This window comes from Chrysemys picta, chromosome 8 (assembly GCF_011386835.1).
Source record: "Chrysemys picta bellii isolate R12L10 chromosome 8, ASM1138683v2, whole genome shotgun sequence".
Lineage (NCBI taxonomy): Eukaryota > Metazoa > Chordata > Testudines > Emydidae > Chrysemys > Chrysemys picta.
The window spans coordinates 32,674,353-32,818,531 of record NC_088798.1 but is presented as its reverse complement, the minus strand read 5'-3'; the positions used below and the strand labels follow the sequence as shown (position 1 = coordinate 32,818,531).

Here is a 144,179-nt window from a genome sequence, read left to right as displayed (position 1 = left end):
ACATTTTCATATAGAATATGCTAAGTAGATGCTTACACATAACTGACTAATGACAAAAGCAAGAAATCAAAGACATGGAGAATAAAGAAAGAAGTAGGTGAGTGATCAGTCCAGTGACAATTACCAAGTGTGTCCTGTTTACACTACTAAAAAATTATTTTAGCTCTTACCTTTTTGATGTCACTGCAAACCCTACAGTATGCCCTAAATGCAATAGCCAAGACAGATTTCCAATTTTTTTTAGTCTGATATACACACTGAGAATGTTTCTTCAGCTTAGCTTATAAATGGGAAAAAAATATTTAATTATTTTTTCTGTAAGTGGGTCATCTTCTCCATTAAACTATTGTCCCACCCTCTCATAAGTCAGTTGCAGATATTTAAAGTATAAATAGAATACTTATTTCAGAAATATGAGTGGAGAAAAGAATCTAGTAATATCCTACTGTTTGTCTGTGAATTACACAGTCAATCTCTAAAAAAATCCCTAATATAAATCTACTTTAAATCCGAGTCTGTCCTTTTATTCTGCTTGAGCAGTGCCTAGCATGAGGTGCTACTAGACAGTAATAATAGCATAAATACCTGTTACAAATATTAGGCCACACACCCTTTCATTTTTTAACAAAATGGGCAGAGTTTTCCTTGAATTTTTTTGTTTACACAGGACATCTTCCACTCGTTTTATCAAAAAGATCTTGTAGGAAAAAAATAGGTCAGCTCTCCCTTTGAAATCAGAGGTGAATGTGTATTTGTGATACTCCGAGGTTTATTTCCTTGGAGCAGGTTTGGCAGGTATGAGAGAAAGTTAAAGATTTATTTTTGGTACTACATACCAGATGTCATACTTGCTCTTCTGAGACAGTTGCTTTCATCTCTAGCGATACCCGCTCTAGTAGTAATGAAAAAGTAACCTGAGTTCCATTTTAAGCAGTGTAGCACACACTGTTTGCATGCCATTAAATGAGACAGTATGGTTGTTTGACAGATTCTAGGCAGAGTCTTTATGTGTCATTAAAAACTAAACATACTTGCATCTATTGCAGTAATCTACTTGGCTCTAGGAAGAAGCAATGTGGTAATATGCCTGACAAAGAGGTTTGGGATCCCAACATCGACGCTGGTTCTGCAAAGGGATCTGCCCACCTAGATTGTCATGCTTGCTTGGCATCCCATTGACCGCAGTCATGGATAGATTCTTTTGCGGAATCAGGATCGCTTTTTTTAAGGTCCAATTCTGCAAGGTCTTCAGTGCCTCTTGTGACATGATGAGTGGACATCCGCCCTTCCCCCCCTCCCAGATTAAGCCCTAATTTAGCTGGAGAGGAGTGACTGGAGGAGAACAAAAACATTCCCCCTCCCCCCTGCCCTTAACGGTGAACGCAGAGCCAGTTCTTTACCTGGTGCACATGACACACTTCACTTAACTCAATGGCGCTTTGCTGATTTACAGCAACTGAGGCGCTGGCCCACAGCACAGTTAGGTGGGGCAAATACTGCTTATACAATGCACTCTTTACTGAAATGCCATAGTATGACCACAGACATGGCCAAGAGGAATGCTTGGCCAAGGAGCACTGGTTTCCCTGGGTACCAGTTAAGTGCCTGGAGCTGACATACTATTCTCACAAAAAGACAATCATGCGACTACTTTGTTGCTAGCCCTTCCTTCAGTAATACCTGAAACTGACCTGTAAGTGGAGCTCTCTTTTCTCTTATCTCCCCTAATGTAACCTTTTCTCTTTATTGGGGCATAACTGGTAACTGAAAGAAGCAACCACTATTTATTTCAGGCTGCATAGATACATCACTGACACACGCTGCCTGTAAACACTGCAAAATGAAGGGGATCCAAACAGCATCCTTCTGCAGGTTTCAGAGTAGCAGCCGTGTTAGTCTGTATCCGCAAAAAGAACAGGAGTACTTGTGGCACCTTAGAGACTAACAAATTTATTAGAGCATAAGCTTTCGTGGGCTACAGCCCACTTCTTCGGATGCATATAGAGTGGAACATATATTGAGGAGATATATATATACACACATACAGAGAGCATGAACAGGTGGGAGTTGTCTTACCAACTCTGAGAGGCCAATTAAGTAAGAGAAAAAAACTTTTGAAGTGATAATCAAGATAGCCCAGTACAGACAGTTTGATAAGAAGTGTGAGAATACTTACAAGGGGCGATAGATTCAATGTTTGTAATGGCTCAGCCATTCCCAGTCCTTATTCAATCCTGAGTTGATTGTATCTAGTTTGCATATCAATTCCAGCTTAGCAGTCTCTCGTTGGAGTCTGTTTTTGAAGTTTTTCTGTTGTAAGATAGCCACCCGCAGGTCTGTCATTGAATGACCAGACAGGTTAAAGTGTTCTCCCACTGGTTTTTGAGTATTATGATTCCTGATGTCAGATTTGTGTCCATTAATTCTTTTGCGTAGAGACTGTCCGGTTTGGCCAATGTACATGGCAGAGGGGCATTGCTGGCACATGATGGCATATATCACATTGATAGATGTGCAGGTGAACGAGCCCCTGATGGTATGGCTGATGTGATTAGGTCCTATGATGATGTCACTTGAATAGATATGTGGACAGAGTTGGCATCGGGCTTTGTTACAAGGATAGGTTCCTGGGTCAGTGTTTTTGTTCAGTGACGTGTGGTTGCTGGTGAGTATTTGCTTTAGGTTGGGGGGTTGTCTGTAAGCGACGACAGGTCTGTCTCCCAAGATCTGTGAGAGTAAAGGATCATCTTTCAGGATAGGTTGTAGATCTCTGATGATGCGCTGGAGAGGTTTTAGTTGGGGGCTGAAGGTGACAGCTAGTGGTGTTCTGTTATTTTCTTTGTTGGGCCTGTCTTGTAGGAGGTGACTTCTGGGTACTCGTCTGGCTCTGTCAATCTGTTTTTTCACTTCAGGAGGTGGGTATTGTAGTTTTAAGAATGCATCCTTCTGCAGTCACTCACTGCTATAAAGAGCAGGAATCCAGGAAACCAAAACTATTGGTAGCTAGTGGGATTTGTGAAGAAAAGGAATGAGGCTGGATTTCATCAACTCCTTCCCTGTTAATGGGCTACATCCTGGCTTCAGGGGTACCAGGATTTTACCCAGTAAGAAGGAAGGAGATGAATGAGAGGTGACCAAAAGAACTGGTATTTGCTGCCTTTTTATGCTAAAATTCACGGCAACTTCCTACAGAGCCACCATGGCTGTTGCAGTGCATGTTGTCAACTCCATAAATTAAAGTATTCTATTCTATATAGGTTCTTATAGCATGCTCATTAACCAAGTATCTGAGCAACTGAAAAGCTGAACTGTGCTTAACTTTACACTCCATTTGTGTCTTTTCTGAGCATGCTCTGTTGGGGGAGAGGGAAGAGAACATAGGGTAGTTTCTCATCTATCCACATTTCCTTGTCCTGAAGCTACTCATCTTGCTCAGCGCTTCCAAAGCATTAAGTGCTATAAAGCTGTCCTATATCTATTGCCCTCACAGAAGCAATAGAGCAAAGGAGTTTTGAGGCACTTTGCATCCTTTTGGCCTACATTTAGCACTGCTTCCACCTTCTCCTATCCCCCCTGCACTATAACGGATGGGATGATTGGGGTCTAGGAGCCAGCTAACTTGCTAAATAATGATAAAATTAATACTTAGCTCTTGCATGGCTCTTTTTATCTGTGGATCTCAAATAGCTTTTCCAAGGAAAGGCGAGGGTCATAGTGGCACTATGAATTATCAAAAGTTTTGGGTCTCTAATACATGTGGAATTCATTGACTCCTCATTGATTATTACATTGGATTCTGATGTGATGATTATGGGTTTAATGCAGTTTTTGAATCAATAAAACAGGTTTATAAAGCAAGATGCATGAAATAGATACGTCTTTACTAGGAAGATGAGACTAGCAGACAGAGAGCCGCTTGAGAGGCTGCTGATGGAATCAGACAGCCGATACATGACTTTGTATCTGCCAATGGTCAGTTTTCATGAGAATATTAACATTGAGAGACCTTTGGTAACATTTGAAATTATTAACAGAGTAGACCCAGTTGTCAAAGCCAGACTTAATGAATGACTAATATCCTTATCAGTCAGACTGTGTACAAAGATGGTCTGCCTCACACACTGGCTGCTGATTTGAATTTGGCCCATGAAGAAGCATGGTGATTAATCTGCTGGGATTTATTTTTTCTGACCTATTAATGTCCTCTGTTTCAGAGCAACAGCCCATGGCTTATTCAGCCTAGAAAACTCAAATGTAAGTGTGAAGGACAGTATGAAAAGATTCTCCACACGTTTCGTTTGAGCCTTTGAGATTAGAAAAATAAAGTGTTAGAGAAAGTTTGTCCAATGTAAGGGTGACTAGAACTTTTAAAAAGTGATAACTGTGAAAAAATATTTATATATGTAGGCAAAGGGTATAAACTCAAAAGCTGCAAGGAACTCGTAAGGCTATGGCAAATGTATCTTGCTGCTAGCACAAAAGCACATGCTGGCAACTTTAACTGACGTGCCAAGAGAAGCACACTGTTTCTTAAGCCTGATGCTCCATTTCTTTTAAAGACACTACTTGCTGTTTTTTCCCCCATAGGTACTGCTGATCCAGAGTCTGCTCTCAGATACTGGGAAAGGAAACAGCGTAGCAGAGTGCAGTTGTCCCACTGGAAACAGAGCTGGAGGAACACACACTGAAACACTAGTCAATCTCAAAGTTTCTCATGAGGCATTAGCTGACTTTTAAGGGGATATGCTCAAGGCTGGTAGGTCCCCCTTTTTAAGCCTGTCTTGTTTTCATATCTGTATGTGTAAAACTCCATTTAATTATTCCATTTAAGTAGTCTAAGATACATGACTTTAAAATAATAAAGTCAAAGCTCCCATCCATCACAACTTCTTTCCTGCAGAGTCAGTAAACACCAGCTCATTCAGCTGTATCTTTTCCTCAACTGAATTCCTAGTCAGCCTTTAGTCACCTAAAAGATCTGCATCCTATACTTGCCTTTGCATCCCTCCAATACCATCCCATAGAAACTTCATTCTCAAAATAGTAGAAAATAATTGAGGAAGGGTAGGGGGAGGTTAATTGAGCTAATGTACTGCATTTGTTTGTGTGATTTAGGAAAGGCCCCTTGAAAGGCGCTTGGATTGGTTTTATTTTGGGAGCCTAGAACTCCAAGGGAGATGTTTACAAGGAAGGGAGTTCCATTGAATTCAAGGGAGCAGACCAAGGGCCTCTGAGTTTCCATTAATATCCACTTCAAGTTCTATGACTAAGGCTAATAAATTGCTATTTGGATACAGAGCAGAGAAGCCAAAATTAAGAGCCATCTACATATCATTAGCTTCATAACTCAGAACAGATTTGTGGAACTGTATACATTAAATATTTGTCCATGATCTAAAATTCCTATGGGTTTCTTGGAGACACAGTAAGAGTGGGAAATGTCTGGGACTCCTTAATCCTTATGAAAAGGGTAGTCACCCAGAGTTTGGGGCACAGGGGAACAGGGGTTGGCTTTGCTAATTGCAGAGGTGATGCTGTTTTCCACTCTCGTCTTATTTCTTAAATTTCTAACATACAAAAATAAAGAGAATTTAGAAATGATATTTATTTTCAGTGTGGAATCTAGAAAAGTTAGAATATAGTTAATATCAAAACATCCCTTTGTTTTGCCTCTTATATCTTGTTTATCATTGATCATTTGCAGATGAAATAAAATAATAAGGGAAATAAAAACAACCCAGGAAACTACAGACGAGTTAGTTTAACTTCTGTGCCAGGGAAGATAATGGAGCAAGTAATTAAGGAAATCATCTGCAAACACTTGGAAGGTGGTAAGGTGATAGGGAACAGCCAGCATGGATTTGTAAAGAACAAATCATGTCAAACTAATCTGATAGCTTTCTTCAATAACGAGTCTTGTGGATAAGGGAGAAGCTGTGGATGTGGTATACCTAGACTTTAGTAAGGCATTTGATACAGTCTCGCATGATATTCTTATCGATAAACTAGGCAAATACAATTTAGATGGGGCTACTATAAGGTGGGTGCATAAGTGGCTGGATAACTGTACTCAGAGCGTTGTTATTAATGGTTCCCAATCCTGCTGGAAAGGCATAACGAGTGGGGTTCCGCAGGGGTCTGTTTTGGGACCGGCTCTGTTCAATATCTTCATTAATGACTTAGATATTGGCATAGAAAGTACGCTTATTAAGTTTGCGGATGATACCAAACTGGGAGGGATTGCAACTGCTTTGGAGGACAGGGTCATAATTCAAAATGATCTGGACAAACTGGAGAAATGGTCTGAGTTAAACAGGATGAAGTTTAACAAAGATAAATGCAAAGTGCTCCACTTAGGAAGAAAAAATCAGTTTCACACATACAGAATGGGAAGAGACTGTCTAAGAAGGAGTACGGCAGAAAGGGATCTAGGGGTTATAGTGGACCACAAGCTAAATATGAGTCAACAGTGTGATGATGTTGCAAAAAAAGCAAACATGATTCTGGGATGTATTAACAGGTGTGTTGTGAGCAAGACATGAGACATTCTTCCGCTCTACTCTGCTCTGGTTAGGCCTCAGCTGGAGTATTGTGTCCAGTTCTGGGCACCGCATTTCAAGAAAGATGTGGAGAAATTGGAGAGGGTCCAGAGAAGAGCAACAAGAATGATTAAAGGTCTTGAGAACATGACCTATGAAGGAAGGCTGAAAGAATTGGGTTTGTTTAGTTTGGAAAAGAGAAGACTGAGAGGGGACATGATAGCAGTTTTCAGGTATCTAAAAGGGTGTCATAAGGAGGAGGGAGAAAACTTGTTCACCTTAGCCTCTAAGGATAGAACAAGAAGCAATGGGCTTAAACTGCAACAAGGAAGGTCTGGACATTAGGAAAAAGTTCCTAACTGTCAGGGTGGTTAAACACTGGAATAAATTGCCTAGGGAGGTTGTGGAATCTCCATCTCTGGAGATATTTAAGAATAGGTTAGATAAATGTCTATCAGGGATGGTCTAGACAGTATTTGGTCCTGCCATGTGGGCAGGGGACTGGACTCGATGACCTCTCGAGGTCCCTTCCAGTCCTAGAATCTATGAATCTATGAATAAACCAGTTAACTAATTTCACATACAGTGCTGTCATTCAGATTGGTAACAACACTGGAATATTCTCTGTAATATTATCAATTTCTTATTCCAATACACTTACAGGTCATTCTGAGACTAAAAACTCTATTCTGAGATGTGGAAAGAAAATGCAATTTCAATTTTGTTTTGATTTGAAATTTTCCACTTACCTATCAAGATCAAATCCTTGAACTGTTTACTTAGATAAACTGAAATACCTCTATTTGAAATAGTGAATATACAAGATTTAGCCATTAAAGAGCTAGGATAAAGTTAAAATCCCCTCCAATAATAACTAAAGTCAGAGAAAATATTTCAAGAAAATTAAACACTTGATCAAAAGAGAGAAGGGTTATTGTTGAGAGCATAAAGATTAAACAGGAGTGTTGTCTTTGAGAATACCCATCAGTGATAAGTAGCAGGCAGTTAATATCCCTTCAGGGATCTTTCTACTCATGCAAGTTTTTTGGACAAATAGAATATTACATTTATTTTAGTTAAAGTGTGAGAGAGCTCCATGACTTTCCATTTTGGAAAAAAAAATATGTGAAATCTAGAGCGTAAACACAATCTGGTATGGGGAGAAGGGAGTGACCTAATAGTTGAAGTAGTGGGGGGGAGAAAAAAACAAAAATATCAAGCTCCCTGTTGCCATCCAAGCCCTATTTTTAAGCCCAGCCCCCCTGTTTTCTATGCCCATCTTTTCCACACTGCTCCATTTTCTTAGCTCTGGCTTTGTGTTAGTCTTGGTATTTTGCTACTGATTGTCCATTAGCAGGTAGTTATTGAAAATGGAATAGGTACATGAAGAATATCATTCACTCCTCCTGTTTCATTACAATCATACAATATTTTACTTTCCTGTAGCACCTTCAATCCTCAAAGCATTTACAAGCATTTAATAATTAAGGGCCAGTTTTTCAAAGTACGTAGGTGTCAGTGAGCTGGATATGGGCAGTTACAGCCAGACTCAGAAGTCAGGAATCAGAGCCAAAGCTCAGAACTGGAGTCAGAGACCAGATGCCAAAGCCAAGAGTCAGAGGCAAAATCAGGAATCACAGCTAAGAATCAGGATCAGGTTGTCTGGAGTAGGGCAAACACTATGAGCAGTCACTGAACTGCTGCTGGGCTTAAGAGCTGGTCTGCTGACTCTTCCAACCGATCAGGTGGTGTACCCTATGCAGCAGCATTGCCAATCAGGCAGCCTACTACAGGCGGTCTGAGTGTCTAGATGCTTTTGAAAATCACACTAGGTACCTAATTGCATTTTTAGGCACCAAAATACCTTTAAAAATCTGGTAGTAAGGCCTGGTCTACACCTAAAAATTAGAATGACCTAGCTACAGTGCTTAGGGCTGTGAAAAATTTCTCGCCTTGTGTAACCCCCAGTATAGACGCAGCTAGGTTGATGGCAGAATTCTTCTTTTGATCTGTCTACTGCCTCTCAGAGAAGGGATTAATTAAATGGATGGGAAATCCCCTTCCGTTGATGTAGGAAGCATCTGGACAGTTGTGCTATAGCAGCACTGCGGCTGTGCCACTGTAATGTAGACATACCCTAAGTCTCAGAATACCCATGTGAAGATCTATAAACTGAGGATAATACTGGAGGGATAACTGAAGCAGAGATCATTTAGGTGGCTTGACCAAGGTCACATGGGAAGTCAGTGGAAGAAACAGGGGACTTAATTCTCCATTGCCCTGACTCTTGTGCAGTCATATACACCAGTGCAAAATGTGTGCAAAACACTACCATTCTGATTTGGTGGAGTTTTACACCCCATTTGTGCTTGTGTAAATGACTACATAAGGTGCAGGACTAAGGAGAATCAGGCCTCTGATCTCGTAGGTGAGAATCTCACTCCTGCTCTGGACCCTTTACGCTGAGTGAAAGGGCTGGAGCAATATGAAGGAGTCCCAAAAGCCCCACATCTGGCCCAGGGAGGACTCCCCCAGTACAGTCACTGTTGGAAGACAGCCATAAGATTGTCTTCCCTGGACCCCCTTCATTCCTCCCACTTGCAAGCTCTGGCATAGGGGGATGATGGTAGGGCTGAATTTGAGAACAGGAGGGGAATTTCAGCATGGGGCCACAGCATGTAGCTCTGCAGAGACTCTGGGCAATTCCAGCCATTAGGGCGGCCCTGGGAGCTGCGGTAACATAGATGGCCCTCAGGGCTGTCTAAGTTGTGGTGGGGGCACCTGAAGCAGCCCAGGACCAGGACGATGCAAAGATGGTTTCAAGCTGTCATGGTCCCCCACAGCTTGTGCTATTAATTCTGTACTGCCCTTCCTAGACGTGCAATACAGAATCCCTTGATGTCCAACCACAATGCCATCTTTCCTTCCCATGTTTCATTGACTGCCTATGCTACCTCCTGAGCTGTCCAGAGATAGTTACCTGAGAGCAGCGTGGCATGTCCCCCCACAAACCAAAAAGCTTTTTACGATTCTGTGATCACACAGCAGTGCACGGTCATTAGCTGGGGCAGAACTCGAGACCTTTGGCTATAGTAGTATTAGGCCTTATATTTTCTGTGGACCTATCACAAGAAAATATGGTGGCTTGGGCCTATAAAGCATATAAGCTACAAAGCAGAGAAGAGAAAGGAAGAAGGGAGAGAGGAAGAGGAAAAGAGAAGCCTTATACCACTGGAAGGTGGAGATTCCCAGTTTTCTAATGGAATATACAGCACTCACTTCTAGCCTTGGAAGAGGCTGAGATCTGACATTAAAGTAATTATTTTTTTATATAGAGAAAAGATATTTAATATAATTTTAGAGGTAATTTCAATTGTTTTTTCCCCTCTCACTCTGTTTTGAAGAGAGATTTATAGATAGAAAGAGAACTAGCTCTCATATAAAATGCATTTTTATTACAGAGACAGGTTTTTTTGGTCAGAAAAAATGTATTGTAAAATGAGAGACAGTGTGGACACTGGCAACTGAACTATACCAATGATCAGTGCTCAGGTTATTTCCAGGGCCGGCTCTAGGTTTTTTGCCGCCCCAAGCAAAAAAAATTTTGGCTGCTCCCCGTCCCAGCCCTGGGCTCCTCGCTGGACCCCCTGCTGCCCCAGCCCTGGGCTCTTCCCCCCACCACCCACACCCCCTGCCGCCCCAGCTCTGGGCTCCCTCATTCCCCCCCATCACTGCCCCCCACACACACACCTCCTGCCGCCCCAGTCCTGTGCTCTCTCCCCCCCAACCTGCACCCTCCTTCCGCCGCAGCCCTGGGTCACTGGTAACTCGCTCCCACGGCAGGTCATTCAGCAGGAATTTTAGATGTGCACAGAACACAGACAGGATTGGTTCCCATATGGTTACAGAACTGCAGTAAAGTGGAACAATTTTCAGCTTGTGTGACTGGAGGATATCTGGATGCATATTATAAGACTGTCCTACATAAATGAAGAAAAGTTGGGGTGCCTTTATTATTCTTTTGTTCCTCTCTTTCTTTCTATGGGGAATTTGCCGATGCAATATCACTGTCTTCCTTTTAAACAAACAAACAAGGCAATGGCAGTTGAAAATAGCAATTCCAGTCCTAATAACCACTGGGAAGCATTTCTTGCTCAATTTATTCTACTTTTTCTACAGCAAGTTACAGTGGATCAGTATATTTGATTTGGGAGAAATGAAGTAACAGCTGCCCAAACTGAGCTTGAGCACTCCTGAATTTTGAGGTGTTCAAATCTGGAAGGCGGGTGCTGGGGGGGAGAGGGGGGGAGGCTGTGGCTCTGCGGGGGAGCACGGCAGCATGTATGCAGCAGTGTGTCTGGCGCTGCGTGGAGCCAGACACGCTGGTCTGAGTGGCACAGTAAGGGGGCTGGAGGGTTGGATGGGGCGGAGGTTCGGGGGGGGGGGGCAGTCAGGGGCAGGGAGAAGGGGGGTTAGATGGGTCAGAGGTTGGGGGGACACTCAGGGGACAGGCAGCAGTTGGATAGGCATGGGAGTCCCGGGGGGTTGTCAGGGGACAGGTAAAGGGTGGGATCCTAGGGGGGAAGTCGGGGGGGGTCTCAGGAGGGGGCAGTTGGGGACAAGGAGAAGGGAGGCTTAGATAGGGGGTGGGATCCTGGGGGGCAGTTAGGGGCAGGGGTCCCGGGAGGGGGTGATCAGGGGACAGGGAGCAGGAGGGGTTGGATGGGTTGGGGTTTCTGTGGGGGGCAGTCGGAGGGAGTGGATGGGGGCAGGGTGGGGCTACCCTCCCCGTGGAGTGTCCTATTTTTTGAATGTTAAAATATGGTATCCCTACCTTCACAGTGCAGCTCTCCATTCACTGCAGCATGAGGTCTCTGCTACCTCACTCCCTCCCCCTCTTTCCTGTTGGTAGTGGCCAAGGGAATGCTGGGAAATGTAGTTCTTTCCCTGCTCCAGGGCTGGCTCTATAGGCAGGGAGCTAACCAAGGAACTACAGCTCCCAGGGCCCCCTGTTGGTTCTCAGCTCCCATGCTGGATCCCTGCCGCCCCTGCAAATGGGCTGCCCCAAGCACGTGCTTGCTTTGCTGGTGCCTAGAGCCGCCCCTGGTTATTTCTTACCTTAACTTTTCTTACGAGCTATCAAAACTAGCTTGGATGATGTTCATAAGCATATAGTACAAGTCTTGTAGCCGCTCTGCATGTGGAAGTCCTCCCAAATGCAGGAATGTGCCCCAGCTAAGTGTATATTATAAGTGCTTTCATAGGTCTGTGATGGGGTTTATCGACTTCACACAAAGGCTAAAGGAGTGAAGGAGCAGAACTGGGCCAAAAGGACTCCCTCCCTCATAGCAGCTGCAGACAATGCTCCAAATGGAGGATCTGCTTAAAAGGGGACTGGGGCTGGGGAGAATGCTTGTCTGGCGTCTGAAAGGACAAAAACAGTTTGCAGCTTCTGAAAGGGTCTGGACTGTGGGTAAGACCCCAGGAGGCGGTCAGAGGCCTCATCCTTTTCCCTGTCAAGGGAGAATAACTGGACCTTGTTGTGAGCTGGGGTGTACCTACTTGACTAGCTGAACTGCTGAGATTGACTGGGAACTCTTTGTGGGGGGGAGGGAGGGGGGAAGTGTTGTGACCATTCCCCAAATGGAAGAGAGCAGGGAGGTAGAAAGCGGTCCAGGAAAGGCTGGTTTGGTGTATCAGGAAGTACTGAATGAGATACTCCTTGCCTCTTCCCCCTTCAGTGCTGGTTTGCTACCTAATGGAGAGAGAGGGGCCGTAGGTTCCCCTATCTTTCCTTCCCCCCTCCCCCTTGTCTGGTGGGAGAATTCAGGGAGCACTGGGGAATGACAGACTGCAGCTAGGCTGCCATGCCTGTGGACTGCCTGACAAGGCCATCATGGGTTTTGTGGGACTGTTGAGCCATGGCCTGTCCAGTAGGCCTGCTGGCCTCTGAGTGAAGCCTGCTACAAGGTCTGAGCTCTACAAAGGGGCCCACAGGGGTGTAGATATCTGCATGCAGGTATCCCTTTGGAGGAGCAGGGTTCTATTTCTGAATGTGTTTGCTTTTACTTATAGGGTTCCTTTTACTTATAGGGTGGCCAAACAATAGGGTGACCAGACGTCCCGATTTTATCGGGACTGTCCCGATATTTCCTTGTTTGTCCCGCGTCCCGACCGACATGCGGTCGGGACACTGGACAAACAAGGAAATGCCCCGGAGCCTAGAGCCCGGAAGTGCTCGCACACACACACCCCCGCCCCGACTCCGCCCCCTCCTCCCCCGATTGGCTCCCTCCCCGAATCCCCGCCTCTTCCCCGGGCTCACCATTCCCCCACCCTCCACAAGCGCTGGAGGGAGGCCCGGGAAGCGCGGGGCCGGGGTGAGTAACAGTCCGGCCTGGTCCCTTGCAGGCAGGACTCAGTTGGGTGGTTGGGAGAGGAGGGGGGCGACCCGCGGGGCCAGGCGGCGACTGTTGTTGTCCCCCCGGGCAGCGGGACTCGGGAGCAGCCGCTGCTGCAGCTCCCACTGCCGCGGGGAAGGAAGCGGCCATGGGGCTCCGTGGCTGCGGCGCCTCCGAACTCCCCGAGCCGGGGCCTGCTGCGGGGACCCAGCAGCGCGTACGCTGGGCCCAGCCCCTGGCCAGTCGCGTCTGGGCTGCTGCCCAGCTGGTGCTATCCCGCGGCGGCCCCGGAGCGGAGGCATCGACAGCCCAGCCCCGTTCGTTCCCCTGCGGGACGGGGGGGCTGGGGCCTGCTGCCCGCACTCCGGGGCCGCCGCGGGATAGCACCAGCTGGGCAGCAGCCCAGACGCGACTGGCCAGGGGCTGGGCTGGGCGCAGCGTGCGCGCTGCTGGATCCCCGCAGCAGGCCCCGGCTCGGGGGGTTCGGGGGCGCCAGAGCTGCAGCCGCGCAGCGCCATGGCCGCTTCCTCCCCCGCGGCAGTGGGAGCTGCAGCAGCGGCTGCTCCCGAGTCCCGCTGCCCGGGGGGGAGAACAGCCGCCGCCTGGCCCCGCGGGCCACCCCCCTCCTCACCCTACCACCCAACTGAGTCCTGCCTGCAAGGGACCAGGCCGGACTGTTACTCACCCCGGCCCCGCACTTCCCCTGAGTCTCCCGGGCCTCCCTCCAGCGCTTGCGGAGGAAGGGTTTTTTTTTTTTGGCCCCGCCCCCCACCACGCCCCCCCCCCCGCGTCTCTCCCCCCCCCTCCCCCCGCGTCCCGATATTTGTCTTGGGTGATCTGGTCACCCTACCAAACAACTTGTATTTCTTTCAGACTAAGGCCTGATCTACACTAAAAAGTTAGGTCAACCAAGCTGCATTGCTCAGGGCTGTGAAAAATCCACACCCCTGAGCGGTGCAGTTAAGATGACCTAACCCCTGGTGTAACAGTGCTAGGTTGATGGAAGAACTCTTCTGTCGACTTAGCTGCTGCCTCTTGGGGAGGAGGATTATCTATGCTGATGGGAGAACCCCTTCTGTTAGTGTTGGTAGTATCGACACTGATGTGCTACAGCGACACAACTGCAGCTGTGCTGCTGTAGCATTTCAAGCATAGACAACCCTAAGAGTATATTGGGGGCACTCTCTCTTCCTAACACTACTGCTCAGCACATCTATAAATACACCAAAGCAACTATATGGCAATCACAACAGATGCTGACCAGAACATACCCTGAATTACCATTAAGTATATAAAGCTAGAAACACCTAGAGGGTTGAGTATCTCAGTTGCAGGTCGTGTGCTGTTTGTGCATGGGGTTTGAAAGTCTGCCAGTTGGGTTTTATATGTATAATTCATAATTTTGACAAACCCCATTAGGCTCTCCAGAGCCACTCTTGCACATCACCTCTGTCACTGGTTTTATGTCTTTGTCTTTTTAACTAGAATTCAGTTGCAATTTTCACACATGATACACACACCCTTGTGTCCCTCCATTTACTCATTTTTCATGTACACACAAAGTTCATATAAAATATTAATATGAAATGCACATCTTTGTGTCTTTGGGAGTGTTACATATAGCAATGTTAACTACATTATTAATTCTGCATCTACAGTCTGTGATTTAAGATACTGGGTCAAATCCATCCCTGGCACAAGTCCACTGAAGTTAACAGCAGACTTCAATGGAGTTACACCAGGGCTTGATTTAGTTCATTGAGAATAGATGATGCTTTTTAATCATTAAAAAATGACCTGAAGTTTGCAGAGTTTCATAAGATTGTAGTGTTGAATCTAAAATGCAATTAAAGTCAAACAAGATCACTTGCGTTTTAGTTCTCATGTTCTCTTCTGAAAAACAACTCTGTTAAAATGGCATTACGAGTTTCCATGTTTGTGTCCCAATGGCTTCACATCAGATTGTCTATGTTGGGAAGCAAAATGTTGTTTTCTAATGGGCTGCAAACTCAACCTGAGATCTGAAAGTCACATTGAGCTTTTTCCTTCTTGTGCACAATGAACACTAAGATTCTGCAGGCCATGTTCTGTGCTCAGTCATGCTAGTGCTATCCCACATGGGAGGGCAGAATGGGTATGTTTTCGCTGCAATTAGATACCCGTGGCTGTCCCATGCCAGCTGACTCTGGTTTGTAGAGCTCTGGCTAAGGGGCTCTTTAATTGCTATGTAGATGGCTGGGCTGGGCTGGAGCTCAGGAAATGGGAACCTCCCACCTTGCAGGATCCTAGAGGTTGGACTCCAGCCTTCCTTCTATGGGCTGCCATTCACTATTTAGATAGCTCTATCTTATGAACTTGATTAGTGTTTTACTCTCTGTGGAACAACTCTGATTTCCTCCCCTCCACCCCCTGGCTACAAAATAGCCATTTCTTCTTTAAGGAGTGTCCCTGTGGGTGCTCCACTTTAGGTGTCTTGGTGCCCCTGCGCGTCTAAACAGAGATTTGTATAGGAGTGCCCCAGTTGGCCGCGCGCACATGGCAGCCGTCTCGCACCGCTCTGAGCGGTTACCCCTTGTGCACAGCCAACCATCCCCCAGTTCCTTCTCTACTGCCTTTGGCTTTGGTCGGAACGACAGCAGCGCCCTTAACAACTCTAGTTATTCCTCTTATTTCAGCCCTTTCTCAGTTATTATCCTTCTTTTATTAATTTCTCCTTTCATTTTTCTTTACCTTTTAAAAAAAACAACAACAACTTTTTCTCCCTTTTTCCCTGCCTCAGGCGGGCAATCGCCTAACAACTAAAGAGACATTGGAACAGGACTATTCCCATTTTTTATTCAACACAGCATCTCCGACATGCCTGGCTCTCCAGGTTTCAAATGCTGCCTGACCTGCAGACTTTCAATACCAGTCAGAGACGGCCACGTGCAGTGTGTCCGTTGTCTGGGGAAGATGCATATTACCCAAAAATGTCCCCACTGCAAGAAACTGACATCAAGGATAGGGATCTCCAGCTAAAACTTTTGATGATGGAGAAATCCCTCAGACTTGCCTCCGATCCTGATTCCTATTCATCAGCTACCCTCCAATTTCACATAGCCAACTATTCTGCCTTACTAGCCAAGTACACACACAGTTTTTTCGCAGATGTTAACTTTTATTGAACACCTTCCAGCAGATAAAAAAGAACAATATAAAGCCAATATAACAGAGGGTTTCTTCATTGCTAGAACGGCCCTGCAGGCTTTTCTAGATTCTGCTGACACGGCGGCCTGATCAATCTCCACATCTGTCATCATGCGGAGAGCTTCCTGGCTCCATCTCTCCAGCTTCCCCAGGGAAATTCAGGTGACTGTAGACGTACCTTTTGAAGGCCAAAAATTGTTCGCAGAGAGCATGGATATGACTCCTGTGCGACATTAAAGACACTGGGAATATATGTCCCTGCGAACAAAAAGAAACAGGGCAGATTGTGTAACCAACAATTCCAGACTGCCCCATACACCCAGCCTCAAAGACATTTTGACCAACGCCGCAAGCATCACCATACAAGACACCAACAAACACAAGAGCAGTCGTCTGTGTCTCAACCATCCACTTCCAGGCAAATGTTTGAAGTGTTGGTTGAGGACACAAGAGCCCCACATTCTCCAATTCCAGAGTCACTTTTAAATTCCAGTCCATTTGGGGACCGCCTTACACCTTTCTACCCAGTCTAGAGAGCCATCACCTCAGACAAGTGGGTTCTGGAAATTATACAGAAGGGCTATTCCATTCCCTTTGTCTCTATTCCACCTACCCACCCTCCTTTCCCCCATCCCTCTTCAGGGACCCATCTCACGAGTACCTGTTGCAGCAGTAAATAAACCATCTCCTGCAATTAGGAGCAGTGGAACCAGTACCAGCTCAGCACAGGGGCAGGGGGTTTTACTCACATTACTTCCTCACTCAGAAGAAAATAGGCGGATGGAGGCCCATTCTGGTCTTGTGAAACTAAACAAGTTTGTGAGAACACAGCGCTTCACGATGGTAACCCTAGCAACCATAATTCCTGCATTGGAGAAAGGAGATTGGCTCTTGGCACTTGACCTACAGGATGCTTACTTTCATGTCACCATCCACCCACCATCCTCCAAGTCACTCTTGGGAACCTCCGTTACCAGTACAGGGTGCTCCACTTCAGCCTACCCATGGCTCGAAGGGTATTTTCCAAAATTCTCGCACTTGCAGCAGCACATCTTTACAGGCAGGGTGCGATAAAGTTTCCCTACCTAGACGACTGCCTGTTAAAAGCACCAGCATACCAGGAGGTGGTCGACGCCACTCACACCACTATAACCCTGTTTACAAACCTAGGGTTACAAATTATTTTACAGGAGCACATCTCGACTGTATCACGGTATCAGCACGGCTACCCCAACAATGCTTTCTCACCTTAACAAACCTAATTACAGCAGTAAGACATAGCCCAAAAACATCCGCCAGAATGTTTCTGCAATTTCTAGGGCACATGTCAGCTATGACGTTTGTCATGAAACATGCCAGGGCTTCATATGAGATGTCTACAAACCTGGCTATGCACTGTCTATAGTTCTCACAGACACTCGATCAACAGATGTCTTACAATGCCCAGCACAGTGAAAGACTCACTCACATGGTGGACAAAACAAACAAACGTTTGCTCTGAGGTCCCCTTCCAATGGGAACCCCCATTGATAACTATTACCACGGACGCCTCTCGGGTGGGATGTGGGGCACTTCGGCACTTGTCCAAAAACACCATCCAGGGCCACTGGTCCCTAGTGGAGTCCAATCTCCACATAAATCTACTGGAGCTATGAGCAGTCCGAAACGCCTGCCACCACTTTCTCCCCCGTATCCGCAACAAAACTGTCCAGATTCTCACAGACAACTTGGCGACTATGTTTTATACAAACTACCAAGGAGGGGCCTGATCTTACCTGCTCTGCACAGAAGCAGTTCACCTCTGGCAATGGTGCATCTCCAACAACATAGACATCGTGGCATCCTACCTACCTGGAAGCCAGAATGCCACAGCAGATGACCTAAGCAAGAACTTTTCACAAATGCACAAGTGGGAGCTGGACCCAGGAATACTGCAAACAATATTCAAACAATGGGGATTTCCCTCAATAGACCTTTTTGCAATGACCCACAATGCTAAATGCCCGCAATACTGCTCCCAAGCGGGACTGGGGCACAACTCTCTGGAAGACACGTTCCTTATCAAGTGGGAAGCCCTGCTTCTGTATGCCTTCCCCACAATCTCCCTATTGAGCAGTGTCCTTCAAGATCAGAAAAGACAAATCCAGAGTCATCCTAATTGCACCAACATGGCCCAGACAAAAATGGTTCCCATACCTGGACCAAATGACTGTGAGACCATCACAAACCCTTCCCCTTGTGTCCCATCTGCTGACACAGGACGCCTCCATCACCCCAACATTCCAATACTCCATCTCAAGGCTTGGCTAATCCATGGATGACAGAGCTTGAAGCATGCTGTTCCAAGGAAGTACAGGACATTCTAATGAACAGCTAACAACCGTCCACATGAAAAACATACGTGCACAAGTGGAAATGATTCTCTATCTGGAGCCGGGACAAGCACATTACTCCACAATCAGCCTCACTACCCACTATCCTCGATAACATATTAACACTCAAAAAATTGGTCCTTTCCACTAGTTCACTCAGAATGCACTTATCAGCCAGCCATCACCACCTTTCACGCTAAGGTGGATGGACTCATTGTCTTCACCCATCCACTGACTAAGCACTTCCTCAAGGGTATAGAGAACACTTATCCCACAGTAAGGGACCAGACCCCTATGTGGGACCTCAACCTTGTTCTCCATGCCCTCATGGGCAAACCCTTTGAAGCACTAGTGAGTTTCTCTTTACTGCACTTATCCATGAAGGTTGCCTTTCTAGTAGCGATCACATCAGTGAGAAGGGTGGGGGAGTTGGGTGCTCTAATGTCACACCCACCTTATACCACATTCCTCAAGGACAAAGTAGTCCTACAACCACATCCTACATTCATACCCAAGGTCGCCTCCCCCTTCCATCTCAACCAACCCATTTACTCACCTGTATTCTTCCCCAAGCCACACGCTGACATCAGGGAGGCGTCCCTTCAGACGCTGGACGTCTGCAGAGCACTTGTGTTCTATATAGAGAAAACAAAAACATTCAGAAAATCATCCAGACTGTTCATATCCACAACAGAATGGTCACAAGGTCAAACCATTTAAAAACAGAGACTTTCTAAATGGATCTCTAACTGTATTGAATTATGTTACCAAAAATACAATCTGCAAGCTCCTTCCGGACTCCGCATACACTCCACTAGAGCTATGTCCACATCGATAGCCTTTCTCAAAGATGTACCCATCACTGATATTTTTAAAGCAGCTACCTGGGCATCACCCCATACTTTCACTAAACACTATGCCCTAGAACAGCAGTCAGCTGCAGATGCTCATTTTGGACTCTCGGTGCTCTCCACCGTACATAAATCAATACCGAAGCCCCTCCCCTCCACGGAGGAGCACTAGTCTACAGTCACCTAAAGTGGAGCACCCACAGGGACCTCCTCGAAGAAGAAGAAGACGAAGAAGAGAAAGTTACTCACCTTATACAGTAACTGAGGTTCTTCAAGATGGTTGTCTCTGTGGGTGCTCCACTATCCCCCATCCTCCCCTCTACTTCAGAGTTTCACATTGATCTTGTAGCGCATGGAAGGAAGTGGGGGATGGTTGGTTGCATGCACGGGGTGACCCCTCGGAGTGGTGCGAGATGGCTGCCACACGTGTGTGGCTAACCGGAGCACTGCTACTACAAATCTCCAATTAGAAGCGCAGGGGTGCCAAGACACCTAAAGTGGAGCACCCACAGGGACAACCATCTCAAAGAACCTCAGTTACTGCACAAGGTGAGTAATCTTCTCTTTGCTACACTGCCTTTTTTTTTTCTTCAAGATTATACAACTACGTCCATGGGATAACGCATGCTTGAAGTTAGACAGGTGCTAAGAATCTTGCTGAATCAGGGCCTAAGATATTTAAAAGAACTTGGATGTGACCATGCATGTTACTTGTTTCAGGGCGGATGAGAGCCCTAAGAAACTGCCTTGAATTTAAGCAAGTAGTCCCATTTCTGTTAATCATTACTACTGCAAACTTTGTTTTTCTTTCATTCCCTTCTCACTCAAGCCTAAATGAGAAATGTTTCAATTTTTCACATTGTTCAGTTATGTGACTAGTAACATCAAAGATCTTTCTGCTGCACTATGAAAAAATTAATGAATGTTAATTTTTGTGAAATGCTTTAAAAACAATAAATTAAAACATCTGCTTGAGATGCAAGTCATTAACAGACTATATTTGTAGACAAAAATTCCCAGTATTCCAGCCTTGCAGAACTGTCATGAAAATTTAGCAGCCCAAGCACAACACTTACTCACCTCTTCTTTACCATGATGACTGAAAATTAGGTGTCTATGTTGGAAATCTTGCCTTGGGCCAATGAGTGATTTAGATTTTTTCAAGGCTGCAATATCCAATACGATGCAGTGACAAGTAGTGTGCTAATAACGGGTCTGATCCTGAGACACACTGAGCTCACTAGGTTCCCATTAACCTCAAGGAAGAATGAGGGAACAAAAGATCTTTCAGAAAGGACTATGCCCCATGCAGGATAGTCCATATAGTTTCCTGTATCTATTTATTTCATTAGAGTTGACCTGAAATACTTTTTAATAAACTGTTTAAGATTTGTGACTAATTCCCAGAGCACATTTCTAGCTGAAAGAATTACAACTAAGTACATTTTTAAAGATGAGCTAAAGGCTTTTTGCTTGCTACGACTCAAATGTAGACCTATGTTTTCACTGTCAAGTGACCTCCTTTGTAAAGAGCTTTGAGAGTTACTGAAGAAAAGAGCTGTGCAGTATTTTATTATGTATTTATTAATACTGAGAGCACCCAGCTGAAATCTGTTGGAAATACAGGACCTTTCGGTCAGGTTTTGACAGATAGATATTAGCTTGATCCAAGAAGGTGCTCAGGCTACCCTGACAATTGAGACTGATCAGCACCTTGCAAGAACAAGCCCTTCAGCTGGAAACAATAGTCATAGAACTGAAAAAAAAAAGATTTGACGTTTAAAAAAATCTGCTAAAGCCCAGTCCTGCAAGATGCTCAGCATTCTGAAATCCCCTTACAGCCCCTGGGAGTTAACTGCTCAGCACCATTCTGGAGGCACTCAGCACCTCAGAAGAGCATGAACAGAATGGTTCAGGATCTTAAATAGCCTTGTGTATTTATTTTAAAAAGCATTTCAGCTCACCTTTAATTTAAGCTCCTAATGTACTTTGGGAACGATTATATATTACTCCACTGAATCAGTTTACCTGCTGCCTTCCTCTCTCCCCACCTTTCATACACTAGCACTTTCATGACTTGGCATATGTCTTGTAACAAAGTAAACCAGAAAAGAGACTATGGCCATTCAACAGCCTAGATAGGAAAGATGCCTTGTGTAACATTCATTTAAATATTATGAACGTTGAGACATAACCAAAAGCAGAGTACAGCCCTTAATCTCTAGCATCAATGCTTCTGCTTGGTCTCTCCCTCATCAACATCTAATAGCCATTGACTCCCTCCACTCGTGTGTCCATTGTTTTCAAGAAAACGCCTGCGGCAGAATGTACAAACAGCTTGGCAAGTGTTCTCAGGGGCAGTTTTTTAAAAAAATCCTCATGATTCTCCTGAGTATTTTCCCACTATTATGCCTGTGGCATCATTAGGTGTTTAATGAGAGTGACGCTGTCTGAATTTTTGTTTTTTATTATTGCTGGTTCTGTTTTGACAAGTCTTGGATTCATGGTAATGTGTAGAGTTTGCAGACTTTCCCAGCCTATTTCTGATTTCAGAACTTGTAGAAATATTTATCACAAGAATATTGTCATAAAAACTGAAATAATAACTAACTAACTACAGTATATGTTAAACAGCAGCAGTTTACTGGTATCATTTATTTATTTCTTTATTTTTAATGCAATAATCCCCATTGTGCTAGGCAATTTCCAGGTGTCATTCTCAGTATGCATAATTTTATTCTTTTAGCTTCTAGAACCTGATCAACAGCTCAGTGAAATCAGCTGGAAGACACCCATTGACTTCAATAGACTTTGAATCACTCTTGATACTCAGGCCTTCTCTACACACAAATTATAACATTGACTAAATCAGTGCAAAAATTGATGTAATTAAATCACTCTTAAATTGATATGAGTATCTTGTATCAATTCAGCTTGATTTATAGTAGATTGAGATAAGGTATTCTTACACTGATTTTGAGTGTCCACACATTGGGTTGCACTGATTTACCCACATGGGTCTCTGTTCTGATTGAGTTAAAAACGTTGTTGGAAACACTGCATAGTACTTTTGATTTTACTGCTTTTTCTCCAGGGCCAAAATCTACATGGACTATTCCCAACCAGTTAACAGGAAACTCACAAGTTTTTCTTATGGAAATTCATTCACATGTTAGCTGGGAGCCACTGAAGTGAGGCTTGTTCCTTGGGCCTAATGGAAGCAGCAGGCCATTCAGCCACCCAACCTGAGGATTGCTTGAGATCTGGAGAGGCCAGGGCTATCTGCTTGGAGGCCTGGTGCATCGGCATTGGCTCCCAGCTACCCTCAGCTCAAGGATTCTACCACTAGCTGCTGCCCCAGAACTTTGCTTCAGGGGAGTCCCACAGCTTGTAGGTGAGTCAGCAGTAACTTACCTGCTAAAGTCCCATGGAGTTTGGGACAGAGGTCTAATGGCATTGAAGGGTCACCATCTCTCCCAGCCCTGCCCCATCTAGAACAGCAGATCCCACACCTCACAGACCACCATGGAGAAGCTTCTCTGGGGTCAATAAAGGAGAAAACTCTGCAGCAAAGGCAGTGTGTCTTCTCAGCTGGAGCTGCAGAGTTTTTATCTCCTCCTCTGTTCATAGTGGAGGTGGGCATGATATAGCCCTGATTGATCAATACACACTTTATTAATAGTATTTTCTATAATTTATCACCTTGAAACTTCTGCAAAGTAATTACACTTGTTTTGTCAGCTACCGGCACGTCTAACGTAGAAGTTAATACTAATGATGTTCCTTATGTAGGCTTTCTCATGCTATAAAGTGGACTAAATCTAGTTCATTGTCTAATTTAATGTTAACAATAAGTAAATGTGTTATAGATTTCATATTGGTTGTAACAACGCTTTTCTCCTTCAATTTTGTGCACCCATCAGACAGGTACTGATAAATCTTAAGTGAACCACACTGGCTCATCTCTTAGCCACCTTAGCCACACCCTGTCTTTGGCCAGAACTGCTCATTTTGCTGCACTGGCTGGTTCTGGAATTCTCTATGGCACAAGAGTTGCTAATGCTGTGTGCTGCTTCAATATATTGCCAGACTGGCTTTCTACCACCAAGGACCTGTAGCTTTTGTTCCTGCTGGTGGATAACTGGGAGTGAATTGAACTCTAAGTATGTACTGACTTTGGTGCTTGGTATGAGACCTACTCTAGATCAGAAGTTAATGACGAAAGTGGGTAAATAAACTTTATGTTCAGTAAGTCATTATTTTAAAGAAGCAACCAGAAATCCAGTAATAGAATAATATTATGTAAAGCCTTGGATAAGAGTTGGAAGTTTATTTCTTCAGGAATTCATCATCAAACTGTGCTGTTTTCTTCAACCCATATTATTGTAACAACCTTGGTCAGAGGTAGCATGGCCTAATGAACAGGGTACTAGCCTGAGCTTTGGGGGCCTGGGTGGGTTCTAGTCTCTGACACTGGGTGACCTTATTTCACTGCTCTCTGCCCCAGTTTCACCATCTACCTTTATCCCAACTTGCCTTTTATAAAGATCTATAGATATGTACTGTATAAGACCCACGTTTTATTTGATTGAGTGATAAATACAAGAATATAACAAAATGCATGAAACAGGACATATTCAAGGTACGCCCAATCTTACATCAATTGGGTTTAATGACTTGCTACTTAAGTGAAATATTAGACAATTAACTCATTGACTTCCGTATTGTTTCAAAAGCAGGAGCCCTTTTTGAATGTGATAAATAAAAAATAGTTGTTTTTAAAGAAGAAATACAGACACTGTGACTCAGAGCCCAGAGTATTTTTGAATGACAAGCCAAACACAAGTTCTTATAAAGGGAATTTAATGTGTTTTTTGGGGTGGAGTTAGACAGGATTTGCATCATAATAGCCTTGAGAACTGGCTGAAGTTCAAACGTAGCTGTTTTTTTGCTAGAGTCAGGGCTGGCCTTACCATGAGGCGAACTGAGGCGGCTGCCTCAGGTGCCAGACTGTGGGGGGGGGCGCTACTAGGACCCAGAGTGTAGAAAATTAGATCTGCTGCTGGCGCATATGTATTCTCTCTGCTCTAGATGCACAGAGATGGTGGAGTGCTGTGCTGGAGGAAGGAGGGCACAAGAGACATAGCAGGCAGGCAGGAGAAAAGGTGAGAGGGAATAACAGAAAGCAGCAGAGCTGCAGGGAGAGAGAGGAGGAGGAGCCTCTTATGTACCTCTCTAGCACCCCCAGGAGCCTGGACTGATTAACACCAGCTTCTAGGGAGTTTTCTGTTTCCTGCTGCTTCCCTGAACCCACTTGAGGAGAACAGGCAGTCAACTGAAGTAGTAGGAGCCAGTTAGACCCTTAAGACGCTGATATTTTCCCTCACTCAGGCCTTGCTACCAGCCTGCTTATTTGTCCCCTTCAATTGAGTGTTGAGAGCCACTATAGCTGGCACAGAACGGCAGTCATGAGTGAAAGAAGAAAATGCCCCTCTGGGGCAGCATTCAGAAAAAGAAAGAAAACAAAGGAAGTTTTTCTATCTAAGCAGGAAGGAACTTTCCTGAGATACATAGACACAAATGTTCACGCTGAGCCTTCCGGCCCCAGTGAGGATGTGAGTGGTGAGGAGATGCCTGATCTTCCAGTTAGTCAGAGTGCAGGTGACCTGGCAGCTACTGCAGCATCCATATCTCCATCTCAAATGGATGTAACCATGCACATTCCTGAAGAAAAGTGTAGATCAGAGAAGAGTGTGGTGGAAGCACAAGAAACAGCTGCTGCTGAGTTTAGTTCCTTAAGTCTAGATGATCCAGGACTGTGGACCCACTTGAGCCTGAGGGACTTCCTTGTATTGCATGGGCCACAGCAAGTGAAAAATTTCATGTTCCCCAAAGACAATGAAAATAGAAGTTTCCATCCAACACATTACTGGCGTGAAATTCCCAGTGGTGACAAAGTGGAGAGACCATGGCTTATGTACTCAAAAACCCAGAATGCTGCATACTGTTTTTGTTGCAAACTCTTCCAGTCTAATGTTCCAGCCACGTTGGGTTCTACAGGAACAAAGGACTGGAAAAATCTGGCTAGAAATCTGGCATGCCATGAGAAGGCAGCAAATCACCAGAGAGCATTCCATAGGTGGAAAGAGCTTGAGATGAGACTAAGGTTAAAGGTCACCATAGATGATCAGCATCAAGAGAAGATTGCATCAGAGTCTCTTTACTGGCAAAATGTTCTGAAAAGGCTCATTGCCATTGTGAGAATGCTTGCTACCCAAAACCTAGCACTGCGTGGCACTTCAGATCAGCTGTATGTGCCAAACAATGGAATCTTCCTTAAAATTGTGGAGCTCATGGCTGAGTTTGATGCTGTACTCCAGGAGCATCTAAGAAGAGTCACCACCCAAGAAATGCATACATACCACTATCTTGGAAAAGCAATTCAAAATGAGATCATACAGTTACTGGCAACAAAAGTTAAACAGAAAATTGTGGCAGATCTGAAGTCAGCAAGATATTACTCTGTTATTCTGAACTGCACACCTGACATCAGCCATCCGGAACAAATGACTTTAATGGGTTTTTTTTGTAACAGCAACAGAACCTAGTGAAAATGTCCCTGCAATGGTGACTGTTAGAGAGCATTTTCTAGAATTTATTGACATTGATGATACTACAGGAGCTGGTATGACAAATGTGCTTCTTAAAAAGCTGAAAGATACGGGACTTGTGATAGCTGACATGAGAGGTCAGGGCTACGATAATGGTGCCAACACGAGAGGAAAGAACAGAGGAGTGCAGACATGGATCCGAGAGTTAAACCCTCGAGCTTTTTTTGTCCCATGCAGTTCTCATTCATTGAACTTGGTGGTCAGTGATGCAGCATCAGCTTCTAGTGAGGCTGCTGAATTTTTTAATATAATTCAAAACATCTATGTATTTTTCTCTGCATCAATTCATTGATGGCAGATTTTGAAGCAACATCTGGGAACATCCTCTCTGACACTGAAACCACTGAGTGCCACGTAATGGGAAAGTCAAGTGGAGGCAATAAAGCCTATCAAACACCAAATTGGGGAGATAGATGATGCCATAGTTACCATTATGGAGGATAATGCTATGACAGGAACTGTTCGTGGGAGAACAGTGGCAGAAGGAAATGGAATCACCAGAAACATACATAACTTCAAATTTCTGTGTGGCTTAGTGTTGTGGCATGACATACTGTTTGAAATAAATGTTGAAAGCAAGAGACTCCAAGGTGTTGACCTTGATATATCTGAAGCAATGGAACAACTGGACAAAGCAAAGTCATACCTACAGTCTTACCGGTCAAATGAGGGATTTCAAAACGTTCTGAAGAGTGCACAGAAGTTGGCAGAGGAACTTCATACTGAAGCTATTTTCCCACCCATTCAAGAATACAAGAGTCACCGAAGAAGATGATATTTTGATTACAGGGCACGGGATAATGCCATAAAAGACCCCAAACAACAATTGAAAGTTGAATTCTTTAACCAGGTGCTAGATTGTGCAGTACAGTCAGTTGAAGAACGTTTCATGCAGCTCAAGGAACACAGCAGTATATTTGGGATGTTGTATGGTATTCCAAAACTCCTCACTATACCTGAAGAAGATCTACACCAGCAATGCAGGGCACTAGAGAGACAGTGTTGGCACATGATGACATGCACGCTATTGATGCGAGTGATTTAGGTGATGAACCGAAAGCCCTTTCAAGATACATTTCAGCAGGATCAACTTCAAAGGCTGTTCTGGAATATATATGCACAAATAAGATGACCACCCTCTTCCCAAATGCTTTTGTTGCTTTGCGCATACTTCTAACACTTCCTGTAACAGTTGCCAGTGGAGAACGCAGCTTCTCCAAGCTGAAGTTAATAAAAACACATCTACGCTCCACAATGACACAGAAGAGGCTGGTCGGCCTTGCAACCATCTCAGTAGAGCATGAGCTGGCCCAGACTGTGGACCGTCAGGAAGCAGTTCAAATCTTTGCAACCAAGAAGGCACGGAAAGCACCACTTTAATTATTCAAACAGATAAAAATGCCAGTGTTTACTATACAGACAAGAAAAAGTTACATTTGCTGTTCAGGCGTTTGAAAGTTAAGTGTTACTTAAAATTTTTGAACAAGGCATTTTAAGTTGTTAGTTCTCCTTTATTGGGGCAGGTAGCAGAGCAGTACCATGAGAGGAGTAGAACAGGAAGAAGGCAGAATTGATACCTTTCAAAGTGTTGGCCCAAGCGAGGGGCTATGGAAGCATCATTTGAGCTCCCCACCTCAGGTGCCAAAATGTTGTGGGCCAGCCCTGCCTAGAGTTATGAAAGTGGAGCTAGCTTTGCTCTTTATCCATCTTTATTCAATGAACTATCTACATTTTGTAAATAAAAATAGACTTTGAAAGATTATCCTGTGTCCATGTCCCCTCACTTCTCTCCCACCAATTATATGGCATATGTGATTGTTCGGATCACAGAACCCTCCTTGGGAGCTGCCACCTGATGTGCCAAGACTACTTCTGCCCCTGCTTTTCTGCCCTATCAGCTTAGGACTTCAGTGCCCTGCCTGGTTTGAGCCAGACTCGCTAGCCTGCTGCAAACCCAGACCCAGGTCTGAATCATGTCCCCTAACAGCTGTAGGCTCACCTGAAAGCAGCTAACAGAAGTGTAACAGACAGAACAAAGTAAGTCACCAAGCAAAATAAAATAAAACACGCAAATCTATGTCTAATCAAACTGAATACAGATAATCTCACCCTTAGGCCTTGGCTACACTTGCAAGTTACAGCGCTGTAAAGCCTCCCCCAGCGCTGTAACTCACTCCCCGTCCACACTAGCAGGGCACTTGCAGCACTGTATCTCCCTAGGTACACCGCTGCAGGTACTCCACCTCCTCGAGAAGCATAAGAGATACAGCGGAGTGGCTACGACTCTTCCTTGTGAGAGTGTACCAGGAATCAACCGGCAGCGCTGTACTGATCACCTTGTCAAGTGGCCAATCCTCTCCATTGTTGTGACCAGCTGCAGGAATGCGGAAGTGCCGGTTTCAAAGCTCGTACCACAGAGAAAAAGCAAACAGTTTGCTGTTTGCTTTGAGTGAGTGAATGAATGAGCAGGGGGCTGGGAGTTCGGAACTTGCAAAATAGAGAGCTGACATGCTCCAAAAAGCACTCTCTCTCCCCACACTCCCTCTCACACTCCACCCCACCCCACCCCCATTTTGAAAAGCACGTTGCAGACACATGAATGCTGGGATAGCTGCCCATAATGCACCGCTCCCAGCACAGCTGCAAATGTTGCAAGTGTGACCACGCCAGCTGTCAGTGTGGACAGACTGCAGCGCTTTCCCTCCTCAGCTGTACAAAGACAGGTTTACCTCACAGCGCTGTACAGCTGCAATTGTAGCCAAGGCCTTAGAGATGCTTCAGTAAGTTTTTTCCTCAGTCTGGACAGCTGCCAGGCCTGGGCACAATTGTTTCCCCTGGTACAGCTCTTGTTCCAGCTCAGGTGGTAGCAAGGGGAGTCCTCATGATGGCTCTCCCCTTTGTTCTGTTTCACACATTTATATATCTTTTGCATAAGGTGGGAATTCTTTGTCCCTCTGGGTTCCCACCCCCCACTTCTCAATGGAAAAGCACTAGGTTAAAGATGGATTTTAGTTCAGGTGACATGATTACATGTCACTGTAAGACCCCAAGCCTTTATTCCTCCCCGCCTGACTCACAGGAAGGCTTGCCTGCAAACAGAGTCACCCACAGTCAATTGTCCTGGTTGATGGGAGCCATTAAGATTCCAAGCAACCATTAATGGCCCACACTTTGCATAATGACAATAGGCTCTCAGAGTTATATTTTATATTTCTAGTTTCAGATACAAAATTGATACATTTATACAAGTAGGATGACCACACTCAGTAGATTATAAGCTTTGTAATGATACCTTACAAGAGACCTTTTGCATAAAGCATATTCCAGTTACATTATATTCACTCATTAGCATATATTTATAAAATCATATAAAGTGCAACGTCACAGCGTACTTCTGGAAACCAGTCCCTTCTTGACTGCTCAGATAGGACAAAATTAAAAACAAAGTAAAGTAACACAAGAACTCTTTCAGATCTTTCAGACTTTTTGTCTAATGGAAGTTCAGTAGATATATATCACATGCATTCAGTATATTGAAGTCATTATTTTAAAACTATTTTAAGTATGTAGATTTCAATTACCAGAAAAAAATAGAGCTAAAATTTCCTCTTTGAGCTTGATCAAAAGCTCATTAAAGTCAATAGGAGTCTTTACAATGATTTCAACAAGCTTTTAATCAAGATTTTTATGCTCCCATACGTGACATGCTGAAAAGTGTAGCAATGTAGCATAAAACTTGCCTTTAAATCCGAAACACAAGACACACTTTCTATGTGAGGTGATAGCAACCCATTGATAACACCAAAACCCTACAATCCTCAGAAAGCATAGTTAGGCTGTTTGCCTGGAAATCTGGGATGAGCCAGAGAGAAGCCAAGTATGATACCATTATAACTTACTGAAAAAAGAACTTCTCAATGTGGAATGGCATAATATGAATATAGAGGATTTATCAGCATAGATGGTGGTGGGGGAGGTCATCAGCAAATGTTAGAGTGGGGAGGGGGAAAGGTGGGCTTCATCTTCAGAAGGAAAGGGCTCAGAAAAACATGCTGCATATTTATGAATGTGTCTGACTTTTTCTTTTTTCTTCAGTGGATGTTTCACCCCTGCTGCTGGTTACTGCATTCCTATCTTTACTTCACAGCTTTTAAATGTTAAATTATGTGGTAAAATGAGTCAGTCTACCCCTTTTTCCTCCATGGTCCCACAATGCTTTCCAACTTTCTCTACTCCTGTGGGAATTTTCTAAAGGATCATGTTCTCTGTTCAGCACCATTGCAGAACTCCTATGAGGCTTCTACTTGGTATTTCATCCCTATCTTTGTCAAATATCACAGACTCAACCTGCAGTCCTTTGCTAAAAATTCCTTCAGCATGAACGTGCTCCAAGCATGTGTCTCTAAAATTATCTATTGCTTACGATTCCAACAGAAAGGGAAACATTTCTTCTCTTGTACCTGTCTTATTTCTCCATCTCTACTGCTCTTTCTTGCTGTTGCTGCTGCTTGCTACTTTCCAAATAGATAGAACTTTAGATTGCTCTACTAAAAATGTTTTAATTTCTAAAAGAAATGTTTTAATTCAGCTTTGGTTACAGCATTGGAGAGACTCTTCTAGCAGGTGGGTGTAAGGGTATGGCCAAGCCCAGGAGTCCTGTACAAACAAACCAAATAGTGTGGGCTGGAACAGAGGTTAGTCCCAGAAAGAAAATCCTCAGGTAATACCATTTCCATTTAATGACTACATGTTTTGATTTCTCAATCTCTCTTTTGGTGTTTTTGAGGATCTCTACTCTGTCAGTGCTTTCATTCCACAAAAGGAGACATTACATTCCAATGTCTTGGACCTGTTTCTCTTCATAGATTTTTATAATGACCAATACATTGAAATTATGTATATTAACCCACTATATTTTATGCTGATTATTGCACATGCATATGATATATGCTATACTCAAATCTTTTTATGATTTTTCTTTTCTTTTCAAGTTTCCATTACAAAGGTATTGCTTTTCATACATTGTAGATATATACACAATACTGTATATTCTACAAGCTTTTGTAGCTTTTCTAAGCTTTATCTCTGTTAAAAAATTCAGCTATATTCATAATTAATTGTCTTGATCAAAAACAAACTCCTTACAATTAAGAAACAAAACAGAAGATAGTGGCATATCAAACAGATTTTCTGTTGCTGTGATCTTACCAGAAGACAAAACAAGCACCTCAGTACTTTACTATTAATACTAATAAAATATATTTTGTTTTCATTGCTTTGTATTTAGATATAATTGTAGTTTGCATGCTGCAAAAAATAGACATCAGAATAATAGGACACATGTCCAACTGATTTAATAACAGCCATCCCAAACTACAAGTATATGAATGAGAGGGCAGAACAGCAGGAGCTAATGGGGAGAAAAAGGAAGTTTGAATTCTTTCTTGCTTATGTACTACATGGAAACTAATAAACTGGAAGTAAAGATGCCATCTAAGAGGTTCTGTTCATTTTGAAAGATGATGATAAAACACATGGTACATCCCTTTGAAGATAAGTCTATGAAGGAAATGTCATTAAGAAGACCTCAGGCCAACTCTCTGGTCTGCTACAGCTACTTTGAAAAGGCCAGTTGAGATTTCTCCCTGTGCAGGAAAATCTTTACTTGTGTATATAACTGACAGAAGTGGCTCTTCGCTTCCCATGCCAGCTGCTACCACCCCAGGCAAAAAGAAAGGAGGGGAATGTTCGGGACTCTGTGGCAGTGGGGTGTGGCAGAGCTGAGCTTCTCTATGCCCAGCCCTCTACTGCCCTAAACTAAGGCTGCTGCTGTGCAACCCTAATTGGGCAGCCCTGAATCAAGGAAGTGCAACTTCTTTCTTACAGCAATTAACTAGTGAAGGCCGACCAGAAGTGTCCAGCACCATAACCACTCAGTTGTTCTGGTGAGCACCAACTTCTTTCCTACAGTAGCCACTCTTCATGTTTGAGTGCAGTAATATACAATGCATCAGTTCTTCAACTTGATTTCACTGGAGCTACAGAAATTTATACCTGCTGAGATCTGACCCAAAGTTGTCTTTCTTTTCAGTGTTTTGTTTTCAATCATTTGTACCTGGAACAGAAATATTTGTTTCCTTTCTCTCATCTACTGTGGTCCTTTTTCTTTTCACTTTATACCACCGCTTTTCTCCTTTTCCACGAAATTATCATTCATCAACAGACTAGTTTTGTTGCTCATAGCATATTTTCCCATTAATACTTCCTGTGTGATGCAAGTATGGCATTTATCCAAGGCAACATACTGTTTTAAAGAAAGTCAATTAAGTATAGCATCTCTTTTTTTCCTATGCTCCATGAACTCTTATAGGAAAAGAGATAAGTATAACAACCTGCTGTTGAGAGCAAGTTGTTGAGTCACCAATTCTTCTCTATATCTTAACCTTCTTGCTCCTTCTGAAAGATCAGTCATCCTTTCCCCATGCTTGAGCTTAAGTCTCTCAGGGCTTGTCTAGTTGGGGATACTCAGGAAAGCAAATTAAGCTAAACTGAATTAAGGCCACTTTAATTCTGAATGAGTGTCTACACAGGGGTTTAATGCAGTTTAACTAATCCACACCTTTAATTATTTAGGATTAATGTTCCTAAATGTCTGCCTGTAGCTCAAGGTATGGCTAACCTTTCAGAAGGAGGTGAAGAAATAAAGAGATGGTGGCTTAACTGTTGAGGATCAGCAAGTGTCTAAAGTTCTTCCTAGTCTTAGAAACTAATAGTTGTGAAGAAAGTAATAAATGTTGTGGTAAAATAAATATATTACTTGAATGACTTAAAATAGTAAAATACCACTGTGGTATGTGAAGCAGAAAAATGTGGGCTAGAAGAGATCTTCCAGGAAGTCCAGAAGCCATTCCTCTGCACTCAGTGGCAGATAATGATAGTCCCCACTGAAGAGGTCAAAAACATCACAGAATTATAGGAGCTCCAGTTGCACATTTAACGTTTGCTACAAAATAGTGTTTTGTCAATGTACTAGTGTAGTGTCACAGTGGGAAAGGATTCAATGTGGAGGAAATATTGTCAGACTGTCCTAGCACTCGACAAAATCCTAGAAGCAGCAAATTAAAATGGCAATTATCTTTATTGTTTAATATTAGGAATCTTTTATTTTTCAACATACCTTGTCAGACCATCCATTTTAAAGGCAACTTGCAATGGCAAGCAAATAATATTTAGAAATCCTGCTACTGGGAAGCACTTTATTTTACGATTAACCTGAGAATCCCTGGGATTTCAAGTATTGGAAGTCATAGCTTTGAATTTGATCTGATCTTCTCTATAATTTTCTACTGTACCTTACACCTGCACCATTACATCTCTGACGTGCAAAAGTGTAATTGATAAAGACAAAAGATGCCTATCACAGGCAACTAAATATAAGTGACCAATTGTGAAAATGGGGACTAAACTGAAGTTAAAATAGAACTTTTTGTTTGCTTCCCCAAAAAAGACAATAGCATTTGAAATGTTTGACACTCTTCTTTAAAAGATACTTATTAGGGAGACAGGGCAACAGCAGAGGGACCTATGGCTCAAAAAAAATCTCAGAAAAGGACACACTTTTTTTTCTTTAAATTTTACATTTCTTAAGTGAAATAGAAATCTCCCAGTTAACTAAAATTAAAGTTCTTGCATAAGGTCTGTCTGTAGAAACCTCTTATTTCCTGTTGGGGAGGTGGCGGAGGAGGAGGGGGGGGGAATGGTCATTGCATGAAGTTGTTGAATGCATTGGAACCGGTAAAATTAGTAATTTATCTATATAGAGACAGATAAGAACATAGAAATGCATCTGACCCCCCTGCATGGAAATTTACAAAGAAAATTTCTATGGCAAACCGCAACCAATGACACTGGCATCTTTCACACTACAGTTGCAGTGCCTCTTAGCTGCCTTGGATGAATGTGCTCTTATGCTTTAGAGAGACAAGGTGGATTAGGCAATATCTTTTATTGGGCTAACTGCTGTTGGTGAGAAGTTTTCAAGCTTACACAGAGCGCAAAAGCTTGTCTCTCTCACCAACAGAAGTTGACCCAATAAAAGATCTTACCTCACCTCTTCCCCCCTTGTGTCTCTGCTATCCTGGGAGCAGCATGGCTACAATGACACTGCATACATATTTATGCTTTCACCATCAAAGTATTAATCCAAAATGGGGGTAGGATCAGTTTTGAAAATTGTATGGCAGGAGAAGTTAGTTAATGTACCAAGCTTGTGATAAGGATAAGCTCTAAGGAATGAATGGGGAGGGGAAGTAGAGGAGATTTGTACACGTTGTCCATTTTATAAGAATGCATCACTATTTTGAAAGTCACATCCACTTAAATTGTTGTCTATCTGACAAACTATAGTTTTAATCTGTCTTTTTCTCTATGTGCATGTATACAGAAGCAGCGGAGTATTTTGTTATTGAAAGAAATGTGTTAACTACAAACTAGACTTTCAAAGAATGATGCAGTAAACAGCTGCATTACAGGGGGGAAGCTGTTTGCATATAGTTAATGAAGTGTTTCAGATCCTATGGGAATGAAAGGTGCTATATAAATGTAAAAAAATATAATTATAAAGTTTCTCCCTCTAGTCATATTGTGTATGTGTGTTTGTGTGTGTGTTTTAGAGGGATACAATTGCAATCTTCTTTCATTCAAAATGCTTCAGCTTAGACCTGTTCCAACTTTCCCTCAGTGGTTTCATCTACAAAAATGAATGTATTAAAATTTAAAATTAGTTTGTTAATCACATTTTTCTGCCACTATGAATGAGTTTAATATGTTTTAGACTCATAGACTTTAAGGTTAGACGGGACCATCATGATCATCTACTCTGACCCGCCTGCACATTGCAGGCCACAGAACCTCACCCACACACTCCTGTAATAGACCCTTAATCTCTGGCTAAGTTATTGAAGTCCTCAAATCATGGTTTAAAGACTTCAAGTTACAGAGAATCTACCATTTATGCTAGTTTAAACCTGCAAGTGACCCGTACCCCATACTGCAGAGGAAGGTGAAAAAACCCCATGGTCTCTGCCAATCTGATCCGGGGGGAAATTCCTTCCTCATTCCAAATATGGCAATCAGTTAGACCCTGAGCATGTGGGCAAGACCCACCAGCCAGACACTTGGGAAAAAAATCTCTGTAGTAACTGGGAACCCTCCTCATCTACTGTCCCATCACCAGTCATTGGTGATATTTGCTGCTAGCGGTCGCAGATAACCTACATGCTGTTGTAGGCAGTCTCATCATACCACCCCCTCCATAAACTTATCAAACTCAGTCTTAAAGCCTGTTAGGTTCTCTCTCCCACCCCCTGTTGGAAGGCTGTTACAGAACTTCGCTCTTCTGATAGTTAGAAACCTTCATCTAATTTCAAGCCTAAATTTATTGCTGGCTAGTTTATATCCATTTGTTCTTGTGTCCACATTGGTACTTAATTAAATAACTCTTCTCCCTCCCTGGTATTAATCCCTCTGATGTATTCATTGACAGCAATCCTATCTCCCCTCAGCCTTCTTTTGGTTAGGCTAAACAAGCCAAACTCTTTGAGTCTCCTTTCATAAGGTACGTTTTCCATTCCTCAGCTCATCCAGCTAATAGTCTTTCTCTGCACCTTTTTTAAGATTTTGGAAAACCATTCTGCATGGCTTAAAACATGTTTCCAGGAGTCATGCTTTATGACCCTTTACTTCCAAACACACTTTTCCTATCTGATATAACTGTGTGGGATAGAGCCTTTTGGGATAGAACTCGATGCCAAAGAAGAGAATAGCCTGATGTTGCATGTGTGGGAAGGGTGACCCTAAACTGCTAATAGAATCTGTTTGGAAAAACAGTTTCCTCATGGACTGTTTTGTTTTAGAAAAGGCCATTGACCTGAGGGTAAGAGAGGAACTCTCCAGCCACAGTGCTAAATGTCTCCCTCAATGTTTGTGGGGGCAGCAATCCCCAAATCTGCCCATAGCTCTCCACCAGTGAAGGCCAAAATGTTGGATGAAATCTGCAACAACTACCAGACCCCGCCAAGTGTCACATATCTCATGTATTTTTTATGAGAAACTCGCTCAGACAACACCCTGTAGCCTACAGGAAGGTGCATTGAACTACATGCCAAGAGTCCATGCACTCTATTCCTAGCTCTTTTATTAACAGTTCTTAATATTTCTGTGTATTTATTAACCCTTCTTAAACAAGGCCTCACCTCCCCAACCTTCATGAAGACAATTATCATTTGCTCATTCTGCTGAGATATAGGACTGTCACTGTAAGCACCTCTAGGCATGAGAACCCAGATTTCTAATATGACAGGCCCACATCTCAATCATTTACTAGATTGCCTTTTGATGAACTAGTTCCAACTATATGCTTGTCTAACTCAGTGGTTCTCAAAGCCGGTCCACTTCTTGTTCAGGGAAAGCCCTTGGTGGGCCGGGCTGGTTTGTTTACCTGCCGCATCCGCAGGTTTGTCCGCTCGCAGCTCCCACTGGCTGCGGTTCGCCACTCCAGGCCAATGTGCTGGCCACCACTTCCCGCCGCCCCCATTGGCCTGGAGCGGCGAACTGGCCGAACCTCTAACAACAGGGTGGAACACACATTATAGGAATTATTTGAAGAAGATGGAGGGTAGTGTGTGTGATATGTTTCTTACTTGTGTGTGCAGCTAGTGGAAGAGCTGTTTTATGTAAGTATCCAGAACTGCCAGAACTTAGCAGGGGGCTGGATGCATTAGGCGACTGCAGACCTCCAGTTTGAATTCAGCCTAACTCAGTAGAGATTAAAAGTTGTCCCCATATGAAATGAGTTTGAGTCTCAGTTCCAGTGCCTATTTCACAAATCCCCCTCCCCCTAGCAGGTCAGGAGCTTGGTGGGCTACGGAGACTGAACTGTCTGTCCTCCTTTTAGAGGAAGTTCTGCGCAGAGCTGGGCTGAGGCAGGCTGGCAGAGCTATGCTTACCTGCTGCCACCCTGTAAATGAACACAGAGCTTAATTCACTGGGGCTACACAAGCAGTAAGTAAACAGGGCCGGCTCTAGGATTTTTGCCGCCCCAAGCAAAATCAATTTTGGCTGCCCCCCCGTTTTTTTCTTACCCCACCCCCAAGCCCCGCCTCAACTCCGCCCCTTCCTCAAATCCCCAGCCCTGCCTCCTCCCCCCAGGCTCTCAAGCCTAGGAGGGAGGGGGAGAAGTGGTGCGCGAATCAGCTGTTTCGCGCGCCGCGGCCACTCGGAGTCTCCCACTCCCTCCCAGGCTCTCAAGCCTAAGAGGGAGGGTGAGCAGCGGCGCGCGAATCGGCTGTTTCGCGCGCCGCGGCCGCTCGGGATCTCCCCCTCCCTCCCAGGTTTGAGAGCCTGGGAGGGAGGGGGAGCAGCGGCGCGCGAATCAGCTGTTTCGTGCGCCGCAGCCGCTCGGGATCTCCCCCTCCCTCCCAGGTTTGAGAGCCTGGGAGGGAGGGCGAGCAGCGGTGCGCGAGCGGCGGCAGCAGTGGAGGTGAGCTAGGGCGGCCGGGGCACATTTTTAGGGGCGGCATTCTGGCGCCAGCCATGCCGCCCCTAAAAATGTGCCGCCCCAAGCACCAGCTTGTTTTGCTGGTGTCTAGAGCCGGCCCTGTAAGTAAACACAGTATTTGCTGAAGCTGGAGTTTACTTATATGCAACTTAGCTCATTCAATAATTTGTCTACATTGTCATCCATGGACAGGCGTGCTGGAACTAGGGGTGCTGGGGGTGCAGCAACACCCCCTGGCTTAAAGTGGTTATCATCATATACAGAGTTTACAGTTTTGCTCAATGGCTTTCAGCAACCCCACGATACAAATTGTTCCAATACCACTGCCCATGGAGCTGTACAAAACTTGGCAGCTCTGACAAAGAGCTGGGGGACCATACTTCCCAAAAGGAAAATGAGACACAGTGCAGGGCTGGCCTGAGTGCCCTCTTCCTCCCTTGCCCTCCACCGAGGGGTTGGCCTCTTGCCAGACCTGCCCCACCCCATAAGCCTGTCACTGGTTGCTTGGACCCTGATTGCCCCCTGCGTGCTGGAACTCTCCCCCCTCTGCTTGCTCCCCACACGTTCCGCCGCACCCCACTTTTTTGACAAAAGTGGGCATCTGTCCCATTTGCTCTTGCCAAACGATGAAGTTGGCAAGAGTAAATAGGACAAATGCCCACTTTTGCCAATAAAAGTCAGGATGGCCGGGACAGAACTTACTAAACCCGTTCCTGCTTCTCCACGTGCGCACCAGGAATACTGCCAAGAATGACCTTGAGCAGACCACTGCAGACCATGTGGCTCTGGGAAGAAGGATAAAGGAGTTTGAGGCGAAAGTGGTGTTCTCGTCCATCCTCTCTGTGGAAGGAAAAGACCCAGGTAGAGACCGTTGAATCGTGGAAGTCAACGAATGGCTACACATTCGTTGTGGTGTTGGAGAGAAGGCTTTGGATTCTTTGACCATGGGATGGTGTTCCAAGAAGAAGGATTGCTAGGCAGAGATGGGCTCCACCTAATGAAGAGAGGGAAGAGCATCTTTGCAAGCAGGCTGGCTAACCTAGTGAGGAGGGCTTTAAACTAGGTTCACTGGGGGAAGGAGACCAAAGCCCTGAGGTAAGTGGGGAAGTGGGATACCAGGAGGAAGCATGAGCAGAGGGGGGAACTCCTGCCTCATACTGAGAAAGCAGAACAATCAGCGAGTTATCTTAAGTGTCTATACACAAATGCAAGAAGCCTGGGAAACAAGCAGGGAGAACTGGAAGTCCTGACATAGTCAAGGAATTATGATGTGATTGGAGTAACAGAGACTTGCTGGTATAACTCACATGACTGGAGTACTGTCATGGATGGATATAAACTGTTCAGGAAGGACAGGCAGGGCAGAAAAGGCGGGGGAGTTGCACTGTATGTAAGAGAGCAGTATGACTGCTCAGAGCTCCAGTATGAAACTGCAGAAAAATCTGAGAGTCTCTGGATTAAGTTTAGAAGTGTGAGCAACAAGGGTGATGTTGTGGTAGGAGTCTGCTATAGACCACCAGACCAGGGGGATGAGGTGGACGAGGCTTTCTTCAGGCAACTAACAGAAGTTACTAGATCACAGGCCCTGGTTCTCATGGGGGACTTCAATCACCCCGATATCTGCTGAGAGAGCAATACAGCAGTGCACAGACAATCCAGGAAATTTTTGGAAAGTATAGGGGACAATTTCCTGGTGCAAGTGCTGGAGGAACCAGCTAGGGGCAGAGCTATTCTTGACCTGCTGCTCACAAACAGGGAGGAATTAGTAGGGGAATTAATAGGGGAAGTAAAAGTGGATGGGAACCTGGGAGGCAGTGACCATGAGATGGTCGAGTTCAGGATCCTGACAAAAGGAAGAAAGGAGAGCAGCAGAATACGGACCCTGGACTTCAGAAAAGCAGACTTTGACTCCCTCAGGGAACTGATGGGCAGGATCCTCTGGGAGAATAACATGTGGGGGAAAGGAGTCCAGGAGAGCTGGCTGTATTTTAAAGAATCCTTATTGAGGTTGCAGGAACAAACCATCCCGATGTGTAGAAAGAATAGCAAATATAGGGTTACCATATTTCAACAATCAAAAAAGGACACGGGGTGCCACCTTAGCCCCGCCCCCTCCCACTTCCCACCCCCCTCAGAATCCCCCTACCCCCTACCTGTCCCCCCCACCCCCTATCTAAGTCTCCCTACTCCCTGTCCCCTGACTGCCCCAACCGCTCTCTACACCCACTTCTCCTCACAGACCCCCAGAACCCCCGACCAATCTAACCCCCCCCGTTCCCTGTCCCTTACCTGCCCCAACCGCTCTCTACACCCCCTTCTCCTGACAGCCCCCCCAGAACCCCGATCAATCTAACCCCCCCGTTCCCTGTCCCTTACCTGCCCTAACTGCTCTCTACACCCCCTTCTCCTGACAGCCCTCCCAGAACCCCCGACCAACCTACCCCCCCTGTTCCCTGTCCCTTACCTGCCCCAACTGCTCTCTACACCTCCTTCTCCCGACAGCCCCCCCAGAACCCCCGACCAATCTAACCCCCCCTGTTCCCTGTCCCTTACCTGCCCCAACTGCTCTCTACACCCCCTTCTCCTGACAGCCCCCCCAGAACCCCCGACCAATCTAACCCCCCCGTTCCCTGTCCCTTACCTGCCCCAACTGCTCTCTACACCCCCTTCTCCCGACAGCCCCCCCAGAACACCCGATCAATCTAACCCCCCGTTCCCTGTCCCTTACCTGCCCCAACTGCTCTCTACACCCCCTTCTCCTGACAGCCCTCCCAGAACCCCCGACCAATCTACCCCCCCTGTTCCCTGTCCCTTACCTGCCCCAACTGCTCTCTACACCTCCTTCTCCCGACAGCCCCCCCAGAACCCCCGACCAATCTAACCCCCCCTGTTCCCTGTCCCTTACCTGCCCCAACTGCTCTCTACACCCCCTTCTCCCGACAGCCCCCCCAGAACCCCCGATCAATCTAACCCCCCCGTTCCCTGTCCCTTACCTGCCCCAACTGCTCTCTACACCCCCTTCTCCCGACAGCCCCCCCAGAACCCCCGATCAATCTAACCCCCCCGTTCCCTGTCCCTTACCTGCCCCAACTGCTCTCTACACCCCCTTCTCCCGACAGCCCCCCAGAACCCCCGACCAATCTAACCCCCCCGTTCCCTGTCCCTTACCTGCCCCAACTGCTCTCTACACCCCCTTCTCCCGACAGCCCCCCCAGAACCCCCGATCAATCTAACCTCCCCGTTCCCTGTCCCTTACCTGCCCCAACTGCTCTCTACACCCCCTTCTCCCGACAGCCCCCCCAGAACCCCCAATCAATCTAACCCCCCCCGTTCCCTGTCCCTTACCTGCCCCAACTGCTCTCTACACCCCCTTCTCCCGACAGCCCCCCCAGAACCCCCGATCAATCTACCCCCCCTGTTCCCTGTCCCTTACCTGCCCCAACTGCTCTCTACACCCCCTTCTCCCGACAGCCCCCCCAGAACCCCCGATCAATCTAACCCCCCGTTCCCTGTCCCTTGCCTGCCCCCCCCCAGGCCGAGGGAGAGCTGCGGGCTCCACGTGCAGCCAAACAAATAAGGCGCTGCTCTGCGGGGGAGGAGGGAGCGGGGGAGGGGGAGGGACTCTGGCTGCTAGAGGCCCCAGTGGCTGCGAGCGGCTTTCAATCAGGCCCAGCCGTCCAATCAGCCGCACTGCACTCTGCATGAGGGGAAGGGGGAAATCCCGGACATTTCTACCTTATTAGAAATCCCCCCCCGGACGGCCATTTAAAGCTAAAAAAGCCGGACATGTCCGGGGAAACCTGGACGGATGGTAACCCTAAGCAAATATGGCAGGTGACCACGTTGGCTTAACAGTGAAATCCTTGCTGATCTTAAACACAAAAAGAAGCTTACAAGAAGTGGAAGCTTGGACAAATGACCAGGGAGGAGTATAAAAATATTGCTCAGGCATGCAGGAGTGAAATCAGGAAGGCCAAATCACAATTGGAGTTGCAGCTAGCAAGGAATGTTAAGAGTAACAGGAAGGGTTTCTACAGGTATGTTAGCAACAAGAAGAAGGTCAGGGAAAGTGTGGGCCCCTTACTGAATGAGGGAGGCAACCCAGTGAGAGAGGATGCGGAAAAAGCTACTGTACTCAATGCTTTTTTTGCCTCTGTCTTCATGAACAAGGTCAGCTCCCAGACTACTGCACTGAGCAGCACAGTATGGGGAGGAGGTGACCAGCCCTCTGTGGAGAGGGAAGTGGTTCAGGACTATTTAGAAAAGCTGGACGAGCACAAGTCCATGGGGCCAGACGCACTGCATGCAAGGGTGCTAAAGGAGTTGGCTGATGTGATTGCAGAGCCATTGGCCATTATCTTTGAAAACTCATGGCGATCAGGGGAGGTCCTGGAAGACTGGAAAAAGGCTAATGTAGTGCCCATCTTTAAAAAAGGGAAGAAGGAGCATGGGTGGCAGGTTTGTAGAAATTTTGGTGGTGCCCAGAACCTGCCCTCACCCAAACTCCGCCCTCCCAAAACTCCACCCCGCACCTGCCCAAGGCTCTGTGAGGGAGTTTGGGTGGGGGAGGAGGTCTGGGATGCAGGGTGCAGGCTCTGGGAGGGAGTTTGGGGATGGGAGGGGGTGTGGAGGGAGGGGGTGCAGGCTCTAGGAGGGAGTTTGGGGGACGGAGGTGGTGTAGGGGTGGGGCTGGATTTGGGGTGGGGCTGGGGATGAGAGGTTTGGGGTGTCGGAGGTGGCTCAGGGCTATAGCAGAGGGGTAGGGTGTGGGGTGAGGGCTATGGGGTGGGGCTGGGGATGAGGGGCTCATGATGCAGGAGGGGGCTCAGGGTTGGGGCAGACTGTTAGGGTGCGGGGGGATGAGGGCTCTGGCTGGGGCTGGGGATGAGGGTTTTGGGGTGTGGGAGGGGCTCAGGGCTAGAGCAGAGGGTAGGGATGTGGGGGGTGAGGGCTCTGTCTGGGGCTGGGGAGTTTGGGGTGTTGGAGAGGCTCAGGGCTGAGGCAGAGGGTTAGGTGTGGGGGCTCTGCCTGGGGCTGGAGATGAGGGTTGTGGTGTTGGAGGGGGCTCAGGGCTGGGGCAGAGGGTTGGGGTGTGCGGGGAGGATGAGGGCTCTGCCTGGGGCTGGAGATGAGGGGTTTGTGGTGTTGGAGGGGGCTCAGGGCTGGGGCAGAGGGTTGGGGTGTAGGGGATGAGGGGGATGAGGGCTCAGGCTGGGAATGGGAGGTTTGGGGTGTGGGAGGGGCTCAGGGCTGGGGCAGAGGGTTGGGGTGTAGGGGGATGAGGGCTCTGGCTGGGACTGGGGATAAGGTTTTTGGGGTGCTGGAGGGGCTCGGGCAGAGGGTTGAGGGTGCAGTGGGGGGTGAAAGCTCTGACTGGGGGTGTGGGCTCTTGGGTGGGGCAGGGCTGGGGATGAGTTTGGGGTGCAGGCAGGCTGCTCCAGGGCTCCCCCCAGCCCTTTCCCTGCCGGCAGTAGCAAGCTCTGGGGGATGAGCCCCCCTTTCCTGCCCGCCCAGTAGCACACTCACCCCCACTACTGTCACTGCATGTGCTCCTAGGGCCCCTCTCAGGTCCAGGAATCTCCCTCGTCTCATCTGTGGTGGGTGCGGGGGGGGGGGGGGGTGCTGCGTGCGCCTCCTCCCCTGCTGTTGCCCCTGACTGTAGCTTCACTGGGGGTGAGGGATGGGGCTGCCCCTTGCCTAACATGGGGCAGGAGCAGTGACTGTGGGCGGGGGGAGGGGTCCCCTGTGCTGCTGGAGGGTCCTGCCGGAAAAGGGAAGGGTTTGAGGGGGAAGGGCAGGCTCACAGTCTGCCCTGGCAGTTGAGATGGGAGGGGGGCACTAGGACCCTGTGGCACCAGTTGCTGCAGGGAGGCAAGGGAAGACGGAAGAGGCAGGGATGCTCTGCTCCCTCCGGGGCCCGGGGCAGCAAGGGGGGCTGGGGGACACTCAGGGGAGGCACGGGGGGGGGGAGGTGGCAGGTGGGGCCGGGCGGGAGACCTGGCCCCAAACATTGCTAGAGCTGGGCCCTTGGGCTCTGAATATTGCTGGTGCCCGAGCACCACATGGGTATATAACTTGCTGCCCATGAGAAGGAGGATTGGGGGAACTACAGGCCAGTCAGCCTCACCTCAGTCCCTGAAAGAATCATGGAGCAGGTCCTCAAGGAATCAATTTTGAAGCACTTTGAGGAGAGGAAAGTGATCAGGAACAGTCAGCATGGATTCACCAAGGGCAAGTCATGCCTGACTAACCTAATTGCCTTCTATGAGGAGATAATTGGCTCTGTGGATGAGGGGAAAGCAGTGGACGTGTTATTCCTTGACTTTAACAAAGCTTTTGATATAGTCTCCCACAGTATTCTTGCCAGTAAGTTAAAGAAGTATGGGCTGGATGAATGGACTATAAGGTGGATAGAAAGCTGACTAGGTCATCGGGCTCAACAGGTAGTGATCAATGGCTCCATGTCTAGTTGGCAGCTGGTATCAAGCGGAGTGCCCCAAGGGTCGGACCTGGGGCTGGTTTTATTCAATATCTTCATTAATGATCTGGAGGATGGCGTGGACTGCACCCTCAGCAAGTTTGCAGATGACACTAAACTGGGAGAAGTGGTAGATACGCTGGAGGGTAGGGATAGGCTACAGAGGAACCTAGACAAATTAGACGATTGGGCCAAAAGTAATCTGATGAGGTTCAACAAGGACAAGTGCAGAGTCCTGCACTTAGGACGGAAGAATCCCATGCACTGTTACAGACTAGGGACCGAGGGGCTAAGCAGCAGTTCTGCAGAAAAGGACCTAGGGGTTACGGTGGACGAGAAGCTGGATATGAGTCAACAGTGTGCCCTTGTTGCCAAGAAGGCTAATGGCATTTTGGACTGTATAAGTAGGAGCATTGCCAGCAGATTGAGGGACATGATCACATGAGGAGAGGCTGAGGGAACTGGGATTATTTAGTCTGCAGAAGAGAAGAATGGGGGGAGATTTGATAGCTGCTTTCAACTACCTAAAAGGGGGTTCCAAAGAGGATGGATCTAGATTGTTCTCAGTGGGAGCAGATGACAGAACAAGGAGTAATGGTCTCAAGTTGCAGTGGGGGGAGGTTTAGGTTGGGTATTAGGAAAAACTTTTTCACTAGGAGGGTGGTGAAGCACTGTAATGGGTTACCAACGGAGGAGGTGGAATCTCCTTCCTTAGAGGTTTTTAAGGCCCGGCTTGACAAAGCCCTGGCTGGGATGATTTAGTTGGGGGTTGGTTCTGCTTTGAGCAGGGGGTTGGACTAGATGACCTCCTGAGGTCCCTTCCAACCCGATATTCTATTATTCTATCCTGGCCAAAGCGGGACATTCGATCACCCTAGAAAGAGCCAAAATGAAGGACACAAAAAATCACTCAAGCAGTAAACAAACTGCCATGTGGGTAACTCTCGTTCCAACCTCACTGTCTCAACCTATATGGCTGATATAAATAGTTTTCACTTGTATAAGTGAGAGGATGCCATGGGATGATGGAGTGAAGGTAACTCCGGCTCCCAAGGGATGCTAGCCCTACATAGGAAGTACTCTTGAAAGGGCTGCCCAGGCTGTGGGGTAGGGTTGCCAACCCTCCAGGAATTAAAGACTAATCTTTAATTAAAGATAATGCCATGTGATGAAACCTCCAGGAATTTGTCCAACCAAAGTTGGTCACTCTACTGTGGGGTTGCCCCCTCCCCCACCGCAAGCCTGAGGCATTGTGGAATTTAAACACCCCTCCCCACACACACACACACATACAGCCCCCTTAGTCTGGCTGGAGTTCCTCCCCTTCCCCCAAATATAGAAGTCAAACTATGCCCAGGGTGAACTCTGCCTCAAGTCCTATCCTATGGGCTGCAACTCTCCAGACCTGGCCCATGCTTCTCTCTTGCTGTGTGTAGGGCTAGGGCAGCTTTATTTTAATAGGGCAGGGGGAACACGCAGGGGTTTTGGAACAATGTTTTTTTGGGGGGAGTGGGTGGGGGGAGGTTCTGAAAGTCATTGAAGCAAACTGTAAACCCTGTATCTAATGGAATCCACTGCAAGCCAGGGGATACTGCAGCAGCAGCACCACGGGCACTGACTTTTGGTTTTGGTGGTGGGTGCTCCTCTCTGACTGCTCCTATCTGTGCGAGCAGTGGGTGGGCCTCTTCCCCCCCACTGAGGCGGGGCCTTGGAGCGGAGCAGGGCAGGGACCACAGGGCTTACAAAAGATTAATTCGGCCCTGCAGGTGCCTCTTCAACCTTCGACCATTGCCAGTGCATGATGCAAGCGACTGAACGTGTGACGCATGCTGGCGAGATTTGCTGTTTGTCACGCCATCAATGACGGATTACAGTGTTTTTAAACTATAAACTCTGTTGCTAAGGATGCTTCTTCCTTGGGTGAATTAAGGACACCTGTTTTTTTTTTTTTTTTTAAGGAAACAAATAAATTTCTGTCACCCCACATGGAGTATCGGCTGGCCTTGAACCTGGACCTTCAGCAGATGTCTACTACTTGAGCTAAAGGAGTAATTGATCCTCTATGTGGACCAGCCACTAAAGGGAGCTGTGGCGGAGGGTTCTGCCAGAGGACTGCAACTATTTTTATAGTGGGGATGCTGACAGCTATCGAAAACCTGCATGTGATGGAAGCCATGCATTCTAAGCCGGTGGGTGCTACCGCACCCCAAGTTCCAGAGTCCTGATCAGGATGCCTGGGTTCTATCCTGGCTCTGGGAGCAGACAGAGGCTGAGTGGTTACAGACAGGGGAGCTGACTCCGTAGAGCTGAAAGGCCACGTAACACAGTGGTAAGACTTGGGGCTGCCCTGCTAGAATCTCAGATTCTGTTCCTAGCTGGGCTCTGGTGCAACCACTCAGTTCACTTCGGTGTGGAATGACACGGAGCTGCCTTTTAGGGTAAGGTACGAGGTCTTACTCCACAACAGCTGTTCTGACATGCAGAGAAATATAAACAGCAGCTGTTACAGGAGAGACCACAACTCATTCTCCTAGCTCCCAGCTCAAGGCACTTTCCCCAGGGCAAGATCTTGCTCTGCCTTGTGGTTCATTGGCTGACCTGGCTGTGTGACAGGTGAAATATCCAGAGTCAGTTGACATGCAGGACAACCTACAAAGTCTTGAGCGATGTGCCTTGGTTCCCTACCAGTGAAGTGTAGCTACTAACCCCCCCCCCCCGCCACCACCCCCCTTGTCTGTTTAGGCCCCAATCCTGCAACTGGTTCTGCATTTTGACTTCAGGGAGGATCTACATAGACACAGGGCTCTGCCCCCTCAGAGTCAGTAGGACTGGGACCTCCAGAAGAGGGACTGTCTCTTATGAGGTGCGTGTACAGTGCCTAGGGGCCCTGAGTGCAGCACCCCTAGTTCCAGCACCTATAGGCACATGTTGCGCTCAACCACCCACTTCGAGTAGGGGCACGTGTGTGCGTTCCACTGACACCTCAGGCAACCAGGGGCGCCTTTCGCTTGCTGCCTCGGGGAGGCTGGGGCTCTACGCTGTGCTGAAGCGGGAAAGTTAAACGCATGCGTGTTTTTTCACCGAAGGAGGGGAGGGAGCAATGTGTGTTGCTGTGGGGGGAAGTTGCGCGGTGACGTCATGACGCTGAGCGTGGGACGTAACCGCGGTGTGACGCACACCCTGGCGAGCCCGTGAGTTTCCCGTTATGGATTTTTTTTTCCGGCGCTGACAGTGGGGGAGGGGAAGGTGGTTCTCTGCGGGAGGGGGCGCGCGGGAAAAGGGCGGAACTCGCGGGCAGGGGGGGGACACCCGAGGGGGGGCGAGCCGGCTGCCCTAGCGGCTCGGGGGCGTCCCCTCCATCCTGCCGCATCAGGGAACATGGCCGCCGCCGTCGCCGAGCTGGTGCGGCAAAGGGACTCGGCCCCGGCCGCCCTCGCAGGGTAGGTGGTGGGGAGGGAGGCGAAGCGGGGGAGGCGGCGCTGCGGCGGGGCTCAGCGGGCTTCCCCGGAGCCCCGCGCGGGCAAGTGGCGGCTTCCCCGCTGCCCTGGCCCGGCCGGACACAAAGGGCTGCGCTGAGGAGGGTTTTGTTCGGTCACATGAAGCAGCACAGCCAGTGAGCGAGGAGCTGGGAGGGGGAGCGGGGCCGCCGCCATTGCCAGGCGCTGAGGAGCTGGGGGAGCCCGGCGTCGCCTCAGGGGCGCGGGATTGCCGGCCGGGCGGCAGAGCCGAGAGGAAGCTGGGGCGCGGGGAGGAGAGGTAAAGCCCCGATACGGCGGTGCCAGGGCCCCCGCCGGCTGTGCTGCCCGCTGGGGCGCCCAGAGGGAGACTGGGATAGGAGGATGCAGAAGCTGCAGGGCAGCCGGGGTCACCCCGGTGATGTCTGGCAGCCCGATGTCCCTGGGTGTGGAAATGAGCGTGGTGGGTTCTGCCAACTTTGGTGCCACCTCTAGGCACAGCAGTGTAGTGGGGCTTGCCACACACGGTGGCAGAATGTGGCGTCCCCACCTGGGTGTGGTGCTAAGTCTGTTCCAACATTTGTCCCGTTTGCATGACGCCGGGAGGTCAGCAAAACGTATGTCATTGTTACTGAAGCTGGCAACTCTGTGGCCTATTGTGGAGTCTGAGACGCCTGTGCTATGAATATGGTGGCATCATCACTGTCTTCTGGGCACATGCTTCACAATATGCAGATGACTTACAATAGCTAAAAAAAAGTCAGTAGTTCAGGTGTTAAAATTGTATCTGTGGGCTCAGATTCTTTTTGAAGTTGAAGCCCCTTTGCCATTGTGCCACTTGTTCAAAATCTCAAAATAAGTTTTCCTTCTTTCAATGCCTTATATGTATTTTAGGCCTGTTGAAAAGGCATGCATTGTGGCTCTGTGGACTGTAAGCTGATAAGACATGCCATTAATAAAAATGTGCCCAAATAGGTTCCCATTGGCGTTGCACAAAAATAACACTTTAAGCAAAATCTCACTTGCAATATTGAAAAGTGATATTCTGATTTTCTAGCAGTTAATTTAATTATGAAGGCTGTGTCATGGAATTTAGTAGTTAGAAGCATATTAGAAACCATATGCACCCAACCAAGGCAACCATTTTATCTTGAGTAGCTTAATGAGGACCTAAACCACGAGAGCAACTCTTGAATAGTTGTGTTTCTCAAACTCCATGATGGGATTATAGCTGTATGTAGCTTTATATCAGGAATTCTTCATAATATTTTTTCCATTAAAAGTAGGTTCTAAATTACTTGTTTGGTTCAAAATGTGAAATAATTTTAAACAGAAGAATCTTACTACACTAAGATGAGTAAGATGCTTCAAGACTTCCACAATTTAATTTAACCCTTCTGCATAAAATTCTTCACTACCAGGATTACATGATGCAGCTGATTTTGAAGACTGCAGGAGTGGAGTGATTAGACAGAGAAAATAAATCTTGAAAAGCTGCTAACGGATCACTTAGATGCAGAGAGAATGCAGCAATTCCCTTACTGGAGAAGAGTTTAAGCAGAGTGCATGGAGGAGCAGTGCAGTGTGACAATCCTATTACACTGACTTATAATCAGAGCTGTTGTTGCAAACCTGTCAATAAGATAGCAAAGTGATGTGGTATAGAAATATTCATGAATTATAACCAGAATTTGCAGTCAGCTTCAGAATATTAATTTATGTATTACTTCCACAGCCATCCCAGTAAAGCTTTTAAAACTGGATGTTTGTCTTGCGTCAAAAAGTGACATTCTGTTTCTCAAATAAACACGTATGAGAGAAGGGATGCAAAAATAAATTGGTCACTAATCTCACTAAATTTTTTTGTGTGTAATGGAAATAACTAAAGGAAAGGCAGAATACTGTGTCTGTGTACTCCTTGTATGACTTTCATACATTTTAATATAAAAACTCTGTGTTTCAGTGCTTTTCCTCTGATTTCAGTGCAACACCTTCCCCCTCCTACTTTCTGAATTTTCTCCAGAATATGCAATATCTATAAATCTTTAGATTCTGTAGTGCTAGATGCTAGCTACAAAACCATACAAAGTACTTATAAAGTTTTTGAGTTAGAAATGTTTTCTTGCAGTGTTATCTTGAAATCTGTCTCTGCTGTTTCCATTTAGCTGACCTGGGTAGTCAGAAGAGAATATGATGAGGACTTTGAGCATCCTACATGTCTTCTCTAGCAATGCAACACTTGACTGGAACATGTGTCAGAGTGCTAGCGTCAGCAGTTGAATAAACAGTATAATGAACAATGGTAGTAATATTTTCCATTTTGAAATAACTGCATTTTGAATTTATTTATGGATATTTCTTGAATTTAAGGGATGACTGCATTTTATCATCAAGAAGATTTGTGCGTATAGCTGTATGTATAAACTGAACGTACTAATGCACATGCATTTTTGCTTCAAGTTCCTCAAAATCACCCCTAGAAAACACACACTTTGGAAAAAATGCTAAGTGATGGACAGTATTAATTATACAGTTACTGACCTGTAGGTTTTTAATTTTGAGCACTGACAGGTTTACTTATAGACTTGAAAAGCTGTTTGAGTTTAAAATTGTGGGGGGGAAGTATCCTTGGAGGAGTGCCTTTTCCCCATTTAAAAAAAAATAAAATAAGGCGGGATGCGGAGAGAGAAAAAGCATCCTTTTTCATGCGCTTCTTTGCCCGAACATGCTGTTCCCCTTAAAATTCAAAACTTCTGAATGTTTGCTGTTCCATTTGTGTGTGTACTACTTACATCAGTACTTTCACACTTGTATTATTCAGAGGCCATAGAAATATGCCTCCTGTCTTTGCTCTGCACTGCCATATTAAGTATAGTTTCCTTCACTTCTTTAAAATTCCATGAATTAGACCATAGATACAGCAATACTTTCTGTGCAGGATTCAGTTAGGTTCTGAGATGACAGCTGCCTGCCAGTAGCGGACTTAAAATTAGTTTTCATGGACTACAGCCCACTTCTTCGGATGCATCTGAAGAAGTGGGCTGTAGTCCACGAAAGCTTATGCTCTAATAAATTTGTTAGTCTCTAAGGTGCCACAAGTACTCCTGTTCTTTTTGCGGATACAGACTAACATGGCTGCTACTCTGAAACTTAAAATTAGTGGGGCCCTATGCACAGCTTCATTTTCGGGAGCTCCCCCTTGGGACCCAGCCAAGAAAAAGAACATTCTCTCTTTCCTCCCCCCCCCTGTTTTTCATTCTTTTTTTCTTCCTCCTCCTATATTATAAGTAATGGGAAGTAAATGAAAATAAAATGAGGTACCTTGATTGGGGTGGGGTTTGGGGTGCAGGAGGGGCTGCAGGGGGCAGGCTCTGGGAGGAAGTTTGGGTGCTGGGGGTGGGTTCTGGGCTGGGGCAGTGGTTTGGGGTATGGGAAGAGGGGGAAGGAGTGCGGGCTCTGGGAGGGAGTTTGGGTGCTGGGTGCGGGCTCAGGGCTGGGGCAGGGGTTTAGGGTGTGGGAGGGGGGCAGCGCTTACCTAGGGTGGCATGAACCCCAAAGTGACCAGCACACACACACCCCTCTGGCAGCGGCTCCTAGGCGGGGGAGGCAAGGGGGTCTCTGTGTGGTGCTGCCCACAGGCGCCACCCCCACAGCTCCCATTGGCCACAGTTCCTGGACAATGGGAGCTGCGTGTGGAGAGAGACACCCTCCCCCCCCCCCCCCCCCCCGGGGCCACAGGGACATTACGGCTGCTTCCGGGAGCAAAATGGCGTGGAGGGAGGGAGGCGGAGCGGACAGAGAGCCTGTCCTTAGCCCTGCTGCTAGCACTTCTCTGCACGCCCCTTGGGGGGAGGGGGCAGTGGATCGCCGTGCACTGCCTGGGGAGGGGGCAGCGTGGAGCTGCCTCCCTCCTCCCGAGCAAGGGCACGCAGAGTTGTGCCAGCAGCCGGCCGCTTCTGGGAGTGGCATGGGGCCACCGGCCACAGCATGCAGGCAGCCTGCCTGAACCCTGCTGCGCCACCGGCTGGGACTCGGGCTGGTTGTCAGATATTTGTCCTTCATTTTGGGGGGGCCCCCCATTACTGGGGGCCCTGTGCCACTGCATGGTTTGTTTCATGGTAAATGTGCTCCTGCTGATCACTGATCAGTGACTTTGGATAGACTTTAATATAAGATTTCCAGATCGTTGACATGAGTATGTATTCTTTAGAAAGAGTAATGTTCCTTGTTATTCCGTTTGTAACAGTCATCCTAGATCTGGGTATGAGTTGTGTTTTGCTCAGAATTGGACAATACTCAAATTTAAATAGTTGGTCTTTGAATAAGAGAAATCCACTTATTTTGATTCCTTGATTTGTATTATTTGAAGTGTAAGATAAATGAGTAGTTGTGTGCGCTTTGCCTGTTTAGCAGTATACAGCAGCTATTGTGATGAATAAGCACAGTTTATTATTGCTACTTAGGTTCAAGGGGGAAGAAACTGGCTTAACAGTGAGTATGCATTTTTGTTTTCATCTACCCCCAATGTTAACTAGTTTATTTAATGTTTCTAGTGAACTGGATAATATTTAAAACTCCCTTTCAAACTAGCATAAGCATGATGCTAATATTTATGGAATGGGAGTTAGTACTGTAGAAATGACTAAATTCACCAGCTCCATCTGTAAATAATTAGAATTCTAAGAATTATTTATACTTTTTGATTTTGAGCAGTTTTAGCAGTTACTCATGTGTAATTGACCAGATGAATGATGATACAATGTTTAGTCTTTCAGCATTTCTTGAAATTCATAGGAGGACAAGGCAATGTTAATATTAGGATTAAATCAGTATGAAGTTCAGATTGGTTGGAAAACTGTTCCCAGAGAGTAGTTATTAGTGGTTCACAGTCATGCTGGAAGGGCATAATGTCTGCAGGGATCTGGGTCCGGTTCTGTTCAATATCTTCATCAGTGATTTAGATAATGGCATAGAGAAGTTTGCAGATGATACCAAGCTGGGAGGGGTTGTCAGTGCTTTGAAGGATAGGATTATAATTCAAAATGATCTGGACAAACTGGAGAAATGGTCTGAAGTAAATAAGATGAAATTCAATAAGGACAAATGCAAAGTACTCCACTTAGGAAGGAACAAGCAGTTGCACACATACAAAATGGGAAATGATTCCCTTGGAAGGAGTACCGTGGAAAGGGATCTGGGGATCATAGTGGATCACAAGCTAAATATGAGTCAACAGTGTAACACTGATGTTTTCTTTTCTTTTTTTTTTTTTTTTTGCAACATTCTGGGATGTACTAGCAGGTGTGTTGTAAGCAGGACACAAGAAGTAATTCTTCCACTCTACTCCGCGCTGATTAGGCCTCAACTAGAGTATTGTATCCAGTTCTGGGCGCCACATTTCAGGAAAGATGTGGATAAATTGGAGAAAGTCCAAAGAAGAGCAACAAAAAGGATTAAAGGTCTAGAAAACATGATCTATGAAGGAAGATTGAAAAAAATTGGGTTTGTTTAGTCTGGAAAAGAGATTGAGAAGGGACATAACAGTTTTCAAGTATATAAAATGTTGTCACAAGGAGGAGGGAGAAAAATTGTCATAACCTCTGAGGATAGGACAAGAAGCAATGGGCTTAAATTGCAGCAAGGGAGGTTTAGGTTGGACATTAGGAAAAACTTCCTAACTGTCAGGGTGGTTAAGCACTGGAATAAATTGCTTATGGAATCTCCATCATTGGAGATTTTTAAGAGCAGGTTAGGCAAACACCTGTCAGGGGTGGCCTAGATAATACCTAGTCCTGCCATGAGTGCAGGGGACTGGACTAGATCCCTTCCAGTTCTGTGATTGCTAGAACTTCTAGTATAGTGTCAGTGTATGGGTGACTACTTCCAAGGTGCCTAAAATAACTAACTAGTGACATGTCTATGACGTAAATGTTTAAATTTTTTAAAAATGGAATTGCAATTCTTTAAATGTAGTCTTGCCGTTCAAATTTGCAATTTCCCTTACTCAGTTTTAATAAGGGAAGTAAAATGATGCAAATTGACTTTATAAACAAATATATATTGTCAAATTATTTTGAGGGACACTTATTTTTATAATGACAGGTTTCAGAGTAGCAGCCGTGTTAGTCTATATCTGCAAAAATAACAGCAGTACTTTTGGCACCTTAGAGACTAACAAATTTATTTGAGCATAAGCTTTCGTGGGCTACAGCCCACTTCATCGGATGCATGTAGTGGAAAATGCAGTAGGAAGATATATATATACACAGAGAACATGAAACAATGGGTGTTACCATACACACTATAAGGAGAGTGATCAGTTAAGGTGAGCTTTTATCAGCAGGAGAGAAAAAGAACTGTTTGTAGTGGTAATGAAAATGACCCATTTCCAGCAATTGACAAGGAGATATGAAGAACTGTAGGGGGGGAAAAATAAACATGGGGAAATAGTTTTACTTTGTGTAATGGCCCATACACTCCCAGTCTTTATTCAAGCCTAATTTAATGGTGTCCAATTTGCCACTTAATTCCAATTCAGCAGTCTCTCGTTAGTCTGTTTTTGAAGTTTTTTTGTTGTAATATTGCCACTTTTAGGTCTGTAATCGAGTGGCCAGGGAGATTGAAGTGTTCTCCAACTGGTTTTTGAATGTTATAATTCTTGATGTCTGATTTGTGTCCTCCATTTATTCTTTTACGTAGAGACTGTCCGATTTGGCCAATGTACATGGCAGAGGGGCATTGCTGGCACATGATGGCATATATCACATTGGTAGATGTGCAGGTGAATGAGCCTCTGATAGTGTGGCTGATGTGATTAGGTCCTATGATTGTATCCCCTGAATAGATATGTGGACAGAGTTGGCAATGGGCTTTGTTGCAAGGATAGGTTCCTGGGTTAGTGTTTTTGTTGTGTGGTGTGTGGTTGCTGGTGAGTATTTGCTTCAGGTTTGGGGGTGCTGTCTGTAAGCAAGGACTGGTCTGTCTCCCAAGATCTGTGAAAGTGATGGATCATCCTTCAGGATAGGTTGTAGATCCTTGATGATGCGCTGGAGAGGTTTTAGTTGGGGGCTGAAGGTGATGGCTAATGGCGTTCTGTTGTTTTCTTTGTTGGGCCTGTCCTGTAGTAGGTGAATGGGCCATTACACAAAGTAAAACTATTTCCCCATGTTTATTCCCCCACCCCTCCTACAGTTCCTCATATCTCCTTGTCAGTTGCTGGAAATGGGCCATTTTCATTACCACTACAAACAGTTCTTTTTCCTCTCCTGCTGATAAAAGCTCACCTTAACTGATCACTATCCTTATAGTGTGTATGGTAACACCCATTGTTTCATGTTCTCTGTGTATAAATATATCTTCCTACTGCATTTTCCACTACATGCATCTGATGAAGTGGGCTGTAGCCCACAAAAGGTTATGCTCAAATAAATTTGTTAGTCTCTAAGGTGCCACAAGTACTGTTATTTTTATAAATAATTTCAATTACCACTATTTAGTTCATTTATATGAAGCCACAATTGGATAATGTTATGGGACTTCCAAATGCAAAAGAAATCAAGCAAATAAGATATTAATCAGAAAGCCTTGTGGGAGGAGGAGTTAGAATTGCTGCTCTTCAGCTGTTTTACAGTCATTGATGACAGAAGACAGGATTATCCCAGTTTTTCTGTAGGGGCACTCATTTTGTGGATCAGTAATTGGCAAGTCTACATGGTAATACCTCACTTTACAGACCTATGGCTCACTGAACACAGGGCAAAACGAGGTGTAAATTCTGTAGCTTTCATTGGATGTGTTGGTGTTTCTTAAGTAATGTCCTGTGCTGTACATGTGGATTATTAAACTTCTATATGTTAAAAATGGAGGAAAAATTAGGTATTCCTTAACAAAGCCAAACTGTATAACATTAAAATGATTAATTTTGTGGTAAACTGAAAAGATGATCCTTATGTTGTCTGGTGAAAAGTTTAGCTACTTTTTGTTGTCCAGCTCCTGGGAAAGGAGGATGCTGAGATTTTTACCTAGGAGCTGTCCAAAGCACACTGCGTTCCTACCCAACAACTTGAGGTAGCATGAAGGCTGGGCTGACCCTCTTTGGGGCTCCATCTTTTGTGTTAGCTTCTGAATAGAGGGTGTCTGTTAAATTTTAAGTTCTGTCTGCTGTAGCTGTTGGAAGGAAATGGTAACTGACAGGTCTTGTTAATTGTACTTTGTGGCAATGGACAGCAGATTTGGAGTTCTGTGCAGACTCAAAAATGAATTGGTGTACATTCATTTCATATTTGAAAGTTTCTTTGCAAACCTTAAGGGTTAGAAACTTCTTAAAGTGAAATCTTAAAGCTGCAAGAGAAATGGCTTGACTCATGTTCACTAGCAAAAGCTTTCTACTTACCAGTTGAATGTAGTTAACCTTATTCAAACTTTTCAGGACAGTGCCTCACTTGTTAGAATTCACTGTTTTTATGCTTTGTATACTTTTAGGGGAATTTTACCAAAAATTGTATGTCCAATGTTACCGCTGGCATGAGTGGAACCCTTGTATAGACACGGTTCCTACGGCTGGACCTCTTTATACCGCCATATCAATGAAACTTTGTCCTAATGTTACTAAGACCAGTTCTGGGCATAGTGGGAAATTTTTAGAAAATTTTCCTAATGTAGACCAGGTTTGTGTCCTCACACAAAAATGCTTCTAGTATTGTATAAACATTGCCAGTACTGGTCTGAGTGCAAAAGCAAAAAAAAAAAAACGAGGGGGAGGGATCATGTCCCCCTCTGTGCTTATGCACTGCACCCTGGTGCACTGAATCTGTGGATGGCAGCAATGGTTATTGCAGTTTATTTCTTCCGAGTTCTATCCCACATTTGTGTGTGTACTTTGTCCTCCTGCATTTAGCAACTCCTGGTTCCCTTACTCTTGTTTAATTAGGTTGGCCTCAATCAGGGCACTAAGTTGACCTTTGCTGTACTTGGTTAGAGCTTTGAAAAATTGAGGAACCCAATAGGACAGATTTAGTACACTTTATAAGAACATTGCACTGAAGCTGACAAATTCTAAACTTGTTTTGAAAACTTTGTCCTGTCTTCTGTGAAATGAAAAACAAATAACCAGATAGACTGCATTTTTATAAAGAGCAGTCGGCAAGAGATTGATATTGTACTGTGACAACTTTCCTGAAGCAGAAAAAAGAAAGAAGGCATTGGTGAATTACCCAGGTTAGTTATAAAGAATGGGTGGGTTGAAGATGGAGAATCATAGGAATATAGGGCCTGCAGGAACCCGATGAGGTCATCTCTAGACCACTCCCCTACACTGAGGCAGAATTAAGTATACTTAGACCATCCCTGAAAGGTGTTCATCTAACCTGTTCTTAGAAACCTCAAATGACAGGGATTCCACAACCTCCCTAGATAACTTGTTGTAGTGCTTAACTATTCTTATAGTTAGGAAAAACGTGTTGATATCTAATCTGAATCTTCTTGCTGCAAACTAAGCCAATTACTTCTTGTCCTAACCTTGGTGGACCTAGAGAAGAGTTGATCACTGTCCTCTTTATAATAACTGTTTATGTATTTGAAAGACTGTTATGTTCCTTCTTGAGTGTTCTCTAAAAATGCCCAGTTCTTTCAACGTTTCTTCATAGTCATTTTTTCTAAACCTCTTACCAGTTTTGTTGCTCTCCTCTGGACTCTCCAAGTTGTTCACATCCTTCCTAAAGTGTGGTGCCCAAAAATAAGACACAGTACTGCAGCTGAGGCATCACCAGCGCTGACCAGAGCAGAACAATTATTTCCCATGTCTTACATCTGGCATTCCTGTTAATACATTCCAGAATAAATTTGCCTTTTTTGTCACAGCATCTCAGTGTTGACTCATTCAACTTGTGATCCACTATAACCTGGATCCTTTTCTGCAGTACTGCTTTCCAGCCAGTTTACTTAACATTTTATATTTGTGCATTGGAATTTTCCTTTGTAAGTGCAATACTTTTCACTTGTCTTTATTACTATAATTTCAGAGCTAACACGGCTACCCCTCTGTTACTATAATTTCAGAACAATTCTCCAATTTATCAAGATTCTAAATTTAATCCCATCTTCCAGAGTGCTTGCAACCCCTCCCAGCTAGGTGTCATCTGAAAATTTTATAATCATACTCTCCATTCCATCATCCACGTCATTAATGAAAATATTGAATTGGTACCAGACCTAAGACAGAAGAACCCTTAAGAAACCCCACTTGATATACCCTCCCAGTTTGACAGTGAAAACTACTCAATACAATCTTTCAGCGAGTTATGCACCCGCTTTACAGAGCTTCATCTAGACCATATTCCATACAAATAGATATAACAGCAGTTGGGGATATTTTGTATATTTAAAAATTAAACATAAGAACTAACAGTGTCAAAGTAGCAAGACAGTTGGTGATAGTTCCATGTTTTTCTGTATATAATCAAATAAGACCGTGCCAATCAGCATTCTGACAGTTTTAACTGTGTAGTATCCTTTTGAAAACTTTTGTCTGTCTTTTTTTTTTTTTTTTTAAATTTGTTAGATTGTAAATGCTTTGGGACAGGATTGTCTTCCTATATGTCTGTACAAAGCCTAGGATGTATTGGACACTAAAGCAGTGTAAATACTGGGGGATAGGATTGGCAGTTTTCTCAGGGAGCTGCCTTAGCAGTAGCTCCTATGAGCCAGATCCCAGCAGGAGAAAAGAAGTAATATTATTGTAATTTGGATGTCAACCAACCTAAGTGAAGTTAGCCACCCCCCCTCCATAAGGGACTTACATTTAAACTTTCCAGGAGATAATATTTACCTGTTGGTTTTCCTTCGATTGGTAAATTTGCTGTGGGTTCCACTACTACAGAGATGGCACAGGCAACTTGGAGAAACTTGCTGGGCTAGAGAGAACCATTCCTTCTGGACTATATCCTGGACAAGTGCCAACATGTGAATCCTAGGAAGAAAATGCAGTGAAAGAAATAGTGTTCAGCTATAAAATAAAAATTTGCCTTTCTTAGCACAGCCACTCAGCTGTAGTTGTATGGAAGGTTATCACTACTTTCCACCATTGCACCCGTAGCAATGTGCATCAACATGCACGCCCAGATCTGCACAAGGAACAGAATCAGTAATGGAAACAGAACTTGGAAGACACCATCTGAGCTCTAGTAGAATTAAAGTGTCACAATATTTACAAAAATACCATACAGGTACTTCAGTACATTCATAGATTTTAAGGCCAGAAGGGACCATTACAATCATATAATCTGGCTTCCTGTATAACATAGGTTACCAAATTTCACCTAGTGATTCCTGCTTAAAGCCCAAATCTTTGGTTTATTTATTTTTGTTAGATCTGTCATCTGGGTATAGTATCAAGAAGAGGTTTGCAGTCCAAATCCTGCATGGTCAGTCTCTGGAGCTTGAGTAATGGGCCTGGAGGGAACCTTATTCAGCCCTCTGCAGCCAGAAGGAGGGGCCCTGCAGCATGCTTTCTTTGTTGACAGTGATCAAATTTAATTGGCCCCTAATGGACTAATAACCTACAAGTCAAAAGAGGTTATTATCTCAACCTGATCCTCCAAGAAGGAAAGTGTGCATAGTGTTGATTCTTTTTAGGTCTAACTGATGTTGGGGAGATTGAGAAGGCTGATTCCACTTGTGTGCTGCCTTAGCTCTGCCCTAGAATCAGGAGGTTTTAAATGTTTGCGGGTCCTGGGGGAAGTAGCATTGGAAGTTACCAATGAATCTTCCTTGAGATTAAGCCACAGTGAACTAATATGCTTTAATTTATGCGTATTAACTTCACATTGTTAGTTAATTTGTCTTAACTCTTGAATATAGGGAGGGATAGCTCAGCAGTTTGAGCATTGGCCTGCTAAACCCAGGGTTGTGAGTTCAATCCTTGAGGGGGCCACTTAGGGATCTGGGGCAAAAATCAGTACTTGGTTCTGCCTAGTGAAGGCAGGGGGCTGGACTCAATGACCTTTTGGGGTCCCTTCCAGTTCTATGAGATAGGTATATCTCCATAAAAACTGAAATGATTATTCTAGGTATAGTCTAATGTGTTCATTTCTTTCATAGTAGAAAGAAACTAGAGAGAATTTGGACAAGTGCAACAAAGTTGACCAAGAGATTAGAAGGATTGATGTGTGAGGAAGTATTAAGACACTGTATAGCTCAACTGAAGAATTGATAAACTGTTTAAACAGTGTTTCAGATAAATTGGTTTTGATGTGGTTTAGTTGGTAAGTTCAGCTGTTAAAACCTTGTTTTAAAAATAGTTCTGGGCTCTAAGATGGTTTTTAACGTTGGATGGCCAAACTGTTGGAAAGTTGACCTAGTGGAACATTATTTATACATTGTACATTAACTTGGTTTTACCCAGTGCAGATAGACCTGGAAGAATTTTAAAAGTAGTCTGTCAGTGTTGTGGGCACCTCAAGTTGAGCTTTTTCAAAATGACGGTGATGGAACGAGGTTGTAGGCTAATCTAGGAGGGGGAAAAATAGCTTTGAGAGGAGCTGTTTCAAAAAAATTTCCTTGTTGCCGCAGACCAGACTGTGTTTGAAAATTTGAGCAAACTTTTCTTTATGTTGCGGGTCTTTCCTTCTTCCTATTTGTTTTTTAGTATTGTTCCAGGTCAGATTTTCAGAGTTTCTTCTTACAACAAATTCAAGGAACCAGCAAATTAAACTGAAACAACATATGCTCATATCTTCGTGTTTTTCAATTCATGCAGCTTCATTAGCCTTAATTCTTAGTCTTAAAGTAGATTGTGTCATCCAAGGAATCTACTAAAGAAAAATGCTTGATGTTAAGGAACAGTTTAATTGGGAGGGTATTGAGAATTCAAAGTGGTGCTCTGAAGCACAAGCATTTGTCAGTGACATTCTTTGCTCAAATTTAGCTTCACTTGAATATCATCTGGGGACAGCACTACTAATTCAAAGATACTTACCTCTCTTCTTTTTCTCTCTAGAGTCTTGTCCTTTATCCTCTGACACAGATACAAAGCTTGGTGGTAAACTTAAGGATGCACACCTGGGAGCAGTACTAACTAATAGAGTTGAAAAAGACACTTTGATGTTGGCTTCTTTTCTAAATATTGTCAATCTTCAAGAAATTTTCAGGTGGCATACTAATTCCCTGGCTGTACCTTTGTTTATAATAATCTAAATCAGAAAAAGACTGAAAGAAGCTGGCCTGTTCTCCCAATGTCACTTTTTTGACTTATTCAAGGAGATTTGGTTTCAGTTGGCTTTATGAATTTAGTGAAGAAGCCAGACTTATCAAGTCTCTAAACATTCCTTAAGCTTTTCTGTATTCTTCCTTCACCAAACTTATAGATAGCAACTGCAGGATCTCATTGGCTCTGCAGAAGGTTTTTTGAGGTTAAATAAATGGGAAATGTAAAAGTATTCAGACCTGTTTCTGGTTTCAGATTGACAAAGTAACCTGCTTTAAGATACATTCCAGATACTCTTAGAATTTTTTTTTTGGAGTCTTTACATCCCTGAAGTGTTTAAATAGGAAGAATTAATTTGCTGAAGCATTCTCTGAGCATTCTGTATGATACTTCTGGGCCCTACCCAGAAACTAATATGGAGTGTTATGTTTACCCTTGAAAATCCTAACTTGTAGTGCTATACCACTAACAAACTAACAGTCAAACTTAGGGCTTTTTTAGTCAATTTTTAAACCTCAGTGGTCAAAAGCCTCACTGACAAAGTGAGTGTTGCCCATTCTCTTAATCTGAGTGCTCATTTTGGTTTGTTTCAAGAGGATTCTTGGTTCTGGGCCATTTGGCACAGGTTACATAAGCTATATACTGGTAGGCCAAGGTACTCTCCACCAGACAGTGGAATATTTTTTACCTAAATAATTCTTCATCTGGAATCACTTTCCCTCCAGTTAAAAACCTGGCATTGGGGTCTGTATTCTGAAGTTAATTGGTTTATTCTGGGAACAGCTAAAATAAAGTGCAAAATGTATGATTTTCCCCATCTGTTCTGGATTTTTGTCAATCTTAGCTAAAGCAAATTTGAAACATTCTTCTAGCAGAGTTCTTTTGGTGTGTGTTGCTATCTCCCTTAATCCAATAGGTGACAAGTTTCTCTTTGCTTATCCACTTACTCTTCTTCCCCCCCCCCCCCCCCCCCAATTGCCTTCTGGTAATATACCTTAGCCAGAAATATGTGGAAGTTTGTCTCTTGTCTATCCTATCTCAATGATGTTTTTCTTTGAAACATCCTGTGTAAATTTCACATCATGGGATATTATCATGTATAAATTGGAAGAGGGATATCAATTTCCTCACCAAAACCTAGCTAATATATAAATATCTGTAACTTGGAAAAAATGCAAGCTATATACACGGGGAAGGAAAAATGATCAGAAACCAATACTTGATAGTGGGGAGAAACCTGGGAAGCAGAAATTCTGAAAGAGACCTATGGTAATGGAAAGCAAGTTGGACAGCATGAGCTTGCAGTATAAGCTGGCAGCAAAGAAAAAGCCAGTGCAATTTTTAGCTGCATATGAAAAGGAATCATGGAGCAGAGAGGTAAGTTACTCTGTGAAACTCGCACAATCATACCTGGAATATTATGTTAATTTGACATCCAGAACTAAACATAATATTGGCAAGGTTGAGAGAGTTAATTTGTTGTTCATCTATTATCATGTGACTGGCGGGATTAATTTGAATAAAAATTAAAAGAGCTAAATATGTATCGCTTGTTTAAGTGATGACTTAGCAAAAGGGGATGTGACGGGTACAGTGCCTACAAATACTTGAAAGGTGTAAACACTAAAGAGGGAGGAGAATTATTTAGGCTGCGATCTTCCAATGAACTCTCCCCAGAAAGACCTCTGCCCTATGGGGAGCACCACTGAAGTCAAAGAGACTCTGTATGGGCAGAGGGATCTGCCTCTGTGAAGCTCACTGCAGGAGTGAGAAACTTTCACTATTATCTGCTTGCATTTGGAAAGGAAGATGTCTGTCTGTATCTGTGCGAGTTTTTTCATGAAGTTGATGGATTTCCACTCCATACGGCTAAATGCAGTGCCTTGCATAATGACAGGTTTCAGAGTAGCAGCCGTGTTAGTCTGTATCCGCAAAAAGAACAGGAGTACTTGTGGCACCTTAGAGTAACAAATTTATTAGAGCATAAGCTTTCGTGGACTACAGCCCACTTCTTCGGATGCTTTCGTGGACTACAGCCCACTTCTTCGGATGCATCCGAAGAAGTGGGCTGTAGTCCACAAAAGCTTATGCTCTAATAAATTTGTTAGTCTCTAAGGTGCCACAAGTACTCCTGTTCTTTTTGCGGATACAGACTAACACGGCTGCTACTCTGAAACCTTTCACTATTATGTAATTGTGTGCAATATAACTATGAATTAGGAGGAAATTAAGAAAATGAGAAAATCTACCTGATGGTGACATGTATAGGCAGTCGAATAAATTTCCAAAGGAAGTGTTAGAAGCTTCCTTTCTTCAGCACTTCTAAAACTATTTTGGACAAAACACTAGAAAATGTATTATATAACACAATCCTGTATTTACAAGGAGATGGACAAAATGATCTAGTGCAGGCCTGCACAACATGCGGCCCGGGGGCCGCATGTGGCCCGCGTGGGCTCACTGTGCGGCCCACAGGGGTTGAGCAGATGGGCTCATTGTGCGGCCTGCGGGGGGGTGAGTAGGCAAGCGGCAGGTTAGGGAGGGGGGCTGAGTAGGCGGGCGGGGAATGAGTAGGTGAGCCGGGTGGGTGGAGGGCTGAGGAGGCGAGTGGGCGGGCAGTGGCAGGGGGGCAGGTGAACCAGCGAGTCGGAGGGGTGGGGCGCCGAGGAGGCAAGCGAGCAGGCTGTGGCGGGGGGTGAGTAGGCGAGCCGGGTGAGGGGAGCTGAGGGGGCGAGGGGTGAGTCGGTGGCTGACCTGTTCTACTGATCTGGTCTGGCTCCCATCCCCTCTCCCAGGGCCGGCACCAGCAAAACAAGCAGGTGCTTGGGGCGGCACATTTCTAGGGGCGGCATTCTGGCGCCGGCCATCATAGGTGCCGACTCCGTTGCATGGGGAAAAAGTGCCCTCGCCGCCTCAGCTCGCCGCTGCTCTGCCTCTGCCTGCTCCCCTGAGCGCGCTGCTGCCGCTTCGCTTCTCCCCCCCTCCCTCCCAGGCTTGCCACGTGTGAAACCGCTATTTCGTGCAGCAAGGCTGGGAGGGAGGAGAAGCCGAGTGATGGGCGCTCGGGGGAGGCGGTGGTGATGGAGCGGAGGTGAGCTGGAGCGGAGAGCGGTTCCTCTACCCCCCCCTTACTTCCTGCGCCCCACCCCACCCTAGCTCACCTCTGCTCTGCCTGCTCCCCTCAACGTGCTGCTGCTCTGCTTCTCCCGCCTCCCTCGCCTGAGAGGGAGGGGGGAGAAGCAGAGCGGCGGCACACCCGGGGGAGCAGGCAGAGCGGAGGTGAGCTAGGGTGGGAGGTCACAGGGGACTCGCAGGAAGCAATGGGGGGGGGGGGAGGGGAGAGAAATGCGGCATGCCGGGGTAGGAGGTGGTGCTGGGGATTTGGGGAAGGGGTGGAGTTGGGGTGGGGCCGGGGGCAGAAGGGCACGAAAAAGAAAGGGGAGGCGGCCAAAAATTTTTTTGCTTGGGGCGGCAAAAATCCTAGAGCCGGCCCTGTCCTCTCCAAGGGTTGCAGCTGTCTGGAGGTGTCTGCCTTCCTCATTCACACCTCATTCATTCACAGGGCAATTGATTACAAAGTCGGGGGAAGATCTTATTCTACTTCTAGCAAAAAGACATTTTTCTTTTACCTTAATTATACTACCTTAGGGGCCTGCTTTAACATATTACCGAGGTTCAATACTGCTGTTTCAGTGGGGCGGCGCTGAGGAAGGAGGGTTTGTTTCCGCGGGGCACCTGGCGTGCTGGCGGGGGGATGTGTTTCAGCGGCGCTGGGGGGTTGTTTCCATGGGGCGGGTGGCGCTGGGGGGGGGTGTTATGTTTCGGGGGGGCTGGGTGGTGCTGGGGGGGGCGTTGGCGACGCTCGGGGGGGTTCGGCCCTCAGCTGTTTTCTTTGGAGTAATGTGGCCCTTGCCGCTTTACAAGTTGTGCAGGCCTGATCTAGTGTAAGGGTTCCCAAATGTTTACAGAAGGTCCACATTTTAATAGAACAGTTGTCTCATGGATAATCTATTTGCAATCCCACATAGTGAGTACAGCAATGACTTATATAGAAAAGTAGTAGTCGGAAAGTTTTAAATATATCTTTAGTTTATCTTGATGCAAGTTAATGGAGAACAAAAGGATCCAGGATCTTATGACTATCACTTCTCTGTGACTCTATGGTCTCTTGCATGTCTAAATTCTATAATACTTCATCCTGTTTGTTATTCCTTGTTAATGACTAGATCAGAAGCTTGAATCTGAGTTCTTGTCTTTATTTGACATTTCTTTTTAGACTTTGAGACAATATAATCACGTAGTTCTTGTTTACATGGGAAAGTTGCACTGGTTTAACAAAAATTGTTTTTTAAACCAATATACAGTAGTTAAACTAGTACAAATCTTGTTCAGATGCTATTGTACTAGTTTATGTGCAGATTTTGTACAAGTATAATTATTTTGGTTAGGGTTTAATTTTATACCAGTAACAACCCCCAGTGTGGATGCAGTTATACTGATACAAAGATGCCTTATATTGGGATAACTTATTCCCTTTCCCATATGGAAATAAGCTATAACAGTGTAAGCTGATCCTTTTGATTTAGTGTTCTGCAACTTTTTTTTTTTTTTTTTAAACCTTTGCTGGGAACTAACATCTTTATTTCAAAAGTGACCTGCAAAAGGGGAAGAAATGGGCTTGTACCTTTTTTACAACTTTGTGATATATAAAGAAGTCATGAATGTATTTTTATTCAATATTAACCTCAGGTTTAGAAACTGACACACCTGGGGGACTTGTGAAATAATATTTCAAGAAACAGTGGTGAAAGTTGAGCAGCTGAGAGGAGAGGAAGGGATTTTGACTTGTTTAAATAACTCAACACCTGTTTCACCTCAGTGACTAACCTTTTGGATAAAAGATGTCTGTTTAAACATTTAACACTTGCACCCTTTCAGTTAAGATGATGGAACTCTCAACATATTCTGACCATCTCCTCATGTAAAACTAGGGAAGACTAGATATAATTTATAAAGAAGCAGAATTTATACAAGTCCAATTAAAAAAAATTCTTTTTGCAGGCTATCTTTAAAACTGTTGATAGACAGTGATTGAATCCTAGAGATCTTTGCTCTCTATATTTGGACAAAACAGTTGTAATAATATACTTTTCTCAGTCAAGAATTATCTAATAGTTGATTCTTGAAATTACGCATTATCTTTTGGAATTCTAGAACATTATTTACAGTAACAAGCTTTGTAACTACTTTGTAGATGTAGTAAAACTGAATTTGTACTGGTTTTTGCAGGAGTAATTTCTGTAAAGGAAATGAGTGAAAATTGAAGTCTTGTCTAGAGGGGGACACTCAGGAAAGTTAATCTAAATTGACTGAAGGTGTGAATTAGAGTAATCTTTCTTGTATTTAAGTTTGTTAGGTCACATTTTTCTATTCAATTTGTAAAATTTGTAGAATTTTAAAATAAATTAATTTTTAAACCAACATTTTCACATGCACAGCTAATACACTTTAAAAATCCTTAAAAGACAAGATGGTGAGAAACTGACAATAGACTTCGTCTTTCTAAATCACCATATTGAGAAGTCAAGTCTGCATGAGTTAGATATGGAGTCTTAGGCTATGTCTACACTACAGCCTATGTTGGCAAAACTTAATGTTGTCAGGGGTGTGAATATTCCACATCCATGAGCGACGACATACATTACATCAGTATAAGCGCTTATGTGAGCTTCTCCCATCGACAGCTTATACTGCTAGCGGAGATGGGTTTTTTTATGCCGATGTGAGAGCTCTCTCCTGTCAACATAGAGTGTCTTCACCAGATACGCTGCAGTGGCACAGTTGTACTGGTACAGCTGTACCGCTGCAGTGTGTACATGTATAGACATGGCTGTAGTTGCAGTTTTTAATTTCCTGCCCCTTATTTACAAATTTTCCTTAAAAGGTAAAATGAGAGACAAAGATTACATGCATTTTTATAATTAAAACATTTACCTTGCTGAAGATGCCATTATGTTCTCTTAAGTGAATGGTTACTTAAGCCTTCCTATTTCTTCTCCAGCCTCTGTCTATTGTGTCCTTTGTAGTAGTGTACATATATAATGGATTACTAAACTGCAATAGCTTCAATCTCTGTCGTTTGCAGTCTACTATGCCCAGTTCTATGGGCAGTACTTTGGATTGGTGTGGATGTATTTTATCTAATAATCACTTCTTACTATAGTGGTGCTATGATGCACATATATAAATTGGTGGCTAAAAATCTTTCCTAATAGAAACAAGTGCAATAAACATTTAATTAAACATCCTTAGTAGCTTTCTTTTCCCTGCCTTTGCTGTCTTTCAGGTACTCTGATGTTCGGGGAACAGTAGTGCAGTTATATAAGGACCTAAATAGGTGGAAAGATAATACAGTTTACATTATAGTAGTACTCAATTCTGTTTATGGTGTAGCAATGCCTTTGACTTGAAATTTCAGCTCTGTCTAGTTCACATTTTCAATAGGCTTTTTTTTTTACTGTATTTTTGTAGGCCACAGATTTAAGATAACCATCATACTGCTCTAATTCTCTTGCAATTTTGACTGGTATGATGCAAATTAGTCCACAAAATGTAGTAAGTTAGACTTTTATTGACCCAAATAATTTTTACATATGAAATACAGATATGCAATATGTGATTAGGAAATACTATTAAGAATGTACATTAGGTTTAAGAAGGTAATGTAGAAGAAGAGATCTGAGTATACGTAGCTAGAGAGACCAGGTATTAAAGCAATTGCCACCTTTGGGTTTAAACAGAGATTGCAGCAAGAAGTGTTGGAATTGGCACAGTATTAGAACTGAAAAGAAAATGGCCACTAGAAATCATTGCTGCTACAGCAACAACATGGCTTGACTCCTAATGTACTGTTTTCATATATCATTTCAAATGTTTTGTAAGGCCTGCCTTTCAGGAAAAGAGATGCTTAATGGGAATGTATGTTCCCATATAGTTATTTATAAACTTTGATTTTTTGTCAGTAGAATTTTATTTTATAATCACATTTCTGTAAGTGGATTGCTCTTTCAGAGTTTGAATTCTTAGAATCTTTTAATAATATTTGTTCTAAATATAATTTTAGTAAATCAATCATTCATTCTTTGTAGAAAAGCATTTATTTCTAGTTCCACATTGTAAAATGACAGATGAAAACAACATCCCAAAAGAAAAGTCTTTCCTCTTCAGTAATATTGAAAAAAATTCAGTATCCTTCCAGAATGTATTTGGTACCTAGAATATAATCCCACTTTTCAAAGAATGAGCCTTCAGTGGGTTTTAGTCTAACACAGCCTTCATTGTTGATATTAAAATAATCTAAAAATGTCTAGTGGATTTTTTTTTAAGCCAGATCCTGCAACTGAAACATGAAAGGTTATACCTGACTGTATCTTATTGCATAGTTGGGACAGAATGGATTGAAATGTATAGGGTAAGCACCTGGTGAAAGTATTGTTCCTGATGAAGAAATAACTGTTTTAAGATCTCAGACAATTATAAGTAAAATGCATTTTCCCTTTTCTGGTGGGGGTAGTTTATATTTTTAAAGTTGAACTGTGAAGCCTGCAAGTCAGGAAATGGAAAAGTTAAGCTTGAATATATAAGCTTGACTTATGCACTTTTGTTTTTAAAAAACAAAGCATGAAATGCAATTTTTCAAACAAAAACTTCTTCACTGGAACACTGGGAAAGAGTGCATGAGAAAAGGCTACTGTCCCTTTAAGTGGCTGTCTGTAGCCTACCACCTGCAGCCTGGGGATAATCAACAAGACTCTTCCCTGCCCTAGCAGCTCAGTTATATAAACCAGGAAGCAGAACAAAAGTGAGGGGAGTGGAAGCCACATGGGCAGCAGTTTGTAGGTACCAGCCTGTCTCTTGGATAGTATTCTTTTTCTCATGCACTGTTTCACAAACATTCAAGCACTTCTTAATTAAGAAAGTTTTATTTTCAGATTTTAAATATCTAAGAGAAGTTCTTGCAATGTTATTTTTTTGTAATGGGAAAAATGTCTCTTCCTCAAAAATGGCTGAACTATTCTTGCTAAAACCTTCAGAAATATTCACCATGGGACAGAGGTCAAGTCTAAAACTTCTCAGCCTATAATAGGGTTACCATATTTCAACAATCAAAAAAGGGGACACGGGGTGCCATCCTAGCCCTGCCCCAGCCCCGCCCCCTCCCACTTCCCGCCCCCCTCAGAATTCTCCTTCCCCCGCCACCCTAACTGCCCCCAGGACCCCACCCGCTATCTAAGTCTCCCTGCTCCCTGTCCCCTGACTGCCCCAATCACTCTCTACACCCCCTTCTCCCGACAGCCCCCCCAGAACAGCCAACCAATCTAACTCCCACGTTCCCTGTCTCCTGCCTGCCCCAACCGTTCTCTACATCCCCTTCTCCTGACAGCCCCCCCCCCAGAGCCCCCAACCAATCTAACCAACCCGTTCCCTGTCCCTTACCTGCCCCAACCGCTCTCTACACCCCCTTCTCTTGACAGCCCCCCAGAACCCCCGACCAATCTAACCCCCCCGTTCCCTGTCCCTTACCTGCCCCAACTGCTCTCTACACCCCCTTCTCCTCACAGCCCCCCAAGAACCCCCGACCAATCTAACCCCCCCTGTTCCCTGTCCCTTACGTGCCCCAACCGCTCTCTACACCCCCTTCTCCTGGCAGCCCCCCCAGAACCCCCGACCAATCTAACCCCCCTGTTCCCTGTCCCTTGCCTGCCCCAACTGTTCTCTACACCCCCTTCTCCTCACAGCCCCTCCCCCAAACCACCGACCAATCTAACCCCCCCCCATGCCCTGTCCCTTGCCTGCCCCCCCCCCCCCCCCCCCACCAGGCCGAGCTGCGGGCTCCACATGCAGCCAAACAAATAAGGTGCTGCTCTGCGGGGGAGGAGGGAGCGGGGGAGGGGGAGGGACTCTGGCTGCTAGAGGCCCCAGTGGCTGCGAGCGGCTTTCAATCAGGCCCAGCCGTCCAATCAGCCGTGCTGCACTCTGCATGAGGGGAAGGGGGAAATCCCGGACATTTCTACCTTATTAGAAATCCCCCCCAGACGGCCATTTAAAGCTAAAAAAGCCGGACATGTCTGGGGAAAGCCGGACGGATGGTAACCCTAGCCTATAAGGAGTTTGAAGACACGAGCAACTGAAAATGGTGGTTTGGAATGGAAACACTTAGGGTACCCTAATAATAGCTGTTGCTATGGAACAAAGTCCAAGAAATAAAATAGGATCTCTATAGCCCAAGTCTTCCTCTGTGTTGAGTTTGTATGTTCATGCAGCTTTGTAAATGTGAGATGGTGGACAGCTGTAGTTTGTGCATACTGGAGATTATAGAGCTTTGACTTGGTGATACTATAGAAAAAGGAATTTTCTATAATTCAAACAGGAGAGAAAATTTCGGCAGGTGACATATCGCCAGTATCATATACTGTGAATGTGTTGGAGAGATTTTGCTGACATATAGACCTAAAAGAAATTTAGGGTGAAGGATGATGCCAAGCTTATGTATAGTGGAAGCAACTTGTGGATTGGAGTGAAATGGGGAGAGAGACTTGCATTATGTTTGAGTTAGCTTTCCTTGTTCAAGAGAAGCTGTTAGCTTTGAGATATATAGATGAAGGAAATTGAGACAGCTAGTTTACTTGATCAAGATAACTAAGGTGGAAGGTGGTGCTGAAAGATGTACAATGGAGTATCAGTGTGATATCTCTAAATTGTAACTTAAGATGGCAGGAGTGAAGGTAGATGTAAAGAATTGAATTGCATTGCTTCTTGTATCTTTGACGCAATCCTACTACATGGTAGTTCTTATTGTAAGAGACACCAGACGCTGACATAGCGAGAGGTGGCAAACACATTTTTATTTAATAAGTAGCGTGTTAAGTCTGTGGAGTATTACCACCAATCATTGCAATTTTCCTTTTGCAGAGTAAGTAAACTTTCAAGTAACAAATACACATATGTAATCTGTTAAGCGTTTGAGGCAATAAAATGTTTTCAAAACTTTGCCATTTTCATATGTACACATACAGTTCAGTCATCTACTTGTTCATTGCTTTGACTGAATACTGCCCAAACAGTTTTTTAAAAGAATAGTATTTGAATTCTCTTCTCTTTCCTCCCCCACTCTCTCTAACAGAAATGTCTTAAAATTGAATATTTTTGTTTGTTTAGGAATGCGGAGGGGAAAAATAACCATTTATATTTTTAATAGTAAATTCTTTGTGTCCATCCAAGAGTCTACAGTCTACTGGAGATTTATTTCTTTCTGACATGAGGCAGGGCTCTTTTAGTCATTTTACTAGCATTGTGTAAGTTTGGAATAAATATCCATACCTCAAAGTATCTTAATTGATGAAGCACATGTTTTTGTTCTGTATCTTTTCATTCACTCATTTTAGCTCCTTTAATTACTTTTTTCCCCTCTCACTGAGTGACACAATTCTTCACTGCTTTGTTTGTTATCTTTTTTGGCATGTGGGGACTTGTAATCGATTTGTCTGGTTACTATCAGTTTTATTTTGTTTCCTCTTCTTGTCAGGCATTTTTTGAACTGCTTCACCATCTATGATTAGGACTGTCAGTAAATAAAAACTTTCTCTAAGACCAGAAAATCGAGAGATTGCAAGCCTCACCACGGTTTTGGGGAGCTCTGCATGTGTATTATAGGTTCTTCGAAATGGGTGATTGGACAAAGGAATAAATGCAACTTCTCTGAGATTAGTTTTCTTCTAGACTCAAAAGCTCATATGACTGGCAAAATCTAGCAGCAGATTCAGGAAGCTAAGGGCAGATCTACACCTATCTGACAGGAGGGCTTCTCCCATTGACATAGCTGCCATTGTGCTCTCTACACAGGGGGATAGATCTGGATAACTATCACTCACTCATTTTTCACACTCTGAGGCTACGTCCTCACTACGGGTGGGGTGGAGGGGGTCAATTTAAGATACGCAAATTCAGCTACGTGAATAGCGTAGCTGAATTTGACGTATCGGAGCTGACTTACCCTGCTGTGAGGACGGCGGCAAATCGACCTCCGCGGCTCCCCCATCGACAGCGCTTACGCCTACCTCCGCTGGTGGAGTACAAGTGTCGATTCGGGGATCGATTGTCGCGTCCCGACGAGACGCGATAATTCGATCCCCGAGAGATTGATTTCTATCCGCCGATTCAGGAGGGTAATGTAGACGTAGCCTGAGTGACATTGTTATACCAGTGTAAGATTATAGTGTAGACCTGGTCTAAGTCTGTTTTTCTTCTCCTTAGTGTAAGGGAAGGTTTCTTGAGCAAATGTAGAGACCAAAAGCCTCTAGGAGAAATAAAGTTTTAGCTCCTTATACGGCAAACACTTTTGTGCACATGCTTAACTTTAAGCTCAAGTAGTCCAATTGAAGTCAATGGGTTAATTCATAAAGTTACACACCCCCTTTAGTGCTTTCAGGATCAGTGTTTTAATTTTCAATATTTTGTTTTGCCTCTAGCAGTTTTGTAAAATTTAAATAAGATAGCTTACTCCTGGCATTTAAATAAAAAAGCTAGGGTTGTCGATATAATCACAGGTTTCACAGTTAACTCATGTGATTAACTCAAAAAAATTAATCAGGATTAAAAAAATGTATTGTGATTAATCGCAATTTTAATCGCACTGTTAAACAATAGAATACCAATTGAAATTTATTAAATATTTTGGATGTTTTTCTACATTTTCATATATATTGTATTCTGTGTTGTAATTGAAATCAAAGTGTGTATTATTTTTGATTACAAATATTTGCACTGTAAAAATGATAAACAAAAGAAATAGTATTTTTCAATTCACTTCATAGAAGCACTGTAGTGCAAACTCTTTGTCATGAAAGTGCAACTTACAAATGTAGATTTTGTTTGTTACATAACTGCACTCAAAAACAAAACAATGGAAAACTTTAGAGCAGGGGTAGGCAACCTATGGCACGTGCGCTGAAGGCAGCACGCGAGCTGATTTTCAGTGGCACTCACACTGCCTGGGTCCTGGCCACCGGTTCGGGGGTCTCTGCATTTTAACTTAATTTTAAATGAAGCTTCTTAAACATTTTAAAAACCTTATTTACTTTACATACAACAATAGTTTAGTTATATATTATAGACTTATAGAAAGAGACCTTCTAAAAATGTTAAAATGTATTACTGGCACACGAAACCTTAAATTAGAGTGAATAAATGAAGACTCGGCACACCATTTCTGAAAGGTTGCCGACCCCTGCTTTAGAGCCTACAGGTCCATTCAGTCCTACATTTACAGGAGATAATGCTGCCCTTTTCTTATTTACAGTGTCACCTGAAAGTGAGAACAGGCATTTGCGTGGCACTTTTGTATCTGGCATGGCAAGGTATTTACATGCCAGATACACTAAACATTCGTATGCCCCTTCATGGTTCAGCCACCATTTCCGAGGTCATGCTTCCATGCCGATGATGCTCGTTTAAAAAAAAAATGCTTTAATGAAATTTGTGACTGAACTCCCTGGGGGAGAATTGTTTATCTCCTGTTCTGTTTTGCCCACATTCTGCCATATATTTCATGTTATAGCAGTCTCGGATGATGACCCAGCACGTGTTGTTTGTTTTAAGAACACTTTTTCACTGTAGATTTGACAAGACGCCAAGAAGGTACCAATGTGAGAATTTCTAAAGATAGCTACGGCTCTCAACCCAAGGTTTAAGAATCTGCAGTGCCTTCCAAAATCTGAGAGGGACGAGGTGTGGCGCATGCTCTCAGAAGTCTTAAAAGAGCAACACTCTCATGCTGAAACTACAGAACCTGAACCACTAAAAAAGAAAATCAACCTTCTGCTGGTGGTATCTGACTCAGATAATGAAAATGAACATGCATCGGTCCACACTGCTTTGGATTGTTATCGAGTAGAACCCATCATCGGCATGGATGCATGTCCCCTGGAATGGTGGTTGAAGCATGAAGGTACATATAAATTTTCAGTTCATCTGGCACGTAAATATCTTGTGATGCCAGCTACAACAGTGCCATGAGAACGCCTGTTCTCACTTTCAGGTGACATTGTAAACAAGAAGCGAGCAGCATTATCTCCTGCAAATGTAAACAACTTGTTTGTTTTATCTATTGGCTGAACAAGAAGTAGGACTGAGTGGACTTTGTTTTATTTTTGAATGCAGTTTTTTGTACATAAGTCTATATTTGTAAGTCCAGCTTTCATGATAAAGAGATTGCATTACAGTACTTATATGAGGTGAATTGAAAAATACAATTTCCTTTGTTTTTTTACAGTGCAAATACTTGTAATCGAAAATAAAAATAAGTGAACACTGTACACTTTGTATTCTGTGTTGTAATTGAAATCAATATATTTGAAAATGTAGAAAACATCCAAAAATATTTAAATAAATAATATTCTATTATTGTTTAACAGTGTGATTAATCGCAAGACATTTTTTAATCACTTGACAGCCCTAAAAAAAGCATTTTTAATTTAGCTTTTTATAAATTTTACATTTCAGTAGCTTAAGTTATCACGTTAGTTTTACAAAGCCTCGGCCTGATTTAAATCAGTTTTTAAAAAATCATGTGTTCAAATCATGATGTAAACCAATGATCTAAATTGCTCCACCCTGGGTGCTAGTTTTACTCTTAGGAATCGGATGTGGATAAAGTAATTTCAGACTCATAACTGGAGCCATAAAGATCATCCAGTGTCCCTCCCTACGCAAGCATTTAAAAGGAGCAGGAAGCTGTGTACTTCATATAGAGCTAGTTAGCCTTGCTGATTGCCTATGTGGGTGATTGCAATCTGATGAGTACACATACTCAGTGCAACAGCTGAGTTAGCTATAGTAACTGACTCAGAAATGACTGGTTTAAGATAAATGCTACTTTTTTCAATCCCTTTCAAAGAGAATTACGTAAGTGTGAAGAGGAGTGCCTCATGAGACGGTTATATACTTCATACTTCCCTAGGTGGGGAAGCTGGGATTTAGCTAGCACTTTCCTAGCATGTACACACTCTGTTCTTTCCCCCAATCCTTCTGACCTTAGTTCTTAAGGTCTTCAGATTTCTTTAAGACGATGGTAAGACTCTAATACTTCAGGCCTACAACAAGAGGAAGCCAGAATGTGAACATGGTGAAATCTTTTCTTTCTGATAAAAAGTTTTTTAACTTGCATTTCTCAAATTATAATTCTGGAGTGGGAGCATCCTACTAAATGTCATACCTAACAGATAGTGTGGATGTAGTTTATACTGATAAAACTGCTTTTCCTATTATTGCTTATTCTGGGCCACTCCCTCCTTCCAAGTGAAATAAGTTATACCGGCAAAAGTGCAGTTTTGCTGGTATATCTGTCTCTATGCTCAGGGTTTTTGCCAGCTCAGCTGTCTCAATCAAAATCACACCTCATCACATCCCTGATCAATATAATTCAGAAAAAGTTTGTAGTATATATCTAGGATCAGCAGTTGCAAATATCCAAGGCAGATGCAGCAGTAGATTCCTTAGCAAATGACAAGAATTCATTTGGGAAAGGGCTCCTTCCTAATGGAATAAACAGAAATGAAGATAGATTCCCTCAGAAAAAAATATAAAGTGTTGACAGGAGCATTGCAGGCTTCAATTTAATCAATGCAGATTCATCGTAGCCTTTACACAGGCCACAATAGCGTAGTCCAATGGCACATCCTATGTTTTTTTGTGCTACAGTAAATGGAACCTGTCTTTTTGATTCTTTTCCCAGTGAATTGTGGGAGAACTTTTCTGTCCTTCTGGGCATACTGGGGGAAGACATTAGAGGACTCTCAGCAATTGAGAGATTTAGCCTGTGTTCTCACTGCAAAGTGGCTGGGCTACCAGCCTGAGTGAAAGGAGCACCTGAGCTGTAGCTTATATCCTCACCAGTCAGGCCAGCTAGCCTGGGCTTAAAGCATCACTAAATTCAGATGGGAGAGTTGTGTGGCTGGGAGGGAGGTTAAGGGCAACACCCAAGGAAGAACCACAGTTAACTGTGCTGTAAAGACATATCCTTAAAACTCTGGCTTTGTGTTTTTATTTAATTTCAGTGACTTAATTTATAATTTTGGGTAAGTCTTCGGTAAATATTCCACACCTTTGCTCTCCAGTCAAGATGTGAAAGCTCACACATATGTCCTTTAGTTTTCTCAGAGGCCCACTAGCGAAGCCATCAGCATTTCAAAGGTAGAATATAAAGCAGGGGAAAAGGGAGAGAACAGCCTTCTGGACTTTCTCCATATAGCATAAAAGAAGCAAAATTTATAAGTTCAATTTTTAACAATATTGCTTGTCACCTTTAAACTCAGTTGTCTTAGTGGCCATAGGATTTGAAGGGATGGAATGTTTTGTGTTCATTACTGTCTTGATTTACTCTACATCTAGGGTTACGATCTTTCAGGTTCCCAAAAAGAGGACACTACCAGAGAGGGAGGGGGAAGGGGGAGCTGGAGGAGAGGGTACAGTTGGAGGGGTGTCTACTGGGAGGTGGTATTTGGGCGGTATGGGAAGGGTGTGTGTATTGGGAGGGGCATTTGGGGGGTGCTGGAGAGGTGTGTGTACTGGAGGGGGTATTTGGGGTGTGGGAGGGTATGGGTACTGGGAGGGAGTATTTGGGGGGACATTGGGGATGCAGGAGGGGATGTGTACTGGGAGGGGTACTTGCAGCCTCACTCTCGATGTGGGGGGCAGTGGCGCTCCCTGTCACAGAGGCAGGGCGACTGGTGCAGGCCTGGGACACAGTTCCAGTTGTCCATCAGTGCTTCCTTGCCTCTTCCCCTTTCCAGGGCTGGGAGCCAGGGCTTGGGTGGGTGGGAGCGGGAGCAGGCAGCTGCAGTGCAGGGACCAATCCGGATGTGGAGCCAGCTCTTTCTGAGCTGCAATGTCTGCTCCGCAAAAGTCCCGGACATTTCCTCTTATTTGAAAAATCTGTCCAGACAGAGGGCGGAGGATCAAAAAAGAGGAAATGTCCAGGAAAACCCGGATGTATGGTATCCCTATCTACATCTCTTTTGTTAGAATTGTTTCATCTGTGTAGTCCAAAATGGGATTAAAGGGGATGTGACCCAGTTTCAAATCACAGGGGTTCATAAAATTATACTTGGTAGTTTGGGACTGAAGTCTGGTTGGAGGGGATGAACAGGGAAGAGAGGTGACTTATCTAAAGCACTTTACCTAAAACAGCCAAGCAAAAGCCCTTTGAAGCCATGTCTACACTTGGGGGAAGATGTATTTTTAATGTGTTAGCTAAAACATGTTAACTAACACATGTTAAGACTACAGTTTGCCTGGTCTATACTAGGATTTTAACAGGTTAGCTGGTCAAGAATAAAACTCTAAGGGGTGTTAGCCAACACCTTAAAAACACACTTTTCCTAGTGAAGACAAGGCCTTAGTTTGGCCCAGCTCTGATGTCCTTCAGCACTTGGTCTCAAAAAGGTTGGTGATTCTTTTGAAGTGGTTTAGAAAAATTGTTCTCACTTTCCCCACTTGCTTCCTTGTCTTCTCTAATAGAGTCTGAGTCATAGAGTCCCAGAAGAGACCACCAGATCATCTAGTCTTACCTCCTGTATATTACTAAACCCCACCCAGTTATGCCTATATTGAGCACAATAACCTGGATTAGAATAAAGTATTATAGACTAAAATACTGTGTGCCACAGGCAAAGAACAGGAGAGTCTAAAGCCCCGGCAATGACGGAATTGATTTGTTGAGATATGCCGAGGTGATCGTAGCAGGTACCCAGCTGGCCATGCTGCAGAGGAAAGTGAAAAATCCTCCAAGATCCCTGCCAATGTAACCTTATGAAAAATTTCTTTCTGATCCCGAATATGGCAATCAGTTTGACTGAGCATCTGAAAGAGAATTCTCTTTTCCGTCTCAGAGCACAAGCTCATCCTGTCTGTTGTCCCATCTCCAGATGTGACCATCTCTGATGTTTTAAAGGAAGGGGGGGGGAACAACCCCCCTAGGATTAATTTGCGTGGGATAGATTCTTTTCTGACCTTGCAAGTAACTGGCTAAAGCTCTAAACATGGATATAAGACTCAGGACTGGAACTCCCTTGACCACTGAGTCTGGTCCCCCACCATCATAGGCAACTCTGTTATACAATCCCACCGATATTCTGGGTCGTCCAAATTGTTCTTGTACAATATTCTGATCCTCCTGTATTGTCAGTGCCTCCCAACTTTGTGTCATCAGCAGATTTCATTAACAGGCTCCCACTATTTGTAATAACCTCTAATAAAACTGTTAAATAAGATCAGTCCCAAAACTGGCCCTTGAGGAACTCCACTAGTAACCACCCTTCAGCCCAATAGTTCTCCTTTAGGCACAATTTGTCTTTTACAATTCTTGTACTAATCCTCATCTGCTCCAATTTAACTAATTATATCCCATGTGGGACTGTATCAAAAGCTTTACTGAAGTCCAGATAGATTAGATCTACTGCATTTCTGTTTAAAAAATCAGGTCTTTTCAAAGAAAGATATCAAGTTAGTTTGGCATGATCTACCTTTGGTAAACCCATGTTGCATTTCATCCCATTTACATCCAGGTACTGAACTTATTCTTTCAGTTAGCTGCTTGGTGCAGTCCAGGGAAATAGCTTAGCAGACATTGAAGATGTTGGCAAGGGGTTTTCCGTGACTTTTTATGTGATTTTCCTGCTCTGCTCACACAGTTTACCCAAGAAATATCTTGTGTACATTTTTGTTACTGTATCAAGTGTCAGGTCTGTAGATATTCAGGGTCTCTCCTCACCTTTTTAATTATAATAGTTATCCAGTCATTTTGATATCTGTGCATGTGAGAGGGAAAGTGACTTTCTGGATTTTGATCCTTACAACTTGGGGTAAGATGAAAATACTTCCATGTGTATAAACTCCTCACTTGATGCTCTGCTGATATGTCATCAAATGCTTACAGGATCCTAAGCAGGATGATGGCTCTAAGATTTTCATTTTTTTTATTTATTATTTTGCAGGTTTGTTTTAAATCAGACCTCGCAGCTTGATACAAATAAAACAGACAAAGGTAAGTAGAAAATCAGCTTATAAAAAGGGTATGTAGCAAATCTTTTATCTGTTAATACCTACTTATAAATAGCCAGAAACACTGGTTTACGGAAATTGGAATAAATTAATAAGTTAAGGTGAATGTTTACCTGTTTGTAATAGCTTATTTTTCCTCTTCTGAGATAAAAAAAATGAAATTCTTGTGCTGTTTTGTGTTGACTGTGTATTTAACATTATGATGACAAATCTGTCAAATGATCCATAGCCGAGAAAGTAACCTGCACTTGTGCTAGCCATGGAGAACCAAAAACAGTGAAGACTTCATTCATGTGAATTTCTATCCGCAAATTGTCCACATGCTTATGAAAAGCTGACAATGTAGTTTGCTGTGCTACAGAAGTATTGTTTAGATTTGTATTTCAGATTTAATTCAGTTCATAGCTCTCTTAACTGGTACATAAATGTTCTGGTGGCCACTCAAATTTCCTAACGTTTTACAAAATGAAATACCAGAGGACATCAGGTTTACCTATATTCTTTGGTTTTCCTGTCCTCAGGAACTGTATCAGATGGCATGAGACTGACTGACAAGCTAGTAAAGACTTTACTATAAAGCATTGATATTCTTCAGAGTATTACATGGGCATTCTCAGGTAACTGCAAAATATATGTTCTCGAGGAGAATTTTTTTTTCACTGCAGCATTGCCAAAAAGGAACAATTCACAATAAATATTTTCAGATCAAGGAAATTCTATCTAAAGCTGGATTCTAGGCCTCTCTTTATTGCTTGACATTCTGTTTCTCCTTCTCTTCTATTCCCCCATTAAAGTTTAAGCAAATTTAACTTTGAAGAACAAATGATTCACAGTCAGATCTTTTTAAAACCTCTTGATTATCAGTTGGCATTCCTTTTTACATTTTTAGGTGTATAGGAATTTGCAATCAAAGGTGTCCTCACCTTCTTGCTAGGGTGCTGGGGGGGAATTAAGGGACCAAACAGGTGAGTCTCTAAGGCAGTGGGGTTGAGTATTAGGAGTTTGGCCAAGACTTGTGTTAGAGAAGCTTTTTTTCTAGGGCATGACCAGGGCCATTTGTATTCTGAAACATGCTGGAATGAAATGCTGCTTCAAAGCAAACCCTTTCTGACTATGCAGCAAGTGGAAAATCCCATGATAAAATAAAGCATGCAAACAGGTTGATTTTTTTTTTTTAACTAAAGATAAATCCTGGGCCAAACAAGAGCAGAGTGTGCTGCATGATTTTGAACAAATTGACGTGGCATGAGAGGAATTGGGGAGACAGAGAGCTTAAAGACGGGGAGACAGGTGTAGATAACACCACAGAAGACAGAGTACAAAAAAGTTTGGGTTGTATCAAGAATAACGTTTGTAGATATCTATGCTGTTCAAAAGGTATCTGAATATATCGGTGACTTAAGAAACATGGGTCACTGGTCAATAATAGCTAGGTTCCATTACCAAAAATTAGCCATGAACTCAACTGTCCCTCATTATTAGGGACATCACTCCATTTTAGACCTAAATATACCTACAGTCTATAGAGATCAATTTGTTACAAACACAGATTTATAAAATCAAGATTATAGAAAAAGTTCTCTGTGGTAATGAAATTAAATTTGAGCCTCTATAATTTTAAGCTCTCTGCATTACTACACCGCTATCTTGATATAACGTGACCCGATATAACACGAATTCAGATATAACGCGGTAAAGCAGTGCTCTGGGGGGGCGGGACTGCGCCCTCCGGTGGATCAAAGCAAGTTCAATATACTGCAGTTTCACCTATAACATGGTAAGATTTTTTGGCTCCCACGGACAGCGTTATATCGAGGTAGAGGTGTACTTGGCCTACTAAAGCATGGCAGCTTTAGTTAAGGACCCATTTCTCAAGGAACTTTCTGTGCTTGAAACCTGGTCATGATGGCATTGTATGTACAGAAACTTCCTCACTTATCTGACTATTTAGGCTCTACATTCCATTTTCTGCTCGCTGTTCAACTAACATGTAATCTTTGAACCAAATAATGGGTAGCTTGCTATTTTGGATGGGATGGGTTTACACATATTAAACTTGCTTTGTTTCTCTGATCTGTGATTAATATGCAGACCTAAAATGAGTTAAAATTGCTTTAAAAATAAATTGAAATGTACATTTTAAAATAGGCTTGAGCTGCTTTGTGTCTTCACCTCTTTTGTCCTAGGATTCTGAAAGAGCCACAGGTATGGACCTAACAGCACTGATTGTAGGAGAAGACTTCCTGGGAGTTTGAAATGTCAATTTTTCTACTGGTGTAGGTTTATGTACTGGAGTAGGTAACTCTGGGCTGAATATTGTGATCTTCTGTTGTTTGGAGGAAACAGTATAAACAGACAGGTTATTGTATCATGTTGATATTTAGCTAGAGAAGAATGTTTCCAATACCTTAGTGGCATGTATATGTTTAACACTGGAACTGATGACAATTTCAAGCTGGACTTTAAAAAGTGGAACAACTGGAACTCTGCAAAACTATGGCCACAATGATTTTAATCTTTACCCCCCAGATTGAGTTTATAATAGAAGAACCATGAATGGGGAGACGATGTTTGTTGGGCCATGTATAGTGTGTATTTAAGTCTTTTGGGCCCCTTGTTACCTGTAATTTTCATGCCTGATAATGTTTAACTGCTTTTTCCCTAATTTACAGGGTAGATATAGATACAGTGTATTAATAGCTTAAATGTGGCGGGAGATTTTTCTTTTATTTTTGGATAGACTGGTGCAGCGATATTGCCAGGGCAGAGAGCACAATAAATAAATAAATAAAAGTGCTCAGAATCCTCTCTGACTCCTAGCAAATTTGTTGAAAAGTCTGAAGTAGTGAGCTCTGACATTCACCTGCACTATACAAAGTTATGCTTTCTGGATGAAAGCTTCCTGCAGGCCTGTAATCTTAGAGAAGGAAGGCATCTAGATTCCAGTGCCCTTTTTTTTTCTTTTTTTCAAGGTGATCTGAGTGATGATATCATTTGGCTTCAGAAAGCTATATGGTTGAATAATATCAGAATTTTATTTGAACACGCTTAACTGCATTAATCAGCTGTGATTGTGGGACACCTCACATGGTCCGGGGAGAAGGGATGACATACATTAGGAAATTACATAAGAAATTTTAGCAGCTGGCAAAAAACATCTGGCCCAGATTCTTGTCTGCTTTGTTTGGCTTATTTTAATTTCACTCTACTTTTTTCACAATACTTCTCAAATCCCCCTCTTTTCTGTATTAGAATCACTTAGGTACTTAATATTTCTCTGTGTATGTGCTTTTTTTTAATCTGAAATAGGGATTTTGGAGCCTACTTTTCCTAGTATCCAAACTATTATAGATGGTCTCTAAGGCTTTGATCTCTATACCATTGTGAAAAATGTTCCTTCTCAACTTTACTACTCAGTTTCATATATTTGAAAACCTACTGGATCACCTCCAGATGTTTATTTTATTAAAAATAAGTCCAAACTCTTTAATTTTTCTTCAGACTTATATTCTTGACAGCTGATATCAGCTTCATTTTCTCTATTGTGCTCCCTCTCCAAGGCAACAATACCTTTTCTGTAGCATGGTGACCTATATTGCACATAGTACCTATGACTCCCAACATCATCAAAACACTCCACAAAGTATTCTCACAACACCCTGTGAGGTAAATATGTCTGTTATTTCATATGTAGGGAGGCTGTGCCCAAGGCTACGTAGCTAGTCAAAAGCAGAATTAAGCAGTAGCTCTTTGAATGATTGTCCACATGGATTCCACTTCTGATGCATGTACATCCAATGTGTAGGATACTATAGTCTTTTTGGCCAGCAGTGTCTGTTGGGTCTGTGCCTGCACCCTGGATGTCCTTGTGTCCACCCACCTAATCGCATAAAAGGCAGAGCAGGTGCAGCCATCCCTTGATTCTGTCTTACTGCCCGTTGCGGTAAGAGGAACCCCTGCAGTGTCCTCTTACTATACATACTGTGTAATTATTTGTTAGGCTAGTTAATTATAATTTATAGGTGTTCCATAAAGACAAAGAGACTCTTAGACATCATCTAAATCGGTTGTTTCACTTCCTGGTTTTCTTCCTCAAGCTCCACTCTAACTAGGGGAAAGCCAACCCACATACCCTGGGACTCTGTCGTACTCCCTGAACAGGAAAAAACCATTCAAGAGCTCTCCCAGATTTGTTTGTAGCCTCTGCAGATAAGGTTACATGTTAGGCCATATCCAATCAAAGGTTGTCTGTATGAACATCCAACTGAATTAAATCCTGTTACGAGATAGCTAAATTAAATCCACCCATGCAGATTAGAACCCATTCCATCTGGGCTCACACAGCTTCTGTGACTTCTCCAAGCCGCATCCCTATTTCAGAAATGTGTAAGGTGGCTGTATGGGGATCAGTCAACACTTTTACCAGCACTACTCTTTAGCTGAGGCTTCAGGATCCGATTCCCATGTTGGTAGAGCTATGTTACAGTTCTTTTTGAAGTAGGATGTCTAGCACCCAACTGTAACTATGAGATCACTGCTTTAACTACCAGAAATGGAATCCAGGTGGACAGTCACCCGAAGATGAAAGAACGGTTGCTTGCCTTCAGTAACTGCGGTTCTGTGAGATTATTTTTAATTTGTATTACCATTGTATTTAGGAGTCCCAGTCATGGACCAGGACTCCATTGTTCTAGGTGCTGTACAAACACTGAACAAATAGTCCCTGCCCCAAAGCGGTTACTATTCAAGCATAAGACAAGATAGATATAGACAGACAGGGGAGTACAAGGAAACAATGAGACAATATTGGTCAGCGTGATAGCCAGTGATTTCAGCATACTGGTGGCCCAACCATTGTCAAGTATTTTGTAGGCCTTGTGGCAAAAGGAGGGATTTGGAGGAGGATAATGAGGTCATTTTCTGGATGTTTACGGAGAACTCTTTCAAAGTGTGATGGAGCAGCATGGGAGAAAATGCAAAGGTGCTTGTTTGAAAATGCAATAAGTGGGCTGTGGAGGGTAGCATCAGAGGCGGGGGTTGATGATGTGATAATGAATAAGATAATAGGCTGTGTAAGGGTGAGTGGTAAAGGGCCTAGAAAATGAAGACAAGCAGCCTATGTTTGATACGATATAAAAGGGGGAACCAGTGGAAGGATTCAAAGGGGTGTGTGTGACATGTTCAAAGTGATGGGGTTAGAGAATGATCTTTGTAGTAGCATTCTGAATTGATCTAAGCAGGGCAAGATTGTATTTTTCAAGGCGTCAGAAAATATGTAGTGATGGAGATTACAAGAGCCTGAACAAGAGTTCTGGCTGTTTGGATGGACAGAAAAGGTTGTATCTTTGTGTCGGGAACCTCGGCGAGGTCAGCGGCCTCGGTATCCTGTCCCCCTTTGGTGCTGGAGACTTCAGGGGGTAGGACCCCGCAGGCCCAGGAGGAACCAGGGGAGGAAGCTGCTGGACCACCAATGGACATGGAAGTTCCCGTGGCACTGGCATCATCGTCGTCATCGCCAGATGAGGCTATCATGGGTCTCCCTCATCCAGTTCCTCAGGATGACGCCAAGGTGCACCAGGAACTTTTGAAGAGGGTCGCTTCTAACATCAAGCTTCAGGCAGAGGAACTGGAAGAGCCCTCGGACTCTCTCTGTTTGACGTCCTCTGGTCCTCGGCTCCTGCCAGGGTGGCTCTACCCCTTCATGAAGGGGTTTCTAAGATCACTAATGCCCTGTGGCAGACCCTCTCTTAACTGATCCCTATCTCTAAAAGAGCCGAACGCAAATACTGCATGCCAACTAAAGGGCATAAAAACTTATACACCCACCCAGCCCGCAATTCCCTGGTGGTCGAGGCAGTTAACCACAAGGAGAGGCAGGGACAACCCCAAAAATAAAGACTCGAGGAGGCTGGATCTTTTTGGGCGAAAGGTTTATTAGTCTTCCAGCCTTCAGGTGAGAGTGGCCAACCACCAAGTCCTCCTTGGCTTATATGACTTCAGTATCTGGCAAGCCATGGCCAAATTCGAAGGGTTGCTCCCCAAAGCTTCCAAGCGATCCTCGATGAGGGCACGGCCAGGGCGGCCCTGCAGGCGGCGTCAGACACTGCGGACGCTGCTGCCTGCATCCTGGCTTCTGCTATCTCCATGCAGCAAACCTCTTGGCTGCTCCTCTCTGGGTTGTCCACCGAGGCTCAGCAGTCAATGCAGGACCTACCCTTCGATGGCCGGGCCCTATTTGTGGAGCAAACAGATGGCAAGCCTCAGGGACTCCCTCACCACCCTAAAACCCTGGGTCTCTGCGTCCCAGCCCCGGCGTGTAAGTGGTTCAAACCGAAGCAGCCGCAGGGCCGGAGAGTCAGTCTCAGCAGGACCAGCCCTATAAACAAGCCACGGGCTACAAGCGCTGCCCGAGCCACCTGCCTCTGCCCAGCCAAATGGTCGTGCACCCGAGAGCGATCTACCAGACTACTTCCCGGATCCATCTTTCCCTGTGTTCTCCAACTGCCTTTCCCTCTTCCTCCCTGCCTGGATGGCTGTAACCTCGGACCAGTGGGTCCTCAGCACAGTGCAGCAGGGTTATATTCTCCAGTTCCTTTCTACCCCCCTTTCCCACCCGTCTTTCTTGTCCCTCTTCAGGGACCCCTCTCACGAGAGTCTCTTCGCACAGGAAGTAAAGGGATTACTACAAGCTGGGTGCGGTGGAAGAAGTTCCTCTCGAGTACAGGAACCAAGGGGTTCTATTCCTGGACCTGGGTGACCTCAACAAGTACCTAAAGAAGCTAAAGTTCCGCATGGTCTCTCTGGCTTCTATTATCCCCTCCCTGGATCCGGGAGACTGGTATGCCGCCCTCGACTTGAAGGACGCATACTTTCACATAGTGATCTTTCAAGGACACAGACGCTTCCTCTGGTTTACAGTAGGGCTCCACCCGAACCAGTTTGCGGTCCTCCTGTTTGGCCTGGTGACAGCACCGAGAGTGTTCACCAAGTGCATGTTGGTGGTAGCAGCTTACCTCAGGAGCCGGGGTGTTCAGATTTACCCGTACCTCGACGACTGGCTCATCAAGGACAGCTCCAGGTCTCAAGTCCAAAGGGATGTTACGGCGCTTCAGGACATGTGTCGCTTTCTGGGCCTACTGGTAAACGACAAAAATTCGATGTTAGTGCCAGTGCAGAGGATAGAGTTCATCGGGGCGGTCCTCGACTCAACCTGCGGCAGGGCATTCCTGCCACTGGAAAGGCTCCAGACGTTGACAAACCTCATTGTGGAAGTCTCCACGTTTCCTCTGACTACAGCCAGGGTCTCTCTGCGCCTGCTGCACCACCTGGCAACGTGCACTTACGTGGTCTGCCATGCCAGGCTCTGTGGCCCCTGCAACAATGGCTGGGGATGGTCTATTCTCAGTCCAGAGACCCTCTGGAAAAGATAGTTACCATTCCCTAGGTGTTACTTACCTCGCTGCGATGGTGGACCGACTTCAGAACAGACCTGGAAGAGGTTCAGTTTGACAACCCCCCTCATTCCATCGAGTTGGTGTCGGACGCCTCAGACCTTGGCTGGGGTGCGCATCTCGGTGACCTCCAGACACAGGAGATGTGGTCCCCCGAGGAGACGAAGTTGCACATAAATGTCAAAGAGCTCCGAGCAGTCCAGCTGGCCTGCAGAGTCTTCCTGCCCCACCTGTCGGGGAAGGTGGTATGAGTCCTGATGAACAGCACAGCCTCAATGTTCTACATCAACAGGCAAGGGGGAGCGCGCTCGTCAGCTCTCTGTCAGGAGGCGGTCCGCCTATGGGACTTCTGCATCAGCCACGAGATCCACCTGGAAGCTTGTCACCATCCCAGTGTCAGGAATACACTGGTGGACCAGTTCAGCAGGGACTTCTTCTCTCACCACAAGTGGTTGCTCCATCCAGAGGCAGCCTGTATGATCATCCAAAGGTGGGGAACTCCCCAAGTGGACCTGTTCACTATCAGACAAAACAGAAAATGCCACCGGTTTTGATCTCGGCAAGCTCTGAGCAAGGGCTCCCTCTCCGATGCCTTCCTCCTATTGTGGTCAGGGAGCCTGATGTACGCGTTCCCTCCGATTCCGCTCATCAGCAGGGCCCTGGCAAAGATCTAGAGCTGGGGTGGGCAAACTTTTTGGCCTGGGAACCACATTGGGGTTGCAAAACTAGATGGAGGGCTGGGTAGGGAAGGCTGTGCCTCTCTAAACAGCCTGGCTCCCACCCCCTATCTGCCCCCTCCCACTTCCTGCCCCCTGACTTCCCCCTTCAGAACCCTCAACCCATCCAACCCCCCCGCTCCTTGTCCACTAACTGCCCCCACCTGGGACCCCCCACCCCTAAACACCCCCTGGAACCGCACCCTCTGTCCAACCCCCCTGCTCCCAGTCCCCTGACTGCCCCAACCCCATCCACATCCCTGCCTCCTGACAGGCCCCCTGGGACCCCATGCCTTTCCAACCCCCCGCCTCTCCCCCGTTCCCCATCCCCTGGCTGCCCCCCCCCCCCGCCAAACCTAGCCCCATTCAACCATCCCTTGCTCCCTGTCCCCTGACTGCCCCCCGGACTCCCCGCCCCTTATACAACACCCCGACCCACTTATCACCCCGAGCAGAGCATGCAGAGCAGCATGTCTGGCTGCCACACCGGCCAGAGCCAGACACGCTGCCACTCTGCTTAGCAGGAGTGCGCAGTTCTGCCGCCCAGAGTGCTGCCCATGTGGCAGCGCATCTCTGCGGGGGAGGCGGAGGCAGTGGGGGAGGGGCCGGGGGCTAGCCTCCCCGGACAGGAGCTCAGGGGCCAGGCAGGACGGTCCCGCGGGCTGGATGTGGCCTGCAGGCCGTAGTTTGCCCATCTCTGATCTAGAGAGACAAAGTGCAGGCTGTCGTGATCGTCCCGGTATAGCCTCGCCAACATTGGTTCGGCACGCTCATGAGTCTGTCAGCGGCCCCTCCCTGGGCCCTGCCCAACCGTCCAGACCTGTTGTTACAGGACCATGGCCGGCTCCTACACCCCACCCTCGAGTCCCTCCACCTCTCAGCGTGGATGCTGCATGGTTGAACCCAGAGGAACAGACCTGTTCGGAAGGAGTCCAACAGGTCCTCCTGGGGAGTAGGAAGCCCTCACCCAGACTGATTTACCTGGCCAAGTGGACGAGGTTTTCCCGCTGGGCATCTGAGCGCGGCATCTCTCCCTCGCGTTCTTCCATACAGGCTGTCCTGGAATACCTGCTCCATTTGAGGAACCAGGGCCTAGCACACTCTTCCATTAGAGTGCATCTAGCAGCCATCTCCGCTTTTCACCCGCCGATCCAAGGACAGATGGTGTTTTCCCATGACATGATGATCAGATTCCTGAGGGGGCTTGAGAGACTCTTCCCACAGGTATGGGCCCCTGTCCCACAGTGGGATCTTGGTCCTCTCTAGGCTCACCAGCCCGCCCTTTGAGCTGCTGGGTTCCTGCTCCCTTTCCCACCTGTCGTGGAAGGTCATGTTCCTGGTGGTAGTTACGTCAGCGAGACGGGTCTCTGAAATTAAAACCTTGAGCTCAGAATCTCCGTACACGGTCTTCTACAAAGATAAGGTTCAGTTGTGGCCCCACCCAGCCTTCCTGTCAGTGGTGGTCTCCACCTTCCATATGAACCAGGACATCTTCCTCCCGGTGTTCTGTCCCAAACCGCACAAGATCAGTGATGAAAGGCGTCTTCATGTCCTGGACATCTGGAGGGCCTTGGCTTTCTATTTAGAACATACCAAACCTTTCTGAAATTGACTCAACTCTTCATCACTACAGCAGATAGGATGAACGGTCACCTGGTGTCCTTGCAGAGGATTTCCAATTGAATTACCTCGTGCATAAGGACTTGTTACATCCTGGCGGGGTTCTGCCGCCGCCAATTGTCAGAGCCCACTTGACGAGAGCATAGGCATCTTCGGTAGCCTTCCTGGCACACATCCCTATCCAGAACACCTGTAGAGCCGCAACGTGGTCCTCTGTTGACACGTTTACCGCTCATTATGTCATCACTCAGCAGGCCAGGGACAATGCTGGGTTCGGCAGAGCTGTGTTGCAATCGACATGTCCATGAACTCCTACCCACCTCCAGGGGTACTGCTTGGGAGTCATCTAATATGGTATGGACATGAGCAAGCACTCGAAGAACACCAGTTACAGGAAAGGTAACTGTCTTTCCTTTTCCACTTTACGGGTCTGAAATCAATTTCACACTTGTATTTCACCTATATATTAGTGGGCTGACTATTAAAAAAGTCCAGTGAGGGAGAAAAGAGGTGGGAGGGGAGGGTTTTGGGGGGAAAGATTAAGAGCTCTGTTGAGCTTGAGTTGAAAGCTAGACTGCCATGAAGCGATGCTAAAGAGATGGGCAAAGATTTTAGATTGGACAGAAGGAGACAGGTCTGGAGAGGTAGATCTGTGAGACCTCATCATAGAGAGAATTGAATTTGTGTTTGTGTATGCAGTTATTCAGAAGGGTGTGGCGGGAGGAGAGAAGTCACGGAAAAGCAGGGTGATAGGGCATGGGGGCTGTTGGATGTGCTGAAAGAGAGCAGGTGATGGTCAGGGAGGGGGAATTCAACAACAGAGAGGCCATTGCCTGGAGACATGTCAAGTGAATGGCCCTTTTGGTGAGTGGGAGAACTGAATCAGGGCTTCAGGTCAAATTAAGAGGTGAGGATAAGGAAATGAGCAGCTCAGGGGTAGGATGTGTTATCAACACAAAAGTTGAAGTTGCTGCGGATGAGCGTGGGCGACTGAGAAGAGAGGAAGCGAGAGAGCCAGGAGGGGAAGGTTGATGGGGAGGAGTTGAATGGATGGCACCTGACAGCAACCTGGAGGGGGAGAGGAGAGGAGTTGGATACAGGTTTATTCAAAAGAGAGAAGAGATTGGTAAGGGAGGAGGAGGGTTGTTGAAAATGGCAGCAGGATCAGAAGAGGAGAATCTCAACACCCTCACCATGGTCTGAGGGGGGGGGGGGGGGGCTCCATAAGAGGGTGACTGCAGAAGCAGGGTCAGACAGATCCAGATTTCTGTGAGAGCCAGGAGCTGGAGAGAGTGAGCTAGGAAGAGGTCCTGAATGACTGATCTTTTTAGAAATGACTTCAAGAAAAGGGGAGGAGGGGGATGGGTGTGAGGTTAGGAATGGTAGTACAAGAAGGGTGGAGGTGATGCTGAGGGTGGGGGTGGAGGGAAGGTCAGGGTTGTGGCAAATGTCATCAAAGATGAGGAGGACAAATTGGATGTGGGACCTAGATTTGTGCTGGCAGGAGGAGGGGGCAGGTTGGGATGGAGAGGAAAAGAGTAGGAAGAATTGTAGAGGGGTGAAGGTTACAGGAAAGGAAGATGCAGCCGGTGGGAGGGAAAGGGAAGAGGCGAGAGGATGAGGATGGGTGCTAGCATGCAGAAGAGGGGTGTGGTGCGGGCTATGGTTGAGTGGCAGATGAACAAGACTGCAAAAATCCCAAAACCAAACACACAAGATCTGAAGATACGTTCCTGGGCTGGCATGGGTCTCTACTGTCTGGGAAGGATCCCTTGCTATAGACAGAGCTCCCCAATTACAGTCCCTGTTGGTTGTAAAGGGCCAGGCTGTGGCTCACAGCCTGTTGTTGAGTCCCTGTTTCTACATAGAGCTCCACCACCTGCCTTCCTTCTCTGCTTCTTTCATGTCTCATAGCTACAGAATTCTGTATCGTCATAGGAAATGAGAAATAGCTGGGCCAGCTCTGTCCTTTATGCCCTGGAGGGAGGTGAAGGGAGAGTGCGAGGACATCCATAACACAGGTGTGACTCCAGCAGATACTGCTAGCCAAAAAGAATTGGCTCTTGTGCGCATGGTGCGTGCGCACCAGAGGTGAAATTAATGTGGACAACACATCTTGAAGAACCACTGCTACTGAAGATTAGTAACCATTCTTTCCTAGATCTGTGTCTCAGATTTGGCTTACCTAATACAGTGTACAGTAATGACATCAAAATACTTAGCTTGGTATACTTGTTAAATAGCAAGATATATTTACTATAAAGCAGAGGATGGACTTGGTGAACAATTAGTGTTCTGTGCGTTCATGTATCTTAAAGTTTTGATCGTTGTAATTTGAAGTTGTAGAATTCCAAATTTCCAACTTTTTTTACTTGAGCAATACAAAAAAAACTTCAAAGTAATACATGTGTTTTTATTTCCTCTGGAAGATTCCAACTAGATTTTGTGTGTGTGTGTACTGAAGTATCTGGTCTAGTAAGCTTAAAATATTTTTTCAAGCAAACTGATTTATGCAATTATTTTACCTTAGACTAAATATAGTCCAAATCCCTATTGGGCAATGAAGAGACACATTGGGTGCTCTTATGTATCACTATCCCCTTTGTCTTGTATCCTATTCCTCTTTTACAACCTGGTGTTCCTCTTTTACTGTAATTTGCACATGGGACATCTGATAGTTTTCATTTTTTTTCCCAAAATAAATTTGGTTCCTTTCCTAATCATTCAGTATGTTGGATAATACTGAAAGGGAGCCCTCCCTCCCTCCTCCCCCTCCAACTGCCAAATTCTTAGCTCCCATGCTTTACTTTCTTGGCCTTGCCTAGAATTGGCATTTGTTTATAAATTAAAAATACACGTGATCATTGAAGAGCACAGCTATTGAGCTAGGAACATAAGAAGCTGGCCCCAGGACAGATGCAAAGAACTTCCCTAAATGTCAGTCATTGTCCAGTACTGTAGAGTGGGATAGAGGAGGGAGGGTTTGCCCTTAAAAGGTTCCCTATTGAAAGGCACATCATGAGATTGGAAAGGATAGCATGCTGGTAGTGTGCTAGGGGCCAGAGAAGAAAATAAAAGTGCTGATTGTTCCCACCTCCCATTGAGGAATTCCTAATTTAGGGAAGATGGATCTTGATGAGGCAGGGTGGATGGCTTCCTCAGATCATCAATTTTACTTCATTGTATTTTTAAGTTTATTAATCATACCAATATAATATCCAGTTACCTATAAAATATTTAATAGAACATATGACTAGGGCTGTATTTTTTTCAGTTTGAAAAAATCTGCTTTTAAAGAGCAAAATGGCAAAATTTAGTCATGAATTTTCGTGATCGCAATGGTCACTATCAACCAAAGAAAGTATCACAAGTAGCTAGGTATGTTTCAGTGTTCATTGAAGAAAGAATTTTCACTTTTTAGCTTGATGGAACTTCACTTTGAAAAATTCCAAAAATCAGAAGATGTGTAAGTTGTTATAAAACCATGACAAACTTCAGTAAAACTGAATTAACAATTTCTTAAGTTGGCTGTAGGGAAGCTGTACTTTTAAGTTCATTCTGTGGCAGCATGCTGTTGACATGCAAATTCTCTGTCTTTGTGCTCCTGATTTTATCATCTTTCTGTGCATTATATGAAAATCTTTTAGAACTTGTACTTTTGGACTAATGCACAAGATGACTGCAAAGTTTGACAAATCTGGGAAATGTTCTTGGCAAGAATCAAATTGAGTTGATTTCTTACATTTCCTGACCAACCTGGTTGTGACCTTTAGGCACTATAACAATATAAATATTAAATAACTTAGATTCTATTCAATCAACTTTGCAGTAAACAAAAAGCTGTTAGGAATTTTGAATATTAATATTTTCCACTGTGAGAACTCAATTTCACACTACCCATAAAAATCTGTAACTACTGTGAAAATAAGCCTTATATATGACTGCCTGTTGTTGCAGCAGCATGATCAGACAGCTTGAAGAGAAGTCATGAAATAATATCTACTGAAAAGAGCCATAAAACTCTTCTTTGATGTATAGGTTGCAGAAGAGGATAATATACAAATACAAGACTATTTTTAAAAAGTTTCAGTAATGGTTGGGTTAGTGCTAGCCTTACATATAAGCCAGCCCTGCCTGGATTGTCCTTTGAAAAGTGTGTTCTTGAAAGTGTGTAAGGAAATGTAAGAAATAATAATTAAAAAAAAGGCAATTTCCCCCTCTCAAAGTTGTTCGACTTTCATTAATTCCAGTGAAAGATATAGACATTTAAACTTTGACAATATACTTGTTGCTCTGCGCAGATCAGAGGAGGACACTGTCTGTCCCCAGAGCTTAACATCTAAATTCTTACAGAAATAAAAATTTAACAAACTAGTAAAATTAAATTTACTGTAACTCTGCAAGATATAACCGCTCTATCATACAATAGTAACTTTCAGTATAAATAAAAGATTTTAAATTATTTTTGTTCATAGCTATGGGAGTAATGATTAAAGGCTACAGTAAACAATACTATATGTAAATGATTACGTTAGTATTAGAAAAAAGCTTTAGTTATTCAGACTGAAAGAAAAGTTTCGTTTTGGAACATGAAACAAATGTTCAAATCCATTTTGTCCTGAGCTACTTGCATGATTTTAATAATTTTTGTGTGCTCATTTTGAAAAAATAAGTGTTTTCGTATCTCTGGGTTTTTGTGTACTCCGTCAAATTGTTGGTTAAAGAATTTGATCACCACTTGGTGGCAGTACTTGGCTTCAAAAGGAAAATGGCCTTAATTCTCTTAAAAATTACAGATTAGAGGATACGGGAATTGTATTAATTTTGTTTTAAAATAGGAAAGAATGGCAATGTGTTCAGAAATGTAAGAGGCTTTTATTTAACGTAAAGAAAAGCTTTTAATTGTTCTGTCCCAAAGACCGTTTTATGGAGAAGTTAGTTAGAATGTTTAAAATGTATAATTAAAGGGATGTGATTTCTTGTTTTTTTTTAAGTGTTAACTTTGGGCAATGTTTAACTGTAAAGCTAAAGAACTGGTGTGCCCTTCATTGTGTAATAACCTATTAATTACCTTAGTATTTTACTTTTATTGGGGACGGTGTACTTAAAGGAATTCTAACCTACTGTAATTTGCTACTAACATGATGACATTTCCCTAAATGGATAATGTGTTTTCTTCTGTTTAACAGCTAACCACCTAACGAATCTTTAGTCTTGTGATCACTTGTTTGTCTAGAGTATTTTTTAGTTTTCATTCAGTCACTTCAATTGAAATAGCATAACTTATTTAATATTTTGGGGATGATGGCTCCAGACAGTGGGACAAGGACTACTTTTTCACCTGTTCTTTTCCTAATGATGTCCTCCCAAACCTTTGTGATTGCAGCACTTTTTGGCTTGGAGGGAAAACTGCTTTCAGAATTGCTTGTTTCATGAAGACGATGTGTTTGCCGGGCCAGGCTGCAGGGGATGGAGGAAATACCCCGAGCAGGCACTCTTATAAAAGTGCCTCCTGTTGGGACAAGTCTCATCTCTTGTAACAGGAACTAGAATTGTCTATTGCTGTGTGTGCCTCTCCAAAAAACCATAAACAAACCAAAACCAAAAACAAATAAGTCTGCCAGAAGAAAGTGCATTCTTTTCTTGCATCACCTCAGAAGCTGATATAGGTTGGGTGCCTAACTCCCTTAGGCTCCTTTGAAGCATGATAAATCAAGAAGGGAGTCCAGGTAAGCTGTCCTGACCTAGAGGAGCGTATAATTCACAGTAGTGAAATTTACAGATCTTAAATTGCATGAAATTGAGAAATAATAAATACCTTGAATATTAGAATTATTAATAGAAAATACCAAGTTGCAAGTTGGAAAAATGCAAATTAATACAGTGGCGGAGGAGTAATCCCAAACTGAGCAATTTAATGAGAGACTCCTGGAAAACACTAATGGTGAAAGAGACCTAGAGGGGATGGTGGGCAGTATATTAGGCGTGATGATGTTCATAGTGACATTGTGTAAAATAATTATCTTCTAAATGCACCTATAATATTGTGTTCAGTAAAGGGGTTTAACCTGCTCAGGAGACTTAACTGCGGATGCATCTGGTGGTACCATCAGTGGACATTTTTTGGGTAAAATTCCTTAATTTGCATATTTCCAGATTTGAGAATGGGTGAAAGTTGTAGATGAAATCTGAGCCTGCAGGGCACATCCGTTGAAGTAGAGTTATAATGGAGATCAGAATGAGGCCCTTGTATATTTACATATGTATGTTAAAACCTAGAATTTTTCTAGGGACTGATAAAATGCAGAGTTTTAATTTGGAAAAAAAAAGGGAAGAAAGAAAAGGCTGAGAATTTTACTGGAAGGGAAGAATGGAAAGCACACACACAAAAAAAAAGTCTACACCAAACATTTTTGTTTGAAATGCAAATACTTATTAAAATGAAATTTTAATGACAAAAAGTCACTTGTAGCCAAAATACTGATCTGTCTGCAGGTTACTCTAGACATAAGTGAAATAAAAAATATTTGAAGTCTGAATGAAAGGAGCCAGGTGATAATGAGGAAAGGAAAACCTAGACGATATGGTATCAAGGTTTTAGATTTTTAAAGAAAGAGGATGCTTAGGCATCTGAAATTAGCATGAAGGAAAGGAATTAATCTAGGCAGAGGGGAACATAAGAGAAAGGTTTGGAGGCGAAATCAAGTGTACAAATAAAGAAGAGTTATGAAGGATGGAAGTCAAAATTGACCAGAATGATTCATGGTCTGGAAAACCTTACAATGGGAGACTTAAGAAGCTTGGTCTATGTATGGTATTGAAGAAATATTTGAGACAACTTGATCATGCTAAGTACATCAAAAGAGGGAAGATTTCTGATATGAGAGAGCTCTAGCAGACAGACATAACAAGATCCAGTGGCACGAAGTTGAAGTCAGACAACTTCCAACCGGAAAGAAGATATACATTTGAAATAAGGATTATTAACCAGCAGTTTGAGGGTTGTGATAAAGTCTCAATCCCTTGGAATATTTAAATAAAAACTGAATAAGACATTCTAGGATTTATGCTCTAATTCAACCACAAGTTATTGGGCTCAATACAGGATTAATTGGGCGAAATTCTACTGTCTTGGTATTTTAGTATTAGAATATAGCTCTCAAAACCTTCAGCTTCTCTGATAACCATTTGATGATTAGCACTTCATTTGTCTGTGGGATGACACATCCTCTACACAAGAAAATTCATGAGTTTCCATGTAATCTCATCAGGGATCATTGGGAAACTAGACATTTTGGCAGCTGGATAGAGAAGATTTGGGGCTTTTAGCACTCAGGGTCATTTGAGTTGCTGGGATAAACATATTAACTGGATGTTTCTACTGAAATGATCAGCAGTGACAGTTAAAAAATGTTGACCTTTGATTCTGAAATCAAGTGAGGAGGTTTAATCATTGGAGGTTTTTAAGAACAGGTGAGAGAAGCATTTCAGGGATGGTCTAGGTTTACTTATCCCTGCCACAACACAGGAGGCTGGACTTGATGGCTCCTTGAGGTCCCTTCCAGCCCTACACTTCTATGATTATAATATAATATCCCATAATGCTGAATGGGGGGCAGGTTTTATCTATCTTAAAGACATTGCTTCAGACTGCCTGCAAACTGAGGAAGGCAACAACACTACATAATTTATATTCATTTCACTTTTGAAAGGCTACCTGTGCTATCATGAAGGCTAGGAACAAAACTCCTTTTAGATGAAAACTTAGATTTTGAAGCATAATTTGTCAACTAGTGAGTTCTGCAGCATATTCAGTGGCAATGAAATACACAGGAAAATGCTTTAAAAAGCTTGTTTTCACCTGAATTAGTGTTACTCCATAATAATGAGGTCTTTTTTTTTCTAACTTTAGAAAAAATATCCTGGGCTTTGCATCTCTCAACCCAAATATGTTATTTTTAGATTAAGGAATTAAAAAAAAACCCAAACAAAAACAGAATGAGAGGACTATGGTGACCAGACAGCAAGTGTGAAAATCGGGATGGGGGTGGGAGGGGTAATAGGAGCCAATATAAGAAAAAGACTCCAAAATCAGGACTATCCCTATAAAATTGGGGCATCTGGTCACCCTAGAGAGGACTGAAGCAGGAGATACATGAGTCAGCCACCCTGACACTTTGATATCCATATTGTTTGGTTCTGCACTGTAGCATGCTCTCATTTTTTAAGTATAAGACCTGGAAGAATCAGAATTATGAGATGGTAGAAGTCTACAGTGGATAGGATTCCAGTGTAGTGTCAAATGAGGTAGTAAGTCAATGATATAATAGAAGATGCAGAGTAAGAAAGATTAGGATAGGTACTTAACTTTTCTTGGTGACTGAGATTTCCACTGAGGCTTTCTATTGTGCTTGGCCTGACATCTGACAAGAGCACATGGACCAGAACAGAGTACCAGGTTGGCCAACAAGTCTACAATAGCGAGCTTACAAAGATCGCTCATGTAGCCACTCTCTGTCAACAGGAGAGACCTCAACGAGCAGCGGTAGCTATGTCTGCAGGAGAAACTCTCCTGCGGGCATAGCACTGTGCACATTACCACTTATGCTGGTGAAACTTATGTTGCCCAGGAGGGTGGTTTTTTTCATACCCCTGAGCAACACAAGTTTTGCCAACATAAGAGGCAGTGTGGACATGGTTTTAAGTGAAGAGACATTAGGGAGAGAGCACTGACACAGAGCAGCTGGAAGAATGGCTGGGATAGATTGTGTCCTGGAAAATAGCACTTTATTTTAGGACCAAAAAAATCAAACTAAAATATGTGTATCCCCTCTCTACCAGTTCTCCCCCAAACGTACATAACCTCTCTGACCTTAGATAGTCTGTATGGTCTTGAACACTGTATTATACTTGTTTGGGGTATATTGCTTTCTTGAGAGAACTTGAGTTCTTAATTTCTTTTGCTGGTGGTGGTGATCAGTTGCTGACAAATACCACACAAAAATCCAGCTCTCGGTAATTTAAGAAAAAAAAATTATCTGACGAATGGAAGCTTTGTATAACATATGGGCTTCGTGTTCTGTAATCTATTAATGTGGCTTTTAAATTATTGAAATTTATACTAAACGGATGTCTCTGCAATAGTAAATGAAACTCTAAAACTGAGTATGTAATAAGCAAAAACTTAACAGCTTTAATGAGTGTTGAATCACAGCTAGAGGAAACTGCTGGTTATTTGCCACTGCAAAAATATATTCATTTTAAAGATAGTCATGTGACAAAGGTGCATACTAAACAAGTTTCAGTGCAGACAAGCAAATTTCCTGTTTCTGGAGTTTCACTACTCTAAACTGAATCCATAGTGTTGATTAGCTTGAGGCTCTCTTACCTTTACAAATAATTTGATTTTCTTAATGGGGCATACATAATACATGCTTAAGTTGAAAAGAATTCATTCTTTTTACAGTAAAACTTTAAAGGCTCTGACTTTGTTGAGAGTTTCCTGGAGAAAATTTAAAGCAATTGTACTTATTGTGAAAAAGCTGCTTTAGCTGTACTTAACAGGTAGATTTTTCTCTTTTCAGGCTTTTAGAAGTAGTTTTCTGTGTTACAGCTAATTTGGTTACCAGTTTATGGTCCCAACAGGATGGGGATATGTTCTTCAGTATTACCAATTCTAAGCATTCAAATATCAAGATTTTCATGCAGTCCAACTACTGGGCCTTTAAGAAAATCACCAAATACTGAGACTTGTGGTATAATCATGAGTTTACAACACTGTCTCTTACTACTTATGTATGAATAAGGACCAAAAGTCAATTTTTTTTTTGTAGGACAAAATACTCCAAGTTTTGTAAAGAAACCACTTTTTATATGTTTTAATTAAAAATGCTTTCAAAAATGGTATTTCCAGACATCTATCTTGCCGTTTATAGAAGCACTCATTCCTCTTGCATTGACTGCTGTATGCTGCTTAGAAAATTCAATGATTCAAATATGGTCTCCCAGTCCTTAGTGAGAATTAGGCTATGTCTACACCAGGGGTAGGCAACCTATGGCACACGTGCCTAAGGCGGCACGCGAGCTGATTTTCAGTGGCACTCATACTGCCTGGGTCCTGGCCACCGGTCCAGAGGGCTCTGCATTTAACTTAATTTTAAATGAAGCTTCTTAAACATTTTAAAAACCTTATTTATTTCACATACAACAATAGTTTAGTTATATATTATAGACTTATAGAAAGAGACCTTCTAAAAACGTTAAAATGTATTACTGGCATGCGAAACCTTAAATTAGAGTGAATAAATGAAGACTCGGCACACCACTTCTGAAAGGTTGCCGACCCCTGGTCTACACTGTAGCTTATGTCAGCATAATTTATGTCACTCAGGGGGGTGAATAAATCACCCCCCTGAGTGACATAAGTTACACCGACATAAGCGCCGTATGGACAACGCTATGTTGGCTGGAGAGCTTCTCCTGCCGACATAGCTACCACCGCTCACAGGGGCTGGAGTAGTTAAGCTGACGGGAGCTCTCTCCCATCGGCTTAGAGTGGCTACATTGGAGAACTTACAGCAGCACAGCTGTATCGGTATAGCTATGCTGCTGTAAACTCTCTAGTGCAGCCGTAGCTTTAGTGAAGTTCCGCTGCAATTGATACACTCGTTGGCAATCTCAGTAGAGTCATCAAGCACTGAATACATGTGGAGACCTGATGGTCCCTCATAGAACAGAACTGAACACTCTGGGGGCTTGGGGAAGCTTGCGCTGTTGCCAGCCAAGCTGTAGTAAAATAGGAATTCAGATTACAGTGTTGTCAATCAGGCATCTTTCATAGGTACTAACTAAATTCACTATAAAAGTCTTACCGTTAAGAATGAAATCATACGATTCTTTTAATAGCCCAATGGGTTCCTGATCCATGACTACTACTCCTACATGCTATGGTAATACAAGTAATAATACATGAAACAGTATTTTAACAGTACATTTTTGCCATATGCATAGATGTGCTGCTTTTGAAATTGGGATTTCATTTTCATTACTAGTTTATCTTATTTAAATATTTTAATTTTAAAATGATGCACAGAGAAAAATCCATGGTCTTTTTATTTGTACATGTATATCCTCAATGAAAGGTGAATTTCTTTTGTTGTTTGGTTAGTAAAAAGCCATTTTGCCATTCCTGAAAGTTCTGAGCCTGAGGATATGGTGTATTTTACCAGTTCAGAAACTTTGGGGGTTTGCACTCTATCATTTTTTCTGTTTCTTAAACTGTCTGACTTTTAATGCCTTTTGTCTTGTTCAAAGGATTTTGGTTACCAAATCACAGCTAATTGCAGTCTCCTCTCCTTCCCCAATCCCCTTCTTTGGCCAAGGCAAAATCTGTTTCCTTTTCTGTAAGATGGGATGATATTTGAAAACAAGAGTGTTGTCTTAAGGCATTGTCTATCTGAAAAATGCGTTGAGATTATCATTTTCTATTAACTTAATACATTAAGATGTGATGCTTTTGTTGCAGAATTAGATGCGAAGGTGACATACTCTAGAAATAGTTTGGGTAGAAATTTGTATCATCGTGCAGTCAACTATGGTGTAAAGTAATTTGCTTAATTGGTCATCTTTAACTTTAATTACTCTGAAGACTCTGCTGTACTTAAATGTAATGTGATAGTTTGTATGTCACCAGGTACAAAAGAGTACATATTCAAGTAAATGCATTTGGTATGCTTATCTGAATCGGAGATCACACATCCAAAAGTGGGCTGGATATATTCTGATTGTTGGATGGAGGTGTAAATTGCACTTCTCCACACTAGCAAGGCCCACTGCACTTCAGCAAGGATTAACACCTAGTCAGGATAAACATTATTTCCACCTTGGACCTTGGGAGGAGTCCAGTGATCAGGAGCAGTTTGAATTTTGGTCATGGTTTGACCAGGGCCAGTTTTATTTTGTGCTTGGTGTCTAATCTCACATGCTCTGCTAATTGAGGCAGTCCTGGTAGTGTACTGAATTGACACATTTCCTGGCTGCCAGGCCAAAACCCCTGCAATGACTGTACTACCCACTTTGTGGGTTGTGATCACCCCCAGCATATCTTCAACATAAGGAATAGTGTGAACACTTTGCGTCACTACAGCCTTCTCTCGGCGGACACTTTGCCTCCAGCAAGCCAGAATATGGCTTAAGGACCCATGTTACAACCACTATACTACAAGATTTCAGAGTCACTCGGTGTTAACAGATCTATTGTCCCAGTTGAATGACTTGAAAAATTATCCATTTTCCTTCTTTCTGCAACTATGTTGCTTCTTGAGCACTTTCAACCCTTGCTGACTCATGGAGCCAGATACAAGGATTTGGATTCTGCTCTCTGACTTGAGTAGTGCCACACCAGACTACCTGGAAAACTTAATTTTAGCACTTCATTATAGTGGTAGTTAGGTTGGAATTGTTTCCAAACCAGTTTCAAAACTCTACACTTGTGAATTTGTAAAAACAAATGAAAAACACCTAGAGAAGGCCTGAATGATCTTTAGGAACACATCTGTGTGTCAGATGATTAGGGTGACCAGATGTCCCGTTTTTATAGGGATAGTCCCGTTTTTGGGGACTTTTTTCTTATGTAGGCGCCTATTATTCCGCACCCCCTGTCCCATTTTTTTCACAGTTGCTATCTGGTCACCCTACAGATAATGCATTTTAGTAAGTATACTCAAAACAGTCGATCCATGTAAATATCAGGAAGAACCATTGGCACTCCATTTTTTCTTTCCTTTTAAAAAGAGAGCTTTTCGTTAAGGGCTTAAAGGAGCCTTCCTCCATTACTCTTTTAGTAAATGTTGTAGAATGCTGTGTGTGTGTTTAATTAAATTCAACATGAGTAGCCAAGGGAGAAGAAGGTCAGATCATGTGCTAAACAAAGTCACATCTGCATTTACTGGAATTCTGTAAATTGTGGGTTTCTAAACAAGGCAAGCCCACAAACAGTGGAGATGGTATGATCCATAGTGCTATGCCATGAGTATGGGAGCACACTCTCAACAATCTGCTTTGCAAGTACAAGCAGAAAAGGGGGGAAAGCACTCTGAAGCCTTACATAAGGAACAGTAAATTTCTCTCAGGAAGCGGTCAGAATTGCTCTAAAAGGCAGAGAACCAGAACTGCTAAACTGTTCCTCCAAAAGCACAAGTCAATTATATATCCAACAATATGAATACCCAGAATTGCTAGCATCCAAAAAATTCACTTAAAGTCAAGTGACACCATTTGGGTGTTTTGCTGGGTGACTGGCTGGCTTCTGCTAGCATTGTTGGTGACTGGTGGAGCAGGCTGTCTCCCTCCAGGCTGACTGTGGGCAAGTTAATACCAATTTCTCATCATCTCTGTTTCTTTCTGTGCCCTTTCATTTTTTAAAAGGTCTTAAACTTTCAGTCTTGTTCCAAACCAGTGCTTGAACATGATGTGGCAATTAGCTTCATTGAAACAACCCTTCCCCTCCCCCCCTCAAATAATGAGTTCTTACATGCTCAGCTATAACAATATGAAGTAATGACTCCTGTTCGCATAAGGTTAACATTCTTTTTCCCTGTCATCTCAGATTTTACTTTGATCGAGATGGTATATTGGCCAGAGAGAGAGAGAATATAAAACCCAAAAAATCAACCCAAAAATTGTGCATCTTTTCTTCTTCTCTTCTCTCATGTATTTTTTTCGTTTTTCCTATCTATCTTTTTAATATCATTTTCTGAATAATGAGTTCTTGCCTGCTGTGACTCTTCCCTTCTCCCCAGTTGTCCTGTATGCTTTTTTCTTTAGGCAAAAATAGCATCCAGACTAGAACAGTGTCTCCTCGTCTCTTGGTCATTCTTTCTCTTTTCTCATCCATTATCTTTACTTTTCTGTCTTCGCTGATAGTCTTCAGGCTTATGCTTTCTGGCTGCAAATGGCCCTTCTTCAGCATGGCTACTGGACCAATCCACTAGCCTGACTGCGGTCCTGTCTGATCCCAGAACCAAAGAGCCAGCAGACTAAATTTTCTGTTTCTGCCCTTCATTTCTTGAAAAGCTGTGCTTTGGCTCTACCATCTTGTCTCCCAGTCATATAGGGATTGTGTGTGTTAGAGACCATTACTCTATGAAAGCTTCTGTATGTAAAATTATGCATTTTAGTAAGTACATCCAAAATAGTTGATATAAATATTAGGCAGCATTCTCTCTTCAAGGCTTCACTCTTGGGTGACAAAAGAGGCACAAGTGAAAACTTGGTGCAGAATTTTAAATGCCTTTCCTGTTGCTAAATGTTGGATCCATATTTCCTGTGAAAAGATTGTGCATGTGTCTGTTAAAAAAACAGTGTGCTGGGTTTATATAGGGTTAAAACTATTCTGAAAGGCTTGTTTTCTCCCTTTGATATTATATAAACAGGATGAATAAAATTAGCTCACCTTTAAATTGGCTCAATTTTTGGGGCCACCTACTTTCCAGTGTCCCTTTCAATCAGGGTTTCAGAAAATAACAAACAAACCCTATGGCCTTATTAAAAATGTCTAATATTAATGTCACTTTAAGATCCATGGTTTTAGCTCATTTACATTTGTACTTCTAGCTTTTGCATGAAAATGTATAATAGCTGTGGGAAAGTATTTTATGTTCTTTACAAATTTGGTTAAATCTTGTTGTTCTGACTTTCAGCTCCAGTGTTTTTTTGAGTATGCTGCAAATGCCTATAAAATAGAGGGGTTATAACAGAAATCGACAAGCCTCTAACTATAACGGTGCTAGCAGGCAACAGTATAATATATTTAGCTCTGTAGTGAACTAGCCTTGAATGAGAGCAATATTATAATTTGGTGTGTGACAGTATTACATGGCAAAGGTTGTCATTATGAAATAAGTACTCAAGAAATATTAACCTACTTGTAATAAATACAATTAATAATGTACATAAAAGAATGGAATTAAGTACATTTTCTATCAAAAAGAATTATTAATGAACAGAAAGTGGACAGCATAGATTTGATGACAAGAAGGTTGCGTCTAATCTGAATTACTGAGTGACCTAGGAAGCTTGCTCAGAGGGATTACAGAATAATTATGTTAATATGCAATTATCACCTCATTTCTTCTGTAGTAACCTCAAGATGTAGTGTAGTAAGGGTGTTATAGCAAGTGCTGATAGTTTGCAAAAATACTGATGTTTGAGATTTCTGAGACAATAAGATTAGCTTGAGGCATTTAAGTGATGATCTGTCATCTTGAAGACAGATCTGACCTTTGCACTTTTTTTAAAAAAAGGCTTATAGTATATCTAGCTACAGGCAGTTATAGCTGCAGAACTGATTAGGATTTTTCAGAAAATGAGATGTTTTATGTTAAATATTGCATACAAGATATTTAAGAAGAGTTAGTGGTTTTATTTTTTTGAATGTCCATTTATAAATAAAGTAGGGGGGACAAACTGTTTCGGTTAGCTAAGCAATGGGTCATATTCTACTCTTGGCTACACTAGTACAAATCTTGAGTAACTCAATACAATAAATAGTTGTGCTGGTGTAAATCTGGGGTAAGATTGCTAGCAGCAGCAGAGTTATTCCAGACTTCTACTGATGTAACTGAATTTGGCCTGGTACTTATATACAGTTGGATGATAGCACTACTGTAGTAATTTATCAATATTTCTTAGCCAGATATTGTAAGTTTATATTGTGTAAGCTCTTCAAGGCAGGGACTGTGTCATTCTGTGTTTGTAAAATAATAGCATATTTTAGGCATTGCTGCAATCTAAATGACTTGTTATACAAGATTTTAGCCAGAAGTCGTACCTTTTTTTTTTAAAAATTGAAATTAGCTCAGCTCTCTATCTTAGAAAAAGAGAGACAATGCTTAATATGGGGGGAGAGGGGGTATACTGTATACATTCAGCATTTACAAAGAAATAGGTGATTTAAATCCTGACACATTAAAGTGGCTAGTACTGTGCAACTACAGTAAGTAATATTTAAAAGTTACTACTGTGCATTTGGATCAGTTTGTATTGTTTTATGCTTTCATGGTACAGTGTATAGCATGAAGTTTTTTAAAATGTGTGCTATGACTGCAAGTTAAGAATAATATACAATCTTGGCTAAATCTTAATTGCTCTATTGATGCATCTAATTTTGAAAGTGCCTTGGATCAGATTACACTTCAGTAGGTCACTATTCTTGAGGTTCAAACATAAACATTCTCTTAAAAATAAGGACATTCAAAGCTCAGGATAGAACACTATTAAAACCATCTAGTCCTGCCTATTGTTTTATTGCATCCGTTCCAGGATATCAGAGTGCACGATTGTATGTTGTAGTATTCAAGTACAATCCAATAGGTTTAAGTATTGAATTTCAGCCTCAAATCTCCGCCTCCCAATACGCTCACAAAAAGACATTTAAAATCATTGCAAACATAAAGTTACTTCATCCTTTGGTGCCAGCTAATTGGCACCAACACTTTGTTCATAGGTGGGAGAATGCTACAACTAGCTTAAAATGATCTGATACATCTTAGTGTTGGAGTAGTATGCATTGGGGGCCTGATCCAAAGCCTGCTGAAGTCTGTGGAAAGACTTTTATCAATTTCGGTCGTATTGATTGAGCCCTCTCTGACTCATTGTCAATCTTCATAAACATAACACCTGAAGTAATTTATGAAAAATAAAAATATCTGATATAATTAAACTGTTCATTATACCATTAAAATAAATTTCTAGCTGGAGGTGGTTGGATTGTAATATTTCCATGTTCCATAATTTTAATAAAATTAAATACTCTCTATGGATTACTAAAGTCTTTATGCATTTACAATTTCACGTGTGCAACAGTATGGTTTTGTGTCTTCATCTGAACTTGTGGAAAGTTTTCATGAAGCCATTTTGATAATGAGGATTGCAATCTCCAAGCATCAAGCAGACATGATATTCTCAGTTTGCCACCCTGCTGTTCAGGGGGTACCAATGAAGTTGCTTTAAATGGGAAGCGTCTGTTCTTTCTCTGAACCCCTAACACCAGAACAGATGGGTAGAACGTGGAACATGGAAGGTTTTACTTCAAGAGGTGGTAACAGTGAAGCCACTCATTAACACTGAATTTACCACTTCGTTAGCAACATTGCTTCCTGTTGAGAAAAACTAATATAGGCTCTCAAATTGACTGAGCATACGTTTGTCTACCTCTGTGAATATAATAAGATGAAAAAAATACAAATCTTTTCAGAATAAATAACTTAAAAAGATGAAATCTCTAAACTCCATTTCAGAATGATTGAATAACCTGATATGATTCAGAGTTCAATATTTTATACTTATTCCATGAGAAATTTGACAGGGAAGCTGTGGAGCATCCTTAGTTTGCTTTTCTTTTAACTGACATTTGCACTACTGCTTTTTAGTGCATGTTTGTGCTACCCATTTTTAACTTGTGTATGTGATGTAAAGACTCCTGCTGGGTGCTGCATTATCGCCATTTTAGGGTGATAACATTGAATATGATCTTATTATAAGTCTTTTAATTACTGTGGAAATTTGCTAATCTCAACATTTAATAGAATTTTGAAAATTGGAGAAATGGAAGGATTAAAAATTGATGTTTTGTCTAGTTAGGTTTACTTAAGGATATGGCATAAATCCGTTTAAACAATGTAAGACAAACCTAGTTTAAAGAATCTGTCATTAATGTATACTTCATGTATTTGTGACTGCACACTGATATGAGTAATACTATATTACTTTAATGGAATTGTTCTGAGTATTGATACAATGAAGAAAAGTTTTTGATATATATTGCATGTAATGGAAAGCTATTTTCATTATACAACAGTACTTGTATTATCATTTCTTCTTCCCACTCTTTAGCCCAGTTTAGTTTTTATAAGGTGGTACAGAATAACTACGCCAGGAAAATAAGATAGTAAAAAATTGTTGTTGGGGGGAGAGGGAGAAAATTAAGTGTGGCTTGGTAAATCTGTGCTTTTCCTTCTCTGTAAATTGGCTCCAATATAAACAGTATAGCAGCTGCATTTCCATGAGGACTGGCATTTGCTGGCTTTGTGTTAGAAGGAGGAGATTGTCTTTAGAGTGAACTATAAAGGATTTTTTTTTTTAAAAAGGCACTTTGGGTCCATTTTACTACTTTTTGATTTGTTAATAAGATGAAAGTGTGCTTTCTTTAACTTACTGCTTGATTTCTATTTTTAATTTTAATTTTAGGAAAAAGGGATGTCTAGTGTGGTCCTCCTTGGTTTTGTTGAAGGACCATTGGGAGGAGTCAGAGATGTTTGTTGTGATGCTTTAATTGAAGGAGTGTAGGTGATGACTTTAACAGAGGCTTTCTTTATTCAAAATGTTAATTAGTAATTGAAGTTAAATAGGTGATAACAACAAACAGATAACAAAGATCAAAATTTTCAAAAGTGCTTAGTGATTTGGGCTGCCTCAAGTTTTGGGTGCCCTGTTTGATACACCTTTAAAATTCTCTCTCCCTTTCTGTTGCTTAACTTTCACTTTTTGTAATGTGAAATAAGTATAAAATATTGAACTCTGAATCACATCAGGTTATTCAATCATTCTGAAATAGAGTTTAGAGATGTCATATTACACTTGCTCTCCAGTTGCCATAGTGTTCCATTCTAAATGGGGTTGGAAATCCTAATGTTAAACCAAGTAAAAGAAAAAATATTTTTGGAGTTGAGTAGGAAGGGTGCAGAGGAAGGAGGGAAAAATCTTTCAGGTGAACTTTATGTAGCATAAGGAAGTAGTGAAAGAAAGACACCCAACTTCTCTTTTTTGCAAGACACATTTAAATTCATTAACTGATTCAAATAACCCAGGTCTGTCTATATACTCAGTGTGCTTTGCCATGTTTATATCAATGATCATAGACTAGAATTAGGTTTTTGTTTTCTTCTTTCTGGTACTGTGGAGTTCCTTGATCACTAGAACAATTTAATAAATTGTTCCATAGTGAGTGTCAGGTCTGTTGTGGCAAACACCTTGAAGTGGGTCATGCTTTCAGATACAGAGCAAGTTCTCTTGATTAACTCTGCAGATGCTAAAGGGAGCTTTTGACTTTTCTGATGATGCAAGTTCATTGAAATGATTCTAACATGGTGATCTTGGAAACCTTTATTCTTTTCCAACTGTAGTTTTATGTCTGTAACCACTAATGTGTAGATTAGAACGTTTATAGTAAACAGCTAAAAATGAACTCTCCGTTGGCTTTGTAATCCACATTAATGTACTTATAAATTGTATTTTCAGTATTTTTTGTTAATAATACTTTCCTGCCCTTTTTACCTGCATGTACTAATTCATTTTTTAATCGGGAGATTAAATGTTGTATAAAGAGATGACTGGCGGACAATTTGGGGGAGAGGGAGACATCAAACTAGTATCCTCATTAAGCACTGTTGCTTTTACTTTGTTATAAAGTTGATTTGATTTACCGTATATACTCGTTCATTAGCCCATTTGTTTATAAGCCGACTCCCCAAAATGGATAGGTAAAAATAGCAAAAACTGTATGACCCTTTCATAAGCCGACCCTATATCAGGGGTTGGAAAACTTTGGCTCCTGGCCCATCAGGGTAAGCTGCTGGCGGGTCGGGACGTTTTGTTTACCTGGAGCGTCTGCAGGCATGGAGCCCTGCCACAGGGAGCTGAGGGGCTCCATGCCTGCAGACGCTCCAGGTAAACAAAACAACAATGTGTTAGATATTCAATTCAATGATTCCATAGAGTTTAAAATCATCAAATTTTGGTGTAGACCTGTTTGTAAGCCGACCCCCGCTCTTTAATGCGTCACTTTTTTACCAAAAATATTTGGCTTATGAACAAGTATATACGGTAATTAAGATCTAACCATTGAAAACTACACACTGAATATAATAGAAAATTTCTGTAAATTGACAAGTCCAAAGCCAGTGAAGTTTGTAAGGTGAGCAAACCCAACAGATATGGAACAAGGTATTTAGGCCCTGATTCTGCAACCACTTTACTACTGTGAGTAGTTCCACTGGAATCACTGGAACTACTCCCCATAGTAAAGTTAAGAATATGTGTTTGCAGGATTGGGGGACTTAAAAGTTCTGCTGGTATTAAGCTGCACAAGCCAATTACTTCCAGTTTCCACCATATTTTCCCTTTTAAACAAATACAAACTGTAGGACATTAGAAGGAGGAAATGGTGTTAAGGCTGCAAGATCAGGTAGTAAGCACTTTGGAAATTCCACAAGTTAAGGTTACTGTCTGCCCATTGCAAATACATAGGAAATACTATTTCTTTTCCTTGCAAAATGTTAATGTTAAGGTATATCATAAAGTATACAGGCTGTGTAATGTGGCTAAGTTAATATTGTTATCTCAAACTTAACTTTTTGAACTTTCAGTTTGTTTTTAATGCTTTATCTTGCAACCTTAACGTTGCACAAATTAGGGGAAGAGGTGCATTGGATTCACTTTATTTTTCAAGTTAATAGAGAAAACAGTCTGCCCTGAATCTCCTAAATGAAAAGACTGAATTGTTTTAACACAGGCAAAATGATTTTTCAGCTTTAAACAGCCAATCATAATACAGTACATTGCTGCAGAAATAACATCAATTTAAAACTGCTTTTATCAGCTATTTCTGTGCATGTCTAACTACCGTATTTTTTTTTTTATTTTTAGTATAAATGTGCTTAATAGACAGACCAGCAATATGGATGATTCAAAGATAAATACTGAGATTACTGGTGCTAAAGAAGGACTCCTAGATGACAGCAATTTCATCTCCGAGGGAAAAAGTGGCATTCCTAAACCACAAGAGAGTGAAACATCATTTCAGAAAAACAATATATTGACTCTGCCGGAAGAGCTGTCAAGGGACAGATCCGAAAAAGCCTTAAGTGGAGGCCAGAAGTCTCTATTTATACATACTGGTGCTCCTACTGTTTCTACCGAAAACTTTATCTTGCCTAAAGGAACTGCTGTTAATGGACCAGTTTCACACTCCACCTTAACTAAAACTTCCATTATGAATAAAGGTAGTGTTTCATTAACCACTGGACAACCTGTGGGTCATACAGATTCCTGCTCAACTTTGCCAGCGGTACATGATCTCCAGCTGCCTGCAAAGAGTACAATACAGAAATCAAGTCAACACCAAGTGTTATTTTTGTTACCTGATGTAGCACAGGCTAAGAACCTGACTCATTCCATTAAAAATCTACCTACCTCTGCTTCAGTTGGTTGTGATACACAGAAATCAATAGGAAATAGTGTGAAATCAGATAGCACTTTAATAAGCCAAGTAGAAGTGTGTGAGGATAGCAAAAGTTTACTAGTAGACGATGATTGTGTCAATACATTAACAGGAATTTCCTCAGGTACAGGTGGTTTCAGATCAGGAAATGATACAAACTGGGATCCACAAAAAGAGTTTATACAGTTTCTTATGACAAATGAAGAAACAATAGAGAAGTCTCCAGTTCACTGTAAAGTAGGTCTAGAGAAAAAGAGAAAAAGAAAAATGGATGTTAGCAAGATAACACGTTATACAGAGGACTGTTTTAATGATACAGATTATATTCCCAGTAAATCAAAATTACTAAATGTTGACTATTTAGAGCAGAGTGAGGATCTAGAAGTAGTAGAACCACAGAAATATGCATTAACAAAAGTGAAGCCTGAATCAACAGATGAGGAGTTAGAAGCTGTTGATGCTATCCAACAATTGATTTATAGTCCTACTAACAAATGTGCAGAAGATACTTCTCCAGTTCACACTAGCACTTTTCTTTCTAGTACTTTAAAAAACAAATGTGAACAGAATGATTCAGAATCACCATCTACTTTTAGTACTGATGAGCCATCATTTTATCCTTGTACAAAGTGCAATGTGAATTTTAGGGAGAAGAAACACCTGCATAGGCATATGATGTATCATTTGGATGGGAACAGTCACTTCCGTCATCTCAATGTTCCAAGGCCCTATGCATGTAGGGAATGTGGACGGACATTTCGAGATCGTAATTCACTTCTTAAGCACATGATAATTCACCAGGAAAGAAGGCAGAAACTGATGGAAGAAATCCGGGAGTTGAAAGAACTTCAGGATGAGGGTAGAAGTGCACGATTACAGTGTCCACAATGTGTATTTGGTACCAATTGTCCCAAAACGTTTGTGCAACATGCTAAAACCCATGAAAAGGATAAAAGATATTACTGTTGTGAAGAATGCAATTTCATGGCTGTGACAGAAAATGAACTGGAATGCCATAGAGGGATTGCTCATGGAGCAGTAGTGAAGTGTTCAATTATCAGTAGTGATATGTCCCAGAGAAAAACACAGAAAAAGACTTCAGTGAAAGATCCATATATAGGCTCATCAAAAAAGTCAACCACATATATGTGCAAAATGTGTCCATTTACTACATCAGCCAGAAGCATTTTAAAAAAACACATGGAATACTTGCATCCAACATCGTGCATTGATCCATTTGGTAGCCATCTTAGATTAGAAAAAAGGAAAAGTAGCATAATTGAAGAACCTTTAGATTTTGGTAGCAGAACTAAACAGTTGATCAAACAATCATCTACATTTCCAAAGAATTCTGTTCTAAAGCAAGATGTAAAAAGATCGTTTGGCTCAGCTTCACAATCCAGTAACTTTGCGAAACTTCACAAGAGACCCCGCAGGATACAGAAGGCTCGGAAAAGTGTTTCACAGTCAGCTGTAAGTGTGTGCAATCAAAACTCTACAAACAAGACTATTTTGATTAAAAATAGCATTGACCAAAAACCTAAATATTTCCATCAAGCAGCAAAACAAAAAGCTAGTGTCAAAACAAGCAGTAATTATTTATATAGGCACAAATATGAAAACTACAGGATGATTAAAAAATCTAGTGATCCTTATCCTTTACATTTTAAAAAGGAAGAGTCCAGCTCTGTTAGTTCTTTACGTTTATTTTCATCATCAAATAGTCCCCATAATAATTGTTTTATGATGGATTCTCATAATCTTGATTCCAAAAGCCCAGAAGGCTATAAAGACCGTAGGCGTGTAGCTGTAAAAAGAGTGGTTAAAGAGTCTAAGAGGGAAGGCTCTGTTACAGGAGATGATTTGGATTGCTATCCAGATTTTCTACATAAAATGACTGTTGTTGTTTTACAGAAACTTAACTCTGCTGAAAAAAAAGACAGCTATGAAACGGAGGATGAAAGTTCATGGGATAATGTTGAACTATGTGATTACACTGCACAGTCTATGGAGGATGAATCTTACAGTGATATTAATCAGGATCATGTAAACCTATTCCCTTTATTCAAAGGTAAAATGGAGGATCAAGAAGCTGGTGATAAATCCTCTCTTCATTATGAGCAGAATGATGGTTTTTATTTTGAGTATTATGAAGATGCAGAGAGTAGTAACTTTCTGCATGAATTACATGATCCTCAAAATTTAGAAAACGTAGGAACAGCATTGCCAAAGCATAACTCAGTTTTCCATTGGACTGATTTATCACTTGAGAAGAAGTCCTGTCCATACTGTCCAGCAACATTTGAAACAGGAGTTGGATTGTCTAATCATGTCCGTGGGCATCTTCACAGAGCTGGATTAAGCTATGAAGCCCGCCATGTTGTTTCACCGGAGCAGATAGCGACAAGTGACAAAATGCAGCATTTCAAAAGAACTGGAACAGGAACCCCTGTTAAACGAGTTAGAAAAGGTACGATTTTTTAATTTGGGTGTGCAGTGGGGGGTAGCGGAGGATATAATGGTCTGTTAATCATAAAAGAGGATGAATTATGTTTTCTTTCCTTTAAAAAAGGTGTTTTTTTGTACTCATGATTAAAAGTTTATAGTGTTAAGTACAGTTAAGTTGTTCAAAAATGTTTGGAAAAATTGATAAATCATTATTTTTTCTTTTTAGCTATTGAGAAATCTGAAACTTCTTCTGAACACACATGCCAGCTCTGTGGAGGTTGGTTTGATACGAAAATTGGATTGTCTAATCATGTGCGAGGACACCTGAAAAGGCTTGGCAAAACCAAGTGGGATGCACACAAGTCTCCAATCTGCGTTCTAAATGAGATGATGCAAAATGAAGAAAAATATGAAAAAATCCTAAAGGCATTGAACAGTCGCCGTATTATTCCCAGACCATTTGTCGCTCAGAAACTTGCTTCAAATGATGACTTTTTATCTCAAAATGTTATACCTCTTGAAGCATACCGTAATGGCCTAAAGACTGAAGATATTTCAGTGTCTGCATCCGAGGAAGAAGGTCTGAGTTTCCTAAATGAATGTGATGAAACAAAAACAGTACTACATGATGAAAAAAAAAATCAGTCACTTACACTGATAGAACTTCTGAAAAATAAAAGGTTAGGAGAAGAAAGGAATCCTGATATCTCTCCTCAAAAGATCCATAATCAAACTGCAAGGAAGAGGTTTGTTCAGAAATGTGTTCTTCCATTAAATGAAGACAGTCCATTGATGTATCAGCCGCAAAGAATGGACTTGACTATGCAGTCAGGTAAGAGGCTGTTTATAGCTGTCTAACTATGCTTCCAAAGAGTTCTTTCATTTATTAGAAAAGGTATTGCAGTGTAGAATATTTTTCCTAGAACACAGTTCATTTAACTCTTGTTTCCTTTACAAAATACTGAGTGGGGAAAGAGAGTACAATAAACTTCTAGTGTAACTTGCCCAACATTAGTGAATTTTCTTGCACAAAAAATAGTTCTTTTTCGGCATGTGGTTGGGGTGTGATTTAAAAGGAGCCAGAAAATAAGCAAAAGGTTAGAGAAAAGTACAGCCTTTGATAGCAAAATATGCTGCTCCTCAACAAAAATAGTTGAAGTAGCTGAGTGCAACCCTTAGACCTCCCAGAGAGTAATCTAACTTGTGCAGAAGCAGCATTTACCCAAGCTGACAGAACTATTCTCAATGTTACAAAGGCATAATATTTCAAAACTATGAACAACTATTGAATAATTTCAACATTTTAGGCAAACATGCTTCTTCAGCATAAATTAATGCATGTTTGTTGTATAATTGTGGCTGATGTGGGAAACTGCTGTTCTCCTTTTAGCCCTGTCTACCCTGGGAGAAGAACTGTGCTAGTTACAGCTCTGTTTGAACACAGTGGTTGCCAGCAGGGTTCTAATGCACAATCCCTGACTGTTGCGGGCAATGATTTTTTTTTTCCCTGAGAACTGTGCTAATAAAACAATTCTGTAATTTTTGACTACTTGCTAGATCGTCTCCAGCCCCGTTTTAGAACGATGTTCTTAACGCAGCTCTTGCAGTAAAATCTGTTTCCATTGGTTAGGGAAACTCTACTAGTATCCTTTGATAACACCTTTGTGTAAACAGAAATTATAGCTAGTATGTTTCTGCTCCTAGTTTGGACACCGCTTTCTGGTACTGCAATATCCTAGATACTGAAGTATAGGTTCTTATTTTATTCCCTTAACAGTTTTTTATTTTGCTGGTTCTCTTGGCAATATTTCAGTGCAGTATAGCATATCTGGCAGTGCTCAATGCTTGTTCACCTGAATGTTTGCCTTTTTAAAAAATAACGTGCCTGTGCAGTAAAATCTGTCTTAAGTGACCACACAATTGTCTGACAAAAAATCAGTTTCTTAACAAAGGTGACTTTCTAATTTGGCCTAACAAAGGTGGAACAGAATTATATTCAGTACATTTGGGTATTTTTGGTGGTCCCTTCAAACAGGAAGTTGCCTAATAAGGGAATTGTCTCTTTGACAGATTTCACTATATTTAGAAAAACATACTGAAGTATAGCTTGCCAAATTTAATACATTTACTTCTGAATGTTAGATGGTATCTATTTGACTGTACTGAAAAATTAAGTGAAAATGAATATATACTTGCATAATACTAATAGTTATAAACAAAGCCCTTAAGCTAGCTGTGGCTAAGATAATAGAATTTGACAACTAACTCACTATGACTGTTGAGTTAAAAAGAAAAGAAAATCTCTGTAACCATAAATTGCTTATCATGCAAAAATTAAGTTATTCCAAATATCTTTAATACAATTTAAATTTAAAAAATTGTCTACCAACCAGGTATTCTCGTTCTGTAATTTGCTTGAAAAGCAGTCTTTCTTCTGTGGGCTGCTGGATTATAGGATTCTTTCTATCCTGCAAACAGAAGTTTTCCAACATAATAGCTCTAGACATTTTTAAACTAACATATTTTAAGTTTTCTATAATATTAGTTGACATCATTGACCAAGATAATGTATTTTTGACAAAGGGAAGGGAAGCACTTTGATGTGGTATCACAGTAAATTTGAGAAGAAACCAATTATAATGGTTTCTTTGTCTGGTAAGTGAGGAGTTTAGTATTGTTTCACTATGTTTTCTTTCCTGTGATAAATAAGATGTTAGTTTGTTGATCATTTATTTAGCACAAAGATTTTAGCAAAAAACTTCAAATCATTAACTTTCATTATTGATTGCGCATCCAAAGTAATGAACATAAAATGCACTGAATAAAATGTTTTGTCTAACAGCTGTTCAGTGGTGTGTTTTACCACCTTTTCTCCCAGCCTTCATCAGCAGCCTAATTTAGTAGTGAGCCTTTTACAGTCTTGTGGGTAAAACACTTTAATTACCACTTCGTCAACTAGACTTTTTAATTCTCTTTATTGGGAATGTTGCAGGCTTTGAAACTTCTCAACAGAATTGTGCTATTCAAATCACAGGATTGTATTTTGGGGTTAGGAAATGATCTGCATACTGTGGAGATTTGCAGGAAAGTGATAATAGGTGTTAAATCCAGAGAAGCTTGGGGGTTCAAGGTTTACCCCCCCTTTTCTTTCAAAATAACATGGTTTGGCTCTAAACGCTACATGCAAAACTAATAATGGTTAATTTGGATCCTTCTAATATACTAAACGATTGCATCAATGCAGTGAATATATTTTAAACATCTTTATTACAGAAAACTTTTTACAACGCTTTGAGAATTTCATTTTTTGAAGAGAGAACTGGATTATAGTTTTCTTTTGAATGATAGGTATGCCTGTGAAGCTTAGAACGTGTGTGCATTGCAATACGACGTTTACAAGTGCTGTTAGTCTGTCCAACCACTTACGCGCTTATGCACGAAAGAAGAGTGCTGGACTTTTGACTGGGACAGGTATGTTTTGTTACAGATGTAAAAGCAAGTTTGTGTATGATGCATTTTCCTCATCAGACTGCACAAACTTATATGTTAATCCAAATGAATTTTGACGCTTTCTCTGGTAAACAAGTTGAATTAAGAGATTGAACTTCAGCAACTTGTAAACATATAGGTGTTGCTGTTGTCCATTTTTCATGTTTGTTTTTCATTCTTACTCACTCATTTTGGTCCAGCATTTCAGGTATGTAAACAAAGCTGCAAGCTGAGCAACTTTCATTCTTCACCCCAAAATCAAAATAGCTATTTGTTTTTTATGAAAGGGATATGACAGCTTTAAAAAATCATGCCTGTCCAAACACTTTTTACCTACTTACTATTACAAATAGCCCTTAAGAGTACTACAGTTGAAATAGGTGAGCGAAAAATAACTAATTTTTCAGTCTATGCATCTGACAGCACTTTGTGTATAGTCAGTTTCACGGTTTTCTCTGTTCGTGTTGGTGGTTCACAAAGTGAAAATAATTTGGTAGTGGTACTATGAGGTGAATGTAGTACTATCCTGACACTACTTTTAACTCATTCATATTAAAATAAACTAGATTTCAGGTTGGTGTCCCTTACCATTTTATGCTGTGATCTGGAATAATATCCGAGGGCCTGATTCTGTAGCTGGCTCTCTGCAGGCAACCCCTTGTGGCCACATGAAGTATCACTGAAGTCAGCAGCAGGGGAAGATATCAAGGAAATTGGGAGGTGGAGAGTCTGAAATAGAAATACTAGGTAACTGGGGAAGGCAGCTGTCTGTCACTCCATAAAGAAGAAACAAGCACAAGAAAAAGTAAACTTTGGTAAAAGTAGTGTTCCATTTTCTTAGCCATAGATCTTGCTAGTTATATGAAGTATAAGTCATATGTAAAGCAGGGATGTCAAACTTTCTATGAAGAGGGCCAAGATATGTTTTTAATTCTAGTCTGTAGGCAGAGTCTATGAAGGTTGGGTTGTGTGCTGCCCTTGATTCACAATGGATCTCCCACTGATAACAATGGGAGGTTTGAACAAAGACTGCATGATAGAATCTGGCCCTTACATAATACACTGCTACCTCGATATAACGTGACCCGATATAACACGAATTCAGATATAATGCGGTAAAGCAGTGCTCGGGCGGGGGGCTGCGCACTCCGGTGGATCAAAGCAAGTTCAATATAACGTGGTTTCACGTATAACGCGGTAAGATTTTTTGGCTCCCGAGGACAGTGCTATATCGAGGTAGAGGTGTAATTAATTTTGTTGTTAAGGTTACTGTTTGCAGTGTCGCTCAGTGGGGAAAAGATGATGCACAGGGCTTTGTTACCATCACTGCTGTTTTTGAGGTTTTGGACTCTTTGCTAGTGCTTTTATTCAGTTTATGCACACAGTTATGATGATTGTGCAAGATAGGTACACAATTGCATATGTAAGTTATTGGAAATTATTTTAAAATATTTTCATTAGACTTAAAAGTTAACAGTGGAGGCACTGTGACCTAGTGTATAGAGCACTGGTCTGCGGCTCAGGAGACCTAAATTTGGTAACACTGAGCAGGTCATTCTGTGCCTCAGTTTCCTAATCTATAAATCAGAGATGATACTAACTTAATAAAGTCCTTTGAGATTACTTATGAAAAGTGCTATATAAAAGGTAGGTGGTATTAGTCTTATTATTTATTATATAACACACTTCGGAGATTGAGGGCAGTTCATGTTTTTTAGAGCAGTTTCAGGCTGTCTGCAAACTTACAGTGATAATTCTGTATGAGTAGTTCTTCATTTATATTTGCCCATTTGGAAGTTTTTCTTCTCATCTGGAAGAGCTAGAAACTTAATTTTTAACTGCAGAATTTGAATCTGGTCACAGAGAGGAGATAAATACATTAAACCAGCTAGAGGAAATCCATGGGTTGGGTGTCTCAAAAATGATGTATAGGAAGATTAAATTATGTTAGAATTCATTTATCCCCAGTAACTGATACTAGAATGCTACTAGTTTTCACTAGTGACTGGGAGACCCTTTGCAAATTAGTGAGTTTTGTCAATTGGCAAGCAAATAAACAAAGCAAGGATAATGGATCACAAAATGTACTTTGAAAATTGTGGTTTTAATTATTTGATAATTAATAGTGTACTAGTAAATCTACTACACTGTCGTACATTGTGTAGGATGAGGTCTTAGTGATATAATACCACACTACAAGCACTGTGCTCTATTTTTCTGAGAAGTGAGAAGAGATGGCTCTGTGTGAGTGCAGGTATTACTGAGCATCTCCTATGTTGGGAAGATCCCAGTTCTGCTTGTCTTGTTAGATGAAGATGACTGTGTTTTAGAGAAATTATTATATGGGGTCTTCAGCCCTGAAATTCATTGACCTCCGCTTCTAAACTGTGTAGAGGCATTGAGTATCTAGTAATTTTTCCTATTTAAAAAAAGCCCTGAACTTACTCTTTTGCTTCCTTACATCTTTGTAAAGAAATATTAGTCAGAGAAATTCTTTATTAGTTCAGTACTTGTCCCAGGTCCTTGCTCTAATTACATAATTGTATGCATACATGATTGCTGTAATTCTTATGTGATGTGGCAATTATTATGGGAACTGTTTATACTTTGCTATTCAATAAAAGAAATAGAGTCATCTTTGCAAGTCATTGAAGCAGAAATGAAAGCTTTCCCAGGGCTGCATTAGCTTAAGTACCCTTCTTTTAGGCAATTAATGTTTTTCCCACTACATTGACTATGTGTATTTTCAATATTAACTATTACAACATCACTTGTCTAGTAGATTCCATGCTGTTTCACAACCAGTAACTTACAGGGTATGTAACCAAATTTTGCATGCTGAGAAAATACAGGAGTATTATGCCGCCACATGTTATGATTTAACAAGAAAAAATGAAATATAGCTGCCAATATTTGAAAAATAGTTCAAGGAACAAGTCTTCAAGCAAGGCCAAGATTTGTTAGACCATTGGCTATGCTAAGTTTAGTGTGTGATTGCAAACTTCATTTATGCAATATGGGTCCACTGTTCACTGTAATTATATGCATAAATGACCTAGGTGCATTTGTGTGCACAGTTACCCAATTTGCTTGTGAAATTCCTCATCTAACTTTGGAAGTCTGGTTCCAGAAGTTTAGTGCAAGTTTTCAGGCTGTACAACACAGGTTTGCACGTTTGGTTTAATCCCCCAGGCCCAACAGATGCTAGTTTTCTTCCTCCTACCTATTTTGGTGAAAGGGTTAGTGGACTGCTGTCCACTTCTGGTGTTTTGCAGAGCAGCTGAGAGGTTTTCTCTTTCACCCTGTCACTTTAAGGACAGACCTCTTCACCATCTTCAAAATACATCTTTCTCCACTTGGTTTTTCCCTATTAAGGTCTTGTATTCCAGAGTCCCCCATTTCTCTCTCCTTGACCTCCCCAACTTTCTCTTTGTCCCCAAAGAGATTCTTTGATCTCTCTTGCACCCTGGCATTTCCACCTTTCTTTTGTCTTTACTGTCCTACCCTTCCTTTGGCTCCCCTGAAAATAAGGTATGCTTTCCTCTGCTACTGCTCCCTGCTGTGCTGCTGTAGTGAGGCACATAACAAGGGAAGTGGCCTTGGAGCTAGGAGGAGGAGCAAGAAATGTAGCCTGGAAGTCTTTATTCTGCAGTCTTACATCCATAATTGATCAAGCAGTACTTAAGAAAATGTATTAATATCTTCAGGAATACACAATAAAGTTCCCTGGCATAAAAATTACTGTAGATAAAAATATTTTGTTGCATAGTTAAACCCTACAAATTTGCCCTAATGACTGGGAGAGACATCGCAAATGATTTGAATGTGGCCAATTAGCAAGTAAGCAAACAAATACAATTAAATGATAACATATATCACTTAATTGTAGTGTTGCCTGAGTTTAGTATACTAGTAAATGTTCTGTAGCAAAAATAATGAAGTCCTAGTAAGAACAGACCTTGCTTCAGCACTTGAAGTAAAGAGTGTTCCCATTTTGGGGACTGTGGATTAGTAGAAAGCACAAATTTAAGTTGTTGTGTAGTTGCTCACTTATTTCACAGCTTGAGAATTTCATTGGACCTAAAGATGTGCAACAAAGAATCACTAGTTACAATTTCCAACATAATCCATGCTGCGGCCCACTCGTATTGGGCATACGTTTTAATCTGCCACCTCCGTGAGACTGGGGTCTTTCCTGCCATGCTGACACTGTGCTGTGGAATTGAGTATATACAGTCCGTTTACCTAATGTGTGGATGCTTTTTTAAATAGTGTGTTCTCAACGGAACTTGAGCTCCTCCAAGTGATCTTTCCAAAGATTTTCAGTTATCTTCTATTTTAAATTGGTTGTTCCTCTACTCTGCCATGCTGAATCAGAGCTTTTGATGAGCAGTGAATCCAGACAGTCACACACAGCTTTCAGAAGCAGCAACTAAGCAGACAGCGGGTAGGCAAGGTTGAAGGGAAAAGCCTTCTTTCAAAGAGACTTTTGTACTGAATATAGTGCTCATGAAAGGTGGTAGTTGACAGCTGTGGAGACTGATACCCTCGATCCACAACATGGGCATAGGTAGTGGCAGTCGGAGCTTCCATACACTTTGACAATGTGCCTCACCCTAATCTTAAGGAATTTCCATGAGGCTGGTTGGGGTTCAGTTTTCTTGATCTCTTTGCTGAGTGTTAGTGAGCCTGCTGTTTGTGGGAGTTTTACTTTGTCATGTGGAAACTGTCCACTAGGAACTAGGATTGAAACCACCAGACAGATGTTGTTAAATAACCAGTTTTGGTCATAACATGGGCTGGGTTGGAACAGGTGACCTAGGGGTGAGACTGTGTTATTCTTAAGTTGGTGCTGCTTGTTTTAGTATCCTATCAGTACAGTATGTGAGCATCAAAAGTGTTTGTGCACCCATGGCTTTAATTTAAGTGAGTTTACTACTCCTGAGTTTTAGCAATTTGATGACAGTTTTGCAGTTACTCATATATCAGTCTGTTTGGTGAATGAATCATTTGAATGTTGATCAGAAGCATCAGTCAAATTTTACCAAAAGTTTTGGTCTTACCTTCTCTCCTACAGTGACCCGAAAGCACATTCATGCTGGTTTGTGCCTTTAAAAGTAAAGAAATGTACTCAGAAAGTCAAAAACCACAAGAAATGGGGACAGATGTGTGGAATGCTACTTCAACTCATGGCCAGTTTTAACATTTGAATTGCTTGCAAATTTGTCTTCTGAGTCTATTGTTACTATTGCTTCATGTGGACTGATCCTTGTGTTCCAACCTTAGTCCTGTTACCCTGTGTGAGAGGGGCTGGAAGTCTTCGCTGAGTTCTTCAGTCCTGTGTTTTACAGTTCTTCTGTCTAGAGCCTGTGTACTAGACACAGCAGAAAATTACTTGCCCATTCTCTCCTTCCTTCCCTCTACACTGTGTAAAATCCCTGTCTCGCTATTGCAAAGCCACCTCTCTTGGTGCATTATGCCAGACTCCATTTTCCTGTATTAGGGCCCAATTAAGTGTGGGATGGTCAGGGAGGTTTATTTCTCAGAAGATTGCACATCCATGTCCTAGAATTGCTAGCCTTCAGGAACACTTCGTTAGAAAAGCTAGGGTTAGGGCACAAGTGATGGTATAGCCTCCCTGAAACACTGGAGTATTGCCTGAGTGAGAAGAGTCCAATTTTTTGATGGGGATGAGGGGAATCTAGCCTTGAAGTCTGTCTGTATCCAGAGAAATCCAATCTAAGAGACTCTGAGCCACAAAGCATTTATCTCACAAAAGTGACATCCTTCTGGTTTTTGGAGCCTGCTACACATATAGGGCTGCCGCTTTGTAGACCTTTTTCACGTTCTTTAATGTCATTGATTTTGTAACTGCTAACTGACCTCAGAAGGATCTCACATCAATTCCTTGGCAATCTAATGGAGCTGTGGTCTCTGTTTCCTCCAATTTTCCTCTCTGGGGTGTTCTGCAAAATCCACAGAGGCAAAGCCATTGTTGTAGAATCATTTCCACCTGGCCAGATGGATCTCCTTTTATGCTAATAGTTCTCCACTGGCACACTGGTATCCAGGCTTCAGGACCCTGTCTCCTCTCTCAGAGAGAAGGATGGCCATACATTTCAGTATCTTCCAGGCAAAATGCAAACCCCGCTTTTTTGAGCAAGATATCCATCAGTAATACTAGATTTAAAAGGGGGAAAAATACAAAATGAATTAAGCCCAGTTCCTCCTGACTGGGAGGAGAGATTATATCTCTGTGTAGGTGATTATATCTCTTGTAGAAGGTGCTCAGATGCTGCATTTATGAGGGTTACATAAAAACCTATGTGTATATAGATGAGGCTGAAAAGGATCTTTGATACCTATGAGAGGACACAAAGTGATTAAAATTAGTACCTTGTACTTAGAGCACCTTTCACTTGAGGATCTCAATACTCCTTAGTGGAGCAGTGAGGATGAACATCCCAACTAGTTTTAAATTTGTGAATGGGATTACATAATGGGGTTGCCTGCAATAGTCAAGGACTGTACTTAATCACCCACAAGGTCCCTTCCAGTCCTATGATCCTCCCCAAAGATAAGGTGCCAGTGGTGTGGGAAAGGCCAAGTTAATGGTTTCTACTCCTGTGTAATTCATACTTTCCTAAAGCTTGGAGGATATGGTCTTCTCTCCATTATAGAAAATGGAACATGTTCTTTGTATGTTGCCATAAAGCATTAGGGCCAATTCCTGTTCCCTTGATCACATCCTTCACTTTCTTCAAGAGGGTCGTGACAAAGTCCTTGCTGTCAGCACCTTTTGTGTACAGATCCCTTTGCTCGCTGCTGTCAAAGAGAACACCATTGGGCCTCATCTGCTAATAGAAGGCTTCCTTCAACTTTGTGTAAATAAGCCTATCTGGATACCTGTTTTGGACTCATTTGGAGTCTGAATTTAGTTCTCTCCTACCTTCAAGACTCAGAAGTGTCAGTGAGTTTTCTATTGGCTTTTTAGTCATTTTTCTAGATAATATTGTTTCCAGAAAAGGGATCAGCAAGTTGGCAGCTGTCTCTTTATCTCCTCTCCCTTACTCTCTTTCCGCAACAATAAGATGATAGAGGGAGAGGGAACATTTTGGTACTCAGTCAGGAGTTAGTTTCTGTGGCAGCCTCTGAACACTATGGCCTTGAGGTTCTATCTGGAAAGAATTAGAGGAACAGAAATCTTTAAATAGTTGTTCTAATGGACAGAATCAGGGATGAAGACAAGGCCTCTAAAAATAAGTTTGGCCCACTGAATTAAAACCTCTAGATCAAGTGTCCATCTAAAGGGATCCCCTGCTCCCCAGAATATTCACCCACGGTAGAAAAAAAATGCAAAGGTGCAGTGTGATGCTCTCTCTTTTCTCTTAATTGGTATAAATGCGTAAGCAGAGGAGGCTTTGAGTGTTGAGAGCAATTGTCTTTGTGTCATTATCCTTGTGTTAGAGTAGACAGATTCTTGACTGGTGTATCAGAGAACGCAAACATTAGGATTTTACATCTTAATGTTTCTGCACCTGAGAAACATCAGCGTAAAACAGGGATTCTCAAACTTTGCAACAGTGAGCTTCCCTAAGCTTAGAGAGAGAGAAAAATTGCACCTCCCAGCCCCCCATTGTTTACAGTGACAACACAAAACTGAAAATCCTATATTTTGCAAAAATACAAATAATAATGTAGCAGTGTATGATCAATATAGTTAAAATAAGGGTATGAGTATCAAAAATACTAATTTTATTGCATAAATTATTTTTCATGCTATCTCACAGTTGTGTTCCAAAAAATAAAAACTGTAGCAACTAAAATAAAACTGCACAAACGTTTTAGGAAATCATAACGCCATTGACTGTGTGACACCGCCCCAGCTGTCCTGGGCTTACAGGCAGGGAACAGGGCCTCCCATTTAGTGCAGGTGGGGGTGGGGCAGGTCAAAGCATGGCAGTCAGAGCACTAGCACTTTGAGTTCCGCATGGGTCTGGTATAGCAGGAAGTTCATCAGGGTACTGAGCTGGGCTGCTGCTGGCCAGGACCAGCTGGTTACTGTCTAGCCGTACTGGTGCCATAGGAGAGGTGGTGTGTCACGCTGAGCAGGAACCATACAGGGTTCATGGCTCCCCACTGCCACAGGGACCCCGTGGTGGCTTCTCCCTGTCGCAAGCAGTCAAGCTCCAGCACCAGGGATGGAGAGGAAGGCAGTGCCAATAGCTTCTGCAGAGCTAAGAGCCGGCTTTGCATAAGGGCTGCTGCCATGATAGGGGCACCAGCTGGAAATGAACAGCTGCAGCAGCTGAGGAAAGAGAATCCTTCTGCTAAGCCCAATTCATCCAGCCCTGCAGCCCAGGGATGAACAGCAGCTCAGTAGCAAATGGAGGGGATATTGCAGGGCAGGGCTGAGACAGGAGTGGAGGGGAGCCCCACATATGTGGCTGGGCTGGGTGGAAGGGAGCCCCTGGGATATTGCGGGGGTGCTTCAGCCAAAGAGGAGAACCCCAGGAGATGGAGGAGCCCCAGCTGAGCTGGTGAGCACAGAATAGGGGGAAGATGGCAGGGATGGGAGGCCTTGTGTTACTGGAGAAAAGATGAGGAATCAGGAGAATCCCTGTGCTGCTGTAGGCAGAGATAAGTTGGGGGCTGGAGCAGGGGAGCCCCTGCAAGCTGCTTCCCCCACAGACCCCTGGGTGGCCCCTGTCCCAGCACCGTCCTCTGGACAGAGCTCTGGCTCCTGCCCTGCCCCCAGGCAGGACAGAGCTCTGGGTCTACTCTGGGAGCACTTAACCGCTGGCCAAAAGGCAGGCAACTGGTGCCTGTGCCTCATTGTTTGAGAACCTCTGGTCTAGAGTGACCCTCCCTGGTGCTGCTGATGCCCTTTCCATTATTGTTACTTTGATAGTTCTATGTCATCAGTGTTTCGTGTTCATGTTTAGGAATAGGTAAAGTTTTCCACATGCCTCCAGACTCTCCCTCGAGTTTAGCTTCATGGTAAGTGTAAATCATTACCCAATGTAAAGTACAGTTTAAAGTTATTTCCCAACCATGGCTGATGTAGAGTTTTTCCTTGCAAGGCCTCTGTTGCAAACTTCAATTTCCTCTGCCCCTAGAGGGCTCAGCCCCTTTTAATCCTAAATCCACATGCTAGTTTGCTTCAGCAGTAATTGCGCTGTACCTTCATGCATAGTTCAAACACCTGATAAGAAGTGATTCAGCAAGTGGCTCTGTATCTCTCTGCATTGTCATAAAGTCTGTCAGCCTATTACAAGAGGTTCATAATCACTGTTTTCTTCTTATTCCTTTTAACCATCGAATAGACAAATGGTAAGAAAGCTTCAGCTAAGAGTCCCAGAGACAGGACAGGACCAAAACTTTTGCTTCTGTTTGGCGCTTGTATGATGTGAGCAGATGATTGTGCATTCCTCACTGTTGTAGCAGATGTAGACAAGACTTACTTGCAGATAGTTCTCATTCATGTTTTGGATTTAAATCAAATTAGCTTGAATGCGTCAACATTTTGAAGCTGTAACTGTATTTTTATGACATAATTTGAACTATAGTTATCAACAGATCTTCCAAGACCGAAAAAGTTTTAAGAATGAAAGGGAATTTCAAACTGTCATTGGGTAATTCCACAATAACAGTTACTAGTGCTTGTTGGAACTAAAATGTATCTAGCTTAATGATGGTCCGATGGTTTTTAGAGGAGAACAAACACTATGATAAACAAAGATAGGAAAAGACTATCTTTGCTTCTTTGTGAATCATTCTTTAGAGTTTGAAAGGTAATTGAAAGTTTTGGAATTTAGATTGTAATTTAACATGGCACAGTAAGAGAAAATAAATGAGTTTTTCAGCATGGTTATAAATGAAGGTTTGTTGAATATTTCTATTTGGTTTAGGACTAACTTTTAATTGTTCACTTTTATATATGGAAAATGTTCTCCTTCCTTCTTAGCCTTAGATTGTAAGCAAAAAAAGTCAAGATCAAGATCTGGAAGCAAGAAAAAAATGCTGCCATTACCTCATAGTGCTGATGAAGTTTACATACTCCGATGCAGGTATACGCAGGATTTTTATAATTGGTTAACTGAAATTACAGTATCTGGGGTTTTGTTTTTAAAAAGAGGTTATATATTGTTGCTTTTACATAAGAATATTCAGAAGTATATATTGTAATTGCATTTGATTTAAAAAGTCAATATTGAGCAAAACAAACAACTAAGTTTAATATTACAGTAACCTAAACAAAAAAGAACCTGAAACAGTCTTACATTTTGGAATAGATTTTTTCCCCTCTCCTGGCTGAAAATGTGTTTTCCATATTTCATATTTGGGCAGTGTTCTTCCCCTGCACAAAACAAACAAAAGCCTATTAATGGAAATGGGCCATTAACTATAGCATTACAAATGTGAAGGTATAATTTGTAGTATAAACTTCAATCTTGTGTTTATATCTTCGTAGCCATTTGAAACAATTATCAAGTATTGTTGAATTAACCATGAAACCATTAGGGTTTTAATCTAAAAAATATATTAAAATGAGCTTTTAGGAGAAAAGTTTACTTTCTGTATAATTCTTAATCCTTAGCAATGTCTGCTGACCTGTACTTTGTTTAATGCTAATATATCTTCTTGATGGAATGATTTTAAAATTTGCACAGGTTTTGTGGTCTGGTCTTTCGAGGACCATTGTCTGTTCAGGAAGACTGGATAAAGCACTTGCAGAGACACATCGTCAATGCAAATCTTCCACGGACTGGGGCTGGCATGGTTGAGGTCACATCGCTATTTAAAAAGCCTGCTTCAATTACTGAAACTTCATTTTCTTTACTGATGGCAGAAGCAGCATCATAGAACAAGGAAACCTTTTAAATTTGAATTGGATGTAAATTTGAAATTCTTTGTCATTTTTTTTAAAATATTGCTACACTAAATTATGTTTATAAATCCTAAAGCCAGAGAAGTAGGGAAAGTGAATTACAGTAACATCAAAACAAATTGAGTACTTAACAGTTACAGTAAGTAGTCTTTATATTTTATATAGGGTGGCAGATGTGTTTTTAAGGTTTACTATGTTTTTGTCAGTTACTGTGTTCACTATCAATACAAGATCGTTACATGTAAGCAGCCATTTTTAAATTGTTGCACATGGGTACTTATCGACAGATTTTATTAAAAACAAACCATGCCCTCTGCAGTGTTACCAGAATCAAGGCTCTGTTTATTCAAAAAACAAAAACAAAAACACACACACACACACACACACACACACAAAACCCACTTGCATAGTAAAATAAGATATTATATTTTGTTTGTATGTATGTAGTGTTTTGTATAATACCAAGAACCGCTAATACAACTTACTCAACTTAGGGCATTAAATATCATGTACTTCATAGTTCAAGAGACTGTTTCATTCAAATAGGGCAATTAGTACTATTCTATCTAGGTGTGTAAGTGTTTTTTTTAAATCATATGAGGCTTTTTTGTACTAAAAAGTGGAGGGAAACTTGTTTAAACAAATATTTCTAAGAGAAATATGTACATAGTACTGGAAATTATTTGTGGTAAGGAAGTATTCTTTACTTCAGTTGCATTTCTCACTGACAATAAAGTGGTGCATCCATGCTACCTCCTACTTTGTCAACAAAGATGTTATTTACCCTTTACATTTTTGTATCATAGTAGATTCAAATCTAACTTTCTTTATTGCAAAGCATTTTTTTTTGTTAAAGTTTGTTTCCTTATGATGTTTTACTTAAAGTCTGACTTGCTTACAGAACAGTTTGCCTCTCTACTACTTTATTTAACACTGTAGAAATGTACTAATGAGAACTGCTCACTACACGGTTTAGGACTAGACTTTTCATTTATAATTCTGTTTAATTTTTTTGATCATTTTAACAAATTTGAACACATTGAAATGTTTCTACATATGAAGAGAATGTTTACAATTTAAATTTTAGAACTTGTTTTGGATGTGATTCTATGTATGAAAACTGTGTAACACTATGCTCATGCTAAGGACCTACTTACGGAATTACTGAAATAAATGTGCTGTGAGGATGGACAATATGGTGCAGGTGTCTTGGTCATGATAAATTGTGTTTGTTCATTTAAATTGTCATCAAAACGTGATTTAATTTTTTAATCAGTAAATCAGATTCCTCTACAAATCAGTTTTGTATGCAAGTAACATTTCATTTTATTCATGTAGGGTAACTAAAACTGTAGTTAAATCAAGAATATGCATTGATATTTTCTTTATATGTAAATAAAGTTAAAAGCAGTTAAAACAAGGAGTATTTTGGTAGAGTATATACATACCTCACTGCCAGTGAAATTGCTTTCCTATGGTATATCTCCTTACCAGAAAAATCTCTAAATAAAAAGGTTTAAACAAAATCTAAATGTCTATAATGTGAAGCATTTCTTATTTGTGTTATTTATGAAATAACAGTTCATGAGAAATTGATTTGTCTTGCTTGAGATTAGAATCTCCTCATTAGTGATCCAGAGTAGAATACATTTACTCACAACATAATATGATCTGTTCACAGATGCATTACATTTGATTGGTGTAAATGTCAGGATGATGGTTTTTTTTTATAAAGTTGAAATAATCTCCATACTAGGACTTGCTAATATCTCGCAAAAGTAGCTCTCTATATGTCTAGGGGTTAATGTCTTAGAGAGGTATTGTAATGTATTCTTAGTGCAGGGGTTCTCAAACTGGGGGTCGGGACCCCTTAGGGGGTCACAAGGTTATTACATAGGGGGTTGCGAGCTGTCAACCTCAACCCCAAATCCCGCTTTGCCTCCAGCATTTATAATGGTGTTAAATATATTAAAAAGTGTTTTTAATTTATAAGGGGGTGTCGCACTCAGAGGCTTCCTATGTGAAAGGAGTCACCAGTAAAAAAGTTTGAGAGCCACTGTCTTAGTGTAACTCCCTGTGGATAACTTGAAGCTTTAACATGTCCATTATATTGTTACCTATCTGAATCAAAAATATACCTCAAAATATTCAAAGGGTTTTTGGGCTGTGGGAAAAATTTTAAAAATAGGATAACTGAAATATGTCGATGTATAGTACAAAAACACCCTACTATAATGTTGTAGGGCTTCTCTTGTTATTTACAAAGAGTGCTGCCTCCTGATATTTTTAGGATGAGAGGAAAATCTCATAGCAATACTCCTGAGCATTTCCTTACATGTGGTTGTTTTGATATACTAAAACTGCATTTAATCTTGATATTTTTTATATCTGATCGTAAAACTGAGTGTCTGTTATCATTTAGGAACCGATCCTACATTGTGTAGCGCACAGGTGGACTGCTGTGCCCATGCAAAGCTCCATCTACATCAGTTGGGCTTTGCTTGAGTGCAGCAGTACACCCACACACTAGACAATGTGGGATCAGGGCCTTATTCTCTGTCTGCATGGGAGCTGGTTTAGTTGTGGATACTGAAAAATAAGTAGGAGTTTGCAAGCAACCTGTGGGATTTTGAGCTCTTGTGGTGGAAAACTTGCTTTGTAAGGTGAAGGTGGAGGATTAGAAAAAATATTCATAAGAAGTGGATGTAAATTAGATAAGAACAATGAAATTGCCTTGAAAGTTCAGAATGTTTTATTAGAATATTTGTTTATTCTTTTCACAAAAAGATGTTAAACATATTCTGTGGCTGGTTAACTTATGAAAAATTCGGTGAAGCTACACTGATAATTATCTAACATTGCTAAATATGCTGATAGAGTAAAACCGTACCATGCACAATTTAGCAGTAGTAGAAAATCTAACTAGGTTTTCAACAAGATAAATAACTTGAATTTTATTTAGTTCATTCAAACCAGGCAGTGTGTAATACCACTGAGTGAATCACTTTATGTAACATCTTCACTTTTAAAGTTAAGTTTGAAAAGCATATGGGTCTAGTCCTATAATCCTTGAATGAGGAGCTCTGCAACTTCCAGGATCCAGACCCTTAAATTTTGAGAAAATGGTCTGTTTGTAATGGCTAGAATTTTGCGTAGTGTGAAGCAGAGCTGCACAATTCTTCAGATATACCCTCACTGTTAATCCAGATCTGTCTCAAAATGCGGCATCCTGCTGTGCTTGTCTTGGACTCCTACCAATATATATATTTTTTTAATATAGGCAAATCTTAGCACCCTTTGAATAGTTAAATTCATTGCACTTGGGACCTACATTGGATTTGAAATGAATTATATAAAAGTGGCTTATTAAATTATCCTTAGGTCTTTTTCAAATAACCCTATTGACCCAAGATGTTAGGATTTCTCTACTCTCCAAGTGTAACTGTTGCTGGGAGTCTTGATCCCCATCAGTATTTGCTGTCAGATTCCATAAATCCCAATTTCCGGTACTATGGAGGTAATGAAAAATCTGATAGAACAGGTTTAGTTAAATTGCTCATCCTTTTTCATTTCACAGAGAAGTCTAAAATTTTCAAACTTGTGCACCTAATTCCATATGTAGGCATCTGAATAAGTGGTCTGATTTTCAGAAGTGCTTAGCATTCACAGCCCATTTAGCTCCCACTGACTTCAGTGCTTCCATTGACTCAGTAAGTTGCTCAGTACATCTCAGCCCACATTATGTAGGTTCCAAAATATGGATTTTCACACTTCGTGCTGGGCATCCAATTTGAAAAATTTGGTCTAGTGTTTGGCCTTTTCTTTTGTTTATAGCCATTACTGGTTACTGTACTTTAATATATTTATTGGTAACCAGCTGAGTTCCCATGCCTTGTCTCTCCGATGAGATCACCAGAAAGGGTGCCAATTGTGATGGATTATTTTTGTGTTGCAGACACTTTTCCACTAGGAACTGAATGGAGATGATGACTGAATTAACATAAATCATTCTGACTAGTTTATACATGTTGCTTTGTGGCCAATTCGAATGACCATGTTCAGCCTGAACTGATAAGGCTGATTTTTTTTTTTTTTCAGTTAAAAGCGTTTATTAGCTTTCTTAGGTAAAATATATAATTTCGTAGAAGAGGGATTACAGCTTTCCAAAAAGTTGGAAAGAACTGACAGGAAAAGCAAAGGGAGGGGTGATGCATAGGGTGTTTGGTGAAGTGCAAGACAGTTTTACAGTGGATCATTTTAGCATGGATGTCAAGCAATAAGGATGATTGTTCTGATTTTTCAGAGGTGCCACTTTTTAGATTTCATGGACTTCCATGGGAGTTACAGGTACTCAAAACCTCTGAAAATCAGGCCACACACATTTTCCAAAATGTTTCAGTCTTTTGTTAGCCACACACCCTGCCAAATGACAAAATTCATAAGTCCAGTCCTCTAAGCATAGGGATGTTGAATCTTTGCATGTTTGCTGTGCTTAGGAGGCTTTAGGCAGAGTCTTCACTAGGGAGTTGAACCATTCGAATTGCACTCATGTAAGCACCAGTGGTACAGTGTGTCCACACTAGCCATGTTTCAGGCTAAAGACCGTTGCAGTTTTGCTCTGTCTCCTTATATTATGCTCTTCTACAGCAATGTAGTTGCACTGACCTCCCAATAACTATCCTAGTTTCTGGTACAGCTCTCGCAAGCTGTTTGCTTCTGGCAGATTGTGGAAGGACTTCTAGAATATCCTTGGAAGCACAGGAGAATTACGGGAAAAGTCAAATTTTTGACAAGCCATTAGGAGGCATCTGAGTGAGCTGCTGCAGAGTGGTGAAATGGTTCAGACAATACCTGCAGAGAGCTAGAGACACAAACACACATCAGGCACTTACTGCTGCTTGACACATGCATAGCTGTGTGTTTTAACTCTTGGATGAATTGCACCCGGTGAACCACGACTACAAGCTTGTGCGACAGAGTTGTTCTGGTGACTTGGGATGGCCAGCTCTACCTACAGAACCTTGGGATGAAAAAAGAAACTGTTCCGGAACTCTTATGCTAACCAGGGCCCAATACTGCAGTGCTAGACTTCTGTGGAAAAGAGTAGTCATCATCCTGTTGAATTTGGCCACCCCAGATTCATTACCAGTCATCTGGAGAGAGTCAGTCTGGAATCAGGAAGTCCATGGTAGTTGCTGTTCTGGTGAAAGTGTGCAAGACAAAACCTAGTGTATTGCAGGAGTGTGTGATCAAGCTGCTAATGTGCCTAAGTTTATCAAGGTATTTAAACAGTTGGGTTTTGTGAGTTGTTGATGGAAGAATCCATATATCCATTCTGTGTCCCACCATCTTCCCAAACAAGCTCAGGAATACACTTAACTGGAAGGGCTGCTTCTCTGTGGTGGTGCAGGCCTTCTTGGATCTTTATAAAAAGTTCATGAAGCCTTTGGAGCCTTGAAATATGCATAATTCCAGGATTTTCAAAATTTAGAACTTCAGAAGAGTGAGCAGTGTGGAATCCACCAAACTATTTTAACATTAATGGTGTTATCTTCCAAGGCTTGTTCATAAATTAAGCCTTTTCCTGAGTATGCAAACATATATAGAAGAAAATTCAGCTATACACTGAGCAGAATGGTGATGAATAGCAAGTGTTTGCTCTTATGAATGGTTTTTGGAAACAGTAATTAGGGATTGGGATGAAATAAGGGCTATAGTTAACAGAACTCTCTACTAGACTGTAGTTTGTACCCCACTAGTCAGTGGATTGTTACTTGCACATTGGTTACATTCCAGAATTGTGCTTTATACAGTTTTAAAGGTATTACGTAAACAGCTAGAAAGAATCTGCTTAGGAAAGTGTTTCATAGAAAGTCAGACTAATTTCATGTGATTTCAGGTGTATAAGCTCAGCATGCGATGTGAATGCCATTGCCTGGCACGTGGGCTAGCAGAGTCAATGTAATGGAAACATTTTGGCCATAGTGCCCAATATGTAACTTCTTGCAATAAAATGTTCCTATGTTTTGCCTTTTAACACTGCAGTTTGTGTGACTTCTTGAATTTTTTTCCCAACTGGTCCTTCTTTCCAAGTTCAGCCACCTGACTTGGTTCAGTGAGCTGCCATATATGCCAAAGCAGGCCCTTCTGCTTCCACCTGGACCAATGCTCTATGCAGCTAAAATGCGGGCCAAGAGAATTACAAGACCTAGGAAATTCTGAGGGGCTTGAATTGGGGGAGCCAGGAAGGGTCTAGCCAGCTGTTACTTGTGCTACAGTGGTGCAGGTGGAGAATGGAGACTAGTGAAGCAGAGAGAGAGTGTGGACGCTTCTGCCCTGGTATGAGGCTATATCCATCCTTTCACAAATAATAATGGCACTATTCATAAGAATCTGGAGAACTTTTCCACTGAGCCTGCCAAATCCACCCTCATTGGTATCTTTATCATAAGGAGCTATCTATCTCCTGTAAAGGGTCCCAGATCCTCCATCACAGAACTGGCTTGCCCATTGGGTCACCAGTCACGTTTGGATCCTGAGTCCACCTCAAAAAGATCCTGTGATCCTAGCAGTATATCAGGTATCTCTCAGTGCATCTCCTTAGCCTCCTGATCCTCCCTGCTGGCAGTCCTGAGCCCTCACAACCACACCACAAAGTGATTCATTGTGGACTCACAGCACTTAGGACTCACTGGGGGAGCAAATGCCCAGGAGCCAATCAAGTTCATCATAAAATGAGCATGTTTTTCACTAACTGCTATTTTCTCTTGGCCTTGTTATATTGTAGTTTAAGGCCCTTAATCCCCTGGCATTGGTTGCTAGTCTTGGTTATCCTAAACTCTGCCACCACCTGGCCATAAAACAGAGTATTTCTAATTATGTTGCCTAGCTTACCTTGCATTTCCACCTCTCCCCAGACTTGAGACCAGGGCCTGCCAGCTGGCAGCCTATTTATGAGAAGGCTTCCTCTATGACATGCAGGTAATATTCAAGTGCTTGAAGCAGAAGATACTTGCAGTCTTAGTAGTTTGCATCTGCAGCCCATGTGTGTGCAACTTTGTACAGGTAAGTGGTGTCTGATCAACTTGACTTCTAGTCAGTGGAGCACAGAACCTAGACCAGACAGGCCACCAAAATGCTCTGGGATGGAAGAGGACTACTTGCACCATTTGAGGTGTTACAGCAGCAGACTGTGTCCACAGTGGCAGTGGAGACTGACACAGTGGTTAACCTGGCTGGAAACGTGTCCAATTCAAAAGATGTTTGGTATGGATACACATCACTGGGAGAGCTAGTATGGAGGCAAGGGTGCAGGTGTGCTAGGGAGACCCACACACAGGGTCGTGGTAAATTTCCCTAATATATACAACATCACAGAAACAAGTATTCCTGGTAGTTATGAGATTGACCCACCTTGGAATTGCCCCTATATGAACAGCTTTGTTGTGAGTGAGACTTGAAGGGATAGCAAAATGCTGGACCCCCTCCCTTACACTTCCAAAAATGTTTGAACCAATCCCATAGCATGTGTAGCATTGTGTATTTTAGCATCCTGTATCCCAGTAAAAAGCTACGTTTTTAACCTCTCAAAACTGGGTCTTTTTAACAAAAGTTAACTGACAATTGTATCTTTACTTATTGAATGCACCATTTTGTATTGGAGAGAACTGCAACATCCTCTCTCCCCCTCCCCCCCGCCCAATGACTTTTTAGGGAAAGTGCTGTATACTGATCTTTGTACTTGTATATTATTGTAATGATCTGTGCTTTTTGGAATTTCATTGCCAGTGTGATTGTTCTTCAGATGTTTGGGTTATCTACACAAGGTAGTATTGATGATGGATCCTTTAGACAGCTACAAATACAAATCATGTTCATGTATGTCTTTATGAAACATATTCAAATTCAACTTAATAACTTAAGTCACTGCAGTAATGAATGCCGAAGTCGTGATTTCTTGCACTTGTTCAGTGTAAGAGATATGACTGACAAAGAGAGTGTGAGTTAACAAGCTTAAGCTACATTTTAACTGAATGAGGAAGTGCATGTCAACTATGTAGAAACCCTGCTTACTAGAAATAAGACTTTCATCTACCTCTTTTCTAAAAAAGCCAATTACAAAATGTAAAATAACTTAATGTCCTTATTTGGACATAGACAATTTTTGTTAGGGTTTCCCCAGCTTCTGAGAGAGAAACAGCAGAAGATAAAGTTAGTCTAAAGTTGCTGCTTATTTTGTTGTGTTCCATGAAATCTGATTGCTGAATTTCCCAGACTCTTCAAATCTTCTCCAAGTGCCTTTACAGGGCAAGGATCACTAATGTGGCCCCTGTCTGATTGTCCAGTTAAAATATATAAAGGAAATAGGCTTGTGCCAGGAACAAATACGGGCTTTGAATCCAAATTACCATAGATGAAAAACTATTGTTCCACTTTGCCACCTGAATTAATTTTACTGTAAATTTTTAAAATGATGGTTCAATCTGCAGACATGAATGATTAGTCACATAACAAATTAATGTGAGCTCTTCACAGTATTTAGCCTAAATCACAAACCTGTTACTGATAACTTTCCAACTCCTCTTCCTATTGGGTGTATTTTTTCTTTCTTAAAGGTCTCTCTCTTACACATCTGCCATTTTGTGTCTTTTTCTCCAACTGAAATGGTAGGAAGCAGTCCTCTCTACAAAAGGCAAGGTGGTATAGTTATATGGGCCCATGATGCCCGTGCTCCACCAAGTTATATGGGCCCATGATGCGCCACCAATATTTAGGAACGTGGGCCTGGCTCCACCAATGTTTCAGCTTCTTGTGCTTCGGTGGGACATAGGGTCCCGGGTGGCCTAGGGAGCTAGAGGGGGGTCTGGTGCCAGCAGCAGCGAGCGACCCGGCCCCAGCCTGCCCCTCTTTGCCCTGCCCCAGCGCTTGGTGGAGGGACTGGAAGCCAGAAAGAGACGGGGAAGGGGCTTGGAGGAAGGGGTGGAATGGGGGCAGGGAGGGGGCGGAGCAGGGGCACGCTGGGGGCCAGGTCCCTCGCTGCTGCCAGCGCCAGGCCCCCTTGCTACTCCCCCAGGCTGCCCTGGACCCCACATCCCCCTGAAGTGTGGGGACCCACAAAGCATGGGGCCTGGGACGGTTGCCCCGATGGGATGGCTCTGGGTCCAGAGAGGCCTGGGGGTCTAGTGGGGGGGCATGGTGCTCGTCTCTTCCTGTCCTGTTGTGTCTTGTTTTGCCTCTGCCACCTCAGAGCTAAAGGTTTGCTTCCTAATTGTATTGAAAAGGGCTGACAGGATATATGTACTGTGAACACCTGTAACTTAATAGTAAGTACCTATTTTCACTATCTCATGGTCTGTGCTTTGTTGCTAAAAGCCAAAGTTCTTCGAGTGCTTGCTCATGTGTATTCCACAGTAGGTGTGCATGCTCGCCACGTGCACCGGTGCCGGAAGTTTTCCCCCTAGCAGTACCCGTGGGGAAGCGCCCTAGCGACCTCTGGAGTGGTGCCTCCATGGTGCGGTATAAGGGGCGCTGCCTGCACCCCCCACCTCCGTTCCTTCTTGCCGCCAGTGAAGGTGCTTCAGAACTGCTCTGCTCCAGTTTTGCTGTAGCTCATCCCCAAAACTGCTTGTTCGTTTTGTATGGTACCTGTAGTTAGTTAGTTTAGTTTAGCTAGAACGCCCTGGGCGGGGCATGCCCCATACCCTGGGTTTGAAGCCATGCGACACTTGTAGACGATTTATGCCAGCGAGTGATTCGCATGCAGACTGTTTAGGGGAAACCCATCTCAGCGATCACTGCAAGATTTACAAGTTGTTTAAACCTCGGACCAAAAGAGAAAGGGACATTAGGCTCCGGGCTATTCTGATGGAGTCGGCGCTGACCCCGGCTCCGGTGCGCTGCTCCGAGTTGGCACCGCGGTGTCGGTGCGCGGCGACCCTTCGGCACCATTGACTACTTGGCACAGCTCCCCATCCACAGAGCACTCCAAGAATAGGAAGAGGCCTTCTTCGCCGCGGCACCGGAGTAATCCCGGGACAGAGTCTAGACCCATGTTGGGCGGTCCTCGATCCCCACCAGCCGCTAGGCCTCTGACTCAAGTCGAGCAGAGTAGCCCGGCCCATTCGGAGCAGGCCTCCCTGGGTGTCAGGGTGCCCTCCACACCAGAGGCCCTGTAGGCAGCCCGGGATGTTATGTCCATGCCGGTACCAGGAGCATCGCCGATGTCGACCCCGCACTCCAGAGGCAAGCCACCAGTGGGATCTCCGCAGTCACCCCCGGCTCAGTACCAGTCTCAGTTGAGGGAACATTCCTGACGCCATTCGCCATCCAGAGACTGTTCAGGGCAAAGTCCACGTGGATTGCCCTCAACGCCCACCAGGCTGTCTGGCTGGGTTCTGTCTGAACAAGACTCTCAGCACCACTCTGCCTCTAGGAGCGAACACCAACGGGACCGAGGCAGTCAACGTAAAAGGGCAGGGCTATCGCAGCTGGTCACGGCATGAACATTGACGTCGTTCCCGTTTGTCGTCCCCCGCTCCAGGATCCTGCCACGGCACCGCCTCTGCAGCCCCGGGCATCAATCACTGCCGTGGGTCCGCCTGCCGGAGCCGATCACAGAGCAGCTGTTACCGATCGTACCAGTCCTCCATGTCGGCATTGCTCCCGGCGCTGCCGCTCCTCCCAGTCCAAGGACAGCAGCAGGTCGTATGTCAGCCCGGCCTCCCTTCGTAGTCATCTATCAATGGGCCAGGCCAGCCAGGCTGAACAGCCAGCTCTGCCAGTGCCACAGCAGATGCAGTGGCACCGGGCCCCGTGGCCGGCCCAATGGTACCAGTGGGCACTGAGGCCCGTGATGCAGCCCTCAGTGGGGGCTTGCTCGGTGGCCGGAGCCTCAGAAGGACCATCAGCCTCTCTCTCCAGACCTCCAAGGAAGGAGTCAGTCGGACATGCATCCTTGGCACCGTGCCCGGAAACCAACCAGGTGGTGGACCCTCTGGTGCCGGTGGACATACAACAGGCACCGGCCTCCGCACCCTCCCCGGATGAGGCAATTACAACCTCTCCTCCCTCCATCCCGCAGGTGGACTTTAGGGCCCACCAAGAACTCTTTTATAAAGGGAGCATCAAGCCTCCACCTCCAAGCAAAGGAGATGGAGGAGCCCTCGGACTCCCTGTTTAATGTACTGTCCTCCTTGGCACCGGGCAGGGTGGCCTTGCCTCTCCACGAAATGGTGGCGAAAATTTCAAATGCCCTGTGGCAAACCCTGGCCTTATTGGCCTCCTCCTCTAAGACCTCCCTGCAGGACCTCTCATTTGATGGCAAAGCTCTGTTTGCGGAACAAATGGATATAAAGATGCATGGCCTGAAAGTCTCCTGCATGACTCTCCAGATTCTGGGTCTCTATGTTCTGGCTCTGGCTAAACCTAAGTTCAAGCCGTAGCAGACTCCCGCTCAGGCCACCCATTCAAAATATGAGACCGCTTATAAGAAGTTGCGGAACTATAAGAGGCGCCCACAGAGGCAGTCTCGGCCTGCTCCCCAGCCTGGGTCCTCCAAGGGCAAGCAAGCGGGGAGAAGGCGGTTTTGATGGGACGCCCAGGGGCGCCTGCCAGTTCTCATCAGGGATCCGCCCTCAATAAAGCGTCCCTTCTCCAATTGGTTGTGTGCTTTCCTCCCAGAGTGGTCGCGGCTGACCTCGGACTGATCTCCCAGGGCTACACCCTCCAGTTTACTTCCTCCCCGCCTAACCATCCCCTGGCCCTGTACCTCCTGGGGGACCCCTCGCATGAGGCTCTGCTCGAGCAGGAGGTGGGATGGCTCCTGGGCCTAGGAGTGGTGGAAGCGGTACCGGGGGAGTTCAAAGGCAAGGGGTACTACTCCCGCTATTTCCTTATCCCGAAGGCCAAAGAGGGGCTCAGGCCCATCTTGGATCTGCGAGGCCTGAACCAGTACATGGTGAAGCTCAAGTTCCGCATGGTCTCCCTGGTCTCCATCATCCCCTCCCTGGATCCCAGGGACTGGTACACCACCCTCGATCTGCAGGACGTGTACTTTCACATTCATATATTCGAGGGGCACAGACGCTTCCTCCATTTCACGGTGGGGCAGGAACTCTACCAATTTACAGTCCTCCCATTTGGCCTGTCCACTACCCCCAGGCTATTCACGAAATGTATGTCAGTGGTGGCAGCCTACCTCAGGCGCCGTGGGGTCCAGATCTTCCCCTATCTGGATGACTGGTTGGTCAAGGGCAGCTCCCGGTCGCAGGTGCAGGATCATGTGGCGCTCCTTCTGTCCACGTGCACCACTTTGGGCCTGTTGGTAAACAACACCAAGTCCACATTAGTCCCGGTACAACGCATAGAGTTTATCGGGGTGGTCCTGGATGCCTCATCAGCCAGAGCCTCCCTCCCACTGGACAGGTTCGAGACCCTGAAGAGACTCCTCAACAGTCACAAGGTTTCCAGTGACAACGACCAGAGTGTGCCTCCAGCTCTTGGGTCACATGTCGGTGTGCACGTATGTGGTCCATCACGCCAGACTCAGAATGAGGCCCCTCCAGCTCTGGTTGGCCTCAGAGTTCTCCCAGGCCAGGGACAGGATGGACAAAGTCCTCACAGTGCCCGAGCCAGTGATCACCTCCCTATGGTGGTGGTCCTCCCCGAGAAACATGCTCCAAGGGGTCCTGTTCAGGGGCAGGGCCCCGTCACTGGAACTGGTGTCTGACGCGTCATACCTGGGATGGGGGGCCCATGTGGGAAATGTTCAGACCCAAGGATCTGACCCTCCACATAAACGTTAAGGAGCTCAGGGTGGTACAGTTGGCATGCATGGCCTTCCGCTCGCAGCTGGGGGGCTGGGTGATCAGGGTCTTCACGGACAACATGGCCTCGATGTTCTACATCAACAGGCAAGGCGGGGCCCAATCCTCTGCCGCAAAGCCCTCAGGCTGTGGGACTTTTGTATAGCACATGACATCTGCCTACAGGCCTTCCATCTGCCGGGCACCCGGAACACACGGGCAGATCGCTTGAGCAGGGACTTCTCCTCTCAGCACGAGTGGTCTCTCCACCCAGAGGTAGTGCATAGACTTTTCCAAGTGTGGGGAACTCCCCAGGTGGACCTGGTTCGCGACTCAGCAGGACCGTCGCTGTCCCCAGTTCTGCTCCGGGGGGGGGCTGGGATGGGGCGCTATCTCCGATGCCTTCCTCCTATCCTGGTCAAGCCAGTTTATCTATGCCTTTCTCCCGTTCCTGCTGATTGGCAAGGTCTTGGAAAAGATAAAGACGGACAAAGCCCGGGTCCTTCTGATTGCCCCGGCATGGCCTTGGCAGCATTGGTACAGGACCCTCACAGGCCTGGCGGTTGCCTGGCCATTGCCGTTCCGCCCAGACCTGCTCCCCCAGGACCAGGGCCACCTCCTCCACCCCAACCTAGCGGCACTCCACCTCACGGCATGGCTGCTCAATGGTTAGGTAGAGAGGAAAGGACGTGTTCAGAAGGGGTTCAGCACATCCTCTTAGAAAGCAGATGGCCCTCCACACACTAAGCCTACTTGGCAAAGTGGTCTTGGTTTTCCAGATGGGCAGACGAGCGGGGTGTTTCCGCCCCGATCCAGTTCGTTCTGGACTACCTCCTTCACCTTAGAGCCCAGGGCCTGGCGCCCTTGTCAGTCAAGGTGCACCTGGCGGCCATATCGGCCTTCCATCTGCTGATGCAGGGCCACACGATATTCTCCCATGCTATGACTGGCTGATTCCTTAAGGGGTTGGATCGTCTCTTCCCGTATGTTAGGCCCCCAGTCCCGCAGTGGGACCTAAACCTGGTGTTGACTCGTCTCACGGGGCCCCCATTTGAGCCGCTAGCCACGTGCTCCTGGTCACACCTCTCGTGGAAGGTGGCCTTCCTGGTTGCGATCATGTCAGCTAGGCAGGTCTCGGAACTCAGGGCCCTAACCTCCGAGCCCCCGTACACGGTGTTTCATAAAGATAAGGTCCAGCTCCACCCACACCCTTTGTTCCTCCCGAAGGTGGTCTCCGCCTATTACATGGGTCAGGACATTTTTCTGCCGGTCCTCTGCCCCAAACCCCATGTGTCCAGTGAGGAGCTGGATGTGAGATGGGCTCTGGCTTTTTACCTGGAGCGGACTAAGCCATTCAGAAAGTCCTCGCAACTGTTCATTGCCTCGGCCGAGTGTGTGAAAGGTCAGCCAATCTCCACTCAGCAGCTCTCCAACTGGATCACCTTGTGCATCCGTACCTGTTATGACCTGGCGGGAATCCCTCCCCCACCTATTGTGAAGGCGCACTCGACTAGGGCGCAGGCCTCGTCGGCTGCCTTTTTGGCCCATGTCCCCATTCAGGACATTTGTAGGGCTGCCACGTGGTCTTCAGTTCACACGTTCACCATGCATTATGCGATTGTCTCTCAGACCAGGGAAGACACCGGGTTCGGCAGGGCCATTCTCCGTCCTGAGAGTTTGTGAACAATTTCCCACCTCCAGCAGATATAGTTTGGAATCACCTACTGTGGAATTACACATGAGCAATCACTCAAAGAAGAAAAGACAGTTACCTTTTCCGTAACTGGTGTTTTTCGAGATGTGTTCCTCATGTCTATTCCATATCCCACCCTCCTTCCCCTCTGTCGGAGTTGTCTGGCAAGAAGGAACTGAAGGTGGGGGGAGCGTGTAGCTCCCCTTATACCGCGCCATGGAGGCACCACTCCAGGGGTTGCGGGGGGGCGCTCCCCCCTACGGGTACTGCTAGGGCAGTGGCTCTCAAACTTTTTTACTGGTGACCCCTTTCACATAGTAAGCCTCTGAGTGCGACACCCCCCCCCCTTATAAATTAAAAACACTTTTTTTATATATTTAACACCATTATAAATGCTGGAGGCAAAGCAGGATTTGGGGTGGAGGTTGACAGCTCACAACCCCCCATGTAATAACCTTGTGACCCCCTGAAGGGTCCCAACCCCCAGTTTGAGAACCCCTGCGCTAGGGGAAAAACTTCTGGCGCTGATGCACATGACGAGCATGCAAACCTATTGTGGAATAGACATGAGCAACACATCTCGAAGAACACTGGTTACGGAAAAGGTAACTGTCTTTTGTTGGTGTCTCCCTTATAAATAGACCCTAGGTGTCTTTGCTAATGTTTAAATATGTTTTTGAGCAGATAAGAGAAACTAGGAATAGTAAGGCCAGAGCTGTAACAATTCTTCCCAAATCTTGATGGTCAAAATGCACTTGTGTTTCTATTTGGTTTTGTGATTGAGATATCTTTTCTGCTGAATTATGTTACATAGAATGAGCTGAGTCCACATGAATGGAATACTCTCTTTTCCCTGTACCATGTTTCTGGTTTCCTAATGTAACAGCAAAATGCTTTGCTGACAAGTTGAATTTAAAATGGGGAAAACTGGGAAATGAAGTATTTGACTTGAATGATTTTTTGTGAGCAAGCAGCTGGCTAGCTTTTTAAGCAAGTTAGTACTGATAACTTCACAGGGAGATTTAAATGAAAATATGTTGCGTACAAATATATTGAAGAGCTTGAATCATGGCACATATACCTATTAAAAATGAATACAATAGATATCATGAAAATCTCCATACAAAATTAAACTGTGATTTCAGATTTTATCTGGAAATATGCCAGAAGTACCCGAACCCCCCACTGCTAGCAGCAAACAAAATCAGCAACCTGCAGTTTAACATAATTTCTTTGCAGTACATAACAGCTGGCACATAATTTAATAAAGGGTGGGGGGGGGGCACTGGCTTGAAGTCTACACTTGCTGTAACATGTGTTGGGCATTGGATTGGTTTATGAATGGTGAGATAAGATGTGAAGGAAATGCACTTTGTGTTGCCTTAGAAATGTAAAGTAGTTAGCATATTGTGAAGGAAGGGTATTTATATCTCTAGATAAATGTACAGAGTATCTACTGCCACAGCAACTATGCCTACAACAGGCAGATTCTTTACTTGTTTCAATTTGAAGCAGTAAGTTTTCTTACATTGCTGTCTCAGATTTCACAAGTTTATCTACAACTTATTTTACTTCTACACAAATTCTTGGACCAAAATTTTCAAACTTGGATGTCTAATGTTAACCACCTCAAAAGTGTTCTGATTTCTCAGAAACCTTGTAATGGCCTGTGAGGGCTCAGCATCTCTGAAAATCAGGCAACTTATTTAGGTGTCTCATTTCAGACTCCCAACATCTGAATAATTTGGCCTAATTTTACAAACCTCCAGTGATGTTACTGTTATTACTATGCAGAGATCGAATAGTTTGAGCTCCCCAGAATCAAAGTGAAATTGAGTACTCAGTGAACATTAAAGCAGGTGTATTCAGAGCTTCAACTGTTCCATATGGCAGCTGCCTGGGAACATTGGCATGTGCTGTCTGTATACAGTCAATGCCTTGTATTGATTACAATCTCACAAAGATCTCAATTTGCCACCACTATGAAACTATTAGTTGTGTGGATTTTAATGGAGATGGTTCTCATGAAAGGTCTAGGTTTGGTGCAGATATAACTGTGTAGCTGAAATCTACATGTGCTCCTCTTTTTCTCTAAGTAGGTCTGAACTTTTCACTTTCTAGACTGAAATTGCCCCATGCTGTGGTTCATTCTCATTGTCTACAATTTGATTCTTAGGGGGGAAACCCGGGAGAAAGTAAGTACACACTTGACCTTTCACCACACTGGAGTTTTGCTTTGGTTACCAGTCCAAATGAGTTTGGCTATCATTCGAATAGGCAGCTATGGAATGGTGGACAGATTATGGAACTGACACACAGTTTAATATGGTTGACGTATTACTCAAGAGAGAGCTGAGACTGGAATGGCAAGAGTTGTTCCAGGCTATGATTGAAGAGCAATGGCAGAGATGTATGAAGGACGAGACTACTGATTCACATCCTTTGCTTTCCTGATCATTGCATTCTCCACTTTCCTTTTAAACTCCAGTGAGCCCTTCCCTATCCAGACTGCAGGCGAGTGGGTAATAGATGGAATAGCACTATGCTACTTATCACCTTTAACTTTTGCTGGACTTATTTTCTTATAATATCAGTCATCAGAAGTCAGTGAAACACATCTTATTTTCAACAATTCTTCTAGTTAATACATTATATTTTCCATTGCTGAGGGGGAATAGATAATTTAAACCATAATAGAAATATGCATATGTTTTTGAAAGCAATAGAAACGGACTTCCTTGACCTCTCTACAGAACCTCAGTTACTGAATTATTTTTATCTATCAATAAATTTGAAACACAACAAACTAATAAAATAGTACTTTCTGAAACCTGCCCCAACTTTAGCAGGTCTATCTCCAGCACCTAAAAAATGCAGAGTAAATATCAAGGCAGTTCTCAAATGGAAAATAAGAAAAGAGTGAGTTACTTCATCACAGTATTTTCAACAGGATTGTGAACACT

The 144,179-nt window shown here is 43.1% G+C and overlaps 1 protein-coding gene and 1 long non-coding RNA gene across 34 annotated transcripts; one reads left to right on the top strand and one right to left on the bottom strand.

Moving 5' to 3' along the window:
- Positions 1 to 47,146: 47,146 nt before the first annotated feature.
- On the top strand, positions 47,147 to 128,246 carry ZNF644 (zinc finger protein 644). 33 transcript variants are annotated; one of them, XM_065554225.1, is made up of 10 exons: positions 47,149 to 47,246; positions 49,676 to 49,812; positions 51,974 to 52,001; positions 78,762 to 78,811; positions 94,002 to 94,344; positions 109,319 to 112,362; positions 112,567 to 113,172; positions 115,689 to 115,811; positions 125,797 to 125,899; positions 126,503 to 128,246. In XM_065554225.1, the coding sequence occupies exons 6-10, from the start codon at positions 109,350 to 109,352 to the stop codon at positions 126,693 to 126,695; spliced, it is 4,038 nt and encodes a 1,345-aa protein (XP_065410297.1). In that variant the 5' UTR covers positions 47,149 to 47,246; positions 49,676 to 49,812; positions 51,974 to 52,001; positions 78,762 to 78,811; positions 94,002 to 94,344; positions 109,319 to 109,349; the 3' UTR covers positions 126,696 to 128,246. The 33 variants fall into 33 exon arrangements, 32 of the variants coding, with proteins under 32 accessions (XP_065410308.1, XP_023961641.1, XP_065410297.1 ...); XM_065554237.1 differs by lacking the exons at positions 47,149 to 47,246; positions 94,002 to 94,344 and adding an exon at positions 47,266 to 47,495 and having other exon boundaries at positions 109,319 to 111,365; positions 111,807 to 112,362; XM_065554236.1 differs by lacking the exons at positions 51,974 to 52,001; positions 94,002 to 94,344 and having other exon boundaries at positions 47,147 to 47,246; positions 109,319 to 111,365; positions 111,807 to 112,362.
- Positions 114,731 to 126,192, bottom strand: LOC135973017 (uncharacterized). Its single transcript, XR_010589701.1, has 3 exons — positions 126,113 to 126,192; positions 116,418 to 116,558; positions 114,731 to 114,808 (listed from the first exon to the last, which is right to left on the bottom strand). It is a non-coding gene; the product is annotated as an uncharacterized LOC135973017 (long non-coding RNA).
- Positions 128,247 to 144,179: the final 15,933 nt, after the last annotated feature.

What these genes read in the sequence shown, in the direction of transcription:
- ZNF644 (XM_065554219.1), top strand. An exon ending in TGTTAAACGAGTTAGAAAAG is followed by an intron (nt 112,363 to 112,566) that starts GTACGATTTTTT and finishes TTTTCTTTTTAG; the next exon opens with CTATTGAGAAATCTGAAACT. An exon ending in TGGACTTTTGACTGGGACAG is followed by an intron (nt 115,812 to 125,796) that starts GTATGTTTTGTT and finishes CTTCCTTCTTAG; the next exon opens with CCTTAGATTGTAAGCAAAAA.